This window comes from Miscanthus floridulus, chromosome 17 (assembly GCF_019320115.1).
Source record: "Miscanthus floridulus cultivar M001 chromosome 17, ASM1932011v1, whole genome shotgun sequence".
Classification (NCBI taxonomy): Eukaryota; Viridiplantae; Streptophyta; class Magnoliopsida; order Poales; family Poaceae; genus Miscanthus; species Miscanthus floridulus.
Genome location: NC_089596.1, coordinates 110,115,737 through 110,259,915, shown reverse-complemented (window position 1 = coordinate 110,259,915; position 144,179 = coordinate 110,115,737). Strand labels below are relative to the sequence as shown.

At 44.7% G+C, this 144,179-nt stretch overlaps 2 protein-coding genes, 2 non-coding genes and 4 pseudogenes across 9 annotated transcripts; 4 read left to right on the top strand and 4 right to left on the bottom strand.

Annotated features, from left to right (window-relative positions):
- The first annotated feature begins 31,283 nt into the window (after window positions 1–31,283).
- On the top strand, window positions 31,284–31,392 carry LOC136519173 (small nucleolar RNA R71). Its single transcript, XR_010774735.1, has one exon. It is a non-coding gene; the product is annotated as a small nucleolar RNA R71 (small nucleolar RNA).
- Window positions 31,393–38,104: 6,712 nt separating this feature from the next.
- On the top strand, window positions 38,105–81,801 carry LOC136518766 (serine/threonine-protein kinase TOR-like). 3 transcript variants are annotated; one of them, XM_066512457.1, is made up of 58 exons: window positions 38,105–38,531; window positions 38,615–38,670; window positions 39,294–39,632; window positions 39,707–39,781; window positions 40,215–40,387; window positions 42,009–42,107; window positions 42,368–42,527; window positions 42,652–42,795; window positions 42,871–43,043; window positions 43,132–43,327; window positions 43,395–43,592; window positions 51,638–51,790; window positions 52,949–53,070; window positions 53,173–53,272; window positions 53,344–53,439; window positions 53,522–53,652; window positions 54,471–54,573; window positions 54,659–54,841; window positions 54,918–55,010; window positions 55,124–55,159; window positions 55,984–56,085; window positions 56,181–56,291; window positions 57,329–57,491; window positions 57,579–57,700; window positions 57,826–57,878; window positions 58,536–58,659; window positions 58,835–59,017; window positions 65,192–65,344; window positions 65,409–65,561; window positions 65,641–65,712; window positions 65,792–65,923; window positions 65,996–66,057; window positions 66,157–66,254; window positions 66,333–66,442; window positions 66,526–66,699; window positions 66,784–66,849; window positions 73,652–73,720; window positions 73,798–73,908; window positions 73,987–74,127; window positions 74,217–74,345; window positions 74,441–74,606; window positions 74,684–74,898; window positions 75,785–75,991; window positions 76,536–76,649; window positions 76,720–76,911; window positions 77,173–77,253; window positions 77,337–77,411; window positions 77,494–77,560; window positions 77,700–77,860; window positions 78,453–78,626; window positions 78,712–78,840; window positions 78,926–79,009; window positions 79,086–79,147; window positions 79,228–79,300; window positions 79,704–79,838; window positions 80,327–80,500; window positions 80,591–80,856; window positions 80,997–81,801. In XM_066512457.1, exons 1-58 carry the CDS (start codon window positions 38,486–38,488, stop codon window positions 81,013–81,015), a joined length of 7,398 nt encoding a protein of 2,465 aa, XP_066368554.1. In that variant the 5' UTR covers window positions 38,105–38,485; the 3' UTR covers window positions 81,016–81,801. The 3 variants fall into 3 exon arrangements, with proteins under 3 accessions (XP_066368554.1, XP_066368555.1, XP_066368556.1); XM_066512458.1 differs by lacking the exon at window positions 38,615–38,670 and having other exon boundaries at window positions 80,997–81,800; XM_066512459.1 differs by lacking the exons at window positions 78,453–78,626; window positions 78,712–78,840; window positions 78,926–79,009; ... (4 more) ...; window positions 80,591–80,856; window positions 80,997–81,801 and having other exon boundaries at window positions 77,494–77,607; window positions 77,700–77,831.
- Window positions 46,388–49,357, bottom strand: LOC136518811 (uncharacterized; annotated as a pseudogene).
- A 987-nt stretch (window positions 81,802–82,788) lies between the features above and the next one.
- LOC136517857 (uncharacterized) lies at window positions 82,789–87,881 on the bottom strand. 4 transcript variants are annotated; one of them, XM_066511512.1, is made up of 17 exons: window positions 87,670–87,881; window positions 87,294–87,432; window positions 86,740–86,790; window positions 86,478–86,653; window positions 86,285–86,362; window positions 86,065–86,176; window positions 85,875–85,959; window positions 85,754–85,805; window positions 85,611–85,672; window positions 85,341–85,456; window positions 84,953–85,074; window positions 84,671–84,733; window positions 84,519–84,576; window positions 84,032–84,105; window positions 83,880–83,928; window positions 83,650–83,729; window positions 82,789–83,376 (listed from the first exon to the last, which is right to left on the bottom strand). In XM_066511512.1, the coding sequence occupies exons 2-17, from the start codon at window positions 87,412–87,414 to the stop codon at window positions 83,314–83,316; spliced, it is 1,362 nt and encodes a 453-aa protein (XP_066367609.1). In that variant the 5' UTR covers window positions 87,415–87,432; window positions 87,670–87,881; the 3' UTR covers window positions 82,789–83,313. The 4 variants fall into 4 exon arrangements, with proteins under 4 accessions (XP_066367609.1, XP_066367607.1, XP_066367606.1 ...); XM_066511510.1 differs by lacking the exon at window positions 82,789–83,376 and having other exon boundaries at window positions 83,384–83,729; window positions 87,637–87,881; XM_066511509.1 differs by lacking the exon at window positions 82,789–83,376 and having other exon boundaries at window positions 83,384–83,729.
- A 2,981-nt stretch (window positions 87,882–90,862) lies between these two features.
- On the bottom strand, window positions 90,863–101,373 carry LOC136518366 (uncharacterized; annotated as a pseudogene).
- A 1,083-nt stretch (window positions 101,374–102,456) lies between these two features.
- LOC136516183 (uncharacterized) lies at window positions 102,457–103,164 on the bottom strand (annotated as a pseudogene).
- Window positions 103,165–113,945: 10,781 nt separating this feature from the next.
- LOC136516182 (uncharacterized) lies at window positions 113,946–118,764 on the top strand (annotated as a pseudogene).
- Window positions 118,765–123,632: 4,868 nt separating this feature from the next.
- LOC136519270 (small nucleolar RNA Z247) lies at window positions 123,633–123,769 on the top strand. The gene has a single exon (XR_010774823.1). It is a non-coding gene; the product is annotated as a small nucleolar RNA Z247 (small nucleolar RNA).
- The last annotated feature ends 20,410 nt before the right edge of the window (window positions 123,770–144,179 follow it).

Below are 144,179 nucleotides of genomic sequence, written 5' to 3'. Positions count from 1 at the left end.
AAAGCAATTTAGGGCGAGGTCGATCATTTTATATTTAACTGTTAACTTGATTAAAGTCAAATTAAATGTGTTCCAGTATATTATGCCTATGCTAAACATGGACATATCATATTCGTTTAGATATTTTCACGTGCACTCGTCTTTCGCTAAGTCAAAGTTTAATAATTTGATCGTGTGCTTATAATTAAAATATAATTAATTATACTTTAGTTTTCTTTATTCAAATATAAATTTGACTTATCGAATATGTACTTTCACTCGCTGAAAATTCTTCTAAAGTTAGCATGTTCACGCCGTAGCTTTTCGGCTTGTTCTTCCATATATAGTTAAATACCAAATTGATTAAATGTTATTAGTTATATAATTAAAAACAATATAGGTTATTATATGACGTTTCTTTTACAAATAAATATTGATTAGATTAATGGCAACTTCAATATATTTTATAATCGTAAATTTCTTAAAGCTAAACGTGGTCAGATAAAACTAATTTAGATGTCCTCACGTATTTGTTTTACAAAGATAAAGTTTAACTTGCTCAATAGATTATGTGATAAAATATATAAGGTAAGATATGATTAGATAACTCGTCTTTGAGAATTATAAGACATAATTGGACTAATCTGGATTATTAGGTTCCTCATGGTTTTTTTTTGTAATTAAAATAAATCAAGCATGTAGAGGTTTTTCTTTTCTTTTGACGATAAAATAAAACACTGGTAGTCGTTTCTTTTGACGATAGTTGTGTAGCCGGTGTTTCTTGTGATCTAGTGACCGTAGCATCTAGTTATCTTTTAGTACGATGTTTTCTCTCGTGTGATGTATTGTTCTTAGTTGTCTGTATTTGTTTGCTTCTATGTTTGTCTATGCATGGTGCTTGCTTAGAGTAGAACAAGAGCGCTAGAGATCAGAATCTGAAGTGCCGAAGCTGTAGAATGGAAGATGAAGTTGATGCTTCTCTAAGCAAGTTGCTGTGGGAGTAAAGCAAGTTTAAGGCAAGTATAGCTTGGGTTTTCTTTCTGTGACCATGATCTTGAAACTTGATTAATGAATATGCTATAAACATAAACAAGATGACTTTTTAGCAACATAAGGACTTGTCTTGTAACTGATCATCCGAGACTTACAGTACAACTGTGAGGGCTATATGGCTCTGGCTTTAGCTCAGTATGAGGTCTTTTTCTAGCCGGCTTAGAGGATACTACGAGTTGGGTATAGGACAGCCTCTGTCCTATTGAGCCTAGCTATGGAAGCGGCCTTTTATTTTTTTTGGAAGAGGGTTCCTATATCCGATGACCCTGCGGCCCTTTCCGGTTAGACGGAACCTTTGGAAGGCTTCATAGTGAACCCTGTCGGCCTTCCTTGGTAGAGGGTTAAGAGGCTCGCGACCTCGGGCGAAAGGGCAATTCATGACTCACAGTGAAAGTGTACACCTCTGCGCAGAGTTTAATAAACTGGTATACTAGCCGTGCTCACGGATACGAGCGGCCTTGGAACATTTACATAAGGGATGATGACTTTTACTTGTTAAGATGATCATTTATGTCAATTGTTTAAGATATTTATTATTCAATTAAACTTGATCATGTGGTTATGGAATACACTACCTTGTTGCTATATTTGCGGAGTTCGACATGGACTCACTCTTGCAATTTCCCCCACACCTCAGGCCGGATAACAGTTTGTCAGAGACTTGAGAAGTTAGGCTTGTGATCAACCAGTCAGTTGGATCTAGTGGAGTGAAGTCTGCACCCGGAGATCAGAGTTGTCTATCCGTTGATTGCTTTCTAAGGTTATCTCTTTTGCTAAGTTCGCTATATACTAAGCATTGTGAATTGATACTGCCCCTTCATTTGTAGCTATATGTGAGGTTTGATTACCAGGGCTCACATATGGTGTGCATTCGGCTTTGTCCTTAAAACCAGGTGTTACAAGCATGAACAGTTAACTATGTATTTTTAAATATAGGCGTATGAGGTATACCTGCAAAAAAGTACCCAACTTGAGCGTATACATCCTCGAATTCCATAAAGGTACGAGGACACTGACAAATCCATAGCTCTCTCTGTGGTGCATTAGCCATACTTTATGAAGATAGAACCACAAAGTAGTCGGCACATAAACAAAAGATGTAGCCCAAAGGACCAACATGAGTAGGCGAGAAGCCAACTCTCATGAAGTCATAACATTCTCCTACACGAAGCAAACGGTCGAACCTCATGGTTTGGTCGCCATACGCAACCACTTCCATTTTGGTTCCCTATAAGAATATTAGATCCAACAGATAGATAACAATGGTCTGTAGAAAAAAAAATTAGACATGTACCGAAAAGATGAGCTCAAAATGCACCTGCTCATCCTTCAAAATTACACGCAAATATGTATCACCATGGTGATGTCATACGTTGCCTTTCCAAAAAACCATGGCACTCACATCCCATATGGAAGATATGTGTTCCATTCTCACTTCATGGAATTCAACCCATCTACAATCCCGTCCGTGTCAATCAAAATGATAAAACACACGAGTAAACCTATGTAAATGCCCATGCATTGCAACGGGAAAAATATTTACCGGATAGCATATGTTGTAAAACACCAACTTATTAAAGCGTGAATCTCATGAGACGGCAGCACATCGCTGGGGCATGGGAGAGGCGACCGACTTGAAGTTGAATGGATCAACCACCATATAGCACCGATCGAGGTGAAGCCGCTGGATGTGGGCGCGACTGCACGATTAGGGTTAAGTCACGACGCACGATTAGGGATCAACCACCATATGTTGATATAGTTGTGGTTGAGAGCACAACCTATAAAGCAAATATATCAAATAGAGCAAGACATGTCAATTGTATTCTCAAATAAGAAACCAAACCAGACCTTGCCTCTGTTCAAAATTGATTTCTTCAATGTACTAAGATGCATGTTCTATTTCAGGTAGTGTAACTATAGGATACTACGATACATGTTCTATTCCAGGTAGTGTAATAACTAATTCAGAACTTCAAGGATCCACAGAGCATAACTTGCCTTTACTGTTCTAAAGCAAAAAGCTGCAGAGCGTAATTGATAAGGGTCCCATCCTCATCCACTGTGATAGTTGGTTGCAAATCTTTTCTCCCACCAAGCAAAAAGCACTTCATAGTCAGTATAACATATGAGCTATCAAAAAGGAGAACTATAGCACGCCAATAGCATAACGATCAGAGATTCATACACTTTGTACTCAACAAACTAATCCTAAAAAGTAGCAGAATAATACTACAACATTGCAGGCACTAACTAATAAGGTTATGTGCTTCTCTGTACTACTGAAAATCAGGATAGCATCATCATCATCGCTGAAAAATCTAGCACGAGCTCAAGCTGTTTTTTATCTATGCTGCCTATGATCTCTACATTGCCAAATCATAGAAAATAAAACAATATCAAACTATTGGCTTATATATATATATATATATATATATATATATATATATATATATATATATATATATATATATATATATATATATATATCTTTTGTTGGACAGGGCAGGTAGAAATGAAACCATCCTAATGCAGCTGCTAGCTATTTCATTTGACAGATTCAGCAATTGACGACTCCATTTTTGAGAAAAACATTAGGTATATGGTCATAAGACACTACCTTCTAATCTAGTAGTAGACACTAAAAACATGGACACTAAAATGTTGAAAAGCGACACTTTATAGAATCCAGTAGATTTTCTACCAATAAGCAGACACTTTCACTGACGGTGCTTTGGCTTCCTATATCTGCATGGCTGTTTCAAGTAGACTTTGCATGTTCATGGATACTACTTCTGTTAATTAGAAAAATTGTTCGGCCCATTTCAAACAACAGAGAATGAATAGAACTTGTGGCAGGAAAGGATGCATCCAAGAGGCCACGGTGGAGATTGATTCTTACCAATGGCGAACATCTTGAGGGTTTTCTTTTAGAAAAAAAATGAAGGGGGGGGACAGGGATCAGCAGGCCCCTTCATCCTGCTAGGTAGACATGGACACTTCTTTTCAGTTGTATAGAGATAGAGAGAAGAGAAGAGAGGGACATATATCATTACACATAATTTTTGAAAAATATAGGAGGTCATATAGCAGAGGGACATTTAAAAAGCACACCAGAGCCCAAAAAATCTTTCAGAAAGATATACATGTAACACCAAAGGAAGGGGTCCAAAACAACTTACACCAAAAGATAGCCGCAAGTGCCAAAGTATAGTCGGCCATGTGGATCGATTCCTTGAATCTCAGCTCATCTGATAGGATTTGCAATATTCCTAGATCCATCATTCTTCTGTACTAAACACTCAGGACAATTCTAATCACCTTCAGGCAAAAGATCCTCCACCAACCCCACACATTTCAAATGAAATGCAGTTGGACAACCATCACAACATAACAAATTGCCATCCAAGCAACAAAGATGACATCCATCACTATTTGCATCATTCATTTCATCAGAGCTTCTAGAGACAGAAGAATCTAATGTCGCCTTGGCAGATGATCCCCTCCATTTTCTTCTTAAACCAGTGCTTATAAAGAATAGTTAAAAAATATAGCATCAAAAGAAGAAAAGACATGACGTAAGTACAAACTTGTATATTGCAAGGAAAGTTTCATATATGGTTCCAGCCAAGGAACCAGCTATTGTATAGGCAATACTTGACATTCATAGCCATAGAAGAATAGTTAAAACCTATATATAGAAATGGAGAAATCCTGAGTAAAGCAACAACCTGAAATTGATGATTCCAATCTCCTTCGCTAGCAAGCCTTAGAAAAGTTGCTTTCTTTGGCCACTTCTCCAACCATCTCTGCAGAACAATTATCAACCAAATTTTTAGAACTAAGTAATTTGCAACAACCTAAGGTCAGAAAGAAACTAAGAACACAATTGCAGGGATATTGTGACAGAACCGCCCAATTTATACGAGATCAAGTATGGCTGTCCCCGCTTAACACGTTGACACGCGCATACTCTCACTTATATAAACCCGGTAGTCCGCTGAGTGTCACGCAGGACCTCGGTAAATCAACATCACAACCAAGATCGTGTGATTAAGCAAATACACATCACATACACAGAGTTGCAGCGGAAATAATATTACAATGAGTTCACAATTAATAGTACAAGTTTGGGGTTTCAAAATCGATTGGTGAAAATAAGATAGCTTTCAAATGATTACATTAATATAAGTTCCAAATACATTGCTAGCATAAGTGACATCCTCAGACAAAAGCATGTAGATGAGAAGTGAATATAGAGTCACCGAGCCCACCGGTGGTTAGCCACCATCCACAGTAGGTCAAAACCTGCACCTGCAACATGGTGGGATAAACCCTGAGTACTCGAATGTACTCAGCTAGACTTACCCGTCATAACCAGAAATAAAATTGACTCCAAGGAGTATGCAAGGCTTTATAAGTGGAGGTAGCTTGACAACATTTTGCATAAAATGCGATTAACTCAATTATACAATTATAATTCTGTCATCAAGTTAATTAGAACTATCCATCTCTAGATTAGCAACTATCCTGTGCCAAACATGTGGTATATCTTTTTAGAGCATACAATAGTAACCATAGCAGGTATAGTAATTCCATGTTTATCCGAACCATCACATTCCATAATCCAATTACTACGATGTTGGGACTAGCCAAGTTTCTCACTATCCGGGAGAGACGGCGATTCGAATCGATTTCAACCAGCTGGGAATTTATTCCTAACACAAACCCAGGTAGACCAGATCAACGGTCACCTTAGGTCACCTTTGGTACAACTCAGGTACACATTTTGCGGGTCCGTACCGCGCCGCACAATCTGGAACACCAGATGCCAGGATGCTCAGGCCAAGCCTGCCCTTGGGCTCAGTCTGATCGTTCCCTGGAAGGAGCGCACAACAAAACGGTTCCCAGCCTGAGTTGAATTACTCGGCTTCGCGGTCGGAACGAGTTATCCGGCCAGCTAAGTGAGAGGCATGCGTTCAATCTTGTCAGAAGCGCCAACAACGGTACGGTCCTTAATCGACATAGACGGAATCACATGAGTCAACCTAGACATAGACTCCGCCCGGCCTCGATTTACTTTTACCCCATGGTTCTTTTCCACGATAGCAAATATAGCCAACCGTGCTCCGGTATCCACCTATATCTCGCAGGTGACAGGATATCACCTGACTTCTACCGGTCTAAGCATGGCTAAGCATATATTCGATCCTGGACCTATACCGGTTAAATGGTTAATATCTGGACAAGGAATTTACATGCATCAAGTGGTTTCATTCAACTCTTATAACCTAATGCATCAATCATAAGTACGTAGGTAAACATTTGTAAATTACTGGGAGACTTATAATGCTCCGGGGCTTGCCTGGGATCCGACACAAGTCAGTTCAGTTAGCTCGCACCGACTTGGTGACATCTCCGGTCCTAGCACTTGCTTAGTCCTTCCATCTTCGGGATAGATCCACCAAACACCGTCTTCGGGTTTGACTCCACATCACATCCTTCACGTGGTTCATCTAGCGTACCTAAATGAGATGCAAGATGCATGTGTATGAATACATGGAAGTGCAATAGACAATGCATCGCAGGCAGTAAGTAAGACAAGCACAAGGTTACGTTAACATGCACAAGCACTTCGCATTGCTTACTATAAATATCGCACAATTTATCATGCCACGATAGCAAAGAAGATGACAACACCAAGCATGACACAAGTTTCCCAAGATCTCAGGTACTCTAACTCAACCATCATCAAAGGTATGAGCCACACTTAGCAATATACAAGCAAACAACTATAATTGGAATCTATCAATTTTTGGACATGCAAACAACAGCTACAAGATTTAGCTATAACTAGAGTTACACAAATCCAAATGACTTGCAAGAAGACATTATGGAAATATTATGAAATTATCTACAATTCATATTTAATCATCTTAGCATGATTCTCAAGTTAACTAAGTCAAATATACCCATTTACAGAAACTGGTCTAAACAAGACAGAGAGTAATCAATTCTGTAACCCAACTTTAAACAGGCATAACTCACAAACTACTTGGCCAAATACCACCAAATTTTAACAGAATCTAGATACATGAATTATCTACAACTTTGTTATTATCACCAAAAGCTCATTCAAATCCTAACTAGATCAAACACTAGCATCTTTCAGATCTGCTCAGAATAAAATCAAAACTTGCTAGAAGACTTAAAAGTCATGTAACTCCTAAACTATCAGGCCTATGGTCTTACAATTTGAACACAAGCAATATTATGAAATTTGCTACAACTTTTGTATTCACTACAACCATAGCAAACATCATTTACACCACAAAAATAATTGCACAAGCAAAACTGCAAATCCAACCCAACAGCAGTGGTATAGAAAACGGATAGCATCATCAGAGAAGCATAACTGGAGTTCTAGACCTCCAACAAACATGAACCATAACTTTTTGAAAAGATTAGGAAGTTACCTACAACTTTCTTATTCTCATATTAAGATGATTCTACAGTTAGAAGGGTCAACTAATCCAATAATTGCATCTCTGTCCAAAACATAGACAGAAACTGACATGCCACTTTAAACAGCTATAAATGGAGTTATACATGTCTAATAAATGTGGTTCTGGACTTTTTAGAAAGCTTAGCAAATTCTAAACAACTTTGTTGTAAACACCTAAAGCTAATTCTACTAGTAAGAAGGCCCCACAGTGAGAACAAGGAAACCCTGTCTGGGTTTGGGCAGAAACAGCCACAGAGATTTAAGCAAGTATAACTCAAGATCTACTTAGCCAAAAATCATGATATTTAACTTTTTGGAAAGCTTAAGAAAAGTACTAAAACTCATGTATTGTCATCAAATCATGATTCATAACTTAACTGAGCCAATTAATTCAAACATGCAGAACTGTTCAGAATAGGAGCAAATCAAAACAGGGCATTTGTTATTTTTATAACTCTTAAACTATAAATCCTAAACTCATGAAATTTTTACCAGACAACAACAATCACCTTAGTAGCACTCCACAAAAATTTCACATTTATTTGAGCACATCAACTGCAGTTATAAAAAAAACAAGTAAGACTAGCATTCAAACCCTGACTGCACAAATCTATTTTTACAGCTAAAACTTTAAACTAAAACATGTAATATTATTGATCTAGTACATAGAGAATTTCACAAGGATTCCAAAAAGTCCTCATTTGCTATTTTACGAATTTCCTATGATTTACTATGAAGTTTCAAAGTTTTACCCGATTTACAACAAATAGGTCCTCAGAAGCACTATTCACTTGAGTCAATGACATTGCAGTTAGGCCCCTGACTTTCGTCGAATTCTAGTAAACAGTCCCTGACGGGATTAGGAAGCAGAGGAGGCACTGTGGCTCGTCGATGACGGTCGTAGGGGAATCGTCGGCGATGGTGGAGCGGCGGCGGAGCACCGGGAGGCCCGCGCACACTCGCCGGTGGCCTCGGCTTGGCCGGCATTGTCCTAGGAAGGTCCAGCCACGTGCATGGGCGACATGCCTCGGCGGCGGCCGGCTATGGCAGCGGCGAGGCGACGCGGTTGTGGCGTTGTACGGCACGAGCGCGGAGCTGGGCATGGGGAGGCCGAGGGGCAGCAGCGCTGGCGGCAGAGCTTCGCTTGGCGGCATAGAGGAGGGAGTCTGGCAGCACGGCGTTCATGGCGGCGGCATGGTGCCGTCTCCTGGAAGCAGGAGAGGGAAGGGGAAGGGAGAGGGAGAGATTGGAGAGGGCAGCGAACTGAGGGCGTCGGGGCGGTCTTTATGGATGTCGAGCCCTGACCGGAGGGGCCAGCGACGATGTATGGGCGCCACGGCGCATCCACGCGGCGTCGCCGGTCTGTGGCCGGTCGGCCACCGAGCTGGCTTGCATCTGAATCAACGTCCACATTTCTCTGACTGAAACTCCATTTTCAACGATCCATAACTCCAAATCTGTTCGTCCTTTGCCACAATTTCAGTAATACAAGATGTAGAGCTACATGGGAACTACAACTTTGTCAACATGAGTTAGAGCTGGATCGACCTAGATTGGGAGTTACATTGTTCCAAAGTATGAACCCCGAAACTGTAAAACAGCTTAACACTTAGCAAAATTTGCTAAGTCTAAAACAGCCCCAATTCTGCCATGTGGGCCACTTTTGAGGGTGTTCTGATCATTTTCATGAGATGACCATAAAACAACTTTTGTTCCTTAGCAAGTTTACTACAACTTTTCTTAAGGGTGCTCCTCCATGCAAACACTCCAAGCTGCACTTTTTAAATAGTCAAACAAAACTAGTTCTAGGGTCAACATGAGTCAACTAGGGCTTAGAAACCTAATTTGGACTAATGACCTTTATGAACATTGTTCCTAATGACATTATAAATGTAGCTAGGGTGTTTTGGTGGGTCACCACATTCATTTGCATGTGATGCAATTGCTCTAGCTTCTCAAATCAATTTAAACATGCATTTGCAACACATGGAATGTTAACTCGAAACAAGCGAAACAATCCGTTGAAACACTGGACCCTAGTACATGGGACATGTACAACCCCTCTAGGGTACTAGGCATAACACACAGACACCACAGAAGGTACAAACATACATGAGCAGTAAAGAACACCGTGTTGCAACATGGAAACATAGAATGATGCACATGTGGTAATGATATGAATGTGCTTATGTGATGCAATGCAGATGCACCAATGTAAGGCAAACACCAGGGGTGTTACAGCCCTCCCCCCTTAAAGGAATCGCGTCCCGAGATTCGGTGCGAAAGACTTTTAAGGGAAGAGAAACATGTCAACCAGTTTCCAACATCAGTGATAGCATTAGGCTACTTAACTTTGGAGTATCAGAGAGGCTAATTTGGTCATGACACTTTTTGATACTTGCTCTTCGTCGTAAGCTGTTGTCTGAAGAATTTCCTTCATTGGCGTCCATAAAGCATTGTTACTTTGGGAGGAATCCAAGATAGCACGGTCCTGCGTACTTCATGGTGCAGTGGCGCAGTAAGTTGATTTGACTAACACTATAGCAAAACTAGCTTTGTTGAACTACATTGGACATTGAAGCTTCCTTTCTAATCCAACGAGAATGACATAAGTTGCTCACTAGATGATTGACGTCATTACAGGGATAGTCCAGTAGAGTCACTTGTCTACCATCTCTTGTAGTCTATTAATGTTCTTATCAGTGACCTGTTCTTCAAAGGTTATCCTTTGGATGACTCCAGAAGGAAGTCCTATTGTATCTGGTTCGACATACAGATCTTTTGACAAGAGAAGGAGAGATAATCAAGGAAGAGCCCACGTGAAAATAACACATTGGTGCAGTTTTGCAATGGATCATGACTAGAAACTTTGATACCTGCGCGTGCCGAGCAGCACAACCTTGTGGCTGCAGTCCACAGGATGCCCTCGGTTTCGTTGTGGCATAGTATATCGCTAATCGTGGCACCATTACTGAACATACAACCCACAAGCATTCTCACGTAGCACAAATTTGGTTGCATAAGAGCAAGCACAATGAGAAGCAGGGATAGCAACAAAGGTAGTCACAAGGTTAGGAGTCAACAAGGAGGCGATCTGAAGATCAAAACACAGCGCAAGAAGACATAGTCTAATTGCCGAAGACAACTGAGCCGGGGACTCTTGCAAAATTTCCAAATACGCCTTGTGTCCACCAAAGTGATTACCATATAATGATGAACATGAGATTTGGTCTTGCCGAGCAACAACATGAGATCAAGACTGATGAACATACAGAGACTTGAAAAAGTTGGAGACAAAACAACGGGATGCAAGGGACAGAGCCAATGCACTGACTAGGGATTTAGTTGATAAAGCAACGACATGACCTACGAGGAAAAGGTTCTAAAGCTAGGATAGATAGCGATTAGCATTGCACCAGATCATCTGTAGAAGAAGGAGCAATGAGGCTCGACAAGGATTTTAGAGCAAAGTCCTCCCACACAGGAGCGGGACAACCACGACACATGCAGGTATTCAAGGGAACTAAACTTGGGCCTAAGGTCAAGCAAAGGCATGGATAAAGGTCCTTGTAGCGCAACACTCAAGGGCCAGCAACCACGGGAACAGGCTCAGGCTCCTAAGAGAGAACTTAATTGAAAACGACACCCATGAGATTACCCAAAACTTGGACGTTGTTCTAGGATAGCGCTCTTCAACACTCGTATGCTTACCGAGGACAAAAGGGGTGACAACTACGGCACTACCTAAATAACGAGCATCCACACCTACATCCTAGTCTTAAGCAAGCATTTCGAAATACTCAATCTAATTAGCTTAAGCGACTATTTCTAAGCACAAAGCTCACACCTAACAAGTAGTCACCTACAACAACACTGCTACACATATCATGCAAAACATGGTGGTAAAGTATTGTTATCTTTTATTTCCTTTTTATTGAGTAGGTGGATATCTCTACAAAACAAGTTTTACTTACATTTAGTAATTTAGTTTTCAAAGAGGTGAACTTTTTGCTAACTATCATCTTGTCATCTATTTCCTTTGGAAGCAAACATACAAAGCAAAGCTAATCACATCCTATCTTCAAGCACAGCTATTCAAGCGACATGGTACAAGGCATTTTATCTATCTTCACATAGGGAAGATAGTAACATCACATTGATCACAAGTTACTTAGTATTAGATCAAGGTGAGGGAAGCATATTTATGCACAAGCACAATTATGATGCATGCTCGTCCTATTCGTCCTCACAAAATTGCCAGCCTAAGGCGGCAATCACGTTCTATGTCGGTGGCATAACACGTACTCTCTCGATATATAGCTAGTCGTCAGCTACATTCAATCTACGCATTCGTGGTTAGCATACCTGTAGGCAAACTCATTGCAGCCCATCCCCATAAGAGATAAATAAGCACACAATGAAAGCGGTAAACTAAGATACTCTCCATATACACATCCCCAGATGTATATACTTTGATATCCATAGCTACCCGATAAATATACCTGCAATTAAGTACCTTCATATATACATGTGTGTAACATGTAAATATTCCAGTAACCATAGCTAACTCTCCCCTAGACCGATAGTTGGACGGTCATGCTCTCACAACTCACACTTACCTGGGCGTAGAGGTAATTGATCCATACATTACCATTCAAGTGAATGGCATCCATACAATAGCACGCCGTATGGACGACGAAAGTAAAATTTGCAAGAAGTAAACCCCCACAGTTAGTACTTAGATAGCCACCTAATAGTCCTTAACTGGGCATAAAGGAGGATGTCGCTAGCATAGTTTTGCGAATAAGTTTTGACAAATTTGCCTGTAGCTAAAGTTTTAGTTAAAATAGGCTTTTTAAAACCAAAACTTGGCTTTTAAAACTATGTACATGACAGTATTATGCTTAATCTCGCTCTGATACCAGCTGTGACAGAACCGCCCAATTTATACGAGATCAAGTATGGCTGTCCCCGCTTAACACGTTGACACGCGCATACTCTCACTTATATAAACCCGGTAGTCCGCTGAGTGTCACGCAGGACCTCGGTAAATCAACATCACAACCAAGATCGTGTGATTAAGCAAATACACATCACATACACAGAGTTGCAGCGGAAATAATATTACAATGAGTTCACAATTAATAGTACAAGTTTGGGGTTTCAAAATCGATTGGTGAAAATAAGATAGCTTTCAAATGATTACATTAATATAAGTTCCAAATACATTGCTAGCATAAGTGACATCCTCAGACAAAAGCATGTAGATGAGAAGTGAATATAGAGTCACCGAGCCCACCGGTGGTTAGCCACCATCCACAGTAGGTCAAAACCTGCACCTGCAACATGGTGGGATAAACCCTGAGTACTCGAATGTACTCAGCTAGACTTACCCGTCATAACTAGAAATAAAATTGACTCCAAGGAGTATGCAAGGCTTTATAAGTGGAGGTAGCTTGACAACATTTTGCATAAAATGCGATTAACTCAATTATACAATTATAATTCTGTCATCAAGTTAATTAGAACTATCCATCTCTAGATTAGCAACTATCCTGTGCCAAACATGTGGTATATCTTTTTAGAGCATACAATAGTAACCATAGCAGGTATAGTAATTCCATGTTTATCCGAACCATCACATTCCATAATCCAATTACTACGATGTTGGGACTAGCCAAGTTTCTCACTATCCGGGAGAGACGGCGATTCGAATCGATTTCAACCAGCTGGGAATTTATTCCTAACACAAACCCAGGTAGACCAGATCAACGGTCACCTTAGGTCACCTTTGGTACAACTCAGGTACACATTTCGCGGGTCCGTACCGCGCCGCACAATCTGGAACACCAGATGCCAGGATGCTCAGGCCAAGCCTGCCCTTGGGCTCAGTCTGATCGTTCCCCGGAAGGAGCGCACAACAAAACGGTTCCCAGCCTGAGTTGAATTACTCGGCTTCGCGGTCGGAACGAGTTATCCGGCCAGCTAAGTGAGAGGCATGCGTTCAATCTTGTCAGAAGCGCCAACAACGGTACAGTCCTTAATCGACACAGACGGAATCACATGAGTCAACCTAGACATAGACTCCGCCCGGCCTCGATTTACTTTTACCCCATGGTTCTTTTCCACGATAGCAAATATAGCCAACCGTGCTCCGGTATCCACCTATATCTCGCAGGTGACAGGATATCACCTGACTTCTACCGGTCTAAGCATGGCTAAGCATATATTCGATCCTGGACCTATACCGGTTAAAGGGTTAATATCTGGACAAGGAATTTATATGCATCAAGTGGTTTCATTCAACTCTTATAACCTAATGCATCAATCATAAGTATGTAGGTAAACATTTGTAAATTACTGGGAGACTTATAATGCTCCGGGGCTTGCCTGGGATCCGACACAAGTCAGTTCAGTTAGCTCGCACCGACTTGGTGACATCTCCGGTCCTAGCACTTGCTTAGTCCTTCCATCTTCGGGATAGATCCACCAAACACCATCTTCGGGTTTGACTCCACATCACATCCTTCACGTGGTTCATCTAGCGTACCTAAATGAAATGCAAGATGCATGTGTATGAATACATGGAAGTGCAATAGACAATGCATCGCAGGCAGTAAGTAAGACAAGCACAAGGTTACGTTAACATGCACAAGCACTTCGCATTGCTTACTATAAATATCGCACAATTTATCATGCCACGATAGCAAAGAAGATGACAACACCAAGCATGACACAAGTTTCCCAAGATCTCAGGTACTCTAACTCAACCATCATCAAAGGTATGAGCCACACTTAGCAATATACAAGCAAACAACTATAATTGGAATCTATCAATTTCTGGACATGCAAACAACAGCTACAAGATTTAACTATAACTAGAGTTACACAAATCCAAATGACTTGCAAGAAGACATTATGGAAATATTATGAAATTATCTACAATTCATATTTAATCATATTAGCATGATTCTCAAGTTAACTAAGTCAAATATACCCATTTACAGAAACTGGTCTAAACAAGACAGAGAGTAATCAATTCTGTAACCCAACTTTAAACAGGCATAACTCACAAACTACTTGGCCAAATACCACCAAATTTTAACAGAATCTAGATACATGAATTATCTACAACTTTGTTATTATCACCAAAAGCTCATTCAAATCCTAACTAGATCAAACACTAGCATCTTTCAGATCTGCTCAGAATAAAATCAAAACTTGCTAGAAGACTTAAAAGTCATGTAACTCCTAAACTATCAGGCCTATGGTCTTACAATTTGAACACAAGCAATATTATGAAATTTGCTACAACTTTTGTATTCACTACAACCATAGCAAACATCATTTACACCACAAAAATAATTGCACAAGCAAAACTGCAAATCCAACCCAACAGCAGTGGTATAGAAAACGGATAGCATCATCAGAGAAGCATAACTGGAGTTCAAGACCTTCAACAAACATGAACCATAACTTTTTGAAAAGATTAGGAAGTTACCTACAACTTTCGTATTCTCATATTAAGATGATTCTACAGTTAGAAGGGTCAACTAATCCAATAATTGCATCTCTGTCCAAAACATAGACAGAAACTGACATGCCACTTTAAACAGCTATAAATGGAGTTATACATGTCTAATAAATGTGGTTCTGGACTTTTTAGAAAGCTTAGCAAATTCTAAACAACTTTGTTGTAAACACCTAAAGCTAATTCTACTAGTAAGAAGGCCCCACAGTGAGAACAAGGAAACCCTGTCTGGGTTTGGGCAGAAACAGCCACAGAGATTTAAGCAAGTATAACTCAAGATCTACTTAGCCAAAAATCATGATATTTAACTTTTTGGAAAGCTTAAGAAAAGTACTAAAACTCATGTATTGTCATCAAATCATGATTCATAACTTAACTAAGCCAATTAATTCAAACATGCAGAACTGTTCAGAATAGGAGCAAATCAAAACAGGGCATTTGTTATTTTTATAACTCTTAAACTATAAATCCTAAACTCATGAAATTTTTACCAGACAACAACAATCACCTTAGTAGCACTCCACAAAAATTTCACATTTATTTGAGCACATCAACTGCAGTTATAAAAAAAACAAGTAAGACTAGCATTCAAACCCTGACTGCACAAATCCATTTTTACAGCTAAAACTTTAAACTAAAACATGTAATATTATTGATCTAGTACATAGAGAATTTCACAAGGATTCCAAAAAGTCCTCATTTGCTATTTTACGAATTTCCTATGATTTACTATGAAGTTTCAAAGTTTTACCCGATTTACAACAAATAGGTCCTCGGAAGCACTATTCACTTGAGTCAATGACATTGCAGTTAGGCCCCTGACTTTTGTCGAATTCTAGTAAACAGTCCCTGACGGGATTAGGAAGCAGAGGAGGCACTGTGGCTCGTCGGTGACGGTCGTAGGGGAATCGTCGGCGATGGTGGAGCGGCGGCGGAGCACCGGGAGGCCCGCGCACACTCGCCGGTGGCCTCGGCTTGGCCGGCATTGTCCTAGGAAGGTCCAGCCACGTGCATGGGCGACATGCCTCGGCGGCGGCCGGCTATGGCAGCGGCGAGGCGACGCGGTTGTGGCGTTGTACGGCACGAGCGCGGAGCTGGGCATGGGGAGGCCGAGGGGCAGCAGCGCTGGCGGCAGAGCTTCGCTTGGCGGCATAGAGGAGGGAGTCTGGTAGCACGGCGTTCATGGCGGCGGCATGGTGTCGTCTCCTGGAAGCAGGAGAGGGAAGGGGAAGGGAGAGGGAGAGATTGGAGAGGGCAGCGAACTGAGGGCGTCGGGGCGGTCTTTATGGATGTCGAGCCCTGATCGGAGGGGCCAGCGACGACGTACGGGCGCCACGGCGCATCCACGCGGCGTCGCCGGTCTGTGGCCGGTCGGCCACCGAGCTGGCTTGCGTCTGAATCAACGTCCACGTTTCTCCGACTGAAACTCCATTTTCAACGATCCATAACTCCAAATCTGTTCGTCCTTTGCCACAATTTCAGTAATACAAGATGTAGAGCTACATGAGAACTACAACTTTGTCAACATGAGTTAGAGCTGGATCGACCTAGATTGGGAGTTACATTGTTCCAAAGTATGAACCCCGAAACTGTAAAACAGCTTAACACTTAGCAAAATTTGCTAAGTCTAAAACAGCCCCAATTCTGCCATGTGGGCCACTTTTGAGGGTGTTCTGATCATTTTCATGAGATGACCATAAAACAACTTTTGTTCCTTAGCAAGTTTACTACAACTTTTCTTAAGGGTGCTCCTCCATGCAAACACTCCAAGCTGCACTTTTTAAATAGTCAAACAAAACTAGTTCTAGGGTCAACATGAGTCAACTAGGGCTTAGAAACCTAATTTGGACTAATGACCTTTATGAACATTGTTCCTAATGACATTATAAATGTAGCTAGGGTGTTTTGGTGGGTCACCACATTCATTTGCATGTGATGCAATTGCTCTAGCTTCTCAAATCAATTTAAACATGCATTTGCAACACATGGAATGTTAACTCGAAACAAGCGAAACAATCCGTTGAAACACTGGACCCTAGTACATGGGACATGTACAACCCCTCTAGGGTACTAGGCATAACACACAGACACCACAGAAGGTACAAACATACATGAGCAGTAAAGAACACCGTGTTGCAACATGGAAACATAGAATGATGCACATGTGGTAATGATATGAATGTGCTTATGTGATGCAATGCAGATGCACCAATGTAAGGCAAACACCAGGGGTGTTACAGATATCCGGGCATCAAAAGTTACTAATGAAAGCCAACCGGTCTATTAAAGTGTACTATAAGGTGGTCACACTAAATTGTGCCGATAAATAGATGATGCAACCAGCTCTTCACTCAATTGAACAGAATCTGAATAACTCAAGTAAAGTAGGCAGCACACGGCTCGTCATCCTGGATGCATTCAGATTCTGGTTACCCATGCCAAGCCACATTTATAGAAAGTCCTCATAATCCAAATCACCTAAAACATGAGACCATTCTCTAGTATGGCAGGACCTAAATGTTATGGACCAAATCAAGAAACTCACTGTGCATATCGTGTTCCTTCTGTAGAATTTTTTTGTGTGTAGTAGCTGGTAGAGATGCCTCCGCCTTTTCTGATCCCTTGAGTGAAACTAATTTAATTGTGAAAAACAAATTAATCGAATGTCAATCTCACAACAGGAAAAGGCCCTCCTTGCATAGAGATCATTGTCCAAGCAAATTGGGATTGTCGGCAACAAAAAGAACCATCCCAAGCCTGAATTTGTCTCCAAACCTCGTCACTCACTTACAACTGCGGCAAGAGGATGGGAGCAGCACTCCAGCAGCAACAACCATTATAGCTAGAACCGTAGATAAGAACCAAATCAGTATGGTGAAATCAAATAGAGGGGAGGGGGGAGAGACAACCTATACCCTGGTTCTATTGATTGCTTGGTTCTGTTGTTTGGCTTTCGCCTCGCTTAGGACGCATGTCTGCCGGATCAGAGCACCGGACCACCGGATCGAGGTGTTGGGCCACCTGATCACTGAATCGCGACGTCTCAAAGTAGTCGGCGAGGGGAGGGAGTAGCCGCCTCGGCCTGGGTGTGCGTCGCTTGGATGAGCTGTTGTGGGAGCGCGATGTGATGGAGTTTGGAGACCGGCGCAGCTCGTGGCACCCCGCGGTGATGGCGACTGGTGCGGCATGCGGCAAACAGGGCATGGCAGCGTGGGCAAGCACGGGGAGAGGCGCGCTCGGTGGCGTGGGCGAGAGCGCGGGCACGGTGGCGTGGGCGAGCGCCGAGAGAGGAGAGGCGCGTGCGATGGAGAGGAGGCAGGATCACTCCAGGGAGGTGAGTATAGCCACCGCTAGGTCCACACTTCGCACAGAGCGAGTGAATCGCCGGGCGCAGAGAAAGATCGCACGGGCGGCAGGCAGGACGATGGATGAATGTCGCACCAAAAAGTGTCCACGCTTTGTTCTTTTTAGTTGTAGGAGATGCAAACATCATAATCATCAGGCTGGTATACCAGAATGTCTGCCCCCATAACAAAACCAAAAGGCTACTAGCCTCAAGAAACGACAGATATCAGAACTTTTCTCAAGTTCTGCATTTCTGCAAGCATAATAATGAAAGACCTTTTTTTCTGAAAACACAATGCAACAGAACTGCAGGAAGTATATGCTTAGCTTCAACAAACAAGTTTAGTTAGATCTCCATTTTTTAGCGCAAAGCTAATCATCGGGCTGGCATACCATGAGTAATTCCCAACTATAACATTATATTTAAAAAAGGATAATGTCATGTACAAACATACACCTACACAAAGTCACAAGCACTAGGCATCCACTGAAGTTGAGAACGATGCCTTGGATAAACAACTACTTCACATAAACCTACATGTAATTTCCAGTTCATGATGGCAGCTGCAAATTCATTCCGGGCAATTTTCTCAGGGCCTTCAACCTATAACAGTTGCTGAGAATTAACAAACCAAGGCACGAGAATGATCACAAAAATACATTTGTATAACTTGTAATATGAAATGGACAGATATATGTATACATGGGCAAGCCTTTGTCATACTGAGCAGTATGGTTTCTTCCTACCGAGTAGGAACAACTACTAAACATATCAGCCCATTTTGATTCCAGAATATTAAATTTGCACTGGATAGCTGTAGACAATGGATGGCTGTAGATTCAGATTACATTTTGATTCAAGAATATTAAATTTGCAATTCTGGTAGTTAAGCAACAACTTGCTGATTTGGAAGACATTTTAAAGTGCCTAAGTCTGAACTTTTTTTTTTACAAGGGCTGAAGTCTGAATATTGGACAACCCTCAAAAAAACAACTACAGATTGCATGCTCATCACATATTGCAGATTTGATGCAGGAAGACAATCCATAATTTAGGAATAAAACATGATATCTTACCCAGATCATTCAAGAACTACAGAGCTTCACTTCACTTTCTCTCAACACTTTTTTTCTTCAAACGCCGACATGTTTTGCTAAGGAGCATGTTGACATTTCTTAGCATCGCTACTAAGAATAGAGTTTTAAATCTAGTCCCCGACAACGACGCCAGAAATGCTTATTGGTATTTATTAACTTGTCACTTGTTTTAATAGTCACCTATTATAAACCTATATCTCCTAACATTATTTTACTAGGTTGTCATTCCTAGTGATGATGCTAGAAATGTTTGTTGGTACTGCCTAGCATTACTACTAGAATAATACTAAATAGTTCTTTATTAATTTATATGACTAGGAGGAATATATAGATATGAATAAAAAGGAATCTGCAAGCGCACAGATAATTATACCATTGTAGCACTTTACCCGAGAGTATTTCAGGTATCGTTATTTATATTTTACCATAGGGAAGGTCTAGCACGGATAAGTATTGATAACTTATACTATTGATGGAGAAGTAAATCATAATCAATATTCTACTCATAACAGGGGTAAGTCATAGGATAAGATATATATATGATAAGTATTGATCAATGATAATGATAAATCACTCAGAGTACTTCTTTCTATGGCATTAGCATGGTCAGGTATAATATTAGAGGAACAATTCCTAAGTCATTCTTAATTATAAGTCAAAGCATACATTGATTAGTGCAATTATACTTAATAGTCATTGCTGAGATCATCTTCATATCTACACATAAGGGAATTACTAAGGGAGATTAAGAACAGAGCTTGTCCCCTTCGTAACTAGATCCTACGTGCTACCTACATCGAGGAGTGGACTACAAAGGACTCAACGGGAGTGTCACATCCGTGATCTACCACATGATCTGAAATATAGGGTGTATCCGCAGGTAAACAATGTATAAGCACCACGCTTACACAATGTCGACCACCCACCCATGGATCCTTAGGGTGAGCGCTATACGAACATATGCATGAATATGATGATAATCCAACTATATTAGGTATATAATCAAAGTCGATGATGAACATTATAACAAAAAACATGAATAAGACGAATACTAATATTGTCATAACAATTGTAACAAGCATATAAAAATAATGGAGATACAAAAGAGAGAGGGGGTACAAAGATTATACCGAACCACGCTCTTGACACGATCAGGAATCCAAGCGAAGCCTGCTTGCCTCCCTCTAGACCTAGACTAACTAGCTATGCCCTAGAATATGATGGAGCTCTAAGGATGATTAGGGTTTCTGTCTTCTCAAATGACTTGATGCCTTTAGGGGGTCAGGGGCTGATATATATAGGCCAGAGCGTCCAACGTGAGCTCTTGGATCAAATCAACTTAAGAAACAACGTAGATGCAACCTAGATGGCGGTGGAGAACCGACATTGCAATGCAGAGGCTGATAGGTGGCCCTAGGGGCCGGGCGGCACGGCCCCACCTAGCAACCCCTTGGGCTCTGCCTCGGTGTGGAGTCCTCTCGAGTCTTCTAGAGTCTTCTGATGTCCGTTTCGCTGTGGATAAGCGCACATCTAGGTCCATCTTGATGGTTTTCTGAATAAACCCTGCAGATTCACCAAAACTTGTGGAATTTATTAGTTTAAATCCTTAGTAATGTAGACGGGGATCCCGATCTTCTGTTAGGTGATGGTAACTATCGTTGTGGTGGAGAATGACACACCGATCCAGCTTCAGATCGAAAGATCGAACCCTGCAATCTTAGCACCACAGCTCCTCTGGTTATCAACTGAGTCACAGACTAGGTTGACCTCACCAAGAAGGCTAATCCCTGCCTACGCAACGAAGAACACAAGCAATAATAAGAAAGAACGCAACTAAATTACAGATGAATGATTAAACTCACGAAGTTGGGGTCTCATAAACCGATGAATGGCGAAACTGTTCTTGACAGATTAATCTAAGCAAAATCCGAACCCTAATGGAGGGGCAGCGGCTGTTTATGAAGACTCTAGGGTCATGCAAGACCCCTGGACACGCCCCTAATGGGCCCAAACTCGATACATGGTCCAACGGACCAAAAGACGGTGTCGCAGCACCCTGGCAGATTCTGGATGCTAACTTGTTTCGACGATTCCTGTTGATTCCGAATAGATTTTGATGTGAAACCACTTGGATTGGCTTCCTTATCAAATTAGCTTTCCATCCATATGTGGATCATCAAAAATGGAGTCCGGATGCATCCTAGGTGACCAGTTTAAGGTAGACTGATCCTAGAGGCCGAGGCAGACTCGAATTCTTGTTGGACTGGGCCTCCGACTTGTGTTGGATGTCCTTGCTGGTCATCATCACCTCCACCACTTCCTCTAAGTCCTTCATGACCCTCTCCAATGTTCCTAAGCAAGATAACATCATTAGGTAGTAGTCTATTCTCAAAAGTATGAAAAGTATCGCTTAAGAACGAGCTCACCTCTAAATTGAGTTGTCGCTTTCGAGCCTGGATCATTAGACCTTGCATGACGGTTGGAGGATCAGCGGGTACCTCTGAAGAAGTGATGTCCTCATCATCCTCCCCCTCTTGAATTGGAGTCGTCCTCGACTCAAGCTCATCTTCTTCTCCCAAATAAGGTTTTAAATCTGTAATGTTAAAGGTGGGACTAACCCCGAACTCGGGTGGCAATTCAAGTTTGTAGGCATTATCATTTATTTTCTCAATGATCTTATAAGGACCAGCTGCTCTTAGTATTAATTTAAACTTATGTAGCTCAGGAAATCTATCTTTTCTCAAATGTAACCAAACCAAATCACCTGGTTCAAGTTTAATCTCTTTTCTACCTTTACTACCAGCAATTCTATACTTTTCATTCATGCTTTCAATATTTGCTTTAGTTGTTTCATGCAACTTATGAATAAAATCAGCACGCTCTCTAGCATCACTATGTATTCTCTCAGTGGTAGGTAAAGGCAAAAGATCAATAGGAGCACGGGGGTTAAAACCATACACTACCTGAAAATGACTTACCTTGGTGGTGGAATGTTCTGCCCTGTTATATGCAAACTCCACATGCGGCAAACACTCTTCCCACATCTTCAAATTACGCTTCAAAATGGCTCTCAACATGGTGGACAATGTTCGATTTACAACCTCAGTTTGCCCATCAGTTTGGGGATGGCATGTTGTAGAAAACAGCAGCTTGGTCCCCAATTTATTCTACAACGTGCGCCAAAAATGACTCAAGAATTTTACATCGCGATCTAAAACAATAGTAGAAGGCATACCATGCAAGCAAACGATTTCTTGAAAGAAAAGATCAGCAATATGAACAGCATCATCGCTCTTATGACAAGGAATAAAATATGCCATCTTAGAAAAACGATCAACCACCACAAAAATACTATCCCTCCCCCCTCTTAGTCCTTGGCAATCCCAACACAAAATCCATAGATATATCTACCCAAGGAGTAGAAGGAACAGGAAGAGGCATATACAAACCATGTGGGTTCAATCATGACTTAGCTTTTTGACATGTGGCACACCGAGCCACATACCGCTCTACATCTCACCTCATCCTTGGCCAAAAGAAGTGTATGGACAGCACCTCCTTTGTCTTCTTGGCACCAAAATGTCCCATCAATCCGCCTCCATGTGCCTCCTGCAACAACAAAAGACGAACAGAACCAACTGGAATGCATAGGCGGTTAGCTCTAAACAAAAACCCATCGCTGATCATAAACTTATTCCATATGCGTCCCTCTCTATAATTAAGCAACACATCCTTAAAATCAAGATCAAGCGCATATTGTTCTTTAATGGATTGAAGATCAAAAATCCGGCAATCAAGTTGGGATAGCAATGTATATCTTCTAGACAAAGCATCAGCAATCACATTATCCTTCCCTTTCTTGTGTTTGATAATATAAGGAAAAGATTCCATAAATTCAACCCATTTAGCATGCCTATAATTCAGATTATTTTGAGAGCGAAGATACTTAAGCGATTCATGATCAGAATCTTATTTTTTTGAAAACTCCTATCTTGAAGAATTCTTCTGAGTGATGTGCGCTTTTTTGAAGAAAAAGTGCACTCACTGAGTGTAGCCCCCGAGCCTCTTGCTATTTGGAATAAAGAGTTAGAGGGTCTTGAATCTGAGTTGTTTAAAGAACTAAAAACCTCTTTTGAGGATATGTAGGATCTTGTAGACATTCTCAAGGGTGTATCCAAGTAACCCGCGAACTGTAGTAGGCTATCCATATACCATTGCAAGTCAACATAGTTGCGCCACTGAGTACTTTCCATAATTAGCTTGTGTGCTTGATGTCTTCTTGCATGCTGCTGTATGTCATGCCTCTTCCTTAGTTTCGCTTGAGTAATGAAAGTGCATATAAATATGCACATGCATCCTCATATTTGTGCTCATCTTGTTGACGCAAAATCTTCTCGTTCGACCATAATCCGATCTGAGTAAGGCAACCTAGATAATCCATCAAAAGGCTTCGGGTGGGCAATCCCCTCACCGAAGACCCCGTATCACCCCCACCTTAGAATTTCCAAATCACCACAACAAGGTCGACCTTAGCTGTCGAGTAGTTGATCACCCCAATCAAGTAGTCGATCACCACGGCCGAGTAGTCAGACGTCCTGGCGACTTGTAGAGCAGCAACCGAGTAAGACAGCGCGGGGCGTGTGTCTCACCCAATGAAGTAGTGGCCAAGTAAGGCAAGCAGCGGTGGGCGAGCTCCTTATTTGATGACGTGGTCTAGAAAATGGTTCCCTGCAAAGTAATCATACGAAAGTATGTAATAATTGATACACAAGATATCAAGTTGGAAGTATGTCCCAGTATTATAAAATGCATATTAAATTTTTTCACATCTTGCTCTTACTAGGCTATGTAATTTCCCTAGGTAGGTAGCCTATTATGTTTAAACACCTCTCGCACCTTTTTGACGAGTAGGCTTCATGGATTAAGGCCTCAGCAACCCAAGTAAATTAACAACCATTAAGAGAAGACATTATAAAATGCATATTAAATTTTTTTGTGTCTTCCTCTTACTAGGCTATGTAATTTCCCTAGGTAGGTAGCCTATTACGTTTAAACACCTCTCGCACTTTTCCAGTGAGTAGGCTTTACGGATTAAGGCCTCAGCAACCTAGGTAAATTAACAACCGTTAAGAGAAGACATTATAAAATGCATATTAAATTTTTTCGTGTCTTGCTCTTACTAGGCCATGTAATTTCTCTAGGTAGGTAGCCTGTTACGTTTAAACATCTCTCGCACCTTTCCGACGAGTAGGCTTCACGGATTAAGGCCTCAGCAACCCAGGTAAATCAACTGTAGTAGAGCCGTGGAGGCATATGGATAATATCCAGAGAAATATGATGATTAAAGAATATTTGAAAAAATATTAAACCATGACTTCGCTTGATTGATGGCCGCATGGTAGAATCAGCGCGCGATCCTGACATTTTGTGCTCAGGAGACCCCAGTGGTTGTAGCCCCCGAGCATCGGCTTGCGAGTACTTGGACATGAGCTGTCGAGTAGTTGGTCACCGCAGCCAAAGTAGTCGGAAACTATGACGAGTAGTCAAACAACTGGCTTGCTTCTAGCTCAGGATGCAGCCGGACAACTGGCCTGCCCTTGGCTCGGACAGCTTGACATAGCCGTACCATGACCCGACTTCTTGAGGGAACTCTGAATGTACTTCGAGTTGTATTCTTGATAGGCCGAGGCCATATTCCGGAGCCCTGTCAGAAAAGAACTCGAACTATTCTCGAAAGAACTCTGAATGCTTTCCGAGTTGAATTCTTGATAGGTTGATGCCATGTTCTGGAGCTCTACCAGAAAAGAACTTGAACTATTCTCGAGAGAACTCTGAATGGTCGTGTTGTGAAGTCCTAATGGAAAAGAACTCGGACCGGCGTGGAAAATGGTTGGTCATGAAATCTGAGTCGGATCAGACATCACAAGCCGTGCGAGTTTCCCGGCGATTTGATCTACCATAGTTGCCGAAATAGCGAGGTCTTCATGGTGATCCGAATCTTCGAGGAGACGGCCTTGAAGCTTGTTGTTGTCGTCCACCTCGCAGATCCATGAACCAAAGATGAAGGTTGATCCCGTCGAGAAGATTATGTTGACGAGGTCCATCTAGCTCTCGGATGCAAATTCGCCGAAAGCCCCTACCTAGCGCGCCAGCTATTGATGTTTCACCACCGATAGCTTGCCATGGGGGTACCTAGGGCAGTTTGTTCGGGCTTTAGCGTATGCAGAACTCAACGGTAAATACAAGAGATAGTCGATTTATCCTGGTTCGGGCCCTCGACCATAATCGAGTAATAGCCCTACGTCCAGTCGGCGTTTGCCTTTGCATTAGATTGATTGTCAAGTGTCATCTCTTTATGAACCCCACCCTCCTCTCCCTCCGACCTCCACATCTAAGGAGCCCTGCCCTCCTTTATATAGTCAGGAGGCTAGAGTCCTAGTCGGTTTACAATGTAGAGTCCTAATAGGATTACAGAATAATACTACTACTAGGATTACATGGAAAGAATCCTAATCAAATTAGATCTTCTCTCTTCCTTGCGGTGTATCCCATGGGTCCCGCATCGACACCGACCTTGATGAAGAATCTATCAAGCTTATCAACAAGGTGGAGAAGATCATCCAAAAACTCAATGTCAAGGGTGTGCCCATCCAAATTTAAGATTTCATCTTCACCAATCAAATAAATGAGCAAAGAAAGAAAGGATGCTATGGATGCGGCGAGTTGAGGCACTTTGTGGAAGTTTGTCCAAATAAGCCCACACCCAAGACAAAGAAGAATGCGTGCAAGAACAAAGCCCTCACATCAATAAGGTCATGGGATGATCCTTCAAGTGAAGATGAAGACCATCACAAGAGGCGAGGTCACAAGCACTCATCATCGAGAACCTCATGTGTGTGCCTTATGGCACGAGGTAACAAAAAGTCTATCCCAAGTGATAGTGACAAGGATAGTGATAGTGATGATGGGCTACCTTTTTATGATGAAATTGTGCAAGAAAATCTTAACTTTGCTAAAGTTTGCACTAGTCAACAAAAGAAGCTTGAAAAATTAAAAGAAAAACTAGATAGCTCACAACAAGCTTATGTTACTTTGCTTGAACAATATGAAACTTTTGCTAATCTTAATACAGAGCTATCTATTAAAATTGAGCAACTTGAGGCTAGTGCAATAACAAATGCATGCACAATCAATGGTGAGCAACTTGTAAAGAAAAATGAAAAATTAAAAGAAAAGTTAGCTAGCTCACAAGATGCTTATAAAAGTTTGCTTGCTAAAATGGAAACCATGTGCAAACATTATGATGAGCTAACTAATAAAGTTGCTAATCTCGAAGCCGTCGGTACAACCTCCACCGAGGCACCTAAAAAGAAAGGTTCAATTTTTGACATGCCTAAAAAGGATGCTTTTACTTCTTGCAATGATTTATGTCTAGACTCACCCTTGTGCAACCAAGTTTGTGTTGAGAAAGTTGTTGTAGATACATGCACACAAGAGGTCGCAATGGAGAATGAGCAACTCAAGCAAGAAGTGGCTTGCCTCACCAAGGACTTGACTCAAGTGAAAGGCAAGACAGAGCAAGCCCAACTTCGTCAAGATAACACCATCAAGGGAGTGAAGAAGTTTGATGAAGGACAAACCGTGGTTTGTTACATGTGCCATAAGGAAGGTCACAAGTCCTATGAGTGCAAGGTGGAGAATGGGGGAGGAGCAAAGAAGAAAGAGAAAAAGCAAACAAGCAAGCTCTCTAATACCTACACCAACAAGGTGGACAAGAAGGCCTCCACACCATACTTGTTAAAGAAGAAGAAAAATGACAAGGTTGTGGCCATCAAGGTGAACAAGCAAGCCAACAATGGGATCAAACGCTTTTGTGTGCCAAAGAAAATCATTTCAAATATGAAGAGCACCAAGAAGGTTTGGATTCCGAAAGAGAAGTGAGGAGTCCATTTGGACTTTGGGGAATTTGGAGACTTGGTAAAATATGGGTGCATTTCATGGGGTGCATCATTATGGACAAGGAAATTACCAAGTGGGCTAGTGAATACTATAGTCCCAAATTCCCCTTCCCATGTTAGGTAACTAGATCTAATTTCTTACAATTTCAATGAGCATCTAGTTCCTCTTCATGCCTAGGTTTGCATTTGCATGTTTAATCTTTTGTCTTGCATACACTAGGTATATCTTATGGTTAGCTTGCTCGGTTTTATTCTTAACCCTTGGAGCAAACCTATATGGTTTAAATTATTTAGGAGCATGACACATAGCTTGTTTTATAATTGTTCATCTAATATATGCCAAAGTCCAAATTGTAGATAATTTCTCCCGAATATCACCTTCGAAAATGATTCTCACATTCATGTGGTGTCATCTTTCAAGTGGTATTATTTTTTATTCTAAAATCAATGTGCATGTCTCCTACAAGTATTACATGCTTGTGTGCACAAATTTAGGGGGAGGTTACTCTACAAGTTGGATGCTTTGAGACTAACACCTTTTTCAAGCTTATCATGTGTGTAGTAGTCTCATTGCAAGGAAAATGGAGTCCCCGAAGTTAATCATCATACTTCAAATATCCACCATATATTGCAAGTGGCATAAATCAAATTGGTTTCCACATGTGGTATTTCTAAACCGATATCATCATGTTGATTTCACTTTGGTATTTATATGTTTTCTCCATGCATTATATAGATTAAACTCCTTTGAGCATTAATTTGACAATTATGCATAAACTTAATTCTCCATCATATTTATCTATATATTTAGGGGGAGCTTAGTCTATGTAATGTGAGAGTCAAATTTTGTGATCTATTCCACTCCACATACAATGGATCACAAAGTTTGACCCTCCCTTGTGCTACTAATATTTTCCTTTTCGATGTTTGATTTCAAAGGGGGAGAATTTGTAGGACCAAAATCAAGCCCGATCATAATAATTGACAAGTGGTAATGGTCCGAGAAAGGAAGGATAGTGGATTATGGAGTTAGGGGAGCCTTAAATCCATAATGCCACATGAGGACATTTGCAAGAGCAAGATAAGTTTCCAAAGATGTTTACATGTGGTATATTTTAACATCATATAACCTTGCCCTTTGCATTGTATCCTAGCAAGTAAATAGTTTTTAAATTCCAAAATTTTTATTATTTGCTTGTTTTGGTCGTGTTGTCATCAGTCACCAAAAAGGGGGAGATTGTAAGAAAAATGGATCCTAGGTCCATTTACTTTGGATTTTGGTGTTTGATGACCAACACACCCAAATTGGACTAATGAATTTGCAGATGATTGTTTTATAGTTCAATATGGTGCAAGACGTGACTTGGACGAAGGCGACATGATGATCCAATGATCAACACCTTAAGCAAGATCCTAGAAGCACAAGAGAAGACCCAAGATATCCAGCAAAGTCTAAGCACAAAGATAGGAACTAAGCCAGATGCAAGATCGTGAAGAAACGAGCTTCACAAAGGTGACCGGACGCGACCCTTATAGCGACCGGACGCGTCCGATCAAGATGCCCGGCAATAGCAGTGTCAGCAGCAGTGACCGGACGCTGAGGACTTCAAGTGACCAGACACGATGATGACACTGTTCACTGTCGCGATAATAGCTCAGCACTAACCGGACGCTGGCGGGTGATCGACCAGACATAGGAACTGTAGTGTCCGATCAAGTCTAGAGAGGTTCCAGAGCGACGATAGCGTGGCCGGATGCGTCCAATCAACAATGACCGGACTCGGTAGTGCGTCCGATCAACACGCGCACTCCAATGGTCGGGATGACCTGACATGTTCGATTAGGACGACTGCAGCATCTGGTCAGTAGCAGAAAGCTGGGTTTCACCCCCAATGGCTACTTTCTCGGTGGGGCTTATAAATAGACCTTCCAACTGACTATTTGAGAAGAGTGGAGCTAAGAAAACATACCAAGGGTGTTGATACACAATTTTAGTGATCTCCACTTGCATAATGCTTAGTGATTCATTAAGTGATTAGCGTAGGCGCTTTGTGAAGTGCTTAGGTTGATTAGACCACTGCTTCTGTGCTTGCTCTAGGATTAGGCCTAGTGTTTAGTGAGGTTTGCATACCTATTACCACTCAGTGCTTGCACACACCATTGTTATACATTGGAGGGGCTTGTAGTCTTATGAGATCACACCAAACGCATTTGTCATGTGGCCGCCACTGTGCACCGAAGGGAACATGGCCTGCGGCGGTACGACCGGAAGCTTGATAGTGAAGACGGCAGGGAGCAGTCCAGGAGAGGCTAGTCAGAAGGCACATTGAAGACCCACTTGCATGTGGGGAAGGCTCGGGGCTATCCATAGAGTTACTCGACCGGGAGCTTGGCCCTTGCGAGGGATTCCTTGCGAGGGGCTCCAACGAGGACTAGGGGGAAACTTGCATGCTTCTCGATACCTCGGTAAAAATACTGAAGTCATCGACCGGAGTTTGCATATCTCTACCTTACTCTTTAGCTTCCGCATTTACATTGTTTACATAACTCCTTTTGTGGTAGAGATAGCAACACACTAGCAAAACCGTAGTTGCACATTTAGATGGTTTATCTATTTGCATAGGTTTTGCTAAGGGTAGAAAAAGAGGTCATAGTTTAGAGTTAGAGTTTTAAGTTGCCTAATTCACCACCCCTCTTAGGCGTCACGGTCCCCTTTCAGGTGCCCTTTCATCTCCACCTAGTTCGAAAAACACAAAGTCAATGGGAACATATAATTGTCCCACTCGAATGATGGCATCTTCAAGAACTCCCTTGGGGTAGCAGAGTGACTGATCTGTAAACTGTAAACGCATATTTGTGTACAACAAAGGATCTCCTAAATTTTTTCTCATAAATTACCTTAGGCATGATGTTGACACTTGGTCCGAAGTCATAGATAGCTTTCTAGAAGATATAAGGTCCAATGGCGATAGGGATGACAGGTCTCCCTAGATCACCTTTCTTGTCGGGTAGGGTGTAATCTATCCACCTTCCCTCTGATGGTTGCGTGTAGTAGAAAGCTGCATTGTGAATATCGACAAGATTTGTAGTTTCTAAATCTTTTGGCTGCCCCAGAATCTTACCTTTGTTGGACGAAGGAACAGCAGCCGCCAGCTGAGCTATTTGTGATTCTATCATTTTATTAAAGATATGCTGGTTCTTAATGGTACAAGCAAAGCTATCCATTTTGTTACTTATATTTTCTAGAATTTTATCATTGGTAGCTACCTTCTTAGATAAATCTTCCATAAGTCTAGATTGGCTAGTAATTAATTCTTTTAAGGGTGGTTGATTGAAGTTATTATAATTATTATCTTGAGGGTTACCTTAGTAGTTCGGCCTCTGTTGCTGGTTCCATCCTTGATTCTATTGAGGACGATAGTAGTTGTTGTTGACAAAGTTCACATCCTCTTGGGTTTTAGGACAGCTGTTCTCTGAATGCCCAGTGTTGCCATATACTTCACACGTCATGCGTGAATCATAAATGTGCATGACTTCTTGCTTTTCATTAGCTCGGTCTTTGAGCTTCTTCATTAGTAGGTCCATCTTGGAAGACAACATATCTACCTCCTTGAGTTGATGCATACCTCCACCTCTCTTGCAGGTCTGAACACGTTCTTCATTCTAGTCTTGGTTGGAGGCCATCTTCTCCATAAGAGTGGTCACAACTGGAAGTGTAAGTGACAAGAATGCACCTCCAGCAGCAGCATCCATGGTTTCATGGGTACTGTTAGTCAACCCATGGTAGAATGTCTACATGAGCAGCCAATTTTCCATCCCATGATGAGAACATTCTAATATATAGTCTTGAAAGTATTCCCATGCCTCAGGGACAAATTCATCATATTGCTGCTAGAAACTTGAAATTCTCCCACATGGAGCATTGGTTTTGCCCGTGGGAAAGAACTTTGCTAGGAAGACAATGGAGCAATTATCCCATGTAGTGTTCCGTCTTTGTTGGCATAGAACCACTGCTTCGCCTTCCCTAAAAGTGAAAATGGGAAGAGACAAAGTAGTATGGCGTCCTTGGTTACTCCTTTGATGGTGAAAGTGTTGCAGATCTCTAGAAAGTGTTGGAGATGAGCACTAGCATCTTCATGTGTCTTTCCACAAAATTAGCTTGCTTGCACCATGTTGATGAGGGCCGACTTGAGCTCGAATCCATTATCGCCCACATTGACTATGGGTCCAGTCCGGATGTTGGCAGTGGTTGGAGCAGAGAATTCACGAAGAGTCCTGTCAGCCATCGCTTCAAATTTTGGTGTTAAGCTTCGCCTTATATGGTTGTCTTCCGACTCTAAAGCTGAAACTTTTTTGAGTTTAGCCTTAGTCCTCTTAAGTAGTGCTTCTGGATCATCAACGTAGTTTGTTGGAAGGTCAAAACTGGTCATACAATACCCTGCATAAGATATAAAAGTAGACAAAACAAGGGTAATCCTGCTTGAGCAGGGGTATATGGTTTATCTCGATCACATCAATAAGTATAAGTTTATCAATACTTCCTTTGCCTAGCTACCTTCTCCGACAATGGTGCCAGAAATGCTTGTTGACATTTCTTAGCATCGCTACTAAGAACAAAGTTTTAAATCTAGTCCCCGGCAACGGCGCCAGAAATGATTGTTGATATTTATTAACTTGTCACGTGTTTTAATAGCCACCTATTATAAACCTATATCTTCTAACATTACTTTACTAGGTTGTCATCCCTAGTGATGATGCAAGAAATGTTTGTTGGTACTAGCTAGCATTACTACTAGAATAATACTAAATAGTTATTTATTAATTTATGTGACTAGGATGAATATATAGATATGAATAAAAATGAATCTATAAGCGCACAAATAATTATACCATTGTAGCACTTTATTCGAGAGTATTTCAGGTATCGTTATTTATATTTTACCATAGGAAAGGTCTAGCATGGACAAGTATTGATAACTTATACTATTGATGGAGAAGTAAACCATAACCAATATTCTACTCATAACAGGGGTAAGTCATAGAATAAGATATACATATGATAAGTATTGATCAATGATAATGATAAATCACTCAGAGTACTCCTTTCTATGGCATTAGCATGGTCAGGTAGAATATTAGAGGAACAATTCCTAAGTCATTCTTAATTATAAGTCAAAGCATATATTGATTAGTGCAATTATACCTAATAGTCATTGCTAAGATCATCTTCATATCTACACATAAGGAAATTACTAAGGGAGATTAAGAACAGAGCTTGTCCCCCTCGTAACTAGATCCTATGTGCTACCTACATCAGGGAGTGGACTACAAATGACTCAACGGGAGTGTCACGTCCGCGATCTACCATATGACCTGGAATATAGGGTGTATCTGCAGGTAAACAACGTATAAGCACCATGCTTACACAATGTCGATCGCCCACCCATGGATCCTTAGGGTGAGCGCTATACGAACATATGCATAAATATGATGATAATCCAACTATACTAGGTATATAATCAACATAGACGATGAACATTATAACGAAGAACATGAATGAGACGAATAATAATATTGTCATAACAATTATAGCAAGCATATAAAAATAATAGAGATACAAAAGAGAGAGGGGTACAAAGATTATACCGAACCATGCTCTTGACATGATCGGGAATCCAAGCGAAGCTTGCTTGCCTCCTTCTAGACCTAGCCTAACTAGCTATGCCCTAGAATATGATGGAGCTCTTAGGATGATTAGGGTTTCTATCTTCTTAAATGACTTGATGCCTTTAGGGGGGCATGGGCTGATATATATAGGCCAAAGCATCCAACGCGAGACCTTAGATCAAACCGACTTAAGAAATGGCGTAGATACAACCTAGGAGGCAGTGGAGAACCGACATTACAACACGGAGGCTAACAGGTGGGCCTAGGGGCCAGGTGGCCTACAGGTGGGGATGGTGGCAGCCCCTCGGGCTCTGCCTTGGTGTGGAGTCCTCTCAAGTCTTCTTATGCCCGTTTCGGTGTGGATAAGCGCGACTAACTCTGACATCTAGGTCCACCTTGATGATTTTCTGAATAAACCCTATAGAAATCACAGATTCACCAAAACTTATAGAATTTATTAGTTTAAACCCCTATACCTTTGTTGGCGATCTCAATTGTGCCCTTATGCATGTTTTATTGATGGTTTATAATGGTTGTTAACTACCGTCAATGGAGGAGCAAGAAGCTTCCTTTCTTTCAAGCACAAGCACCAGCAGCCCAATGAAGCAGGCAAAGACATCCATGCGTGCATTAACCATAGTGTTATTAACAGTTAAAGTAATCTACAGATACATGTATTAGAGCAGCCCAATTCACTGAAATCATTTGGATCATAAAAATAGTGTCTCGGCCCATAGCTATTTCAACATCAGGAAAGTATACCAATAGCTTCAGAAACTATCACCATTTTACTAAAAATGATACACGCAAAATTTATTTCAGATGGAACCGGCATGGTCACCTGCTTTCGCTGACCGAGGAGCTCCCAGGCCATCGAGTTTGCCGATGGCGGATCTGGTTGCGTCACCGTCGAAGAAGAACCGAGGTCCCACACCGCCGCCAGAGGGGCTCGAGGGACTAGAGGCACCGCCAGAGGGGACGCGTCCGCATCGATCTAGGCTCTAGAACCCGCATCGCTGCCGGAGAGGTCACGCCCGGCGTCGGCCCAGGCTCGGGGCCCTGTACCGCCGATGGAGGGGGCAGCGGGCTCTATGCCACCACGCAGTCGCCGGAGAGGTCACGCCCTCGCCTGCCATAAGAGGGACCACGCCCTGCGCTAGAGAGATCAAGATCGAGAGGAAGAGAGATGTCCGTGCAGCTGAAAGGAAGATGGAAACGAGGGAGAGGGAGGGAGAGAGATGTCCGTGTGGCCGAGCAAGGGTGGGCGTGAGTCAAGCGAGTGTGTCTGAGAGAGTAGGAGGTTAGGGTTTGAGAGAGATGAAGAGGTGTTTATATACTTGTGCTTTTGATCCAATGACTCTGATTCATCGGGGTTCATCTAACGCCTAGAATACATTAGGCCGCATAGTGCTAGCCCAAAAACCATTGAATGGGCTGAATTACACTCTTTTTTTCTTCCAAAAATCATATAAACTCTAAATTGAATAAGATATAATTTTTAAACTATAAACAAATTCAAATAAAAAAATCGTCAACTACAAAGTTTTAGAAATCATCAAGGTCTACAACTTTTGTTTTGGTCATTTCTCCGTCCAACTTTGTTTAAACAATTTAAAATTTGAATTACAAAATATGAAAACTTCAAATAATATTATGAGAAAGTAAATGATTTCAAATGAAAAAGTTGTCAAGAACAAAGTTGTAGAAATCAACAAGATCTACAACTTTTGTTTTGGTCATTTTTTATATGACTTTGTTTTATTAATTTAAAATTTAAATTTAAAAAATATCAACTTAAAACAACATTTTAAAAGAGTAAATGATTTCAACTGAAAAAATCATGAACATAAAAGTTGAAATTTTTGTAAATTTATGAACAATGTTACTATCACTTTGTCGGATGAATAAATAACAAAAATAAAAGTTGTAGATCTTAATGAGTTGTACAATTTTATGTTCATGACTTTTTCAGCTAAAATCATTTACTGCTTCAAAATATTTTTTGAAGTTGCCATTTTTTGAAATTCAAATTTTGAATTGATAGAACAAAGTTACATGAAAAGATGACAAAAAAAATAATAACTGTAAGAACACAATAAATTAATAGAGCATGATTTTAGAAACATATAGGAAAAAGAATCACCACATTTGGAGTTAGCACGAGAGAGAAAGACTAGTTACAAAATTTCATTGCAGATTAAAAGAAGGAAATTTTTGTTCATGTTCTTCAATTTCTAGTATTTAAGCAATTATTTTTCTACTGAAAACCAGTAACCCATATTTCGTGGCGGTGGAATTTGACTCTCATGGAAATGATCACTCTCATAAAAATAGACAATTTCGTGGCGGGATAGTCATTTTCATGGGGTATTTAAATACTCTCACGAAAACAGCTGATTTTCACGACGGTGTGTGGAGTACTCTCATGAAAAACAAGTTTTCGTGGCGGAATTTACATCACCCTCGTTTTCATGAGAGTGTGTTTGCCACTCACGAAAAACTATCCCCCGCATAAAATCTTCAGTTTCTTGTAGTGGCTGAAATGAAATATAAGACGTTCAAATATTCTGCAATTCAGGCAACTCAATCTAAAGTGGCATGGGTTTATTGTACATTTTCTTGGATGTACTTAAATTTCTAACATCAATCCATGTTGTTCTGTCCCCTGTGATTATGGATACTATTTTCAGAATTTTTTTGTCATCCTTCGTGGTGCAGAAAGGCTTTACCCAGATAAAACTATGTCTGTTTATGTTGAAATTTAGGTTATGCTGATGCTTATGCTAAAATATTGTGAGAGAAAAATACTGTTCTATGCCTAAAAAGTAATACTGAATAAGCTCAAGCGAACATTAAATGCATCCATTTTCCTCACCTTGATTTTTCTTACTTCTTATTCAATCGTAACTGCAAACACTTTCCCGTGGCAACGTGCGGGATACTGACCAGTAGGTGTGCTATTATTCCAGTGCTAAATTAAAGCCAAGATCTTAATCATCAATGCATACATTTCGTTTTGGTTCATGTAAGAAGAGAAGCAAACATGGCTGCGCATCGTACAGCCAAGTTTGCCTTGCTTTTCAAATTCTGAATGTACGGGTTGCATGATATCCCTAACTTTTTATCTCAATGTATTCAGTCGGGCTTATATTGAGAATTGAAGTAGTATAAAGTTTCTTTATTTTCAAAAACAAAAGCTATCCTATGGATACGATTGGTTATAGTGAAGCTAAATTAATTTTAGTTTTTTTCAACGAGTTCTGTTTGCTTCGTTGAAAAGCTAGACGAAAAAAATACTATTAATTAATTTATTATGAGAAAAAAACATTGTATCATGACTGATAAGCCATGTTAGCGAATGGGGCTAGACATTCTTTGGAGCAGTGGATGAGATAGCAGATTTAACCCGCTTGTGAGGCCCACGTGTCATACAAACCGCTCTTTTCCCTCTCTATTATTATTATTATTATTATTATTATTATTATTATTATTATTATTATTATTATTATTATTATTATTATTATTATTATTATTATTATTATTATTATTATTATTATTATTATTATTATTATTATTATTATTATTATTATTATTATTATTATTATTATTATTATTATTATTATTATTATTATTATTATTATTATTATTATTATTATTATTATTATTATTATTATTATTTTGGTTATTTGGATTCATGCCATTATAATTTTCGATGTTTGGAGAAACGTCATTACTATTCGTCTATTTTGAAGCATGCCATTATAATTCTTCGTTTCCCATAAAAATGCCACTGAATACATATAGACACAATCTGGGCCCAGCTACAGACGTATACGAAGACGTATACTTCATCACTCCTGTCACTAACACGCGGGCCCCATATATCATCTTCTTCCTCCTCTCCTCCTCTCTCTCCATCCCGACACGGCTACGGCGAGCAGCAGCAGCACGCGGCCGCCGACGCTGGCGGCCGTCGCGGTCAACATGACGGGCGTGTTGTCGGCGTTCTCGGACCTCAATGACTTTCACGCGGCTGCTGGTGTCCAGCCCCGTGCTAGCGGAGCTCGCGGGGCGGTCGTTGCTGACGCTGCTGCCGTGCCGAACGGCAACCTCCCGCAGTCGCCGTCGGCGTTCGCAGCCGCGTCGGGCGCTGACCTCGACGACGTCCTCCGCTACCACGTCCTCCTCGAGTACCTAGCCCCCGCCGACCTCCGCCGCCTTCCCGCCTCCGGGAAGCTCGTGACCACGCTGTTCCAGACCACCGGCTGCGCCCCCGGGACCTAGGCACCATCAACGTCACCACCGCGGCCGCCTCCCTCGTCATTGTCCGCTCGCCGGCGCCGTTCCCGGGCTTGAACGCCACCGTCCTCGGCGCCATCACCGCGGTGCCGTACAACCTGAGCGTGCTGGCGGTAAGCGGCCTCATCGTCCCCACCGGGTTCGACCTCGCAGCATCCGAGTCCTCGTCGACGCGCGCGCCTTCAACGTGGCGGCGTCAATGCTGGAGGCCTCGGGCGTGGCGGCGGAGTTCAAGGACGACGAGTGCGGGGCCGGGATCACGGCTGTGGCGCTCCCGTCGTCGGCTGCTCGCCTGCGGCGCGCGGGGTCACGATAGCGGCTCGTCGGCTCGCCCGCAACCGGCGGCGCTTGTAGCGCCCGCCGTGGCCGCGTCGGGATAGAGAGAGAGAGTCGGAGAGAGATGAGGAGAGGAAGAAGAAGATGACATGTGGGACCCGCGTGTCTGTGACAGGGGAGATAAAATATACGTCTTCGTATACGCCTGTAGTTTGGCTCAGACTGTGTCCATACGTATTCGGTGATATTTTTATAGAAAACGAAGAATTGTAATATCATGCTTCAAAATAGACAAGCAGTCGTTTATCCCAACGTCGAAAAATATAATATAACTACACGAATCTCTCTCTCTGTTTTGTTTTTTGTTTTTTTGTTTTTGTTTTTTGCGAAGGCTCCTTTTCCTCTCTTCTTCGTTCTTCTCCCGTTCACCGTTCTCCGCCAGCGCGGCAAAACCGCGCCGCCGCCCAGCCGCAGCCGTCGCCCTCCTCGCGCCGCCGCCCAGCTGGGCCGCCACACAGCCGAGCCGTCGCTGAGCCGCGCGTCCTTCCCTCCTCGCGCCGCCGCCCTCCTCGGCCTGCCTGCTCGCGTGGAGCGTCCGCGTGAGTGAGACAGAGAGACGGAGCAGACGGCGTCTCGGTGGACGAGCGCGTTCGGCCGATTTGAGAGAGCGAACTCGTCCATTCCTGCCGTGCGCGTTCGCGAAGTTAAACCCTTGTCGGTCCCCCCGCCTCCGCCGCTATCCGGCGCGCCGGCTGTGGAGCCGCCAACACCGCCATGAAGCCCTCGCCGCACTTCCCGGAGATCGGGAAGAAGCCTAAAGGTACACCCAGCTTCCTCCCCCGGATGCGCTCACGGAATCCCTTGGTTTCGCTGAAAATTATTGAGATTCCATCTTGTACGCAGATTTGATTGCTAAGGACCACGCATTTAACATCGCGGTTTACATCTCGTCTGGAGCGGTGCGTGCCTCGCTTTCCTCCTCCCCAGATTCCTCAGAGTCCTCTACTTTTGCGTTTCGACTAGAGCTTGACTCAACGACTAGGTTTGGGGCTAGGGTTTTGCTCTGTTGTGGGTTTGTTGGGGATGTTATGCTAATTTGCTTGGATAATTGAGTGTGCGCATTGCACTAGTTCTTTGTTGCTCAGTAGGCCACGAAGCTAGTTCTGGCTGGTGTTGGATGGATGGGCGTGGGTTTCTGTTCTGATTTTCATACTGGATACTGGTTGGATTACTTGCTGTTGCTCCTCCTCCTGTTTCTATCTCTATGTCACGGTAGTAACTAGTAACGGTGGGGGCACGCGTGGGGTTTACGTTCATTGGTAACGTCCTTCCATTTTGGTGGTATATATATGCGTTGTATGTTGATTGTAACGCTCCTTCGATGGCCTTGTTACTGGAAGGGTTTATTTCCAGGTTTAAGCTTTCTGGACTGTTAAACCTCTGAACTATTTGGTATTTGGCATGATTCTTTTATTCCATCAAGGCGTCAACAAATACTTCATGCTGATCTGTACACTATATTCTCTTCTTTGTTTTATGTATTCTGTAGCTATATATAATTGTGCTTTTTGGTTGGCACTAGGATGTTATTGCTGCTGCGCTCCGTAAACATGTTGAGGAGGAAGCCCGAGATCTTAGTGGTGAAGCTTTTTTAAGGTTTATGGATCAGCTATATGAGCAGATATCTAGTTTACTGCAGAGCAACGATGTTGCTGAAAATTTACTGGCTCTTCGTGCTATTGATGCTTTAATTGATATGCCCTTTGGAGAAGGTGCTTCCAAAGTTTCTAAGTTCGCCAGCTTCTTGAGAAATGTATTTGAAGTGAAGCGCGACCCTGAAATCCTAGTTCCAGCGAGTGCAGTGCTGGGTCATTTAGCAAAAGCGGGGGGAGCAATGACTGCAGAGGAAGTGGAGCGACAGGTGAGTGATACTGGCTCAGATTTGCTTGACAATTATGTTTTCATTTTTTTGCCAACATCCTTTCTTTTTAAAAGATTAAAACAGCTTTGGGGTGGCTTACTGGTGATCGAGTGGAATATCGCCGGTTTGCAGCTGTACTCATTCTCAAAGTAAGTTGAACTGATCAACCTTTTGCAATCTTTTACATGCAAATAAGCCTTCCATCGTGAATGCAGTCACAAATTTTTGTCTTGCTTACTATTACTTCATATATTACTAAACATGGGTGGCTTTGTGTGTAAAGTAGTGCATCATTTGTTCATTCGTTGATGCATGGCTGAATTGGATATATATACTAGCACAGCATACAATCTTTTTCTCTCTCTCTACCAAATCCACCACTAGCATCTGCCCTGTAATGAGTCATGGGTGATCACATACTGCCACTAGAATCATGGAGTATTATATATACTCCCAGATTTGTGATTTGTGAAAACGATATATGCATTTGTGATTTATGTTGATGTATCTGAATTAATGTCAGCATTATTCCCATATGTGCTACTCTCTAATTTCTACAAATCTACATTTTCCATACTTTAGGAGATGGCTGAAAATGCATCAACAGTTTTCAATGTTCATGTTACTGAGTTCGTAGATGCTATATGGGTAGCACTGAGAGACCCTAAACAGGCTGTTCGTGAAAAAGCAGTTGAAGCCTTGCGTGCTTGTCTCCATGTTATTGAAAAACGGGAGACTCGTTGGCGTGTACAATGGTAAGCCTAATTTTTATGTTCACATTCTTTTGCAAATTTGGTATCTATTTGTCATTAAACCAGAATGTGTGTTAACTCACTTTAAATGGTTTGGAGATTTAATTTGAATAGTTCTGTAGTCACTCATTTTTGCATGTATTATTTAACCACTGATGAAGTAGCGCTCTGGTTTTCTTGTTAAGGGAACTGGTTGTCAATTTGGAATTAAGTTGTGTACAATGTGTATAAATGAACCCAAATTTGGCACATAGAGTAAGTTTTTGTCAATTGGAATGTGTATTTGATAATCTATCAAGAGTCGATCGTGGTAAATAACTGAAAACCATAACTGTTAGAAGAAGAGGAAAGAATAAAAAAAAAGATATATACTAGTATACTTCATCGAATGTTGAGAATTGCTTTGAGCTTTATTTAGGGTGAGTTGTTAGTGTTTTTGACCTTGTAGCTTCCAAAGCCACTTGAGCCACTTGTAATAGAAATTTGTTTGTACTTTGTTATGGAAAGTGCTGCCATAAATGATACCAATGTTGTGTGGTATGGAGCCATGCTTGTGCAGCTAGCTCTGGTGCGCCAAAAAAGTCATCCTCACCAGACAATGACTTTGATGGCTTGCTTCCCAACAGATTTGTACTTCGATTACAAAAGTTCCATTTCGTAAGAAAATGGTTCACTAGAAAAAGTTGCAGACTGACTAGATATGAAATAGATGCAAGTTTTTAGTAACTTGTTACATGCAAGCTCATATATGATCCGTACCAGCCACCCTTTCTACCTAAAGCTTTTGCAAGCCTCAGTCTCTTGAACGGTTGAACCAGCATTTCCAATCTATTGGTCTAAATTCATAAATTAATTGGTCAAGATTTAAGAGCATGTTGACATTTAATTTTTTGGTCTTTAAAAGTTTAACAACTGAGTATGTTGTATGAACGGCGATTAGACCGTGTATGGAGCAGAATGTTGGCCTACAAAGATTCGACATATTTAACAACTGAGTGTTGCAGAAATGCGAATGTTGCGATGGATTTGCGGTCACACAAGAATGGACCGAGTTCGGAACGATGATATACGTGATCGCCTAGAGGTAGCACCAATTGAAGAAAAGCTTGTCCAACATCGGTTGAGGTGGTTTGACCATGTCCAAAGGAGACCTCCAGAGGCACCAGTGCATTGTGGGGGTCCTAAGCCAAGCTAATAATATGAGGAGAGGTAGAGTAAGACCGAAATTGACATGGGAGGAGGCAATAAAAAGAGATTTAAAAGTTTGGGATATACCTAGAGATCTATGTTTGAATAGGAGTACTTGGAAAGCAGCTATTGAAGTGCCTGAACCGTGACTTGGGGCTCTTGGTGGGTTTCAACTCTAGCCTACCCCAACTTGCTTGGGACTGAAAGGCTATGTTGTTGTTGTTGTTGTTGTTGTGGTCTTTAAAAGTTTAATGTATGGGGTTCTTCGTGGCCAGTTCTTTTTTTTGGGACTAACTGTTATGGATAACTCTGCTTTCAAGGCCTTTTTTTGTTGTGTCCAAAGCACATCAATTTCCACAACTCTTCATCAATTCACTTCTGCTATACAATTATGGCGGTTTCTCTGGCTTATGTTTTAATTTTTCGATTCTATCAGGTATTACCGCATGTGTGAAGCCGCACAAGTTGGACTTGGCAGGAATGCTTCTGTTCATAGTATTCATGGCTCATTATTGGCTGTTGGAGAATTGCTGAGGTAATTTACTGTTTGGTTGGATGCCTTTCTTATTCTTAGAAAAAAAGATGCCATGATATTAGTAATCACTCTGAGAATAATTCATCCTTATTTGATCCTCTCCACACTTATTGCATTTCTTCAATTATGAGATGCATGTCTAATTATGTAATTTGTGAACAGCGATACATCGTGTATCATGAAAGAAGTAAGACAACATCATTTAGTTCTGACAACAATGTCCAATATCTGATCGTCTAATTTTGCATGAAATATTATAGGAATACGGGGGAGTTTATGATGTCTCGGTACAGAGAAGTGGCTGATATTGTCCTCGATTATTTAAAGCATCGAGATCAGCTTGTTCGACGTAGTATAACATCACTTCTTCCTCGAATTGCCCACTTCCTGCGTGACAGATTTGTGACTAATTACCTGAAGGTTATTCTTAGTACCACACTTCATGTCCTGTTGTTTTCCTTTCCCCATTTAACATAGTGTCATAGTAGAAGATAGGAATGTTAAAATTGTGCTGTTCCATGATGAGTATTGTTATCCTTTCCAGATTTGCATGGATCATATCTTGTTTGTTCTACGTACACCAGACGAGCGCGCTAGCGGTTTTGTTGCACTTGGAGAAATGGCTGGGGCTCTGGGTGTTGAACTTGTGCCTTATTTACCAGCAATTACTTCACATTTGCAAGATGCGGTATGCTTTGGCAGCCCTATGCTACTCAGGTGTTTACTTGAAATTTGTTGTGCTTATTAGAGCTTGTATGTGCAGATTGCTCCTCGCAGAGGAAGGCCATCTCTTGAGGCAATTTCTTGTGTAGGAAGCTTTGCAAAAGCTATGGGTCCTGCAATGGAACCTCATATTCGTAGCGGACTGCTAGATGCTATGGTTTGTGCTGGTCTTTCTGATAAACTTGTAGATGCACTCGAGTCTATAAGCACAAGGTAAGATTTTCTTGCTTTAGTTAATTAGTTCCTTTCGTTTTATTCTCTACTATAGGGATGCTATGTGACAAATTTTTTTTCCGTACAGCATCCCGTCTTTACTACCCACAATACAGGAGCGTTTATTGGATTGTATATCTCAAGCACTACCAAAGTCATCAATAAGGCCAGGTGCTTCTGTTGGTCGAGCAAGCAGGTCAAACAGTTTGCAACAGTTTGTGGACTCTAATAGTCCTGTTCTTGTGCAACTTGCGCTGTGGACTCTAGCAAACTTCAACTTTAAGGTTTGAAATGCTCTAGTAAGCTGACTTATGGTAGTGTCTTTCAAACTTAAATATGCATTTGTTTCAGGGCCATGAACTTCTGGAATTCGCTAGAGAGAGTGTCATACTTTATTTGGAAGATGAAGATAGCAGTACCAGAAAAGCTGCCTCGTTGTGTTGTTGCAAATTAGTTGCGCACTCCCTTTCTGCTTCCTCAACTTCACAGTTCGGTTCAATTAGGTCAAATCGTATTGGAGGAGCTAAGCGCCGCCGGCTTGTGGAGGAGGTTCGTATGAAAATTTATAGTTTAACATGTATTTAAGCATTGCTACTTTGCCTTATGTGTTTACAATATTTCTCATTTTGATAAGGACAATTAAATTAAATGCATAAGTGGTAGTGTTAGGTAAAAATTCATTTGGGTATAGCTAATTGCAGGTCAATCTCATTTTTGATGGTAACATATGGTGAAGCATACCTTGTTTGGGTTTTTAATTATTTGATGTTAGTTTATTGAAATATTCTCTACGCTACTTCAGTATCACTGTGTACTGTGTTACTGCATACACTTCTCTCTGTTTTTTTTTTGGCTAATTCTATTGTGCTTGCACATGGTTATGGAGCGGTATAGGGAGAAGAAGGACCTACACATGGTTTTTATTGACTTGGAGAAGGCTTATGATAAAATACCAAGGAATGTTATGTGGTGGGCTTTGGACAAACATAAAGTCCAAATGAAGTACGTCGGGCTCATTAAGGACATGTACAACAATGTTGTGACTAGTGTTCGAACAAGTGATGGAGACACGGATGACTTCCCGATTAGGATAGGACTACATCAAGGGTCAGATTTGAGCCCTTATCTGTTTGCCTTAGTGATGGATGAGGTCACAAGGGACATACAAGGGGACATCCCTTGGTGTATGCTTTTCGCGGATGTAGTGCTAGTTGATGAAAGCCGAACATGAGTGAATCGGAAACTGGAGTTATAGCGGGAGACTTTGGAGTTCAAAGGTTTTAGACTCAATAGAACTAAAACTGAGTATATGAGATGTGACTTCGGTACTACTACTCGGGAGGAGGAAGATATTAGTTTAGAAGGTCAGGTAGTGCCTAGGAAGGATAACTTTCGATATTTAGGATCAATGCTACAGAGAGACGGGAATATTGATGAAAATGTTAGCCATAGAACAAAGCAGGGTGGATGAAGTGGCGCCAGGCATCTAGTGTCCTATGTGACAAAAGGGTACCATAGAAGTTAAAAGGCAAGTTTTATAGGACGGTGATTAGACCTGCTATGTTGTATGGTGCAGAATGTTGGCCTACGAAAAGACGACATGTTCAACAGATAAGTGTCGCGAAAATGCGTATGTTGCGTTGGATTTGCGGTCATACAAGAAGGGATCGAGTTCGGAACGATGATATACGTGATAGATTAGGGGTAGCACCAATTGAAGAAAAGCTTGTCCAACACCGGTTGAGATGGTTTGGACATGTCCAATGGAGACCTCTAGAGGCCCCGGTGCGTAGTGGAATCCTAAGCCAGGATAGTAACGTGAAGAGAGGCAGAGGAAGACCGAAGTTGACTTGGGTAGAGGTAATAAAAGGAGACTTGAAAGGATGGAATGTACCCAAAGACTTAGCCTTAGATAGGAGTGCTTGGAAAATAGCTATTCACGTGCCTGAACCTTGATTGCTTCTGCTGGGTTTTAACTCCAGCCTACCCCAACTTGTTTGTGACTTAAATGCTTTGTTGTTGTTGTTGTTGCAATTGTGTGCTTGCAAACCTTTTATGTGAGGACTTGTGCTTGCAAACCTTTTATGTGAGGTGAAGTTAATTGTTAGGCCTTGATCTGCTGGGAAGAGGGCGTAGGGAGTAGGGATAGGCAGCAGAGGAGGAAGGGCGTGAGCGCTGGCGGCGGATTGGCGGCGCCGTGGCCGGCGCCGGGAACGGGGACAACCCCTGGACGGTGAACAGTAGGGCTGGGCGCCCAAGGGTGACAGAAAGTCACAATCCCAGGCTGCTTATTCCTTAACCACAATTTAGGCTATATAGGCCAGCGATTACAAGGAAACAAACTATCTCTCCTTAATTCTCTCAACAAACTATCTCTCCTTAATTGTCTCAACCACTTATTTTTAGGAAAATAACTAATGACTGCATGCGATCTGGCCGTGGCTGCTGCATGCACACGCCCTGGCCGACCCTAGCCAGTCGCCTGATCTGGTCGAACCGCCCGACCCCTACGCCTGTACGTCGTGCTGACCATAACATCTCTTCCCCCCTCGGAAAACAGCTCGTCCTCGAGCTGGAACGAGGGGTGAGCTTGGCGGAAACCATCAACAGGCTCCCATGTGGCTTCCGAGGCCGGCATGTTCGCCCACTTGACGAGGATGTGCCAAACTCCGCGGCGGAGGCTGGAACGTAAGACGCGCTCCGGCAGGAGGAGGGGACGCCCATGCTGTAGAGGTGGTAGCGGCGGTGTAGCAGCCGGCGTTGATGCACCACGGAAGGGCTTGAGGACCCCGACGTGAAACACATCATGGATCCGCGCGTTGTCCGGAAGCCGTAGGCGGTACGCCACCTCTCCAATTCGCTGAAGAACTTGATAGGGCCCGGCATACTTAGGGCCGAGCTTGCCGCGTGCGTGGGAGCAAGAGACCGGGTCTGTCGGTGAAGCAGACGGAGCCAGACCCAGTCCCCCACCGCGAAGGTGACGTCCCTGTGGTTGGCGTCGTAGAACCGCCGTGCGTGCTCCTGGGCCTACAGCAACCGAGCACGGACGCCGTCGAGAAACTCATCTCGGCTGGACAGGAGGGCGTCAACAGCCTCCGTAGCCGCACTGCCGGGTTCGTAAGCGATGAGGGCCATCGAGAGCCGCTGGTCCAGCATATATTTCAATGCGTAGTGGTTCGTCCGCACGACGAACGATCGGCCCCAGAGGTAGGGGCGTCAATGCCCCAGAGGTAGCTCGCGCTCGTATGCGGCCACCTTGAGGTGGCGAGCCGCGAACGGCTTGCTGAAGAAAGCCAACGGCCCGGTGCCCTGGTGAAGCACAACGCCGAAGCCCGTCCCGGACGCGTCGCAGTCGACCACGAACGGCGCGGAGAAGTCCGGAAGGTGAAGGACCGGCGCGGTGGAGAGCGCGTGCTTGAGGGCGTCGAACGTGCCGGTAGCCGCATCGGACCACTGGAACGCGTTCTTACGGAGTAGCTGGGTCAGCGGTGCTGCGATGGAGCCGAAGTGCTGGATGAACCGCCGATAATACCCGGCCAACCCGAGGAAGCCGCGAAGGCCCCGGGCCGACCGCGGCTATGGCCATGTCCGCACGGCCTCCACCTTCGTCATGTCCATGGCGACCCCCCCGGGGGAGATCACATGCCCCAGGTAGTGAACCGAGGTGGCGGCGAACGTGCACTTGGTGCGCTTGAGGTGCAGCTGGTGCTCGCGCAGAACGTCCAGGACAGCACGCAGGTGGAGCAAGTGGTCGGTCCACGAGTCGCTGTAGATCAAAATGTCATCGAAGAACACCAGGACGCACCGGCGGAGGAAAGGCTGCAGCACAAAATTCATTAGCGCTTGGAACGTTGCCGGCGCGTTGGACAAGCCGAAAGGCATGACCAAGAATTCGAAATGGCCATGATGTGTGCGGAACGCCGTCTTGGCCACGTTGTCGGGGTGGACGCGGACTTGGTGGTAGCCCGATCGCAGATCCAACTTGGTGAAGAAACGGGCCCCGTGCAGCTCATCCAGGAGCTCCTCGACGACAGGAATCGGGAACTTATCCTTCACCGTGGCCGCGTTGAGCGCGCGGTAGTCCACACAGAAGCGCCAGGAGGCGTCTTGTTTCTTGACGAGTAGCACCGGCGCGGAGTAGGGTGATGTGCTCGGCTGTATGATGCCCTGGTGGAGCATCTCGGCACATTGCTTCTCCAACTCATCCTTATGGAGCTGTGGGTAGCGGTAGGGGTGAACCGCGACCGGCTCCGTGTTCAACTTGAGGTGGATGCGATGGTCGCACGGCCGCGCGGGAGGTAAGCCGGTTGGTGAGGCGAAGATGTCGGCGTACTCCTCCAGCAAGCGCTCCAAAAGCGATGGTTCAGTCCCCCGGGCGACATGTACCTGGGCCGCGTGCACGCGCCCCGTCGAGGTATCCGCCGGACGTGCAGCGCCAACCCCGCGCCACTGGATGCGACAGCCCTGGTGGAGGAACGTCATGCAGAGCGCGTCGAAGTCCCAAAGGATGGGTCCCAGCGTGCGTAGCCACGCAACGCCCAGGACCAAGTCGTGGCAGTCGAGGGGTATGGCGTAGCAGTCGACGGAGAAGACGTCGTCCCCGACGCGGAGGTCGACGTCACGGGCCAGGCCGCGGCATGCGACACGGTCCCCGTTTGCCACCGTGACGTGGGCGCCACAGCTGTCCTGAAAGGCGAGGTTCGCGCGCTGGGCCGCCGGAAGGCTGACGAAGTTGTGGGTACTCCCGGAGTCCAGCAGCGCCGTGAACGCGTGGGCACTGACGCGGACGCGCACCTGCATGGTGTCCTTCGCCCTGATGCCGGTGACGCAGACAGCGAAATCAGCGGCTCCTCGGGGTCGAAAGCTGGCGTGGTCGTCGTGGTAGTCGCGGGCGGAGGAGCATCATCGGGCTCTTCCACGATGTAGTCCGCAGCCTCGAGGAAGAAGAGGCGCGCACATCTGTGGCCACGGACATACGGTTCGTCACAATTGTAGCAGAGCCCCTGCTTGCGCCGCTCGGCCATCTCCTCGGGTGAAAGTTTCTTGAAGGGTCGCGATGTCGAGGACGCCGTGGTGGTGGTAGACGAGCCTGCGGCCAGGTGAGTCGACGGTGCGGTAGCGGTAGGCGCTGGCAGCGCACGGCGCGCTGGTGGCGCTGGTAAGGCCAAGGGCATGGCCGCGGCACGACGATCGTAGGCGCGCGCGAGCCGCATCGCGCGCTGGAGGTCCTGCGGGTCGTGCAACTCAACGTCCACACGAAGGGCCTCAGGCAGCCCCCCTGTGAACAACTGGGCCTGTTGGAGAGGCGCCAGGCGGCCGGCATGCGCCAACCGTGCCTGGAACGCTTGCATGTAGGCGTCGAGGGAGTGGAACGGCAGCCGCGCCAAATCGGCGAGATGGTTCGTGCTGATGGCGGGGCCGAACCGGCTGTGACAGAGGCGTGTGAACTCCTCCCAATGAGGCTCCCCGGCGTCGCGCTCCAGGATGTGGTACCACTGTTGGGCAGTGCCATGGAGGTGGTACGAAGCGAGCCAAACCCGGTCCACCGATCGGGTTTGTTGGGCGCGGAAGAACTGTTCGCACTTGTTCAACCATCCCAAGGGATCCTCCGAGCCGTCATAGGTAGGAAAGGTGAGTTTGTGGTATTTGGGAATGGCGTGACCCTCGGGGTCGGGGGGAATGTGGGTTCTGGGCGATGGTGAGTGCATGGAGGCGGGGGGTAGGGTGGAGGGGTGAGGGCGGATGGATGCACCCTGGAGGATTGAGGAGATGGATGGTAGTGGGGATGGCGACGACGGAAAGGCGATCTGAGTGATCGGCACCCCCGTGGTCGTTGGCTCAGAGGGGCCGGAGGAGATCTCTGTGATGACCAGGCGGGATCCCGGCGGCGCGGGAATGCCACCGTAGCCCGGGAGGCCCAGGGTGAACAGCGGCACCGTGGAGGACGGCAGCTCCGGAGCGATGGACGACCGGGTCTCCACAGCCGTCAGGCGCGCGGCGATGTCGTTCTGGCCGGTGGTGAGCGCCGTCATCTGTACCTGGAGCCCTTGGATGGCCTGGGTCATGGCTGCGAGTGTGTCCGCGAGGGTGGCTGGGGCACCCTGCTATTGCGAGGACAGGGGCAGGGTGGTAGTGGGGACGAGGGCGGCGGAGGTGGCTGTTGTGGCGGTGGATGTCCCAGAGGTGGCCATGGTCCTTGATACCAGGTTGTTAGGCCTTGATCTGCTGGGAAGAGGGCGTAGGGAGTAGGGATAGGCAGCAGAGGAGGAAGGGCGTGAGCGCTGGCGGCGGATTGGCGGCGCCGGGAACGGGGACAACCCCTGGACGGTGAACTGTAGGGCTGGGCTCCCTAGGGTGACAGAAAGTCACAATCCCAGGCTGCTTATTCCTTAACCACAGTTTAGGCCATATAGGCCAGCGATTACAAGGAAACAAACTATCTCTCCTTAATTCTCTCAACAAACTATCTCTCCTTAATTGTCTCAACCACTTATTTTTAGGAAAATAACTAATGACTGCATGCGATCTGGCCGTGGCTGCTGCATGCACACGCCCTGGCCGACCCTAGCCAGTCGCCTGATCTGGTCGAACCGCCCGACCCCTACGCCTGTACGTCGTGCCGACCATAACATTAATCATGTATAGAATCCATCATGCAATATTGTTTCATAGGAACTTATGAACTTTATGTTACTATAAACTGTTACTAGAAAATAACGGAACAACATTGGAACAGTTTGTACTTTTATGCATAAGTAAATAATAGTAATACTTAGCTTCAACATGGCCCTTTTTTAAAAAACTGCGAGTTGAGCTTCTAGTCATTGTGAAGGGTCATATAGGGCTTGTTTGGTTCCCTGCCTCCACCCTGGCCAGGCTCCATGGGGCCAAGTTGGACATGTTTGGTTGCCCGGACATGCCTTCTAGCTAGGCCCCGATAAGCCAAACAGGCCTGTTAGCCAGGCTCTGAAAGAACGCAGCGGGAGGTCGTTTTCTGGGAGCCAGGTTTGTGCTAGCCATCGCTCAGCTTCCCGTCACCGCCTCCCCTTCCCTCCCTGTCCACCGGTGAAGATGACGGGAACACGCCGCCATGCGGGCGCTTGGGGCAGGGTCCCCCTCGCCCTCCTCAATCGCTTCACGCTCCCTCTCCTCTCTCCTCCGCTCTAGGCTGTCGCTCCAGAGCGTGCCACGCCATGGATGCTGACGAAGCAGGAGCTTCGCTGCCGCTCGCCACCCTCCTCCACCTCCCCTCAGCGTTGCGGCCACCCTCCTCCACCTCCCCGCGTCTCCGTAGAGCGTTGAAGCCGGTCTGCTTCCATCGCCGTAGCCTCCAGCAGCAAGCTGCCGTCACCGGTCTGCCACGACAGGGTCGCACGTGCGCGCGGCCTGGGTGCCTCCGGCCACCACCGGGTGAGCAGAGCCCCGTCGTCTAGTGCGTGCGGGCTCTGCGAAGCCACACCGCCCATCCTTGCTGCCGGCCGGAATCGGCCGCGCCGGCCATCTCCGCTGCTAAGAAGTGGCGCTCACCATGTGTTCGACGAATTGTCTCAAAGGTGGTGAAGTTACCTGCACAAAGAAGATGTGACTCTATCCAAGCCAAACTAGCCAACCAAACACACTAGTTGCTAGCCAGGCTTAGATAGTGTATGCAACTAAACAAGTCCACCTTGGCTTGCTAGGGACAGGCTTGGGCTAGCCTGGCAGGAAACCAAACACACCCATAGTAGCCCTTTGGCAGCCATGTTTTGACGTGGCTTAGATGTACATTATTATGCTGTACAACATGGATTGACTGTCATTTGAGAAAAAAACATGGATGGAGTTTTAAGTTTTTAACAGTACCATTGATGCAACTTCTAGTAAATGTGCTAATTTGGCATTCCTTACACTAACTAATCTCTGTGGTTTAAGCTGCATATTAGAGACATTGGAATATCCAGCTATGTCAATTAACACATGCTTTGGTTTGAAGTGCATAGCTTACATGGAATATGAGACACAATATATTATAAACTTGGTTTAATCTTCTTATGTTTATCATGGGAGGCTAACTATAATAGTTATTTGAATTAAATGGAAATAACAAACCTTTTACCACATTGTGTGCCCTCATGAAGTTATTACCAATTCTCTGAATATATGTGATTATTTTAAGCATGTCAGCATGCTTTCTTTAATATCTTAGTTGTGCTTGAATGGAGTTATTTTAACCGAGTTAAATTTCTCATATGGAACATTAGAACTGAATATGTTGAAGTGTATGGAAGAGGATTATGTGAGCAAAGAGGAGAGGGGAGGCAGAACATGATAGACTCAGAGCTATTTATTGAAATCTGGACGTCTACTAGGATCCTTTAACCAAACATAAATGGGAAATGGCTATGCATATAGTACTTTACAACTGAGTTGTGATCAGTGTTATTTTGTTGGTCTGGTGTGCATCTAATCCCTGTTTTGAACTAGTCGTACTTGAGATGAGAATCTTCAAAATCTGAGACTTGGTTATTGTGTGTCACTTTATGTTCTTTTGCCATAGGTGCTCTGATGATAATAATAATAATTATATCTGTTCCCGTTCTTACCTTCATCCACAGATAGTGGAGAAACTTCTTGTGGCTGCAGTTGCTGATGCTGATGTTGGTGTTAGAAGTTCGGTCTTCAAGGCTTTGTATCGAAATCCAGCTTTTGATGATTTCTTGGCCCAAGCTGACATCTTGACTTCAATTTTTGTTGCCTTAAATGATGAGGTACACTGAACTGCAGGTTTATCTCATTAACTGGGCCTGTTACATCTGTTACCAGCTTATCTTATGTGGTGCCTGCTAGATCTGTTACCACAGCTTCAACGCAACATCTATTCACCCTTTTTTTTGTTGTTTATAAAAGTAAATATGGTGGGGTGTTTAATTTGACTGTTGTACAAACTAAAATGGCAGAGATTGGACCCCTTTAGTATACTCCTAATACACTAAGTTGTTTTCCTGACCAATCATGTGTGCTCCATCATTTAGGGGAATAGTATGGTTTATTTCCTGAAGGGCGGGCCTGGTGCAAGCGGTAGAGTCTTACCGCCTGTGACTGGAAGGTCCCGGGTTCGAGTCGCGGTCTCCTCGCATTGCACAGATGAGGGTAAGGCTTGCCACTGACACCCTTCCCCAGACCCCGCACAGAGCGGGAGCTCTCTGCACTGGGTACGCCCTTTAGTATGGTTTATTTCCTTTTGATGTTTTGGTGGCTAATAGTGGGTTTGAAATTCTAACTCCCACCACAAGGAAGTAGTAAATTTATGACTTTCTCACAAGAAGAGGACTTGTGAAATAATAGAGCAAAATAATAGAGCAGAGAAAGGTTCTCAATATGGTTCATTCTATAATATGGAGTTACTTTCAATTGCATGCAGATGCTTTTATTCGCAGTGTCTTAAATTCTAAACAAGCAGCAAAGTCCCAATTTTGCATGGCTTCCATGAGAAATCTGGTACTACAGTAGATTTTAATTTGACACAATATACTTTATTCCATAAGCAATGAGGCTTATATACAAGATATGGGTTCCAATGTCCATTGGTGAACTCCTGTTTCAAAGGAGTCGCCTAGGTGTCCAGGCGTGCCAAGCTTGCCTTGGGGAACAGTGGCGCCTTGTCTCCTAGGTGCCGCCTGGATGCCTAGTCGCCTTTGAAACCATGACGTGAACCCATACACTAGGTCGGTCAAACTTTTTTTCCTCAAACAACGGAGGGCTGCGCGTTATTTCATTAAGAAGTACACTTATATAAATTTGACGATTGACATGCACTGTTGTAATATTGTTTCCTATTCTGTTTTCTTGCTTATAAGTACATTTTTAATGTTCAATGACCCTTTAAAATGTTGACAAATGATCTATTTTACTGTTTGAATTCTTAGGAATATGATGTCAGAGAATTGGCGATTTCTGTTGCTGGCCGATTGTCTGAAAAGAATCCTGCATATGTACTGCCTGCCCTTCGTCGCTATCTTATACAGTTGCTCACATATCTTGACCAGAGGTTTAAACCACACATGTTTGATGTTTTTTTATAATAAATGTGGTTTCCAAAGTTACATCATGTTGCTCCAGCATTTTGCTCATGAAAGTTTGTCATTTGCAGTATGGATAGCAAGTGTAGAGAGGAAAGTGCTAGATTATTGGGTTGTTTAATTAGGAGCTGTGCACGGCTCATTCTTCCTTACATTGCTCCAGTTCACAAGGTTAGCAAGAAGTGAAATCAGTACTTGTGTTTATCTTGTAAATTTGACTTCTTACATTGGTTTTGTTTTAGGCGCTTGTGACTAGATTGTGTGAAGGAACGGGACCAAATGCTAATAATGCTCTTGCTGCGGGAGTGCTTGCCACTGTTGGAGAACTGGCCAAAGTGGTTGGTCTTCATCTGTTCCTCCATTTGTGGTGTTTGTGTCCTCATAATCGCACAGCTTTTAATAATATGTTCTGCGTTATAGGGTGGCTTTGCTATGAGGCGATATCTTCCTGAGCTGATGCCTGTAGTTGTGGATGCTCTTTTAGATGGAGGTGCTGTTAGTAAAAGGGAAGTGGCTGTGTCAACTCTGGGACAAATTATCCAAAGCACAGGGTATATTCTTCTTTGTTCCCATTTTTGTGTCCTCCTTGATTATGTATTTCACATTCCAACATAGGTTTCTGTATTGTGTTGCGAGATTTTTGCAACTAGCATTTTTGCCTGTTTGTCTGTGAAGTTTCTTGCCACTTTGAGCTTATAATTGTTCATGTTTTACATATGCCCTCCAGTCACAGATTCTTCCTGTTTTGAACAAGACTTTAGTGAAACTTTAACTGCAATATCATTAAAAAAATGGTTTGAAACACGAAAATTATCTTTATGGATTTGTTTTGGAAAGTACTTTCATAATTCCATAAGTTTGTCAGATTTTATGGACATGTTCTAAGAGAAAATAGTGTCAAAGCTAGGCTTTGGAGACTTTTGCATAGTTCAAAACGTTAATATTTGTGACTGGAGGAAGTACAGAATTCTGAGGTCTAAAACTATAGTTATGACCTCAATAAGTCTTGACTCTCCTAGAGGTTTTTTACAAAGTCATGTTTTTTTGCCACCAACTTTATTTTGATGTCCTGCACTGAATGTTTTCCTAGTACTTTGCAGTCATCTTGTTTGTCTCTTTAATGTTGCTGTGGTCTCCTACGACAAGGAACTGCTTCTAGTGCTTTGCTTCTGCCATTTGTAGATGTTCTCTCTTTGAGTCTGCTGCATTTTCCCTAAATTACATGTTTTCCTACCCAGCATATGGTTCGACTCTTAAGAACATTGAACACAGCTGTGTGATAATCCTCTGTAGTTATTTCCATTTTATATTAAGTGTATTACTGCATCTTGAACATGATTTATGTTCTTTTGTATGGGTGATTCACCAGCTATGTTATTGCCCCCTATAACGAGTACCCGCCATTGCTTGGCTTACTCTTGAAGTTGCTGAATGGTGAATTGGAATGGTCAACTAGACTAGAAGTGCTGAAGGTATTTGTTTCAATTTCTGCTTGAAGTTTTAAAAAGATTGTATAACACTCGTGGCCAAGTAATAAGGCAATATGTTTTTTCTCAGGTTTTAGGGATTATGGGTGCATTGGACCCTCATGCACACAAGCGAAATCAGCATAATCTACCTGGTCAACATAGAGAGGTCCTACGGCCAACAATCGAGACTGCACAGCATATTGTTTCCATGGAAGAGTTACCGACTGACTTCTGGCCATCTTTTTCGGCATCCGAGGACTATTATTCAACAGTATGGTTTCATGTTCCTTCATTAGACATCTGAGATTCAGGTGTTACCCTATTTCAGCTTATTCCCATTTTGCTAGGTTGCAATTAGTTCCCTCATGCGAATTCTTCGAGATCCTTCTCTTTCAAGTTATCACCAAATGGTGGTTGGCTCTCTTATCTTTATTTTTAAGGTAATACTTCTAATTTTCTATTTTAAATAGCTATTTTCCTCAACAACCTTTTGTTCTTCAACAATTTAATCACTTTATTTATTATTTTTTCTCTATGATAAATTGGCATCTAGTCAATGGGCCTTGGCTGTGTTCCATACTTACCAAAGGTGAGAGCCTCCCGATTTGCTTTGCTCTACTGTCATTCCTATGCTGTTCTATAGATTTGTTTATTTCATTTATTTAGTGCCTATATGTCTTGTGTTGACCGCAGTAGGATCTAAAATTTCATTATGCTCCATGTAGTCTAATTGACAGCAAGCCACATGTTTCAGCTTCAGTTATGCTAAATTTAACTAATGTAGACATCGATGACCTTCAAGCCTGGTATCATAACTGATCTGGCTAACAAGCGCTTGTTGCATTCTTGAAGTCTTTGTATTTTGATCCCTGGGACTAATTCATGATTGTATGTGATTCTAAAAGTATTGGTGTTTCCACGATATTTCATTTTCCACTGTCCAATAATAAATGTCACAGGAAGAATAATGTGGAGAAGCATCTTCAAACCTTGGACTATCAATACATCTCTTCTGTATGATTTGTTACTAGAAGTTTTAATATGCCACATGAAATAAAAGTTAGACTGCTTCTCTTAAGAATGCTGAATTTTTGACACCATGCTAGAATTCACTTAAGCATTTGTGATACAGTTTCTTATTATTGGCTTTGCATTGTAAAATGTTCAGGCTTTGGTGTTTCCATCTTTCTATTTTTGACAACTCAGCATGGAATTTCAAATGGTTGTGCCTAGTATGTCCAGACATTATTTTCAAGAAATTGTGGTGGCTGAATTGATGATTTAAATCTTTGTAGTTTTAAGCTTTCAATTATAATTGGTTGGATGTAATACAACTGGGCATGCTTGTGTTTCCTGGGAAGAGATAGGATAAGTGCACATAAATTTCTGAAATTTTGTCTTTTGCTTCTAAAGGTTCTCCCTGAGCTATTCCGTGCTGTTCGCATGTGCGAAGATGGTGGTTTAAAAGAGTTCATAACCTGGAAGCTTGGAACATTGATATCTATTGTCCGGCAGGTAGTCTGTCTTTTTTTATTGATGCAAATTATTGTTAGATTCTTTCTGTTGCAGTTAATGTCTGGCGTATTTTTATTAAAGTTACTTATTTTCAGCACATCCGGAAATATTTACAAGACATACTTTCCCTCATCTCTGAGCTGTGGACTTCCTCATTCAGCTTGGCTGCACCAAATCGGACCATACAGGGCCCACAGGGTTCACCGGTAATTGTGTTTGACTTTCGTGCTGTCTTTTGTTCTATTGTCTTCAAGCATTTTGTTGATACAGTGGGCAAATCTATTTGGACCATGCCATCATCTAAGCTAGCATAAGCATGTCTGCCAAACTATGGCCTTTTGTAGATTCCATCATAGTGTATGGCTTTTTGTAGATTCCATCATAGTGCACAGTATCTCATCTTAACAATTGACATTGGTATCTTGTGGAAGAACGTAGTTATCTTAACATGTTCCTCGCTGCCATGGTGGGTAGATAGTTAATTTTCACATTATTTCTTTTTATATATATCCTGGATTTTTTTCTGACAGCCCAAGCTACCCAGCGCTGCATATGTGTAGATATGAATTGTACCGCATTGCCTGCTAACGTAGGGTATTAGTCCTATGCACTGTATATAATCAACCCATGGGGCTCAATGCAATACATCTACAATTTGCGTGGCATACCTTCTCTAATACTGGACCCTAAGAAAAGCTTGAAAATGACCCATGAGCTTCTTCATATCTCCTTTTATTTTCACATTCTTAGTTTATGTTCTAGTGATCTTTTTCTCTCTTTAATATCTCTTCTATCCTCTTGATTCTGTAAGCTCCTTAGTCCTCTGGTGGTCAGGCCTAACCAAAGTATGCCTTGTATGAGTGAGTATTCAGTAAGCCTCAAATGGTGATCAGTATCATCATATCCTGACCTTGCTGGTAACCACTGGAAACCATTACTGGGTCACTAGTGAGGAAATAGGATGATTATTAGGCTGGAACCCTGTATCAGTTCGCATATTCACTTTATGTTGCCTTTTTCTTTCTAGAGTGATTGTTAATTCTTAACATTGAGAAGAACTGGGCCCATCGTGCTCTTGCTTCTTTCTTTTAAGGTTTCTTGTGCATGGATAATCATCATCGTAACCTTTTGGCATATCTGTAATTGTCTTTACACTCTTATATTACCTGCTGAAGGTTTACCTTCTCTGATCCTTGTATTTCATACCATGGTTTTATAGTTTAACTATTTGTTTTCTCTTCAGGTTCTTCACCTTGTTGAGCAACTATGCTTAGCTTTAAATGATGAGTTCAGAATGTATTTACTTCACATTCTACCGAGTTGTATCCAAGTCTTAGGTGACGCTGAACGTTGCAATGATTATTACTATGTTCCTGACATATTACACACACTTGAAGTTTTTGGTGGTGTGTCCCCATTTCTCACTTAGTTTCATGTTCACAATGGATGTTATTTTGATTATAACTTATGTTGAATTGAATGGTGACATTTAGGAAATTTGGATGAGCACATGCACTTGGTTGCTCCAGTGCTTGTTCGTTTATTTAAAGTGGAGCTGGTTGATATCAGACGGCGTGCTATTGTTACTTTGACTAATCTTATACCTAAGGTTCAGGTTGGTTGATGCTATTATTGGGCTTGATATTTTGTCAAACAAATTATGTAATTTTAACCAAAATGGTCAAACATTAGGTTTTTGTATCTAATGCGCATCGTGTGCATTTTACGTATCCTGAACAGGTTGGTACTCATGTTTCGGCTTTAGTGCATCATCTGAAGCTTGTCTTAGATGGGTAAGATTTTTTACTATAAGTGCCCTTTCTTAATTTCTATATGGTGTCTGTCTTTTGAAAAAAAAGAAAGTTATTTATCATGGTGCGTTGATTCTTGTTGCTTGGAGTGTTGACAATGAGTTAACGACTATCTGTTAGATTTAGTCCAGTACCATATTGGTTTTTCAGCTTACACTAGAAGTCCTCAGTATATTTTGCATTAGTGGTAAACTTCGACCATCAATCAATTACTCAAAAGTAAAGGACTCCCAGTCAATTACTTGTTATTCGGAGACGTCAAACATTGTAAACTTTGACCATCAATCAATTTCTCAAAATGTATTCATGTTTAGCACACAAGAGATGCACCAACAGATTCTTATGCCACATGTGTTTTACAATTGGTTTTGTAGTAATTGATAGCATATTGTAATTGTCAAAGCATACTTTGAAAGATGTCCTCAAAGTGTAATATGCCTTATAAAAATAAATGGAGCAAGTACAATTTTGTGGCTTGTCTGCAAGAAGTTTGCATGATTAGCTTATTTTTCATTATGACAATGCTTCATTTGCTGTGTTTTTTTTTTTCCCCCCCCCCCCCCCCCCCCCCCTCCACCCATCCACCCACACACACAATTGTTGTTAGCTAAACTTTCTTTTATATCTTCCTATGACTAGCAACAATGATGATCTGCGGAAAGATGCTGCAGAAGCGCTCTGCTGCCTCGCACATGCCCTTGGAGAAGACTTTACTATCTTCATACCATCAATACGCAAAATTCTTGTGAAGCACCATTTACGGGTATCTTATCTTCTTCTTTTTCCCTTTTTCGAACACACGAGAGCTGGATATCATTTCATTAAGAAGAGGAATATAGTACAAAGAGGAGAGCAGAAACACCAATGTTTATACCATTTTGATTTCATGCTTGTACCATTTTGGATGTTTGTCTAATTATGCTTGTCATTTCTTACAGTACAGAAAATGGGATGAGATTGAAAATCGGTTACTGAGGCGAGAGCTACTCATCACTGGAAACTTGTCTGTACAAAAGTACACACAATATCCACCTGATGTCATTAGTGACCCCCTTGATGATTTTGATGGTCCACCTTCTGAGATAGCTGATGAAACACAGCGACAAGCAAGAAGTCATCAAGTAATATGCTTAGCTTTTTACTCATTATACATTTCCTGCTTAGCTTTTTACTCATTATACATTTCATCTCTTGTACTACGTCTTTTATTATGCCTTGACGAGCTCTAAAATGGTACTTTTCTATACTGCTTATAACAATGTTTTAATGGATTCTAAATGGTATCACAGTGATTTTGGTATTAGGAAAAGGCACATAGTTCTACCTCTTGCTTGGGCTTTGACATAACCATATTCTCAGGCACAGCCTTTTAGTATATGATGACGTATAATATTTGAAAGAGCTTGTACCACACACAGGATTCCTGATGTTCATTTGTGATGATAAATGTTAGTCGCTGAATTCTTACTCTTGGTAGTAGCAGAATTCTTACTCTCATCGAGAGAGGATCACACTAGGAGTTGGGGCAATTTTTTTGTTTATTTCCAAATGTCATGCCAACATGAGGGGTTGGGGGTACATATTTATAGGCTGCTAGCCAGCCAAGCATATGCCAAGATGCTAGTCTAAGATGCTGTCCTAGATGCTAAGATGCTGTCCTCTAAGATGTTGTCCTCTAGTCTAAGATGCTGTCATAAAAACAGACCATGCAGCTACAAGGACCATGTGACCAGCACAGCCCCACAAAGACTAGCCCACACATGAGACTTATCCCATCATTCTCCTCCTAAGTCTTGTGCGTCGTTCTGTGGGAAAGTTGAACCATTCCGGTCCTGGAGCAGAGCTCAAGGAACTTGATCCTCCCAAGGGGCTTGGTGAGCAGGTCCGCAAGCTGGTCCTTGGTGTTGATGTAGCTCGCCTTGATGCTCCCTTCCTCCAAACAGCCTCGGATGAAGTGGTACCTCACCCGGATGTGCTTGCTGCGTTCATGGAACACGGGGTTCTTTGCCAGGGCCAGAGCGGACTTGCTGTCCACCCTGAGCTCCACCGCTCTAGTGTCTCTGCCGAGGAGATCACCGAGTAGTCGAGCGAACCAGGGCGCCTGAGTCGAAGCGGTGGAGGCCGCTATGTACTTGGCCTCGCAGCTGGACAGGGCCACCACCTGCTGCTTGACCGACTGCTAGCTAACGAGGCACTTGCTGAGGAAGAAGAGGATCCCGCTCGTGCTCTTGCTGGTGTCGATGTCGCCGGCGTGGTCGCTGTACCCGACGAAGTTTGCCGCCCTAGGGCACCTAGGGTAGTAGAGGCCGTGGTCGAGAGTCCCCGCAACGTAGCGGATGATCCTCTTCACAGCCTGCTGGTGCTCCGTCGTCGGTCGCTGCATGAACCGACTAACGTAGCCAACGGAGAATGCCAAGTCCGGCCGTGTGTGGGCGAGGTAGCGAAGGCTCCCCACAAGACGCCGGTACTGCGTAGCGTCCACCTCCTCCGTCGTGCTGTTGCGGCTCAGCTTCAGCCTCCTCCATCGGAGTGAAAGCTGGGTTGCAGTCGGTGAGCCCAGTTAGCTCAACGACGCGCTTGGCGTAGGCTGTCTGTCGAAGCGTGATCCCGGAGTCATCCTGGTGCACCTCGATTCCCAGGTAGAAGGAGAGAGGTCCCAGGTCACTCATCTAGAAGGTGGCCTTCATCTCTTCCTTGAATGCCGCCACCTCCGCATCCTTGGTGCCGGTGATCACCTAGTCGTCGACGTAGACACCCACCAGCAGAGCATTTCGTCCGTTGCCCCGTCGGTAGATGGCCGCCTCGTGCGGGCTTTGCTCGAAGCCCATCCCCTTTAGCGTGGAATCCAACTTGGCATTCCACGCCCTCGGTGCCTGCCGCAAGCCATAGAGGGCCTTGCGCAGGTGGAGCACCTTGCCCTCGCCGGGGATCGCAAATCCCGGCGGCTGGTGCACGTAGACCTCCTTCAAGTCGCCGTTAAGGAACGCTGACTTGACGTCCATGTGATGAACACGCCAGCCCTCCTGGGCAGCTAGCGCAAGGAGTCGCACGGACTCCATCCGTGTCACGGGAGCAAAAGCGTCGTCGAAGTCGACCCCCTCCTGCTGCACGAAACCTCGTGCCACCAAGCGAGCCTTGTGCTTGACGATGGCGCCGGCTTCATCCCTCTTCAGCTTGTACATCCACTTAAGGGTGATTGCGCGATGACCACGAGGAAGGTCAGTAAGCTCCCAGGTGCGGTTCTTCTCGACCGCATCCATCTCCAACTGCATCGCGGCGCGCCATGCCGCGTGTCTCTCGGCCTCTGCAAACAACTGAGGCTCGCCGTCGTCACACGCAAGGTGCAACTGCGCCTCCAGGTCGTGAGGCACCGGTCCCGGCACCGGCTGGTCTCCGAGAAGGTTCTCCATCGTACGGTACCGCAACGGCTCGCCGTCGTGGTACGCGTCGATGCGTTCCTCGTCGTGAGAGAGCGGAGTAGCGAGCTCAACCGGACTGTGCTCGACACGAGCTGGTGTTGGAGTAGACGTGCCCGGAGAGGTGCCTGTTGGTGCTGGAGTGCGTGGCGGTGCCGGCTGTGGTGGAGCCGGCGAAGGACTCATCGCAGCCGAGGTCCTGGCTAGAGAGCGTGGTGCTGTCGGAGTAACAGGCGCCGGGGTCGGTGGAGGCTCGGGGACGGGTAGACGCGCTCGCCGAAGAAGAGCTGCCTACTCCCCCAGCTCCCTCGAAGTGGACGTACTCGACAGTGAAGTCGTCGTACATCGGAGCTGAGCCATCATCCACCGCCTTGTCCCACGCCCATCCTCGCCCTTCGTCGAACACAACGTCGCGCGCCGTGCGCACACGCTGTGTCTTCGGGTCAAGGATGCGGTAGGCCTTCGAGCCCTCCGCGTAGCCGATGAACACTCCCGGAGTGCTCTTGTCGTCGAGCTTGCTGATGTGGCCAAGCTCATTGGCAAACGCGAGGCAGCCGAAGACCCGCAAGTGGGAGACCGCCGGCTTACGCCCATGCCAAGCCTCGTACGGCGTCCTGCCGTCGAGCGCCTTGGTAGGCGAGCGGTTGAGGATGTAGACGATCGCCTCTCCCCAGAAGACAGCTGGCATCCCCCTCTGCTTGAGAAGGGTCCGAGCCATCCCCACAACCGTGTGCTTGCGCCGCTCGACGACGCCGTTCTGCTGCGGGCTGTACGGCGCGGAGTAGTGGCGCTGAATGCCCTCATCAGCGCAGTATGACGCGAATTCAGCCGCCGTTGTCGGTGCGCAGCACGTGCAGCTTGCGGCCGCACTCTGCCTCCGCAGCAGCCTACGAGCGCCTGATGGCGTCCGCAGCCTCTCCCTTGCTGTCGAGGACCATCACCCACATGTAGCGGGAGAGGTCATCGACGAGCAGCAGGAAGTAGCGTCGTCCTCCCGGTGTGGCCGGTGTCACCGGGCCACACAAGTCCCCGTGCACAAGCTCGAGCCTTTCCTTGGCTCGAAAGCTCGCTCGCTGGGGAAAGGGGAGTCGCCTCTGCTTCGTCAACACGCAGACGTCGCAGAGCTGCTCCACATGGTCGAGGCACGGCAGGCCTCGCACCATCTCCGTGGCACTGAGCCACTTCAGGGCCTCGAAGTGAAGGTGCCCGAAGCGCTCGTGCCACTGCCACGCCTCGTCATCCCGATGAGCAGCGAGACAGAGGGGTTGTGCCACCTGCACGTTAAGGATGTAGAGTCGATTTGCGCTTCTGGATACCTTGGCAAGAAGGCGACGACGGCGATCCCAAATCCTCATGACTCCATCCTCAACCACCACGCGCGAACCGTTCTCATCCAGCTGTCCCAAGCTGATGATGGAGTTCCTCAACGTGGGGATGTAGTAGACTCCGGTGAGCAGCCTGTGCTCACCAGACACGGCGGTGAAGATGACGGAGCCGACGCCCTTGATCTCCACGCCGGAGGCATCTCCAAACTTGACGGAGCGTCGGACGCTAGAGTCAAGCTTGGTGAAGAACTCCCGTCGACCGGTCATGTGATGGGTGGCGTCGGTGTCGAGGCACCACCCGTCAGTCTTGTCGTTGCCGGATCCGTGGCCGAGGAGGGCGTGTGCTTTTGGCTCGTCAAGGTGGAGGAGAGCCGCTGCGGCCAGTGCCGCTGGAGGTAGCTCGATGCTTGCGTGTGCCATGAACAGAGCCGGCTCCTCCGCCGCCTGTGTGACGTGGGCCTGGCCGCGTCGTGGCTGTCGACAGTCCTTGGCCCAATGGCCAAGCTGGCCGCAATTGCGGCAGGCGTCGTCTCGTGCCGGCTTCTGCCTCCCGGCGGCGCCACCCTGGGCATCACCCTCGGCACGTCCTCACGCCCCGGCCTGGGCGCCTCTGCGCGGCTTGCCACGCTTGCGGCCGCCTGTCGCGGAAGAAGGCTCCCCCTTCTTCCGGTCACCTTGGCTGGCAAGCCACTACTCCCGAGTGAGAAGGAGCTTCCCGCCAGTGGTGATGGGCCCCGAGAGGGACTGTGGCTCATCGCTGTCGACGACCTATCGCCTCCTCGATCGACATTGTGGAGAGATCCAGCAGAGACTCGATCAAGCAAGCCATCTGCTTGTACTTCTCGGGAACGCAACGGAAGAGCTTTTTGACAGCTCTCTCCTCGCCGTAGGTGTCATCGCCGAACTGCACCATCTTCTGCAACAGAGTGTTGAGATGGAGAGCGAAGTCATCAACGTCCTCACCTGGCATGAAGGCCAGGTTCTCCCACTCCTTGCGAAATGCCTGCAGTGTGGACTTGCGGGCACGGTCGCTGCCGATGCGTGCCGCAGCGATGTCGTCCCAAGCCTCCTTGGCAGTCCGCTTGTTGGTAAGCGAGAACTGCATCTCGGACGGGACTGCAGCGATGAGGGCATCCAGCGCCCATCGATCCTGGTTGTAGTCGACGTCGTCGTACCGGACTGCCTCCCACATGTGCCGCACCTGGAGCTTTACCCTCATCACCGCAGTCCACTCGACGTAGTTGGTCTTGGTGAGGGTAGGCCACCCATCGCCGGGGCCGATGTCCCTGACGACAGCCTGGAACCCGTGGTAACCACGGTACCGATCCGGGGAGAGAGAGCCACCCTGCTTGTGAAGGCCGCGCTCTCCATCGACCCGTCCACCACCGTCGCCGTGCGCTCCTCCTCTAGGAGCGCCGCCGCCGTGCGCGCCTCCTCCAGGAGCGCCACCGGCACGTCCGCGCCTGTCAGGGCTGCCGCCGCGCTCATGGGCGTGTGCGGCTGCCCACTGCGCCGCCCGCGCTCGTCCTGCCTCCCTCCCCAGCAACTCGAAGTCCGCGTCGGCGCTGTCGTCAGCAGAAACGGAGCTGTTGATGCTGCCGCGCAGGGCCTCGACCTCTGCTGCCGCCGCACGAGCTGCATTCGCCGCCGCCGCTGCTTCTGCCTCCGCTCTGGCTGCTAGCCTCGACGCCCTTGCCGCTGCCGCCGCTCGCCCACGTTCCTCTGCCGCGGCAAGTTCGGCCTCCTGCCGACGCCGCGTGCTCGAGGCGACCGAGCGCTGAGACTGCCCTGCGGACATGACGCGCTAGCGGGGGCTGCTGCGTGGGGAGAGGGCTGCTTCAGATGAGCTGCTGCTCGTCTGCGCAGAGAGAGAGGAGTGAGCAGGAGCGGCCGGAGCTGCTGCTGCTCCTAGCTGGGGCTGTTGTGCGGCTGGGAAAGGAGATGAGCAGGAGATGCTCAGGCTACAGGATAGTACGGCTCTGATACCAGTTGTTAGTCGCTGAATTCTTACTCTTGGTAGTAGCAGAATTCTTACTCTCATCGAGAGAGGATGACACTAAGAGTTAGGGCAATTTTCTGGTTTATTTCCAAATGCTATGTCAACCTGAGGGGTTGGGGGTACATATTTATAGGCTGCTAGCCAGCCAAGCATATGCTAAGATGCTAGTCTAAGATGCTGTCCTAGATGCTAAGATGCTGTCCTCTAAGATACTGCCCTCTAGTCTAAGATGCTGTCCTAAAAACAGACCATGCAGCCACAAGGACCATGTGACCAGCACAGCCCCATAAAGACCAGCCCACACATGAGACTTATTCCATCAATAAAAATGTGTTGCGCATAAGTAGGAAGTTGTTTTTCCCACTCCCAGCAAACAAATAGTTGTAAAAAGATCTCTGGAATGCCATGAAGAATATAAGCTATTCTGGATATACATCAGTGTTCTGTTTTGATTTTTCTTCATATCATGTCTGACATGTAGCAATGCTTCTCTCTTTTACGTGTAGCCTCTATCTCTATTGGTATTTTTAGAATTAAGTCTTTTGACTGCTCCAGGTCGATGATGTCCGGTTGCGGAGTGCCGGTGAGGCTTCTCAGAGGAGTACTAGGGAAGACTGGGCTGAATGGATGAGACATTTCAGTATTGCACTTCTCAAAGAGTCACCATCTCCAGCTTTACGCACTTGTGCAAGGCTAGCTCAGCTTCAGGTGAAGTAGTTCTTTTGATATATGTCACTCATCTTATGAGTATTTTCTGACACAAATTGTCCAGCCTTCTGTTGGCCGTGAGTTGTTTGCTGCGGGTTTTGCAAGTTGCTGGGCCCAAATGAGTGAATCTGCCCAGGAACAACTAGTGAGAAGTCTCAAGACAGCCTTCTCATCTCAAAATGTTCCTCCTGAAATTCTTGCTACACTGCTGAACTTAGTAAGTTGATCTTGTGTTTAACTTACATAGTTGATTTGACATTCATTTCTTTTATTTAATATTTCCATTTTGTAAGTAGGCAGAGTTTATGGAACACGATGAGAAGCCACTTCCTATTGATACAAGGCTGCTTGGTGCACTTGCTGAGAAGGTGAGTTTTGCTTCTGCTGTTTGTGCGGTTTGACATTTTTTTTTTCAATCACATGATACTCATTCAAACTATCTGTTAGTGTCGAGCATTTGCAAAAGCCCTCCATTATAAAGAAATGGAGTTTAAAGCTGTGTGCACCAAGATGGGTGCAAATCCTGTTACGGTGGTTGAATCCCTTATTCATATTAACAATCAACTACACCAGCATGAGGTTGGTTCGAATGTCATGTGCTAGGTTAAAAAAATCATCTTAGTTTGTTGACACCTGCCACTATTTCTTCAGGCAGCTATTGGCATATTGACTTACTCACAGCAGAATTTGGAAGTTCAGTTGAAAGAATCATGGTATAGATTTATTGCTCTTCTATTTAGTTTCTTCCAGAAACATGGTGCTTCCAATACCATTACCAATTCATGACCTTTCCTAAATTTTGTGTAATGCAGGTATGAAAAATTGCACCGTTGGGATGAGGCCCTTAAAGCATACACCGTAAAATCATCTCAAGCGCCTGGTCCTTTACAAAACCTGGATGCTACATTAGGTAGCACAAAATCCTGTTTTCTGTCTTTTGGTTCCTTCAAAGATAATGGTAACTAAGTAAAATTCATGCATATTTTAGGTCGAATGAGGTGTCTAGCGGCTTTGGCTCGGTGGGAAGATTTAAGTGCATTGTGCAGAGAGCAATGGACTGGTGCAGAACCATCTGCTCGACTGGAAATGGCTCCAATGGTTGTGGATACCTCTGATTACCCATTTGGTTGTAGATGGTAATTGGTAATCTAATTTCTTTGAACTTCTTTTTATTTTCATAGGCTGCAAATGCTGCTTGGCATATGGGCGAGTGGGACCATATGGCAGAATATGTTTCTCGCCTGGATGATGGGGATGAAAATAAGCTCCGTATGTTGGGTAACACAACAGCCAGTGGTGATGGAAGCAGTAATGGTGCTTTCTTCCGGGCAGTTCTTTCAGTTCGTTCCAAAAAGGTAATTGCCCCTTGCTTTGTGTGATTGTATCGTTTTCATTATTTGATTTTACTTTCATTGACAACTTTATGTTTTCTTTGACAGTATGATGAAGCTCGGATATTTGTTGAGCGAGCTCGTCGGTGTTTAGCTACAGAACTTGCAGCACTGGTACGACCTATCTGTGGTACTATATAGTGCAGCATTTTATTAAATTTGTCGTTACATCTTGTACCCCAATCGGATGATCTTATGATGCTATCTGAAGCAATCAGTATGAATGTATTATAGTGCAATTCCTAATGTTCACCTGCAATGTGATGGAATAAGTCTCATGTGCTGGTTTTTGTGGGGCTGGCTGCAGCATATGGTGGCTGCAGGTCCTTGTGGCTGCAAGGACAGCATCTCCTTGACGGGAGGACAGCACCTTAGCTAGGACAGCATATTAGCATCTTAGACTAGTATCTTAGACTAGCATCTTGGCATATGCTTGGCTGGCTAGCAGCCTATAAATATGTATCCCCAACCCCTCAGGTTGACATGGCATTGAGAAATAAACCAGAAAATTGTCCCAACTCCTAGTGTCATCATCTCTTGATGAGAGTAAGAATTCTGCTACTACCAAGAGTGCGAATTCAGCGACTAACAAGTGGTATCAGAGCCGTATTATCATGTAGCCTGAACATCTCCTGCTCATCTCCTCTCCCAGCCACACAACAGCCCCAGCTGCGAGCAGCCGCTCCTGCTCACTCCTCCCCCGCGCAGACGAGAGCTCGTCTGAAGCAGCCCTCTCCCCACGCAGCAGCCCCCTGGTAGCGCGTCATGTCCGCAAGGCAGTCTCAGCGCTTGGTCGCCTCGAGCACTCGGCGTCGGCAGGAGGCCAAACTTGCCGCGGCAGAGGAACGCGAGCGAGCGGCGGCAGAGACTGCTGCGGCGGCGGCAAGGGCGTCGAGGCTGGCAGCGGCGGAGCTGGCAGCAGCCAGAGCGGAGGCGGAGGCAGCGGCGGCGGCGAATGCAGCGCGTGCGGCGGCAGCGGAGGTCGAGGCTCTGCGCGGCAGCATCGGTAGCTCCATTTCCACTGACGACACCGCCGACGCGGACCTCGAGCTGCTAGAGAGGGAGGCAGCGCAAGCGCGGGCGGCGCAGTGGGCAGCCGGCACGCCCACGAGCGTGGCGGCAGCCCAGACAGGCGCGGACGCGCTGGCGACGCTCCTGGAGGAGGCGCACATGGCGGTGGCGCTCCTGGGGCAGCCGCGCACGCCCACGAGTGCGGCGGCAGCCCAGACAGGCGCGGACGCGCCAGCGGCGCTCCTGGAGGAGGCGCGCACGGCGGCGGCGCTCCTGAAGGAGGCGCGCACAGCAACGGTGGCGGACGGGTCGATGGAGAGCGCAACCTTCATAGGTAGCGTGGCTCTCTCTCCCCGGATCGGTACTGACGGGTCGATGGAGAGCGCGGCCTTCACAGGCAGCGTGGCTCTCTCTCCCCGGATCGGTACCGTGGTTACCACGGGCTCCAGGCTGTTGTCAGGGGTGTCGGTCCCGGCGGTGGGTGGCCTACCCTCACCAAGACCAACTACGTCGAGTGGGCTGCGGTGATGAGGGTAAAGCTCTAGGTGCGGCACATGTGGGAGGCAGTCCGATACGGCGACGTCGACTACGATAGATCGACAGGCGCTGGATGCCCTCATCGCTGCAGTCCTGCCTGAGATGCAGTTCTCGCTTACCAACAAGCGGACTACCAAGGAGGCTTGGGACGCCATCGCTGCGGCACGCATCGGCAGCGACCGCGCCCGTAAGTCCACACTGCAGGCACTTCGCAAAGAGTGGGAGAACCTAGCCTTCAAGCCAGGTGAGGACGTTGATGACTTTGCTCTCCGTCTCAACACTCTGTTGCAGAAGATGGTGCAGTTCGGCGATGACACCTACGGCGAGGAGAGAGCTGTCGAAAAGCTCTTTCGCTGCGTCCTCGAGAAGTACAAGCAGATGGCTCGCTCGATCGAGTCCCTGCTGGATCTCTCCACGATGTCGATCGAGGAGGTGATAGGTCGCCTCAAGGTTGTCGACAGCGATGAGCCACAGTCTCTCTCGGGGTCCATCACCACTGGCGGGAAGCTCCTTCTCACTCGGGAGCAGTGGCTTGCCAGCCAAGGTGACCGGAGGAAGGGGGAGCCTTCTTCCGCGACAGGCGGTCGCAAGCGTGGCAAGCCACGCAAGGCGCGCAGAGACGCCCAGGCCGGGGCGCGAGGACGTGCCGAGGGTGATGCCCGCGGAGGCGCCCAGGGCGGCGCCGCCGGCAGGCACAAGCCGGCACGAGACGACACCTGCCGCAACTGCGGCCAGCTTGGCCATTAGGCCAAGGACTGTCGACAGTCACGACGCTGCTAGGCCCACGTCGCACAGGCGGAGGAGGAGCCGGCTCTGTTCATGGCACATGCAAGCATCGAGCTACCTCCAGCGGCACCAGCCGCAGCGGCTCTCCTCCACCTTGACGAGCCAAAAGCACACGCCCTCCTCGGCGACAGCTCCGGCAACGACAAGACTGACGGGTCCGTACAGCCCGCAGCAGAATGGCGTCGTCGAGCGGCGCAACCAGACGGTTGTGGGGATGGCTTGGGCCCTCCTCAAGGAGAGGGGGATGTCGGCTGTCTTCTGGGGAGAGGCGGTGGTGACGGCCGTCTACATCCTCAACCGCTCGCCTAAGGCGCTCGACGGCAGGACGCCATACGAGGCTTGGCATGGGCGCAAGCCGGCGGTCTCCCACTTGCGGGTCTTCGGCTGCCTCGCGTTCGCCAAGAGGATCATCCGCTACGTTGCGGGGACTCTCGACCACGGCCTCTACTACCATAGGTGCCCTGGGGCGACATACTTCGTCGGCTACAGTGACAGCGACCACGCCGGCGACATCGACACCAGCAAGAGCACGAGCGGGATCCTCTTCTTCCTCGGCAAGTGCCTCGTTAGCTGGCAGTCGGTCAAGCAGCAGGTGGTGGCCCTGTCCAGCTGCGAGGCCGAGTATATAGCGGCCTCCACCACTTCGACTCAGGCGCTCTGGCTCGCTCGACAGCTTGGTGATCTCCTCGGCAAAGACACTAGAGTGGTGGAGCTTAGGGTGGACAGCAAGTCCGCTCTGGTCCTGGCAAAGAACCCCGTCTTCCATGAACGCAGCAAGCACATCCGGGTGAGGTACCACTTCATCTGAGGCTGTCTTGAGGAAGGGAGCATCAAGGCGAGCTACATCAACACCAAGGACCAGCTTGCGGACCTGCTCACTAAGCCCCTTGGGAAGATTAAGTTCCTTGAGCTCTGCTCCAGGACCGGGATGGTTCAACTTTCCCATAAGACGACGCACAAGACTTAGGGGGAGAATGATAGTTAAGTCTGGCTGTTGTGGTCTTTGTGGGGCTGTTGTGGTCTTTGTGTTTTTAAGACAGCATAGGACAGCATCTTAAGCTAGATGACAGCATCTAGGACAGCATCTTAGACTAGCATCTTGGCATATGCTTGGCTGGCTAGCAGCCTATAAATATGTATCCCCAACCCCTCGGGTTGGCATGGCATTGAGAAATAAACCAGAAAATTGTCCCAACTCCTAGTGTTATCCTCTCTCGGTGAGAGTAAGAATTCTGCTTCTACCAAGAGTGAGAATTCAGCGACTAACAACCCGAGCCTCCACCGACCCTGGCGCCTGCTACTCCGACAACACCACGCTCTCCAGCCAGGACCTCGGCTGTGATGAGTTCTTCGCCGGCTCCACCACAGCCGGCAACGCCACGCACTCCAGCACCGACAGGCACCACTCCGGGCACGTCTACTCCACCACCAGCCCGTGTCGAGCACGGCCCGGTTGAGCTCGCTACTCCGCTCTCTCACGACGAGGAGCGCGTCGACGCGTACCACGATGGCGAGCCGTTGTGGTACCGTACGATGGAGAACCTTCTCGGCGACCAGCCAGTGTCGGGACCGGTGCCTCACGACTTGAAGGCGCAGTTGCACCTTGCGTGTGACGACGGCGAGCCTCGGTCGTTTGCAGAGGCCGAGAGACACGCAGCATGGCGCGCCGCGATGCAGTTGGAGATGGATGCGGTTGAGAAGAACCGCACCTGGGAGCTTGCTGACCTTCCTCGTGGTCACCGCGCGATTACCCTTAAGTGGGTGTACAAGCTGAAGAGGGATGAAGCCGGTGCCATCGTCAAGCACAAGGCTTGCTTGGTGGCACGAGGTTTCGTGCAGCAGGAGGGGGTCGACTTCGACGACGCCTTTGCTCCCGTGGCACGGATGGAGTCCGTGCGACGACTCCTTGCGCTAGCTGCCTAGGAGGGTTGGCGTGTTCATCACATGGACGCCAAGTCAGCGTTCCTTAACGGCGACTTGAAGGAGGTCTACGTGCACCAGCCGCTGGGATTTGCGATCCCCGGCAAGGAGGGCAAGGTGCTCCACCTGCGCAAGGCCCTCTATGGCTTGCGGCAGGCACCGAGGGCGTGGAATGCCAAGCTGGATTCCACGCTAAAGGGGATGGGCTTCGAGCAAAGCCCGCACGAGGTGGCCATCTACCGACGGGGCAGTGGAGGAAATGCTCTACTGGTGGGTGTCTACGTCGACGACTTGGTGATCACCGGCATCAAGGATGCGGAGGTGGCGGCATTCAAGGAAGTGATGAAGATCACCTTCCAGATGAGTGACCTGGGGCTTCTCTCCTACCTGGGAATCGAGGTGCACCAGGATGACTCCGGGATCACGCTTCGACAGACCGCCTACGCCAAGCGCGTCGTTGAGCTAGCTGGGCTCACCGACTGCAACCTAGCTCTCACTCCGATGGAGGAGAGGCTGAAGTTGAGCCGCGACAGCACGACGGAGGAGGTGGATGCTACGCAGTACCGGCGTCTTGTGGGGAGCCTTCGCTACCTCGCTCACACACGGCCGGACTTGGCATTCTCCGTCGGCTACGTTAGTCAGTTCATGCAGCGACCGACAACGAAGCACCAGCAGGCTGTGAAGAGGATCATCCGCTACGTTACGGGAACTCTCGACCACGGCCTCTACTACCCTAGGTGCCCTGGGGCGGCACACTTCGTCGGGTACAGTGACAGCGACCACGCCGGCGACATCGACACCAGCAAGAGCACGAGCGGGATCCTCTTCTTCCTCGGCAAGTGCCTCGTTAGCTGGCAGTCAGTCAAGCAGCAGGTGGTGGCCCTGTCCAGCTGCGAGGCCGAGTATATAGCGGCCTCCACCGCTTCGACTCAGGCGCTCTGGCTCGCTCGACTGCTTGGTGATCTCCTCGGCAGAGGCACTACAGCGGTGGAGCTCAGGGTGGACAGCAAGTCCGCTCTGGTCCTGGCAAAGAACCTCGTCTTCCATGAACACAGCAAGCACATCCGGGTGAGGTACCACTTCATCTGAGGCTGTTTGGAGGAAGGGAGCATCAAGGCGAGCTACATCAACACCAAGGACCAGCTTGCGGACCTGCTCACCAAGCCCCTTGGGAGGATCAAGTTCCTTGAGCTCTGCTCCAGGACCGGGATGGTTCAACTTTCCCACAAGACGACGCACAAGACTTAGGGGGAGAATGATGGAATAAGTCTCATGTGCTGGTTTTTGTGAGGCTGGCTGCAGCATATGTTGGCTGCAGGTCCTTGTGGCTACAAGGACAGCATCTCCTTGACTGACTGGAGGACAGCACCTTAGCTAGGACGGCATATTAGCATCTTAGACTAGCATCTTGGCATATGCTTGGCTAGCTAGCAGCCTATAAATATGTATCCCCAACCCCTCAGGTTGGCATGGCATTGAGAAATAAACCTGAAAATTGTCTCAACTCCTAGTGTCATCCTCTCTCAATGAGAGTAAGAATTCTGCTACTACCAAAAGTGCGAATTCAGCGACTAACACAATGTACCTTAGAATTAGGGAAACCGGAAAAGTTTGTTTACTAACCCCAGGTCCCCAGCTATTTTGTTTGTCCACTTACCCCCCTGTTAATTTTTGGACCCATTTAACTCCCCCAAACTATTAAGTTGGCCCAGTTTTCCCTATAATGAAATTTTGTTGTTTCTCCTTGTACAAGTTGCGCTTTTGCCCTTTTTAAGTTCAAATTTTACAGCATGATTGCTGACATCCTATGTTACAAAACGATTAGAATTTCATGATTATTTTCATAGCTTTGAAGTATCCAATATTGACATAACCATGGTTACAAAGATGCATGAAAACTGATCACGAAAAAATCTTAAAATATTTTTCTGACATGGGGGTATGATGCCATCCGTTCCACCACAAAGTTGAACATAGAAACCAACTTGTACAGGGAGAAACAAAAGGAAGCATTTCAATTTTTTTCCAACTGGCCTACTCCCAAACACCCTTGATTATGAAAACGAAGCATTTCCAGACAGGGTGGTTTGATCCAGTATACATAGTTAGGAATAAAACAATTTGAAATTTTGTACAGGGAGCCAAGCGGACAGAGGGCAGGCCTGGTGTAGTGGTGAGAGCTGTCTCACTGAGTCACCAGGTCGTGAGTTCGAAGCAGCCTCTCCGCAGATTTTGCGGGGGGGGGGGGGAGGCTTGCCTCGGTTTTTCCCTTCCCTAGACCCCACTCATGTGGGAGCCTCCGGCACTGGGTCTGCCCTTTTTTTTTAGCCAAGCGGACAGAGGGCATGATTGCTTGCCTGCATTACGCCCTATGCAGCATAGCCTTAGGCTGTATAACTGCATGCAATGAGGTGTTGTTTGGTTTGCCTGCATAGCCCCCTTTTATTGTAGGAGACTGTGTTCGGTTGCAGTATCTGTCTTCACACTTCTGTAATGAGTTATAGCTACAATTAGCTGGCATCTGCTGTATCTAGATTTAATTATTCTGCTTACCTGTTCTGTGTATTTCTACTGATGCAATAAGATGTTATTGCAGTTCACTTTTGAAATTCATTATTTGTATCGTAATTGTATATTCTCTTTATGTGACAATACTTGTCAGGTACTTGAGAGTTATGAGCGCGCGTATAATAACATGGTGCGTGTTCAACAACTTTCAGAACTGGAAGAGGTATTTTTCTTGTTCTCTTGGGTACATTCTGAATAAAGTTGCTCTTTTTTAACAAAAATGAGTGGTTTGTCAATTAGGTGATTGATTACTGCACTCTTCCTGTGGAAAGCCCCATTGCTGACGGACGGAGGGAACTTATTCGCAATATGTGGAATGAACGCATTAAAGGAACAAAACGGAATGTGGAGGTTGATATTATGTTTCTGCTATTGAGTGCTGATCTGTGCTGCATTTACTGTCTGCATTGACTTCGGAAAATATTTCAGGTGTGGCAAGCCCTACTTGCAGTCAGGGAGTTGGTTCTTCCTCCTAACGAAGACAGAGACACCTGGATAAGATTTGCTAAACTTTGCTGGAAGAATGGTCGTATTAGTCAGGCTAGATCTACATTAGTCAAACTTTTACAGGTATGTTAGGTCCTTAGCAGTCATCGATAATTGGAATGTGCGTGTCTAACTTCTCTATGACAAAATTAAATTTCTGACGCCACTTGCAGTTTGATCCTGAATCTTCTCCTGAATTGACACTGTATCATGCACATCCACAAGTAGCCCTGGCTTATCTAAAATACCAGTATGCAGTTGGTGATGAGCTTAAAAGGAGGGATGCATTTTCTAGATTGCAAGTAAGTTTGTTTTTGTCCATGTACTTTGATGGTACATTGCAATGCACATTTAAGTGTTGTACAATGTACATCATACTTTTTTCTTTGGGGGATAGGAGTTGTCTGTGCAGCTTGCTACCACCATGGGCAATTTCCCTGGAACATCAACAAACCATGGCACCATGTCAAATGCTGTAGTGCCACTCATTGCTCGTGTTTATTTGACACTTGGTAGCTGGAAGAAGGCACTATCACCTGCATTGGATGATGATTCCATTCAAGGTACCAACAATGTCAGTTTTCTCGCTTTGCACTTTAACCTTTTATTTGAAACAATATTTGTACTTTTTTCTCTCCAGAAATTTTGATTTCTTACAATAATGCCACGCTAAGTGCAAAGGACTGGGGGAAGGCCTGGCACACATGGGCTTTGTTCAACACAGAAGTCATGTCACGTTATACTTTCCGAGGCCGACCAGATATTGCTGGAAAATATGTTGTTGCAGCAGTAACTGGGTATTTCTATTCTATTGCTTTTGCATCTACTACGAAAGGGGTTGATGATAGCTTACAGGTGAATCTTCTCTTTTCTTAGTTCTGTTCTGCAAGCTTTCTTTTGACCAAAGGTTCTTTTTTGAACTCAAAATTGACCAGCCTTGACATGCTTTTATCTCACCCTTTTAATGGTAGGATTCACCTTTTCATGCATATATTTATTGTAGGTAATAGTTTGCTTCTTTTTTTTTTGTCGCCATCTTACTGTTTTCTATGAAGTGTTTAATATGTCCATGGCTCCAAGCATACAATGGAAGTAAGATTTGCCACATGAAAAACATTAGTTGATTTTTGGTAGATTTCAGTAACAAATGCTTAGAAAGAGTAACGGTAAAGGACACCTAGAACGCCTCAAGTCGCTGTCGAGCCGAAGAGAACAGAGATTAGGGTTGGAAAAGAGAATTACGGTTTGGAAGGTTAAAAAACTAGTAGTAATTGTGCTTCTACCGGTTGGAGCTTAAAACCAGATGGTCCAGTTCAGCACACCAGATCCAGTTTTCATGGGCGCTAGTTTAGCTGCTAACAGTTCTCGAGTTTAGCTGCTAACAGTTCTCGAGTTACTGCCTCATTATGTTGAACAATTCAAGCATTGTAGAAACTAGTTTTATGTGTTTTTTCAGTGATAAATGCAGCGACACATACATTATTGCTACCCCTCCATTACATTGTTTCCCAGTTGATGTCCAAATTTTGCAAACATGAACACTTTTTAAGTCTGATGATAACTTGGAAGTTCTAGCGTTGGCTGATACAGGATGTTGCAACTTTCATGGCCTGTAAACACCCTGCCTGCTGTAATTTGACTGCAGAAAAAATAACATTCCCTAATGCTTTATTTATTGATTGAATTCTGGTTAGATGTTATTGGACTTTTGAAGTTGAGTTTTGTTTAATTGTTTGTGTAGGATATCCTTCGTCTGTTAACTCTTTGGTTCAACCATGGGGCTACCTCAGAAGTTCAAACAGCGTTGCAGAAAGGCTTTTCACTTGTCAAGATTGAGATGTGGCTGGTTGTGCTGCCCCAGATAATTGCAAGGATTCATTCGAACAATAGAGTAGTTAGAGAACTGATACGATCTTTGCTAGTTCGAATTGGAAAGGGGCATCCACAGGTATGTATTATGTTAGCTACTTCTTTTGTGACTGTGTGCTTCTGGTATTGTATACGCAGGCTATTCATGTAATTTACCATCGTTGTACATCACTACATCAACCATAGTGCTGTACGGAAGTATCATTTTCAGTTTAACTATGGAAAAAGGTGCAAAGTAAACTTCCATATCTAGCAATCTAGAAACACAACTAGAAATCCTCATTTTGGATCAAAATTAAAAATTATTTTAACATTCTTTGTTCATTTGCATGGTGTGCGCGGCTATGAAGTTATTAGCTTTTCATGTTTCACTTTTTTCCTTTGCTTTTTTTTTCGATTCTTTGTTATTGCTTGATCACAATTGTTTTCTTCATTTTCTCTTTGTTCCCCATGTTTTAACGAATTTTCCAGTGCCCTGGAGCTTATTTTCAAACAGATTTATATATTACCCGTAGCAATGAAACTGTGGCTACCGGTTATAACCAGTATGTCTGTTAACTGGCCGACACCCAACAGGGACTTGTTTGACCTTCTAATTATCCTCTTTGAACCATCTTAATCAGGCTTTGATGTATCCTCTCTTGGTTGCCTGCAAATCAATAAGTATATTGAGACAATGTGCAGCGCAGGAGGTCGTCGATAAGATCCGCCAGCACAGTGGAGGTCTTGTTGACCAGGTCTGCATCATTAGTTGTGGATCTCCTAAGGATAGATGTGTATCATTCTAATTCTACTTTGTTCCACCAGGCACAACTTGTATCAAAGGAACTGATACGGGTAGCAATTTTGTGGCATGAAATGTGGCATGAGGCTCTTGAGGAAGCTAGCAGGATGTATTTTGGTGAGCACAATATTGAAGGAATGCTTGCTGTACTTGAGCCATTGCATGCAATGCTTGAGAGGGGGCCTGAGACAATTAAAGAAAATGCCTTCATTCAGGTATTGTTTTCATGAAAAATTATATGCTCTAGTTTAAATGTTTCATTGCTTATCCAGTTGCCTGCCCTAACCACCATACCGTTTGGGTATTACTTCATGAAAAAAATATATTTGGTATATGTTAGCTGCTCAATCTGTTTTGATTTTGTAACAGTAGGTCATGCTGCACCTCATTGAAGTAGCAAGGCTTAATTTCATATTTTGAAATGGATTTAATCTACAACACATTTTGTAACTAATGTTTATTAAGAACATGTTCAGGCTTATGGACATGAATTACTGGAAGCTCATGAATGCTGTTTGAAATATCGGGCTACAGGAGAGGATGCTGAACTAACTAAGGTACATAAAAACTTGCCATTTTGATAGCTTGCGTATTGTCTTCTGTTGATAATGCATCTAAGGATGACAACTATATTCTTTAGGCCTGGGATTTGTATTACCATGTTTTCAGAAGAATCGACAAACAGCTTCCAAGTCTTACAACTCTCGATTTGCACGTAAGCATATTATTATTTTTATTATGAGAAAGCAGTGCTTTTACCTTATCTTCCCTGATCAAGTATTTAATCTTTCTTTCAGTCTGTTTCGCCTGAGCTACTCAAATGTCGAAAGTTGGAACTTGCTGTGCCAGGAACTTATGCTGCAGGTTATCCAGTTACTGATTAGAATATTTAATATAGCTTTGTTGTTCAGGTGGTGTTTCTTACACCTTTGAGCTCATAGAACCCTGGATTTTGATTCTGCTTCATAGAATTCTAATATTTAGATTGACATTTTACTTCCAGATTCACCACTTGTGACGATTGAGTATTTTGTTCCCCAATTGATTGTTATAACATCCAAACAAAGACCAAGAAAACTGACAATTCATGGAAGTGATGGCAATGATTATGCATTCTTGCTTAAAGGCCATGAAGATTTGCGGCAAGATGAACGTGTAATGCAGGTCTGTATTTACACTGATTTAAATGGTCCTTTTGTTAGTAGTATAGACTTGATTAGCACTCATATCTTTGTGTAGTGTTCCCATAAAATTGTGATAGCCCAGCTCCTTTTTTCTAAACGAAAATAAATCTTAGTGCAGCTGAGGCTTTACATTTGAGCAGTTATCTTATGCCTCAGCAGTATGGATCTGGCTTTTTTACTTGAGACCAAAATAGGCTGAGGGACACCACAAATCCAAAATCTTTGACAAAGTCAGTTCAAGTGTCCATTAAGAAAACATCGAATGGGCCTTATAATTTATAAATGTGATACTCTCATTCTGAAACTAGGTGAAAAATTGCACTGGCAGCTAGTCGTGGTTTAAAAATGTGTATGCATAAATAGCACTGTCTTGCCCCAACTGTGATTCTGAAAAGCACAGTAAGGGAACTGGAGTCCCTTGGGCATTCAGTTATTCTCATTTAAGAAGAATTTACTAGTTTCAATGCTTTTTTCTTGATAGTGGAAATAGCATAAATATTACCTCTTTCTTACCTTTTTCTTGTGTAGTTTTGTTCTTGTACAATATCTAATTTTATTTCTTCTCCATTTAGCTTTTTGGTCTGGTGAATACTCTTCTAGAGAACTCAAGGAAAACATCAGAGAAGGATTTATCAATCCAAAGATATGCTGTTATACCTTTGTCGCCTAACAGTGGTTTAATTGGATGGGTTCCAAACTGTGACACACTTCATGCTCTGATCCGTGAATATAGAGATGCCAGGAAGGTTTGTCTGCTGTAATCTCTTGTTTCATAGCTATATGTATTTTGCTTTCTTTTATTTAGCAATTACTGTTTGTTTCCCTTTCCAGATTTTCTTGAATCAGGAGCACAAACTTATGTTGGCTTTTGCACCCGATTATGATCACTTACCCCTCATTGCAAAGGTGGAAGTGTTTCAGCATGCTTTGCAAAATACTGAGGGAAATGACCTTGCGAAGGTATTGTGCTGTATCTTCTCTCAATGAGTATCCCCTTTATATTTACAACATTGTAGCGTCATTCTATATAAATAAACTGTGGCAGGTTCTGTGGCTGAAGAGTCGAACTTCGGAAGTATGGCTTGAGCGCCGCACAAACTATGCTAGAAGCCTGGCTGTTATGAGCATGGTATGAGTTACTTTCTTATTCTGATTTTTCAAATGGAATCTACATTACTTTATAATGCTGAAAAGGTAATTTTCAGGTTGGGTATTTGCTTGGTTTAGGAGATCGGCATCCAAGTAATCTTATGTTAGATCGCTATAGGTACATGTTCAGAACTAGTCTTCCATTGGTGTATGTATTATGCAGTTACTTCTGTAATAAGATTGTTCTTTTTGCTTCAGTGGAAAAATATTACACATTGACTTTGGAGATTGCTTTGAGGCTTCAATGAATCGAGAAAAGTTCCCTGAAAAAGTAAGTAATATTGCTGTGTGCATTATTATACCTTAATTATTCCCTCGATTTCTTTTTATAAGGTGTGTAGGTGCTTCAACATTCAAACTTTATAAACTTTGAGCAGAAATTAATATACCAGTGTGTAGATTGCGTTACACAAAATTTGCACCATTTGATTCGAAAGTGGTTTCTTATGATTAAGATTTTATAGTCAGACAATATACTGTAAGAGAAATCAGAGGTCCATGCCTGAGATTTTATATTCATAGACTACTATAAGAGAAATTAGTGGTCAAAGTATATTCTTGCCTTGGAGACACGCCCAACATTTAGAAATGTGTTCATGGCTTGTACTCCTAACTGTGACTTAGCCATTGCATTTTTATTTGACAGTATCTTACCAGTTTGCAATGTGGTATAGGTACCATTCCGTTTGACTAGAATGCTTGTGAAAGCTATGGAAGTTAGCGGTATTGAGGGTACATTCCGAAAAACTTGTGAAAATGTGATGCAAGTCCTTCGCACAAACAGAGACAGCGTTATGGCCATGATGGAGGTGAGATGATCGCCTTATTTTCCGTATGACCCAGAGTAGAGCATCTATCTTGGACAAATATTTAGTTTCTTCACTTCAGACGCGGATAGATTTTTTTATTCCCAGTACAAATTCTGAAAAGTAAAAAGAAATAATGTTTAGGAGTTAGTTTTTCTTAAGGCTGGATTCAGTTAGAAATAAAGAGCTTGATTAGGTAAAGCAAGTTGCCACTCACTAAAGAAATTCTCGTATCCTTGTTTAGGAGAAATTTTAAGTAGCAAACTAATTTGTCATATCTGTGTACCATATTTTGAGTTGATGCTCCCAATGTTTCCACAAAGGTCTGATTTTGTAGTGGGAATAGTTTGGAAAACAGAATAGGAAGATGACTTCGTCTTTTTCCCTTCAGTTCTTCGTTGTGTGTTTCTTGTACCACCTACCTACATGCTTGGTGATCTTGTGCTTATTAGGCCTTTCTTTCTAAAATATTTTGCTTTTGATCTCCCCAGGCATCTGTACATGACCCGTTAATCAATTGGCGTCTGTTCAATTTCAATGAGGTTCCTCAAGTGTCAAACTATGGTAATGCTCATGCTCACACGGTTGTCAGTAGTGAAGAAGCAGTGGCTAATCGAGAACTCATGCAACCTCAGCGAGGAGCACGTGAGAGGGAACTGCTACAGGTTGCCTGCTCTTCTCCATCCTCATGGTCTGATTGCACTAAACCTTACCACGTACCTGGATGAGTAACCATTCATGTTTTGTCCATGCAGGCCGTCAATCAACTTGGTGATGTCAATGAGGTTTTGAATGAGCGTGCTGTAGCTGTGATGGCACGGATGAGTGACAAGCTAACAGGGCGTGACTTCTCTTCTGGGTCAGCTTTGGCTGGAGCAGGTAGCTCGACCCAACATGGCAGTGAGCACTTGGCTTCAGGAGATGCCCGAGATGCGCAACCTTGTCTTTCAGTGAAGGTTCAGGTTCAGAAGCTCATACTCCAAGCGACTTCACACGAAAATTTGTGCCAAAACTTTGTCGGGTATGAATCTATTTCGCACTTCTTCTTTTCTTGCGGCTGCCCGCCTGCAATTTTGGGTCAGCCATCTTTTTTTTTTTGGGTCAGCCATCTTCTTTTTTTTTGACTGTACGTTACTGTTTTTTGCTTTGTTTGTTTCACAGGTGGTGTCCGTTCTGGTGAGCTCTCTTGGAAACAATAGCAGTTTATAGCATGTAAATATTGTGAATACCGTGTACATAGGGTTTTCGTGGTGACAGTTTGTAGCTAATCTGTGCAGCTCTGTAATTAGCAGAACCTCATTCGTTAATAAAAGATGCCTTAGACCATCCTTTTTTCAGCATCTTAGGTTTTGTTCCCTGCCTCTTGACTGGAAATATTAGGCCAGTTTCGTTTTTTTAAAAAAATTAGTCCAGTCTTAGTGGGAGTTTCATTTGACATGATTAGGCCATTTTAGGTTTCATAGACATTTTTTATGATGTGACCACGTTTTTAGGAAGAAAGAGAAAAGGTGACTCTTGACATGATTCCACCTAGTGATGAAATTAAATGTCTATGAAACCATAGAATAAAACTTTCCATTAAGAGGATGTTTTATTTTATCTATGACATGCTAGTCTTAAAAACAACGAGCCTGATCAGCTCTGCTTGCTGTGGCTGTAGAATGATGATGCTGTAAAGACAACTTCAGTAAAATTCCCTCTATTAGCAGCGGCGAGCCCGTTAAAAGTCTGAAACTCCTGAGACGTGAGACTGGCCTTAGCATTGTCGCGTTCTGCTTTTGCTACCGAGGGAGAGTTGCACGCAAAGGTGGCTTGAGTGGCTGTTTGGTTCCATCGCTCGGCTCTGTGACGCCTCGCCGAGCGAGTGCTTTGAAGACTGGTGAGGTTTTTCTTGCTCGTGAAGGAGAGCCAAATTGGCTTGCTCATCCGGTCAAGCTTCTCGTTGAGCGTGCGAGCGCTGCAATCAAGGTGAGGCAATACCTGGTCGGGGAGCCAAGCAGCCCAATCAGTATCTGCTGAGCAACGAACTTGCATGACTCCATCCATTTGACTGTATACTAATCTGTACTGCTAGCGCCTGTACGTCTGGATTCGCCCGTGGCAGTCTGTTTCCATGCCCCATTTCGCACGTCCACGCTGGGCCTGTGCTGCCCGGACATCGTCCGCCCGGACGTCGCCCACGCAGGGATCACTCGCGCCCCTTCCCACTTTCTAGGCATATTGTATGTGCAACACATAATCTACTTTTAAGACATTCAGATGCAACACTCAACATATAAAAGAAGACAGATGATATACTTGAAACATGCGTCTAAAATACTTCTAAAAAACCCTAAAAACCCATAAACATAAATAACATGCAGATAAAACACTTAATATGTGTAAAACATATGTAACATCCAGATAAACACACTTGCAACATACGTCTAGAAAACAGTTGAAACATTGGGAACAGACGTTGGCAACATACGTGTACAACCACTTTTGCAACATCCGTATAAAACACTTGCAACATACATATGAAACATCTAAAATACTTTCATACGTTGCAACATGCGCTTTCAGCTCAACATCTCCTCCTTGCTGTTTGGGAGAATAGAGGCTTATCGGCGTGTGGAATTCACCAAAGGTAGCGGCCCAGGGCGAGGAGCGGAGATAGGTCGGCGAGCAGATCTTGACGAAGAACAGAGAAGATAGCGCCCACATAAGTTCAAAGAGGTAACAGACAGATCTCGAAAGAAGGGCAATCGGTGGTCCTTGGCTCCCACCCCAGTTCAAGGAGCCAACGGTCCTCGGCAGTCCGAGGCATAGGGGAGAAAGCGTGGGCGGGGAGGGTGGCGCAACGCTGGGTCGAAGCAGCGAGGAGGTGATGGGGGCGCACAGTTGCGCTGGTGGCCAAGCTGTGCGCGCCCCGCGGTAGGGAAAAAAGAGGGACGCGAGGCAAGACCAATTCCTTTTTTTTTTGGGCTAGCCAACAGAGCGGGCGGACGGATGCCCGCTTCCCAGCAATCTAAAAGGGAAAACACCGCAGAGCATGTACTTGGGACTTGTTCCAAGTTCACATGAATCCTAAGATGCACGATTATCCTGCCACCGTCGGCCACATTCAGTTCCCAATGAATAACAGAAACCAAATGGTAGCAATTCCAGCACCAGTACATGTTTACCCCTGGTCACACTCGTAGATGCAACTTAACTGACATGGTAGCATGATTATCCTGCCACCGTCGGCCAGCAAGTGTTACATTCATTTCCCCTTGGGAGTAACTGAAACCTAACGATAGCAATTCCTGCACCGGAACAGGTCACATTCGTAGATACAACTTCAAACTGACATGGTAGCATGCATCCCAGGCATCCAACACAGGTTGGCAGCGTCACATAGATAATCCACCTAGCACCAGGTCCATGCCACAGTTGGAATGCTCAGGGACGACCGGACGGGGGCTCATAACAGAGGCAGAAACATGCCTAGATTTTACCAGTTCAAGGAATTCTTGGACTGTTGAAGCTTTGCATTATATGCACTTTCCAGTTCCTCCTGCAAAATGACATGCCAGAGAAAGATTCGGACTTATGCCTCAGGAAATGTCAGAACCATGAGACATTAAATTCCTAGTAAGAGAATGCTCGAGAGCAAGATCAAATGGTCCTAACTTTTTTTTTTCTTTGGGTGGGGGCTGGGGGATGAATAGAATCATATAGTACCCCTAAGTTTCTGCTACCGAAGACATTTTGCACTGTTTCAATTATTCACATATATGCATATGGATGCCAGCATTGCCACAGAAATGAAATAGGAAAGAGTCCATACCTTGCATGCTTTCAGGAATGGGTGCAGAAAGGAAGTTCTGAAAAAACTGATGGATTTCCCAAGGGACGTTCTTTCCAAACCTGAAACCCCCAATAGGATTGTCAAAGAGGGCATATTAGCCTGTTAGGCAAGGCTGCATGTTGGTACTAGAATGCCTTTTTTTTTTTTGCAGTTACGGAATAATAAGTTTTTACATAAATCACAAAAGGAGCATGGTTATAATCACTTACTATTGTCAGAATCTGCCTGAAAACCAGTAGCATTGAGCTCTCCTAAAAGCTGTATAAGTGTACTTGTTTTAGCAAATCAGCATTGCACCATGATGCTTGGGAGAAGGATATGAAATGTTAGTGTTTCTCATGCTAGGCTCTATGGACCATACCTGTGATAGAGTCGGAACAGCTGCAGGATCAAAATCATCACAGTTACTGGGATCAATTGGAACACAAACACGACCTAGAAAAATAAACAACAGTCAATTGTCAGCAATAGGGTGCATTGTGTGACAAACATTATTCCTGCAGTTGTTAGAATAAACTAAATGAAAAATGGCAAGGTATTTGAGTGAATGCATCTGTTCTGGAATCCAGAGGTTTCAAAAGGACATGCCATGCGTAAATATAAAGCCCTGTTTGGATCCCATGGTGGTCTAATAAACTATGGCTTTTTTGTGAGGTTAGCTAAACTTTAGACAACACTTTAGACCACCTGTTTGGAGCCTCAAGGGCTAAAGTGATCTAAATTTGAGCCACTAAACTTTAGACCATAGGATCCAAACAGGCCTAACCCTCTGTCTTGAGCATAAGAGCCTGCCACCTTATTATCACATTACAAACTAATACAGGAATTGAATGCATTATGACTTTTACCTGTCTTTGGATGTATACAAAAGGGAGCTTTTAGTAAATGATTCATGTGCTTTGATACCTGGCATGGGTATAAAGTTGATTAGGAGTGAGAACAACCTTGAACTTACATTATTACCAGTGCAAACACAGACAACTGATGAATTTTCTTTTACCTCCATGTCAAGTCTAGGATATGTGTACGAGAAGACAATCTCTTCCACACATCTACGAAGCCCCTGAGCCAGAAACATAGAACAATTAGCGCTATTATGTAACATAATCAGATGAATTAGCAGATATGATTGTAACTGAGAACTTGGAATATTATAAATGATTTGGTGTAACCAAAAGAAATAAACATTGATCGATAAACTGACAAATGTCCGAACAAAAGTAAATAGGAACTAGGGGATAAAACACAGAAAAAAAAAGTAGGTAGGAGATCAAACATGAACCTTGTGTTTTCCTGAGTGTAAAGTCGTCTTCAATTGCTCCCATCTGGTCGCATTGACATCTTCCTTTGAAATAGAAGATCGTCTATTTCCCTGCCACTTGTCATGGACCTCACTAGCAACATCTAGAAATCAAACCCAATTCAGAATGATGGTGAACAGATCTATGGCATGCTAAACAAGGGGCGGTAGATCATCTACTCCCTCCATTCCAAATTATAAGATGTTTTGGCTTTTCTAGATACATAGTTTTTGCTATGCACTTAGATATACACTTGTCTACATACATAGCAAAAGCAATGTATCTAAAAAAAGCCAAAACGTCTTATAATTTGAAATGGAGGGAGTATGTCAGAGAGTAACGTTCATTTCTCATGGTGCCTTTTCTTACTTTCATCAGGGATGAGATCAAGCATCTTCTGACATCTCTCCTCTGATGAAAAGAGTTGTTGGCTAAGGAGCAACCTATCTTCAAAGAAGGTTTTGAGAACATCCATGTATGACCGGCTGCAGGAGCATAAATTACATCATAATCAATTTAGCTCTTCCAATTTTCGTTGGTACAACAACAACAACAACAACAACAACAACAACAACAAAGCCTTTAAGTTCCAATTTTCGTTGGTAGATCAAACAAAATGGTGTGACAGTTAATACATACGCAAGGAAGGGATGGAGGACAGGTCCAGCCAACGATACTTTCTTCAGTGCATTTTCACCACCCTGAGATAGATTCATAGGGTTAAATAGATTTCTGGAGGGAAAGAAACAGCGCCAGAAGTGATGCATGATGAAGTGTGTCACCTTGTAGACTCGAAAGTAGTCAGCAATTGCAGCCCTTTGTTCATTGCTGAGCCTAACACGAGAACATATGTGTTTTAGGATCAACAAGCATAGGAAACAGATAAAGTAAATTCGAACATACTTTCTTGCTCTGCTATCACAGACCCAGCAATGGACACCACGACGGCCACTGTATACCCATAGTATGTGACTGAAACCAAAATCATCTGCAAACAATTATTTCAATTATAATAAGCACTGCACATCTGTAGTTCGTGTGGATAAATTTGAAAAAGTGGGTAGTTGATGTATTGCATAATCAAATGGCATACCTCTAAGAGAAGTATCCAAAATTTTGATAGCAATTGTCATTAAGGGCCAGCAGTCTAAGCAGACATCAGCTCCAGAGCAGCAGTAGCGAACATCATCATAATCAGATATATCCTGGGAGCAATAAAAATGTTGACAGCTTGCAACTATTGCACAAGAATATAGAGCGCAAATGTAAAAGGAAAATGGAATGAAAAAGATAATGCCAGTTTCTTATCTTACAATGTCAAAAATTAGTTCTCTCTCCACTGGTACAAAGACATTATTGCCAGATTGGGCATAAGCATGACGCTTTGAAGGCTACAGAAAAACAAACATTCATCAGGTAGCTAAGAACTTGCAAAAAGAGTATAATGCAGAAAATTAGAATCAAACTCAAAAAGAAATTTATGTGTTTAGCGATGCGGCATCATACATCTACGCTGTAGACAGGTCCAATATCAATCTTGAATGGGCACTTCTCCTTGATAGAAATCTCCAATTCAGTAGCACTATCAAAGGATTGGAAGCGCAAGTAGATGTCATTCTCCAGTGTAAATGAAAACTCTCGACGTCCAACATATGACTGATCACATCCAGGGTGCCCTCCATCTATAGAAAACAAAATTTGGCCAATCAAGACACAGCATGAGTGCAAGGCTAACTCCTAATCAAAGAACCAGGATGTGAGCACGAACCATTTCCATAACAAAGCCATTTGAAGAAATCACCATATGGGAAGAGCTTTCCTGCAATCATAACCCTGGTTGTTAGCGCAAGCAGCAGGAATAATCAAAGACACGGTAGTATCCCTTACATAGTCGAGTGGGTTCTTATATGCAAAGCCTCAGTCAGGTGCAGATGATTAACAAAATGTGCAAGGTCATGAAAAAAAAAAGAAGAGTATGAAAACAAGATGTACTAAAGTTCTCAAACAATTGGGAGGGGAAGGAAACTATTCCAGCAAGCAAATGCTAGCCAGTTGCTTCCTCATCTGCTAGATGTCTCCATCACAATTCACATACAACAAAAGCTATCACAGAATTAATCGAAACAACAAAGATCCCCTAATCTGTGATGCAACATCACAACTCTGTAGAATCAATGATAAATAAAGATAGAAAATAGATGGTTATGGACCGACAAGATGGTATGGATCCTGTTTCATTTTACTTGTCCGTTCCATGCATTATAAGGGGAATCAGTTTACCGTAGTAGACACGATCGCGAAAAAAAAGGGGAATCAGTTTACCGTAGTAGACACGGAGATAGTCAGTGTTGAACCCTTCTGGCACCGCAGCGGGGGCTTCTAGCTGTTGCTGCTTCTGGTCGTCAATCTCCATAGAGTCAACCTGCTCATCGTCCCTACCCATCCTCAGATCAAAAACTGCCTGTACCAGAGGAATTTAAATTAGACTCAAAAAAGGGATGGACTCAATTTGTAGGGGAAAAAACGTCGGGAAATTGAAGGGTTTCTACTGGTGGGATTTTTTTTTTTACAAAATAAAAATGGAGATAATGGGTTGGAGATGGGGGTGGAGTTGGATCAGATCCGAACACAAACAGTAAGTTAGGGTTTGGGTGCTCTTACGCACAGCAGGAAGGGAGGACAAGGAGAGTGGGTGTACGTGGTGCTTGTCGCCGGCGAGCCCGAAGAAGACCTGGCCACCTGGCAGCGACTGTCGCCGAGTCGTCGCTGAGAGAAAGGGGGTGGCCCTCGCATAGGGCGGCAGTGGTTGAGGGGCTGCGGGCTGCACAGTGTGAGGAGGTGGCGGTGGCCGTGGCAGCGCCGCGTTCGCAGGGGTTGAGAGGGAAAAGAGATGGTAGGAGAATGGCGGGAAAGAGGATGTCGCTCCCGCCTAAAAGATGTCCACTCGCTTCTAGTTGTAGGCTTTGCTCACTCACGTTTAGAGCTGGGCCTGGACCTCGTTTCAAAACGGGGAGTTAGGACCCATTTGCAACATAAACGGTCATTTATGGGAATATAAGATATTGCCACCCGTTATTTTCATTAATAACGTTCGTCCTCTGTACCCTCTACAGTCGTCGGTTGAAATCGCCATCCACATTATGCGTCTGGTATCCAGACTAGGCATGAGAATACAACTATGAATTACGTGCAGGGCAGACTAGTTTAACTTTGATCAAGTTTATAGTAAATAGTATTAATATTTATATCTTTAACTAGATTAATATATTTTTTTTGTCCAACAGTATTAGTACCCATCGTGTTGGACTAGCTGGCCTAACCATGCGCCAGTGGTATGGATGAAATTATTTTCAAGTAGGTGCTCAGCAGGTATATAGATCGAGATTATTTCTTCTGATTTATCGCGGTCCTTGATGGATTTTGATTCAGCCATGCTGTGATTTAAGTTTCACGTTTTGTCAAGTATACAGTTTCTTGGAGTGCTTGACAGGGAGTAAGCATTTCTCGAAGAATAAATGAATTATTATAGACTCATTATAAAATACGAACTAGAACTGGAACGTATGTACTGCGGCTAAATCTAGCTGCATACTAGATCAACACCACCTTTTCTAAACTGCAAAAAAAAAAAATCACTGTTGCAAACTCGGTACAAAAGTTATGCACAAGTTAAAAAAAAGGACTACATACTCATATTCTATGCCAACGGCTGCTAGACCGGTTGCTCCCGCGTTCCTAAAACATAGATAAAATGGACCGGTTCTCTCATCGGGTAACGGGTCCCTGTGTGCGGACGGGACATAGGTTCGGGGACATGGGTTCGAGGGTTTTCTTGGGCTAGGTGAGAAATCCTCTACCCTAAGGTAAAATAACTCATGAGTGTCTACCCCGTATCCCTAAGTTTTTTTTACATGCTCATGTTTTGTCATTATCTAAAAAATCATACTCATATTTCATTCTAAATTTCGATACTGGGAGTAGAATAGAAAACGGAAGGCCGAGGGATAATGACATTTATTGTTGAATTTCAAGTGGAGGATCTTGGCATAATAACGCCCGGCGACAGCTCCTTTCGCACTCATCAAATTATGCGACGGACTAAAATAATTCCTCCATCGTGAATATCTACATTTGAACTAGGTCAAAATTTTCAAGCTTTGACTTTAGCTATTAATTTTTATATTTATATATATATTCACAATATAATTATTATGAATAATACTTTTATAATATATACACTTCTTCTAATTTAAGATAATATAAGTGTAGCATAGTTGTTCTTTTCTTATGATAGAACCTGGTAACCTAAGTTCTCGACTTCGCATAAATACTCATATATTTTCAAGACTTAGATGTTTATGAGCATATGAGTAGTTGCACATAAGGGTCATGTTTACATGTGTGCACTTATAGTGGTTAGCGGTACATGTTTGTGAGTGTCACAGTATGTACTATGTACTACATCTGTCCCCAAAAGAATACAATTCTAGCACAGCGTCATGTTTTAGTACCTTAAGTTTGACCAATTATACATAAAAAAGTGTCCATATTTATGATACCAAATAAATACCATCAGATTAATTACGAAATATATTTTCATAATAAATTAATTTAAAGACATAACTGTAAATATTATTCACTAAAAACTTGGTCAAACATGAACCACTTTTCATGGCACGCAACTCATAGTTGTATTCTTTTGAGGACGGAGGTCGTAATTAGTAAAAAGTCAAAAGAACTGACTTAGAAGATGTTCTTATGTGAGAGCTTCGTCCGTCATCCATGAATTTGTCAGTCTCACAAACCATGTAGGGCATCTTAAGGACCACTTAAAACCGGATATGTGGCTACCCACCGCGAGAATCAAGAAAATCACGCCAAAAGCCTCATAAGAATCAATGATTTTTCCAACACTAAAGGCACAGAGACCGCCAGATTGAATTAGCCCTCGCGTTTCCCATGCCGCGGTCCCAAACATGGTTGTTGCCGGATGATAAATATATTATGTGCTCAATAGTTTTGTACATGCCCTTCCCAACATAAAACACAAAATGCTTTTTTATAGCTCAGTTGGTTAGAGCACCCGTTTAGTAAGGCTGTCTTCAATGGGAGACCCATTGCAGAATTTAAACCCAAAATAGATCTCCAACATAATACATATAGTCTCCAACAGAGTACTTATATAGAAGATCCATTTTGGGTGCCGGGAGATGCATAACCTAAATCTGAGTATCCTCTCCTGGAGACCCATTTTGCAGAAAGGGTGGTCTTTTGGGTCTTGTTATTGGAGAAGACAAAAATATGTATTGAACCCTTTGCCAGTAACGTTACCTAAAAGACGAATGGATCTTATATTTTGGGTCGCGGTTGTTAGAGACAATCTAAGCAGGAGGTCTTGAGTTCAACTCTCAACAAAAGCATTTGCATTTTCTGTTTTTCATTCAAAATGGTACACGCTTTTTGGAAAATAGTTTGCGGATACAATTTCTCTTTTTTATATTTTTTAAAACTAAACTTGAACAGTTTCAATAATTTGAACGACCCCTTTCCACAGACTCTTTCTGACTTTGAACAATACATGCTTTGGAAAATTGCCTTTTTAATAATAAAATAAATTTATTGGTTGCAGATACAATTTCTCTGTTTCCTTTTTAATAAAGAAATTTAACTTGAACAATACCTATAATTTGAACGCGTCGTTTTGCAAATTTTTGCTAAATATAAAGCTACCAACCCCCTTTCCAGACTCTTTCCGTCTCTTGTAAAGGCACAATGCAGAAATGTTGCAGATGTTGCAGAAATTTGTGCATCAGTCAGACTTACAGGCGAATGCACATCCAATACCTGCTCATTCTTGTTCCATCCAAAACCAAATAGACACAAATTGGCACATCAAACTTGATTGGCATTTTCATTGCAGCAGAAGTTGCAAAATTACATGTCATATATACTACACAGTCAAAATTTCGATAGACTTTACAGCCTTTGATTTGAAGGGCGGACCTGGTGCAAACGGTAGAGTCTTACCGCCTGTGACCGGAAGGTCCCGGGTTCGAGTCGCGGTCTCCTCGCATTGCACAGGCGAGGGTAAGGCTTGCCACTGACACCCTTTTCCAGATCCCGCACAGAGCGGGAGCTCTCTGCACTGGGTACGCCCTTTACAACCTTTTATTTTTCTTTTGGCAGCTGTGTATTAGTAGTCTAAACAAAACACATATTTACTTGATTTCTCTTTTGGCAACTGTGTAGTTATAGTATAAACACAACACATCTTGACTTGTTTACGAGTTAAGACTACATTGCTACATGTGCTCCCCCACTGCCAGCCTCTAAACACTGCCCTGGAACCTTTGCTTCTCTTGCCAGTTGGAAGACTACACATTTGGAAGTTGTGTTGGTGTGCAAATGATACAAGTCTTCCTTCTTGTGCATCAGTTTGTTCGGTCAGGTCTTCAGTTATACCCATGTCCGCGTTAGTTTACTGGAACTTTGGTGCCTTGACAAGGTACACACCCCTTACTAAACCTTTACCAACATCTCCAACTTCCTTAAGGATAGCCGTCGGCTCTGGCGCAGTTTCATCAGCCTCCTCTCTGCCACGCTTCTGTGACATGTAAAAAACTCATACAACTTAAAATACATCTGCATTTGTGCTACGCCAAATAAAAAAAGAGTTCTTCGTGATAGAGTGCTTATTGGGAAAACAGACTAAAATATTGCTTGTCCGAAAAAAAAATGTTCTATGGTTCAAGCTGTCACTAATACCTTTGGGTTCTCCCATGTAAGACCCACAGCGTCTCCTCCAATTGATCCATACCACAGCTTGAAGGTCTTGGAGAATGCACACTGTAAGTAGATGTTAAATTTTATTCCAAACGGATGAACATATTTTCAAAAGATCAAGAGCTTTACCTTCAAGTCTCGCAAGAAGTACGTAGTTGGGTCAAAGTTTACCAAAAGTTTCTCTCTTGCCTCGTGCAAACCTTTCACGGCCCCTTTGTTAAGTGGCATATAGGGGCAGAAATCTTTACTTGGTTTGCCCCAGACCACCAACTTACCTGTAAGGTTGTTAAAGTAGAACAAAAAAATATGAAGAATTGAAGGTAGGCTATTGTATCAAAAGATTAATTGAGTTCTGGTCAGCAAGAAATCTCAGCTAATTTCTGTTAATTGTAGAGGTGAAATTGATTATGCTTTATAGCTTTAGTATTTGGTAGTACATTTTTGCCGAAAGAATACTTCTGTAACAACATCAGGGAATTGGAAAGCAACTGTAGTTGATAGCGAAGCTGACCATCGGGAGTCTTGGCAGGAAAAAGTACATGATGGGGACAACAAAGCTTCTCTTGATGGAGGAGAATAACAGCATCATAATTGCTCATAGGTGTTCGGAACAGGCACTATAGCGTGCAAAGATTCATACTGAGTATGAAAAAAAGATACTAAAATAAGATAAAGCCAATGAAGTAGTGGATGAACAAAATTACCTCCCATGTATATTCCCCTGATTGACCATGAAGTGTAAGATTTGTTAAAAGCTCCGCACTGCTTTTAGCATAAGCAGCTATCCATTTAAGAACCTATGTTTATAATGAACAGAAGATAAACAGAAAGAATAAACAACTCCATCTATAAAACAATATAAAAGGCAAGGTTCCAAAAGGCGCTAGGACACTGTCTAGCGCCTAAGGCGCCTAAGCGGAGATTAAACATGATTAAGTGTTTGTGTCTTTTCTTTTATTCTGCTGGGATGTAAATAAGTGCATCACTACACACATTCATCCCATCCTCGATACAACATAAGGCCCAGCAGGACGGCAGTACTATCTCCTTGGCCAGAAAACATTGTGGCCCAAGCCCATTCTATTCACAGCCTTATCCACTGCCCTATCCAGCTGCAGCCTCCTGTTTCCCTCCCAGCGCCACACGTCCGCACCTCTTTCCTCTTCCCAGCACAACTTTCCTCGCCCCAACGCCAGCCACACTTCGCACGCTGTGAGGCCTTGCGTCACCAGCCTCAGGTGGCCCGAGCACGTGCCAGGGAGAGTGCATGTGGGGTGGCAGGGCGGCACTGCGCCAGCAGCAGCTTGAGGAGCTCCAGCTCACACACTCCTGCCTGCTTGTGCTGCTGCACTCTCCTGCCACCCGTCCATGCCCACATGAGCCTGACTTGCTCCCGATTTTCCCCGATTCTGTGCTACTTACCTAGGCTGCCAGGGCTCCACTTTACGCTTAAGCGCGCCTAGGCGAGTGCTTAATTGTGTTATCGAACACCGATGATAGGCTAATATACATGCTATTCATGGTTAGAGTCTCAACATGAGTGTAACCATATCATATTCCAAGAACAAATCCAATACTACTGGGAAAAATGTCAGTTATGCATGAGAAATGGAAATAGATTGCATTTTCAAAATTTCTACTTTACTACCAAAGCCTTGATGCACACTTGTTCAACAGCAAGAGTAATTTCAGCTGTAAAACAATAAAACACATACCGACTTGCTTGGTGACTGTTTTGTCCATGCTTCTGATGTTTTATCATATGACGTAGCAAGAAACATTGCAGGCTCTATATCATGAGGCTTTTGCTCATAAGATTTTCTGCTCAGCATAAAGTTATCCTGTAGTTGTATGAATCAATACATTAAGAGCTATAGAGCTAACTAAAAAAATGAGAGGGAGGGAGGGGAGAGAGAGAACTGACATTGATCTCCTTCTCATCCTTCAGGGTGAAGTCATTATTTATGTCAATAACCATGGGTGAAAAGGTCCAGTCAAAACTGGATAACAACCGTAAAAACCTGTGATTTTTTAGTGATTCGTCAGAGGACTTTGACACCTTTCATCGGTCATGATTATTAGGACTGGTAAAAGGTATAACCAACTAGGGAAGCTATGTCTTCAAAACTTTCTTGTATTTGGGTCGATGAACCCCCTAGTTTCGTTCTAGAGAGTCTGATAAATGATGTAACAATGTTTACAAATCAATAAAGTGCGCCACATGGCATTCCCTAAAAAAAACTAGGAAAGTAGGATGGATGGAGGGAGAGAGTGGCACCGAAACCTAATCAGGTGATTAATAACCTTATGAGCCTTATAAGCCTTGTATGTTTAGGTATAAGAAACTAGATGTAATGGCTTCATTCTCTAAGAGTAATTGTAACTTATAATCAGCAACATATCATCACATTTGCTATAACATGTATCAATAAACCAAAATGAATTCTCTCTATGTGAAAACATTCATTCATCTATACACTCAATATTGGGATTCACAAGAAGATACTATAATACAAGGGATGGTCAGACCACATGGCTCAAGTAGTATTAGGGTACTGAAAAGGGAAATTAGAACATGGTATAGGGATAGGGACGAAATAGTACTGGTGGGAGACTAGACTCATTCTTATCCAGAACAATGATACAAGGCATCCTTAAAATAGTGGACCCTGGGCCCTCCCAAATCCTTAACTCTGATAATCATTCCTAAGTCCTAACTAAATACTACCTCCATTCTCTTTTATAAGGCGCACACGCATATCAAGATTCAAACTTCAAAATCTTTGACTAATAATTTGAGTAACAATTTTTAATTATTATAACATAAACTTAATATAGTTAGATTTGTAATTAAATCTACTATCCAATTATCATAAGTTTAAAAGTATAAATAATACAGAATAAAATAAATTGATGGTCAAAATGTAATTTGGGAGACCATGTCATGTTAAGCTATGCCTTATGAAAGAGAACGGAGGGAGTATGACCTTAAATATTCATAATTCCCTTTCCTGGCCAAAACCCATTACCACATCCTCCTGGCTCAGACTCCAGCTGCTATGCACCTCTTCCACATATCTGATTAACTACTCCCTCCATTCCAAATTATAAGATGCTTTGGCTTTTCTAGATACATTGCTTTTACTATGTATCATCTAGAAAAGCCAAAACGTCTTATAATTTGGAATGGAGGGAGCAGATTACAATATGCAACTTGAGAAATGGGTTTTGGAGGGGGGAAATTGTGGCTTTCACAGGATGGATAAGAAATCTTCAAAAAACTGTTCACAATTTTCAGAACTACTAACCAAACCTTTTTTCAGCAGTCAAGAAATAACAAAGATAGCTGGTTGGAATGTAGCATTAGGCATCTGTCTATGACATAACAGAAAGAATGAAGCTGATAAAACGAGCAACAATGCAGATGGTAAACCAGAGGCTGACGAAGGTTCCAGAAGTTTACCAGAGAAACCCAGCAGCCCGAGAAGAAGGAGCATGGAACGGGAATGGCTTCAAAAATATATACGCAACTACCAACTCAACTGCCTCCTCTGAGATAAATGATGAAAATAGATGTGCAGAAATCCATCTTTTTGCTAGCCTTTTTTTTGAAACAGAAAGAACAAATGCAAGCTTCATAAGCATGCTTCATAGTTTAAGATATGGGGTGTTTAAATAACATTCAGAACCTTGGCAGTTACCTAACTACTGGTCCATACACCTGGTAACGGCCATGCAGACCATTGATCATACTAGAGTGTTGGCTCCGCTCAAAAAGCATCTTATCTTCTGATAGAGCACTTTGTGTCTTGTCATCTCCAACTACCAGATAATGAAATAAAGTAATGGAACTCTGCGATCTTTCTACAGTAGCCAATTAGCAAATATAGGAAATTATTTGAATACATAATAAAAGGCTAACCTGGCTTTTGCAGCACTAAACCTCTTTCATGAAATATTTTGAGTAAGAATGAATATCCAGATGTAAGGACATTCACCTCATCTTCACTGGCTGAAACAAACATTCCTCGATCCTCCAAGCTGAAATTAAAAACAATGAGCCAGTGGAACATAAAGCAAATTCAAGCAAACAATTTTTTCCTTAAATGCTATCGCATACCTTTCGCCAATTTTTAAAAGAAATGCAGCCTTTGTCTTCTCCATGGCCACGGGATCCAAGGGCCAGTTACCAGATCCCTCTAGCTATTATTAAAATAATGGAGAAGGGAAGAAATTTGTGAACAAAGCAAATCCCAAAATGAAGCCCAGCTCTATCAGATACACATCATGACATGCAAGTTTCTGAGCAAATCAGCACCATATATGAAATTATCTACGCTTCTATTATTTTCTTGCCAGTAGGGAGGTAAAGGAAGAAGTAACAATTCCTGTGTTCTATTCTACCCACCCCCCTATTGTAGGAAAGGTCTACAAAGCCCAAAGTTCTAGAATAGAAAATGGAATGAAGAAGAGGTGTGATATACTATCTCCCATAGAGGGATAATAAGAAATTAATATTATTCTATTATGATACAGCACAACTAAATAAAGGTCATACCTGAATCATAACTTCTAAAGATTTTATGCAAGCTGCTGCGCATTTTGGTAGCCTCTGAGAATTCATTCCATATGCCAGTGGATGAGGTTCAGGAGGAAACACAGAAGTGTGCCTAAAAGCTGGTGTAAGAAAAGGGCAAACGAAAGGAAATGTCACATACAATGAGAAAAATTGTGAAAAAAAGATCATGCATAAAGAATACAAAAAGATACTGTGTCAAACCTGTGTCTAGGGGTTGCACGGTAGATATTTTAAGAGGAATATCATCTAAGAGATGTAATGTTTAGCAATAGTATCAAAAGCTTCAAGCAAAGCTCCAGAAGACGATACTGGATCTGCATAATTACGAATAAGCTTAAAACCAAGGATATGTAAACTGTAAAGCAACACATAGAAATATCTGGAACTTACCTTGGCCATCAACTAAGAGGCAAAAGTCCAGCTGATCAACAACATGAATCAAATTATCCTTCTGCAGTAACAAATGTTTCATAAGCACATAATCAGCAATCCTTTTAATAATTGTGTGCTTCTCCCAAGATTGGCATTCCCAAACTGCAGTTAAGCAAGTAGGATTCATTAAGAATAAAATGCAACAGCTACCCGAGTAACACACTTTTTAGATAATGAATGAAGTAAAAATAAAATGCATCAGTTACCTGTGCTTTCAGCAATATTTCCATCCTTGAATCTTCTAAGCTCAGCTTTCTCTCCCCAAAATTTCCTAAATTTAATAGCCTGTGATTTAATAATGCATATCAGTGCCAGATCGCAGTAATGGCAGTTCATTGTTCCGTAATCTAGAAAAGGAAAAATACTTCAATGCGGTTCTCAGGGTTTGGACCAATATCAACAAGGCGAAAACTTTTTTCCAATGAGCTAACCATCATACCAACGAGAAGCGGACTGCTGCCAAATTCTGAGAAACCCTACAAAATTGTGCTTGTCACTGGACTGAAATGCAGGAAAGTGATCAATAATACTAATGCTCACACTACATACTTCCACTATTTTCCATTCAGAAGGTGTGCTTCTCCACAGGACTCGGATCATCTTTGTTCTATCTGTAAGTCCTCGTTGCAGCAAAGACTGAACATCTTTCTCAAGAATTCTCCAAGACTCGTCATCCACACAATATCTTAATGCAGAAACCTTTCCCTTTCAAGTTTATCCTGACAGAAAGAAATACAAGTGAGAACTTGATCAGCTGATGGAGAAGTCTTTAATCTGGGATGATACTAGAAGGCAAATTGGCTCAATGACACTAGGAATATGTGCAGATTGGAAATAATATGAAAATAAAACAACAACAACAACAACAACAAAGCCTTTAAGTCCCAAACAAGTTGGGGTAGGCTAGAGTTGAAACCCAGCAGAAGCAATCAAGGTTCTGCACAACATAACGGCAGATGCAGAATGTAACTAGATAGTCTCAAACTGAGGATGTGCTGCACTGTTCACTCAAATAATGGTTCCAGTAAAAGTCCATAATACAACAGGTGCCAATGTGATGCATCATAATCCAGCGTACCTCAAGCATGAGTCGAACTTAGCACCAAAGTCAACTTTGGTCATAAAAAGCTCTTCAAGTCCACCATCTCTGCATTTATCAAGGCAACTAAGCGCGCAAGCTGCCTCATCTTGAACCTGAACAAGGAAAAATAGGCAGAGGCCACAATAATTGAACTCAAAGAAATTTGAAAGTTTGACTACAGATGTTGAGAGCATTACTCTGAATCTGAAGAATAAAAAAACACCAAACTAGATATCTACCAGGGATTGCTGGATTATACCACAAGGTTGTACATTTGAGTAGTTATAAAAAGGGTTTGGTGGATATAGACTAGTTTAATAATGATACATACCTCTAAAAAAGCAGACTTCGTCATCCGAAACACCAAATTTACGTGGCCAGATATATCAAATATGGCAACATCAAATGTCTTCAGGCAAGTGGCAATGTCCTGAAGCATTTCACTTCTGATCAGAACTGAAGATCAATGGGTTACTCAATGTTATTGCACTAATCAATAGCACTTTGTGCAAAGGTTGCACACAGAACTAGGTATCATGTACATCAAGTAACTCTTCAGGTATTTTTATTGCTATAATCTCCAGGAACCCATGGTGAAATATGACCAGACAAGCATTTAAGTATGGCATAGCAATTTGTCATACTCATACTGTATTACCATGTTCACACTATATGGCAAAGGACTTATCTGTAGACATTATGATTTTGTATGGAAAATACTATTCCATTTACTCTACATATATGGGTATAGATACAAATCTAGTTTGATGGCTCCCAACAATGGACTTTGTGCAGAAGGTTGACAAACCTCTTTGGTAACCGTACGCTTCTTCATTGATTGAATCACCAATCCCTTTGCCCACACCTTGGAAGTTGCTACAAGAATACAGATATGATTCAATTGAGTAAACATGGTCAAATATCGCTAGAAAATCAACTTTTTGTTGCTTGGATGTACCCAAAAATTTCATCAATACACGGAAAATTTGTCTTGTGGTCATTGATCTAGTAATCATGCTTCCTCCAGAGTCCACAGTAAGAAACACAAGGATGGCAGAAATTAAGTATCCATTGAGACAATCATGTGTGTATATTGAAGTTCTTTGATGTGCCCAGACCTACATTTCAATTAAACATTAGGCTACTTTAAACAGGAAGAGAACACATGTACAAGCATAAACCAACTATAGTTTACAATGAAATATACCTTTACCAGCACCAAGGCCTCTTGCAAAGCTTTCCAGTTAGCAAAGGTGCTACTCATAAAGTCTGCATTTTCCTCCAAAAACATATCCTCCAATATGCTACAATAGTACTTTGGTGTGGGTAGGTTTACACCATCTGAAATGCAAATCCAATCAACAAAGTTTCAAAGAAAAAACTATATAACTATGTTAAAGGCCAAAACTATGGTATAATGACACTAGTTTCAAAGAACATGAACTCTTATTAACATCGCATAGGAATTGAACATATATGTAAAGCAGTCATATCACCTTTTGTATATGCACAGACATTGTTTCTTGTTGATACATTCAACTTTGAAACGTTGAACAAAGAATTTGCAGTTGGGATTACTCTTACATAGAATCCAGGAAGGTCTGCAATTTCGGTTTCTGCACCAGTGGAAGTTAAAAAAATGAGGGGAGCATAATGACGAAAATGCCACTTGCAGGAGTATCGGCTTCGAGTGCACCAATGGTGTGAAAAAAGGGAAGGTAGAAGAACAACCTGGATATACATGAAGCACAGGCTTTCAGGTCTCATCTTGGAGGGTAGACCATGAAAGTTCGCGGATTAATTTAGAGCACCTCAAGTTTTTCTCAACAACACAGAGGTAAAGACACCTCTTTGCATGGTATCGGTGATTTAAGAAATCCTTCTCGTGGAAGCATTCCTGTGGTAAATGCGTACAAAACAAATCACGTAACAATCTAAAACCAAAATTTTGTTTAATCGCTTCCAAAAGTAGCAGTCTTGATTCAAGTCGGCAAGCAAAATAAAAGCATGAGAAGAGTCATCTTTGTAATCATAGCAAGCTAATTTTCCATTAAAATACCCAGCGACTTATGAATTCGGAATGGCACATTCCATTTTAGGCATCTTCACGACCCTAACATGCTAATTCTGTTTCAAATGACAGACATTGGTGAAATTTGAATCTTTGTTGTAATAGGATCTTTGTATGCTTTCTTTTGTTCAGGACCCATCTTTGTAAGCTGGTCACCCCAGCAGGCCAACAGTTGTACCAAACTAGTTGCTGAGAAAAACTCTTTTGGGAAAAAGAAAAGATTGACAAAAGGAGGTTATTCTGATTGAACATTGAAGCATCACTTATTCTACTTATAATCTTTCCAACCAACAAAATTTTGTTGAGAAGACTTGATTGAACAATTTTGCATAGCTCAGCAGTTATACGTCAATCAAATAAAACTAAATGTTTGTGAAGGAGGAAAACTAATGGCACGTAGAGTAAACGTACAGAAAATCCATGCTTCCCAACAACACCTTCCCTTTAGTTTATTTGAGTATAAGAAGTACAATCGAATATGAGCCCCTCAACCGCTGAGATTTATTTGACAGCAGGCACATTGTAACAAAGGCTTCATATCAACTGAACTAGACAGAAAGCAGAATGTTTAACGAACAAGCTGTGCATTGGACAATAACGGAACTACTACGAGGACATGGACATTGTTTTGTTTTTTTTACCAAACAAGCATAAATTGTTTATAAGATAACAATCCTGAATACTGAAGTCCTGAAAGGTATAAACATACACTAGAAATTTTGGGGGTAAAATGGACATCGCCCAGCTGCCACAGAGGCAGAACCACGTCAAAGAATCCCATTCCCATGAAAAATAAACAGCTCCTCTGTACTCTGTTGACGGCAATACAAAACAAGTTCTTGGATTGAATCAAACAGATGAATTCGAAGAACCCCGCATACCTTTGGCAAGCGTACGAGGAGGTCGGCAACGACGTCGGGCCTCGCTACCGCGCCGGCCGCGTGGCTCCCGGCGAGCCGCACCACCTCCGGCGGCCGGAAGGTGAACGAAAGCTTCTCGGTCTCCAGCCCCAGGTCCCTCATGAACCCCCGCGCGGCCTCCGGCGTCGCTTGCTGCTGCGGCACCCTCTTGATGAGCTCCGCGACGGCGTCAACGGACTCGGTGGCGGCGCGCATGGCCGCCGCGCTCGGCTGAGCTTGCTCCACGAGCGCTGAGAGCTTGCGATCGATGGAGTATTCGGAGGCGGCGGTGGCGGCCATTGTGGCTTCGGTGCTCGCCGGCGGCGTGAAGGCGAGTACGGTTATGGGTTTAGGGTATAGCCACGTGTGACGTGCTTAGGAGCGAGGAGAGTTGCCGGCGTCAGCGTGACGCGCGGCTGTGACTGCGAGCACGGCGGCGCCGCCAAAAGCAAGGAGTCGGAAGGGAGAGAGAAGGTAGTGTAGGGTTCATATCTTTTGTCTTGTTATTAGACAGAAAATTGCAATTACATGATACTAAACAATGCGCTTCGTAATTATATGACTCCAATCATCGACTTCGTTAAAATGACTCTTGAAATGTTGGCTTCTTATTTTAGATGACATTTGGCGTATTTCTTCACTTTGTTAATCAAAATACATGTATTTTGGCCCTCTTGTGACCCTTCTGCCCTACTCGGATACTCCTCACTCCTTCCTCGGCTCCATCCCTCGCCGCACCGGCGCTTTGCTACCATCGTCTGCTCCTTCCGTGGAGTCAGCTGCTGCGGCCGACCGGGGCCATGGTGGGCATTGACCTCAACACCGTGGAGGAGGATGATGAGGCGGAGGCGGAGGCGCCGCCAGGGCCGGTGGCGCCATGTGCTTGGAGTTGTGGCACGTGTGCGCGGGACCCGTCGCGCCGCCGCTGCGCAAGGGCAACGCCGTCTTGTACCTGCCGCAGGGCCACCTCGAGCACATTGACGGCGACGCGGAGAGGCGGGCGTGGGCGCGGGTTCGGGAGGACGAGGACGCGGGTCGCGACGGCGAGGACGGGGCCGCCATGAAGCCGCTCGCACGGACGCCGCACATGTTCTACAAGACGCTCATGGCCTCCGACACCAGCACGCACAGCGGCTTCTCCATGCCGTGCCTCGCCGCCAAGGACTGCTTCCCACCGCTGGTACGGCCAGTAGCCCTGAAAGAGGCCCCCCTTCTCATGATGGTTTCGAGGTTGCTTGGGTTACTGACTCTGTTTGGGACCCCTGTTTGGTGTGGCGTGCAGGACTACAGCCAGCGGAGGCCTTTAGTTGTGTTCATTTGAGAGTCTGCATTTTCAATAATAATAATTGATCAAATGTTGGTTTAGTTTTCAAGTAGTAGAGGTTATCGTATTTGCTTTCGGCCTGTAAATTTGAGCAAATTTCTAATAATGAATATCTCGAAGCTAATCTAAGTGGTCAGTAAAATCAACTGATACTTCAATAAAAGATCAGGCAACTTGCGAACAAATGAGCTCATATTATAAAATCATGATTGTAGCATAAACAAGTTCATCTCAGAAGACCATAATTTAGTTTCAAACGAGATCAAAGTCATATGAAATAAAGCATGAGTTTACATCTCATCACAAGTAAAATAATTCATCTAATGCGTAGCTTTCTCTTTGGAGTCATCTTTTTTTTGGTGCTGCCGCGGTAGGCATCCTTATGGGACTAGTAGTGTCGGTTTATGAAGATGTGCCCTCTCCTAATAACATCGTAAGCTTGCTGCACATAAAATACGATACGACAATTAGATTTATGGAAAGATTTACTGTATGGTAAATGTGTTAATTTTTCTTACCTTCTAGTGACCCTCCTGAACTATCCCGTAGGATTTTTTTTCTCTAGTTGGCCTCCATGGAGTGCTAGGTTCCGCTGACATAGCTTTTGTAACATTCTTCCTAGGTTGCCTACACTTTCTATAAGTAAACAAATAAATTACTATTGATATTTTTATTCAAATTTCTTGATAATAAAAATTAGTAGTTACCGCTTTTTTGTTGTCCCATTGAGTGGGCACTTGGCACTAGCTTGCCTGTGACCTTTTTGTCCACATTTTTTGCAAGTCATAGGTCCTCTAATCATCTTCTTTGTCTTTCCATTTGTTGGAGCATTATCATTGTCACATCCCTTCTCACCTTCACCCTCGTTGGTACATTCACCATCTTTGGAACCTTTCTTCTTGTGGTCACCTTCCATCCATCCTTTTCTTCTTAGTTTCCTTTGTCTTTCAACAGGTAATTTAGCATGAGGTGCACCAACTAAAAATGGTAGGTCAACTTGTGGCCATTGTGTTTTGTCTATCATCGACTCAATCTCTCTACCATAAGCAGCCCTGAATCTATTCACCGAGTAATAGTCATGCACAAACTATTCAAGGTCAACTCCCCGTTGGTGGGTTACATAGGCCAATACATGTTGACATGACTTACTAGTGTGCTACCATTCAACACAAGTACAGGTCCTTTGGTGTAACTTGACAATATGACTCTCAACTCTGCTGCTATGGTCCCACACCTCTGCAGTCCAATTAGAACATGGTACAATTTTCAAGTGTCCGAAACCTCTAGTATTTGCCTTTAGCTGATGCATAATAGCTGGAAGTATCTTGCCTTCAGGTAGCCTATATGCAATATTTCTTCTCTTGTTCCAAAGTACCATGATCATTTCTCTAATCTTATCAGCAAGGTCAACAACAGGTAAGTCTTTATGGTCTCTAATCCAGTTATTAAATGACTCAGCAATATTACTAGTTATGTAGTCACACTTAATTTCTGGATTGAAAGCACACCTATACCATAATAGCTTATGATTGGTCTATAACCATTTCACTGCTTCTGCTGATTCACTTACCATTTTTGCTATATTGTCATAGAATATGTCTTCTCTGTAAGCCCTTGTCGCAGGATATATCTGTCCAAACCCTCTAAATCTCTTCTGGAAATTTTTAACAAGATGATAAAAGCATTCTCTTTGCTCTGCATTTGGGAATATATTCTTCACTGCATTCTCCAAGCCCTTGCAAGCATCAGAACAAACACCCAGGAGTGGAGGATCACCTATTGCCTTCTTTAATTGCTCCACGAACCAAGTCTAGTTGTTTGTTGTTTCAGAAGCTATGAAGCCATAAGCGAGTGGATACATCCAATTATGACCATCAACTGCTATAGTTGCGGCCAGTGACTATTCCACCTTCCATTAAGTGCTGTAGCATCTATGCTCAAATAAGGCCTACAACCTTCCAAGAAACCATCAATGCATGGTTTAAGAGCACAAAAAAATGGTGAAAATATACTTGACCATCCACCTCAAGTACCTCAATTTCAATGACACTCCCGGGGCACCGCTTCATTACCTCGGCCTTCCACCTAAACAACAGCTCAAAACTCTCTTCCCATTTGCCATAAACCTCATCAAGAGCTCTTTCTTTACCTCGCCATACAATGTCATATGCAATTTGACACTTGTGATCTGTCTGCAACTTCTTTTGCAATTCCTTAGCACCAATATTTGGATCATCTCTAAGGATACTCATAGCCTTGCTAGCTACCCACTTCAGATTTGGAGTTGTAGTTATCTGCCTTATGCTTGACACACATGTATGTTTATCGACTAAGACGGTTACCTACAAAACAAAAAATCAATGAGATTCATATTAATTTACATGAAAAGTAGAATTAATGAAAGGAAAAAGAAATTTATTCACCTCCTTAGTGCTTTGGCCTTTATGTTTGGTGCCATTTATCCGCCAAGGGCAAGGGCAATCTTCATCACCAGACTTGCAATAAGCTCTATATCTCGTCTTACATGACTTCTCTGTTCCTAAATCAAACTCCTTATTGGTGGCAAATTGCCGCACTGTCATCTTGAACTTCTCCATTATTGGGTACACTGTTCCTAAATCCATGGATGGGTTTTTCTTATCATATGAAATGACCATTTCACCTGGTATGGCATCACTAGTAGGAATGGCAGCACCATCATTATCTTGTCCAAGCTCATTATCATGCCCCTGTTCATCCATTCGGCAATCAAAGCCCTGTGCAGGTATATTTGTTGTGTCCTCCTCTATCAAGCCTAAAAGCTCACAAATCGGATTCTCACTCATAAGTGCAATATGACCTTCGTCATCATGTGTCTCCACTATCTATATGCTATCCCAATCAAATATTTCCATATTTTCCACATGATCTACTTGGGACCTAAACAAGTGATATCAAGTTTAAATATTGTCTACTACTATCGTGGTAAAAAAAACAGAAAGCATAAAGGCCAATACCTTTGCACTTCAAGAATAGGAAGGTTGTACTCTACTGCCGGAATAGGAACAGTGGGCAACAACGTTCTGGCTAGGGCTAGAGCACTGGACATGGCGTTGGGAGAGGCCACCTCCATCAGCCACCTTGGCCGGCGCAGCCAGGCCTTCAGCCGGCGCTGCCAGGCCCTCAGCATGCACAGCAAGGCCAGAGGCCGCTAGGGCTGTGACTGCTTGGCCCTCCATGGTGATCGGGTGGCCATCATCATCTTTGGGCGGTGATCCATCCATGGGAGTCGAGGAAGGGAAGGGTACGGCGGTGTTGGGAGGAGGGGAAGGAGGAACAACAGTGTCGGTCTTGGAGGGAAGGAGGAACGTCGGGTAGATGAATTGGTACGATTGATCAACGATACAAAAGCAGAAGGGGAGAAGGGTCACAAGAGGGTCAAAATACATGTATTTTGATTAACAAAGTGAAGAAATACGCCAAATGTCATCTAAAATAAGAAGCCAACGTTTCAAGGGTCATTTTAATGAAGTCGACGATTGGAGTCCTATAATTGCGAAGCGCATTGTTTAGTGTCCTATAATTGCAATTTTCTCATTAGAACATCTCCAATCTCTCATCTCTTCTTCTCTCACACCTAAAAAGCCAAAAGAAGAGACACCGGCATCGTGCGACAAAAATCATCGCCTCACCTTGTCGGATTGACCCCTTGAAAGGTCCTTGTGTGGTTTTGGTAATTGAGTGACAACCTAGGTGGACTAATTGTGTTTATATGAGATACACAGGTGATTCGTCCATAGGTACATGTGTGTGAGCAACATATGCCATGAAGGTGAAAATGGCTTGGAGATGTTGCAAAGCTCACACATGTGATGATGAAGGAGCTCATTGCAAATGAGACAGCGCATTGAGTCATATGATCAAGGTGAAGAAGATCAAGACATAACTTGGCTTGATGGACCGGTTGCAAGCGTGAAGGGCAAGTTGGAGGCTTTGGAGCGATGGACCACGTGGCGGTGAAGTTTAAGCAAGACTTGGCGCCGATGGACGAAGGCAACGGTGAAAAGCAAGTGAAGTCAAGATCGATGAACCAATATGATCACGTGATAATATGAAGTGGATCGTATCATTGTTGATCATGTTGGTGCATGTGTTGCATCAACATTGGAGGAGATGGAATGGAATGGAATGTGCAAGACAAAGGTATAACCTAGGGCATTTCATTTCACTGGTCATAGGTGTGTAGAGGAGTTGATGACCGGGTTTAGGATAGATGGCTGTACTATCAAGAGGGGCAAACTTGTTTGCATATCGGTCATCTAGTGCCACTCGAGTGATCTAACTTTACATCATTGCTAGGATCGAGTGGCGTGGCAAGTTGAGTGACTAATCCTTTAGAAAATGTTTATGAAAAGCTAACACACATATACATGGTGGTGTACACTTGGTGGTGTTGGCACATTTACAAAGGAGATAAAGTTGGAGTTGATGTGGGTCAACTCGACGATGAAACGAAGGCGAGAAAGGTTCAAAACTCCACCGGCGGAGTGTCCGACCGTAGAGTGCGGATAGTTCGACGGTACCACCGGCGCCCTATATAGAAAAGATAGGGTCTCATAGAGTGGATCGGATGCTGGTCACATGGTGACCGAACGCTAGGGGTCCTACGTCTGGTCAGTGGCAGCAGAGAGCGCGTGGGCATCAGTCTTCGACCAGACGCTGGCGCTGAAAGTGACCGGACGCTGGCACGATGTATTCGGTCAGGTTGATGTATGGTGAAGTAGGCGACACAGAGAAGTTGGAGATGGACCGTACGCTGATGCTGCGTCTGATCGTGACCGACCAGACGTGTCCGGTCGTGACTGGAACCTTACTGGAAACGACCGGACGCTGGGGTCCTGCGTCCGGTCACTTTGAGCAGCTACGTTCGATCATCACTTGACCGTTGAGATCGAGCAACTGTGTTTGAACGGTGGTGACACGTGGCGAGGATCTGTTGACTGGAAGCTGAGGTCCGACGTCCGGTCGATTCGACCGGCGCGTCCGGTCACCCCGAGTTTTGCCCATTGAAGAGGTAATAGCTAGTTTAGCCCGTGGGACTATAAATAGAAGGTGGTCTCGGCCATGGCTGGTGTTGAGCATCTTGGGGGAGTTTGTGTCTATGCTTAAGAGTGCTTGGGAGCCCTCCATCTCACATATGCTTGATAGTGATCATTCGATTGTATGAGAGAGCGATTCTAATGCGATTACATCGTAAGATTGCATCGAGTGGCACTAGGTGATTGAGTTGCAAGCCGGTGGTCCTTGTTACTCTTGGAGATTGCCACCTCCTAGATGGCTTGGTGGTGGTCTTTGTCGAAGCCCGCAAGAAGCTTGTGCGGTGCTCCGGAGAAGAGCTTTGAGAGGGGTATTGTGCTCGCCCCGCGGGAGCCGCGAAGAGTAACTCTAGTAAAGCGTGTCATTGAGCTACCCTCACTTTCGAGGTAGGTTCTTGCGGTGCCCGACGTGTGGGCTTGGCGGGTGATGCCAATTAGCCGCCGAACCACCAAGTGAGCCGTCAACACAACAGGGACTAGCATGTTGGCAAGCACGTGAACCTCAGAAGAAAAATCACCGTGTTAACTTTATTCTCCCCGTTAGTTTGCATCCTCGTTACATAAGCTTGTAATTACTTTTATATACATTGTGCTTGTGTAGTTGTTCTTGTAATTAGTTTGCTTGTATAGCTCACTAGTTACCTTCTTGCTTGTGTAGCATAGAAGTAGCTCCCTTGCGTAACTAATTTGGTTTGTGTAACCTTGTTAGTCACTTTGCTTAGTTTGTGTAGCTAAGTATTTACGCTTTCTAATTTGGCATTGGTTGCCTTGTTATTGAGCATTGCTAGTGAGCTTAGTTGGCTTTGTGCTTTTGCTTACTAGCATGTGTAGGAGCTCCCTGTTGGTTAAAGTACTAGTGGCATAGGTTTGTGTGACCTTGCTTCTAGAATTGGTTAGGTGAGCTCTAGCTAGCCTGACACCTTTGTTGTTTAATTAGGATCTTTGCAAGGTGCTATAAAACATAGATAGATGGGTATAGTCTTGGCTAGACCGATAATTTTAATTCCGTACTTATTTTGGTTAGCCGACGTGATTAAGTTTTAGAAACAACTATTCACCCCCCTCTAGTCCGCCATCTCAACCCTACACCCCTGCGATCCCTGCCCGCTCCCCCTCTCTTGCTCGCTCATTGGCCGCACGGAAGGAAAGGGAAAATATCATCACGCGACGATCCCGGTTGGGTTCGGTTTGCGTGCATATGTATTTATCTCAATTCATACGTGTTAAAGTGCATTTAAGTGGAATTACATTAAATTCCATTCCACTCCAACACACGTGAACACATGCATCCAAACGATGCCTTACACTATTCCCACACCCTCATCTTTTTTTTTCTTTATCGGATCGGAAATGAGACTTTTACCTATGTGCTATTATAAAAGTTGGTAATTACCTATAAGTCACTAAAACGTTTGAGTGGTTACAGGTAACATCAGTCTAAATTTTCCCCCTCCACACTATTCCGTCCATCTTCTGTTGTGTTCTCATCATTTATCAGCTCTGACATATGGGCCCGATCGGTTCAGATTCGCTGAATGGAGCCGACGAGGCCTTGTGCCCATGCCAGCTAGGGCCACGCCCGTGCACGCACATGCTGGTTGGGGCCGCGCCCGCCCACGCTCTAGCGGCCTAGCCGGCCGCCATTGCGCTCGTTCCCACTCCCACTTTGACCCGGCCGCTCCAGGATCCATATGTTAGCGGCATGGCTCGTCCGGGGCTCCAGCGAGGACAACGGCGCGGTTGCCGGACGTCGCACCGGAGCCGGCCAAGCCATGTGCTCTTCTGCGCCACCTCCATGGCCGTCGGCTTCTTCTTCTCCTGCCTCATCGTCTACCTCCTCTTCCTACCCACCTCGCCCCTCACCCCACCACGTAGCACATCTCGCTCGTGTTCCCCACCCCAATGAGCTCCTCAAGGCGCACCGCATCCTCGACACTGTCCAGAACGCGCAGTGCAGCACCAAGCGTGGCACAGGACCCGCAAAGCCCGTCATTGCTATCACCACGATCACCACCTCCGCGCTCCAGGTGCCATCACTAATGTCTCTGGCCCACACCCTCCACCTCATCGACGTCGTGGGCTATTCGATGGAGTGTCAGCCGGAACTCTCTCCGGCGGTCAGAATTCTTCCGATGAACTCGCTTACGAATGCTAAGATGCAAATAAGACTCAGAGTTTTTGGTGCTGCACAAACCGTGATAGCTTTTCTCAATACATTAGCCAACTATTTATATACAACGCTGACGCTAATTCTGGAAAGTAAAAGAAAGGAAAGGAGCGGCCAAGCTAATCTTGCCGTCCGCTACGTAGCATGATGCCATGCATGACCCTATTAACATGTGCCATCCCACATGCAAGATCAACAGGATTTGCTGCCTTGATACAACGACACGCTCGGGAGGAACTTTCCAAGCCGAGCTTAACGCTACCTATCAGAAAGGAAATAAGCAGGAACTTAGGATTACATGCCTTGCTTACATTTCACCCCCTAAGCCTAAAGTTCCTCGTGATCTTGACAACGCCCAGCTTTACACGTAGTTCACAGAAATGATCTCGTGGGAGTAGCTTTGTCAGAATTTCGGCGATCTGCTCCTCAGTGCAGACGTGCTTAATGTCCATCTTCCCATCTCCAACACACCCCCGAATGAAATGAAATCTCACATCTATGTGTTTATTTCGGTCGTGGAAAACGGGATTCTTACTGAGGGCTATAGCCGATTGGCTATCCATCTTCAGCAGGAAAGCTGTGCACTGCTCACTCTTCAGCTCTGCAAGCAACTACGCCAGCCATATACCTTGACAGGCTGCCGTCGTCCCTGCAATGTACTCTGCTTTGTAGGACGGTAATGCGATGACCTTTTGCTTCTAGGACTGCCAAATCACAGGGCAGGAGCCAAGAAAGAATAGCACGCCAGTGGTGCTCTTCCTTGTATCAATGTCACTGCCCGTGCAGCTTCAGCTCCTTACCGCCATGCTTGTAGTAATAGCCGTAGTCAATCGTGCCCGAGATGTAGCGTAGAATCCGCTTCACCGTGTTGAGGTGCTCGGTGGTGGGATTATCCATAAACCTGCTGACGTAGCTAACGGCGAAAGCAATGTCCGGCCTAGTATGCACCAAGTACCAGAGGCAACCGACAAGACCTCGGTACTCAGTGGCATCAATTGGCGCAGCTGTACTATCCTTTGATAGCTTTAGGGTGGGCTCCATAGGAGTATGGCATGGATTGCAGCTCACCATGCCCGCACACTCTAGGATCTTGCGCGCGTACGCCGCCTGAGACAGCTTGATGCCGTCGCCACCCTGACGCACCTCAATGCCAAGATAAAAACAGAGTAAGCCTAGATCACTCATCTTGAACCTAGCGCTCATCTCTCGCTTGAACTTCATGATCTCGCTGGCATCGTTCCCGGTGATGATGAGGTCATCGACATAGACCCCCACCAGTAGACGAGAAGCGCCTTTGCCACGAGCGTAGATAGCATGCTCCGACGTGCCATGGCTGAAGCCGAGCACCACCACCGTCTCATCGAGCTTTATATTCCACGCACGCAGTGCCTAACAAAGTCTGTAGAGCGCCTTGTCTAGGCGCAACACCTTGTCCTCATGGCCATCGACGATGAAGCCAGGAGGCAGCCTGACGTAGACCTCCTCGACTAGCTTGCCGTTGAGGAATGCGGACTTGACGTCCATGTGGTGCACCGGCCACCCCTCCTGGGCGGCGAGTGCCAGCAGCAGCCGCACTGATTCGATGTGAGCTACGGGCACGAAGACCTCGTCGAAGTCCACACCTGGCTGCTGGACGTACCCCTTCATGATGAGCCGCGCCTTGTGCTTGATCACCTCACCAGCGGCGTTCTTCTTCACCTTGTACACCCACTTCAACCCGATCAGCCGGTGACCGGGTGGAAGGAGACCAGACGCCATGTCTGGTTGCTCTCGATGGGCCCATCTCCTCGATCATGGCATGACGCCAGGACTCATGCTTCTCAGCCTCAGTGAAGGTGTCTGTCTCCTCCTCGATCTGCAGATGGAGCTCAGCAGCTACCTGACGTAATGAGGCCAGGCGGTGATGCTGCTCCAAGGATGTTGTCGATGGTGCGGTACCTCGGCTCGATGTCATCATCGTTATCAGTGTCCAAGTACTCCTCCATGTTTGGAGGTGGCGAAACGAACTCGGGCTAGGGCAGCCAAGTTGTTGCTAGTGCTGGAGTCACGGGAGGAGGAGTCGGTGCAGTGGGCGACATCACCGGTGTGCCTGCCACGGGTGTGCCGGGGATCGCTGTAGGGGCTGGTGTCGCTAGGGGCTCTGGTGCGCCTGCAGTGGTGTCGACATCGACGCACCCAATACCCAGCTCCATCGCGTGGTACTCCACGATGAGGTCTGCAGCGACCTCCAAGTCAACGACACGACAACGCGATGCGTCGCTGGGTCATAGAAGCGCCACACCTTGGCACCTGGCTCGTAGCCGATGAAGACAACCAGAGTGCCATGGTCGTCGAGCTTCTTCATGTGTGGCTTCGTCGCCTTGACGTATGCCACGCACCCGAATGTGCGCAGAAAGCTGACATCTGGCCTGCGACCATGCCAAGCCTCATACGGCGTCATGCCGTCGATGGCCTTGGTGGGCGCCCGGTTCAGCAGGAAGACAGCGATGGCTACCGCCTCGCCCCAGAACATTGCTGGCATGTTCCGGCTCTTCAACAGACTGCGTGCCATGGTGACAACAGTTTGGTTCCTCCGCTTGACGACGCCGTTATGCTGCAGCGTGTATGGCGCCGTGTGCTGCCGCTCGACGCCATACTCGACGCAGTACTCCTCGAACGCAACAAAGGTGAACTCACCCCGTTGTCAGTGCGCAGAACGCGTAGACGTCGGCCTATCTCCACCTCCACCTTCGCTTGGAATTTCTTGACGGCGGTGAGGGTGTCGCTCTTGGCAGCGAGCATCGCCACCCACATGTACCTATTCTTGTCATCAACCAGGAGAAGAAAATATTGCTTACCACCAAGTGTGCCCGGCGTGATTGGGCCGCACAGGTCGCCATGGACCAGGTCCAGCAACCCCTCTACCCGCCGCTTCGCCTGCGACAGGAACGGTCTCCTCTTTAGCTTGGTGGTAATGCAACAGCGCAAAGCTAGTAGACGTGCTCAATGTGGGGCAGCCCGTGCACCATGCCCCGCTGCTCGAGCTTGCGCAGGGCGTCGAAGTGTAAATGACCGTAGCACTCAAGCCACAGCCACGCGCTGTCGCTAGCATGTGCAGCCAGGCAGAATGGTCGCCCAATCTTGACGCGTAGTAGGTACAGCCGGTTCGCCGAGTGCTGGACTCGCACGATCAACCGGCCCTTGTCGTCATGGATTCAAAGGACACCGTCCTTGGTGTGGACGTCGCAGCCGGCTTCGTCGAGCTGGCCAAGGCCGATGATGTTGGTGGTCAGCCTCGGGATGAAGTACACCCCCGTGAGCGGGAGGTATTCGCCAGTCTTGCCCTCGAACAACACAGTGCCGGATCCTTCGATCGTGACCTCTGAGCCGTCGCCGAACTTGACGGTGCCGCGGATCACCATGTCCACCAAGATGAAGAGGAGACTGTTCCCGTCAGGTGAAGCGGCGGGCGGAGAGAGTTCCGGCTGACACGGAGCAGTTCGACAAGACACAGATTGTGACCACCGTGGGCGCCGTGCCCGGCATCCTTGGCAAGGAAGACATCACCAGCGAGTCCTTCCTCTTATATGAAGCTTGTCTGGAGGAGCGCTTTGCACTCAGTCAGAAACGGAGGTTGCTGAAACGATTCAGGCAAGAAATGGAGGCCAGGCTATGAAATGAAATGTTTGTGAATAAATTATGTCAGTAAAGCTAAGCGATTTGGTTATGGATATTCTAATCACGATTCAAAATAGAAGCTAAGCGAAGAGGATGAGGTTTCAGTAGCAACAACAATCTACAGAACATGATCTTTCGAAAACAATCTACAGAACATCAGTCAAAACTGAGTGTGTACTATCTATATTGGTGAATAACTGAAACTGCAGTTCTGAAATTGCAGCCCTCGTAGCCAATCGAATGGCGAGACTGAAACTGAATGTACCAGGTGACTTGTGTTGGAGGGCTTTGTCAGCATAGCCAGGGGAGCGGAACCTGATCCAGCCACCAGCCAAGCGGACAACGTTGCACCTGAACGCGTCGTGGTCTCCTCCAACCAGAGCGTACCAGAACTAAGGAGGAGCGACCGAGCCTGGCACGCCAATGTGCAATTCGGTGGACACAAGTGGACGTGAATCCTAGGCATGACACAGCTGCGCCTGTGTGATTCACGCCGTGGCCAAGGCCTTGTATAAATACCGAGAGAGAGACAGAGGAAAGAGGGGACAGACATTTTAGAACCAAATCAATACTAAGATTCCTCCTCCAGCTATCTGTCGTGTTTCCCCTCTTGCTCCCTTTCTTCTTCCCCAATCCTTCCCCCCCATCTCTGATGCTAACATTTGATATCCAGAGCTTTTCGATTCTCTTCCGCGTTTCCTATCCCCTACTCTGATTCGTAATTTGCCGTGGTTGGTTGATCTCAATGTGCCACAGTGAGTTGCTGTAGCGCAATTGAGTTCCTGAAATTCCCCAAATCCACGAGTCGAGCCGAGAATAGGCGTCCTGGATCGCTCACCACTGCCACCACCACCAAAGCCTCCGATCCGATTCCACTACACTCGCCGAGCCCCGCAGAGTGAAATAATGAACCCCGACACGCAACTTTTGCTGAAGGAGATCGAGAAGCTCTCCGTCGAGCAGGCCACCATCCAGAAGCAACTCTCCGACCAGAAGGACCTTCTCGAGCGCTGGTTCATTGAGGTTGATGAGAGCTTGGACAAGCGCTTCAAGGACGCCGACGCTGTGGTGGAACAGAGGATCATCGACTCCGAGCTTCACCACGACGCACGCCTCAGCACCATCGAGATGGCCGCATCTGACCTCAACTCATGGCGCCAAGAGCATGAAGGCATCATCGACAACCTCTATCTTCGCATCGGCAAGCTCGACAAGTACTGGAACTGGTTGATGATTGAGTCCGCCACCGCTCACATCGAGCCGGCCATCTTCACCGAGCCACCGGTCAAGTCAGAGCAGCACGCCGCATCTGCATCTGCTGGCTACAAGGCTGCTCAGCCCAACGAGCACGGCGTCGATCCTCACCACCGGGAGAATGAGTTTGGGGTTGTCACGACCTATACTCATTCCCCGGTCACGGGTATGGACTATTCCTCTACAAATTCCCGTGCATATGACTTAGTGTTATCCCGTAACCGCCCACTCGAGCACCACCATAACCCCACCGGCAAGCTCCCAAAACTGACCTTCCCAACCTTTGATGGCACCGATCTTAAACTTTGGATTACATGCGCTGAGGATTACTTTGAGATGTACTCGGTTGATCCTTCCGTTTGGATCAAATGCTCTCGTATGCAGTTCCTTGGCCCTGCAAAGCGCTGGATTCAGTCTGTGACTGAACAGCTGAGACCATGAAATGGTCCGATTTCTATCAAGCATTGCATACCTGCTTTGATCGTGATCAGCATGAGTTTCTTCTTCACAAAATGAACCGCATCTGCCAAACATCTTCTGTCTAGGATTATGTTGATCGTTTCTCTGAGCTAGTTGACCACCTCAAAGCCTATGATGCTAATACCAGTGCTCTGCGTTACATCACTCGTTTCCTAGATGGCTTACATTCCGAAATTCATTCTGTCATTCTTGTTCAACGCCCCGATTCTCTGGATACTGCGTATACTTTGGCGTTGTTGCAGGAAGAGGCTGCAGAGTCATCAAGGAAATGTGACTTCAACCTATGGAATCAGAAAGCTGGCTATCCCCTTCCTCCCAAACAAGACCGTGTGCAAGCTGGGATGGTGGACAAGTCTGCTTTCAATCAGAGACTGCTGGACAAAAAGCTGGCTGATCTCAAGGCCTACCGACGTGCCTGTGGCTTGTGTGATCACTATGGAGAGAAGTGGAATCCTGACCACAAGTGTGTGCAACAAGTGGGACTCCATGTACTGGACGAGCTCTATGCTCTTTTCTCTAACAACACGATAGACTATCCGACAACAGATGGCGATGATGGGTCAGAGCCGGAAGAAACTTGTTGGTGTCTATCCATTAACACTGTAGCCCAATCTGGGGTAAAGACATTGCAATTCCAAGGCATGTTTCAGCAGCAGCTAGTCTTGATCCTACTAGACTCAGGTAGCTCCATATCATTCATCAGTCAGTAGTTACTGTCTCAACTGTCAGTCAACCCAGTTCAGTGCCCTTCACTAGCTGTTAAAGCAGCAGTATCAGTTTACTCATGATTTGAAGGTTTTGCCCATCAAACACTATGACATAATCCTTGGCATGGATTGGTTGCAACTTTTTAGTCCAACGAAGGTGGATTGGTTGCATCGCTGGTTGGTCATCCCTTACAAGGGTACAACTGTTAGGTTACAGGGCAATCTACCATTGGGAGTTACTGTGGATGATGAATTGTTAGTTCAGATTTTCAGTGTCACTCAGCAAGCCACTATTGCCAAGGTTCAGTTACCTCAGGCCATCAGTACTTTACTGGACGAGTTTCCTTTAATGGTTTGTCCACCTGACCGACTGCCGCCTAAGAGGGATTGTGACCATGCGATACCATTGATTGAAGGTGCTAGGCCTGTCATAGTGCGACCATACCGTTACCACTAGCCCTCAAGGATGAGATTGAATCTCAGGTTGAATCTATGCTGCAACAGGGAATCATCCAACCTAGCACTTCGCCATTCAACTCGCTTGTGTTGCTGGTACATAAAAAGGATGCCCATGGAGATTTTGTGTGGACTATCGCTACCTCAATGCCCTCATTGTCAAGACTGCATTCCCTATTCCAATGTTTGAACAACTGATGGATGAGCTAGCGGGTGCCCGGTATTTCTCCACTCTGGACCTCCTGTCAGGCTATCACCAGATACGGTTACGAAAAGGTGAAGAGCATAAGATTGCGTTCTCCACTCATGTGGGTCATTATGAATTCAAGGTCGTCGCCTTTGGACTTTTTGGTGTGCCCGGCACTTTCCAAGGTGCCATGAACAATACTCTAAAACCTTGCTTCCGTCGATGTGCTATTGTCTTCTTTGATGTTATACTCATTTACAGCAAGTCCTTTGAGGAGCATATTGACCATCTGTGTTTGGTATTTTCTTTGCAAGCCAAAGACCAGTGGCGCATCAAATTATCCAAGTGCAAGTTCACGCAAACTGAGATCTCTTATTTGGGTCATGTCATCAGTGCCAAAGGTGTGGCTATAGATCTAGCTAAAATTGAGGACATGGTATCCTAGCCAACACTGACTATAGTCAAGGAACTTTGTAGCTTTCTCAGCTTTGCAGGCTTCTACCACCGTTTTATTCACCATTATGCTGTAATCTCAAAGCCACTAACATCATTGTTGAAGAAACACTCTCTGTTCGTTTGGTCTACTGAACATGAGACGACATTCCAAACCCTGAAGAAGTGTTTGTGCTTAGCTCCCATTCTAGCACTGCCTGATTTCAAGCACCAGTTCTGCATTGAGACTGATGCTTCTCACTATGGGGTTGGTGCTGTGCTCCTTCAGGAGGGGCATCCACTCGCTTTCCTTAGTCGAGCTCTTGGCCCCAAGAATCAAGGTTTGTCAGCCTACGAGAAAGAGTACATGGCAATCATCATTGTTGTTGATCAGTGGTGCTCATACTAGCTTGGTGAGTTTATCATCTTTACCGATCACAAGAGCCTCATCCATTTGAGTGATCAGTGCCTTCACACTGCATGGCAACAAAAAGTTTTCACTAAACTGTTGGGGTTGCAATACCGCATCGTCTATAAACCGGGCACTGACAATCGAGTTGCAGATGCACTATCTCGCCTTGGCCACCCAGAGGAGCTGTCCGCGGTGTCAGCTCCAGTGCCTTCCTGGCTCGACGCCATCATCCATAGTTATACCTCTGATGCTTGGTCTCAGGAACTATTGACTAAGTTAGCTGTTTCTGAAAACTCTGAACCTCACCTCTCTATGCATCAAGGGCTACTTCAGTACAAGGGACACATTTGGGTTGGGACTGATGTGATTCTCCAACACAAGATTATTGAGGCTTTCCATTCTTCACCAATGGGTGGCCACTCGGGATTTCCTGCAACCTACCGTCGTATCAAGCCACTCTTTGCCTGGACGGGTCTGAAATCCTCAGTTCACTAGTTTGTTGCTGCATGTCCTACTTGTCAGCAGGCCAAGCCCGATCGCGCCAGGTACCCGAGTCTCCTTCAGCCTTTACCGGTTCCCACTATGGCGTGGCAAAGCATTTTGATGGACTTTGTGGAGGGACTTCCACCGTCTGGGGGCAAGAATTGCATTCTGGTGATTGTGGATTGTTTTTCCACGTATGCACACTTCATCCCAATGGCTCACCCATTTATTGCTCTTACGGTGTCCAAGACATTTATCACCATTGTGTACCGCCCCCATGGTCTACCATTGTCCATTGTTTCTAACTGAGACAAGGTGTTCACAAGTCAGCTATGGCAAGAGCTCTTCCGTTTGGCTAGCGTCACTCTCAAGATGTCTTTAGCTTAGCATCCACAAACCGACGGGCCAACGAAGCGCATGAATCAATGCATGGAAACATTCTTGTGTTGCTTTGTCGGTGCCTGTCTAGCTAAGTGGCTTGATTGGATTTATTTGGCCGAATATTGGTACAACACCACATGGCATTCTTCGTTGAGCTATTCACCATTCTTTGTTCTCTATGGTCATCATCCAAAGCACTTCGGGATCTCTGAAGACAGTGCGGTTTACTCGGTCCCGCTCGATGATTGGATGAAGGAAAAGTCCCTGATGAACACACTCATTCAGCAACACATCGCTTGGGCTCAGAAGCGAATGAAGACACAAGCTGACAAATCTCGCTCTGAACGCCAATTCGCAGTCGGCGACTAGGTGTACCTCAAGTTGCAGCCATACGTCCAAACTTCCTTGGCTCCGCGCGCTAATCAAAGGCTAGCATTCAAATTCTTTTGCCCGTTTCAGGTCATAAGCCATGTGGGCGACGTCGCGTACACGCTCAAGTTTCCGGAGGATTCAACTATCCACCCCATCTTCCATGGGTCCCAGCTCAAGACGGCGGTCCCTACATCTCACTCGGTGGCTGATCTCCCCAACACTCTCGATGGGCTACAGATTCCAGTGAAGGTCCTGCAGCTGCGCGTCCACGCCACTGACTACGATGTCGTACAACAGGTGCTCGTGCAATGGTCAAATCTCCCACGTTCACTAGCCACCTGGGAAGACACTGAAGCTCTACAGCAGCGGTTTCCACGCACCCCTGCTTGGGGACAAGCAGGTCTTCGTCGGGGAGGGGATGTCAGCATCGCCAGGGGAGCGGAACCTGATCCAGCCACCAGCCAAGCGGACAACGTTGCACCTGAACGCGTCGCGGTCTCCTCCAACCAGAGTGTACTAGAACTAAGGAGGAGCGACCGAGCCCGACGCGTCAACGTGTGATTCGGTGGACACGAGTGGGCGTGAATCCTAGGCAAGACACAGCTGCGCCTGTGTGATTCACGCCAAGGCCAAGGCCTTCTATACCGAGAGAGAGAGGAAAAAGGGGACAGACATTTCAGAACCAAATCAATACTAAGATTCCTCCTCTAGCTATCTGTCATGTTTCCCCTCTTGCTCCCTTTCTTCTTCCCCAATCCTTCCCCTTCGATCTCTGATGCTAAGGCCCCATTCACGTGCCCTTAAACCTGGCTTGATCCGCTTCTTTTTTTATCCGGAACAGTGTTTTCCTCTCACAAATTCCTATAGATTCATCCGGATTCCTCCAAATTCCTCCAGACGAACGGGGCCTAACATGCTTCAAGAACTTGTGATCGCAGAAGGCTCCAGTGATCGCGGTGTTTGGTACCCACCATACTCATGAAGTCATGCTCGGCTCATCAGCTGCCTGAGGGTGTGAGACCGAATGACCAACAGCCTACGAGCCGAGTTTTGAGCCGTAGATGTTGAGAGCCGAGCAGACGAGCAAGTGCCCACGGTTTTTTGGTGAGAACTCCCAGCACTGAGCGGCAGCGACGAGGTGTCAAGGTGTCAGGGTTAGTGGCACCAGAAGGGCCCACTAGAAGAACGACGAATTTTTGCATGGCGTCCAGGCCTGGGGCTATTTTAGACTTTTTCCATTGCATTTGGACACTGATAGAGATAAAAGCGGAGGGATTAGCGTGGAGGGAAAAAAAAGTTCGGACCAGTGTTATTTATGACCGCTCAAACTTTTTAATAGCTTGTATGTAATTATGAACTTTTATAATGGCACCCGGCTAAAACCCTCGTCGGAAATCTGCATGATCCTAAATTACCGCTGATGGCCCTCCGCGATTGTCTCTTGCCTTCCATCGATCATGTTGATTTCCTTTACCTCCCCTTTCCGATTACTATCTCTTTTCTTCCATCGATCACGGGAGTACGGGACAGTCCTCGACCTCACCCATCGCACTCTCTCTCGCGTCGTGGTCGCCCATCGACCTCCGCACCGCCCTGAGCCAGATGGAAGAGGAGGACGCCGCAACGCCACGTGACCCGGCGCAGCCTGACCGGGTCGAAGCGTGCGACACCGCGAGGCACGAGCGCGAGTCTGCCGTCCGCGACAACGAGCGGAGCTTGAAGACGGGCGGCAGCGAGGGGCGACGTGCGCTTCTGTGCCTTGGCGGCTTGGCCCTTAGGGCAACGGACCAGGGGCAGTGGGTACAAGCATCGGCACACGCCGCACGGGCGCTTGGCGTGTTGCTCTACCGCTCTCGGCTCTTCAATCCAAGACGGGCAGCCGGCCATGAGGGCGCGGCCGTGCGGGTTGCCGGTCGCCGGCGCAGCGTCGCGGCGGCTCCCATCCCTCGCGCTCCCAGTGGCCATGAGGCTGGTGGTGAGTCATGGGGAGCGGTTGGAGTTGCTGGACAACGGGACCAGGGATGGAGGTCCACTGACGTCAAGCAAAGCCATATGCGGGTGGCCGTGTACGGGCAATGGCCGGCGCCATCAATCCCCAAGACGATAAAAAGGAAAAAAAAAAAAAAACTGTACAAGAAGTTACAAGAGAGCAGTCATGCAAAAGCTTGCCTGACCTCTCCACCCCCGAGCAACTAACGGCAGAGAAAACACTGAACTAGACACCGAGTACATTAAAAACAAAAAAACTACCACCCGACTGGGAAAGCCTAGAACTAGGCACCACAACAACTGAGGGAAATCTACGTAAGGACCATAGATCTTCAATTAGCTTGAGGCCCTTGAGGCATCGGTGCCATTGCCAGACAATACTGTGTGATGTCATCTTTGCAAATAGAAGCCACTTGTCTTGGGCTGAGAGATTTCTGTTGGAAGATCCTTCTATTTCTCTCTTTCCATATATTCTACCAGAAGTATATTAAAATTCCGTCCACCTCCCTTCTCTGAGTTTTGTCAAATTTCCGACGACATTTCCACCAATAACTATATATTGACCCTGTAGTGCTAACTGAATCCAAAACCGACAAGTTGAACCACTGCTTTAAAATGCTCAAAGCCTCCTTTGTGAGTGGACAATCCTTGCATAGATGAACTGGCGTTTCCTGATCATTATCACAAAGCTTGCAATCCGTATCGTCGGTCCATCCACGTTTGAACAGGTTATTCGCTGTTAGTACTTTCTTATGCATCAACGTCCATGCAAAAAAACGACATTTTTGCTCCGCTTTAGCCTTCCAAATCGGAGTTATTTTGATCCTACTGAAGACTCCGACAAACTGCACCTGATAAGCACTTCGTGTGGTATATACACCATTTGCTGCTCATTTCCAAGTGATATCATCGTTGGCTGTATCATTCAGGTGAACTCAATCCCCGAGTCTATACTGATGTTTGTTCAGGTATGAACTATGTGATTAGTGTAACCAATGTCTTAATAAGAGTCAAGTTAAGCTGATCCTTGATTTGGCCACAGCAGGAACGAGGCCGCTGGCCGCCGCCAACTAGCAGCTATCTGTAGTGATGGGCGAGGTCGAGGAGTGGCATCAGGTGACTAGCAGTCACGGTGATTTTTGAAGCACTCAGACTTTTTCCGGTGATCAGGTAATTTCACCGTGCACTGTTTCATTTTCAAACTCAATTTGATTTTAGGCTGGAAGGTTTTTGTTTCATTTTGGCTTAGCTGTATTAAATTTTCTTTCTCAATACTTTTAGGCTTTCAGGTTAGGAAGAAATAAAATGCTCACATCTTTATAGGCTTTTGTGATTGACACTGAGAAACTATCATCTCGAATGTTCATGAAATTCGAAAATAGTGGATGATCTCTTTGTTTTTTTAAGTACAGATTGGATGCCGTCTTTGTAATTTGGCATTAAACATTGGATGCCCACTCTTCTACCAGAATGCAACAAGTGAAACAATCTCTAAGAATGTTCAAATCAGTGGTAAATTCTTAGGACACAAATGTGCAATGTATTTATTTTCAAGTTTTTTTTTTTTTGCTGTGGGTTTTTAATTAAGTGCCTCTGTCTTGTAGGATGGTGTGAATTCAAGTGTCAATTACCAAAGGTTTGTTCTGAGTATCTCATAGGTCTATTTTATTATCTTCAATTGTGGGTTTTCCATGTTCAGAGATGAGAGAACCATTTACACAGAGTGATGCCATCTCATATTTTCATGCCATGCAACATGTGTCCTTTGTTGGCTGCAGGGGAGGAAAATAAGAAAAACTGATGGAAGGAAGAGGATAACGGATGAATGAGCATCTTCTAGACATAAACACGTTGCATCAAGTACATTGTAGCGCATAATTTTGGAGGTGAAGAAGGAACTAAGCCAGGAGATTGAGAGATTCCAACAACCACTGAATGGAATAGGTAGCCAAGTTTCCCTTCTGCATTTTTCTTTTGCTATATGGATTGCTCTGAATTAAATTAATTTGTGAGCTACCGTAAAGGGAAAAGGATGAGATGCCTGCTGCGTGTCCAACACTAACGTCAGCGTTTCGGTGTCTCGACTGAATCAAGGTAATGCAGATCTGATGGCAAGGGAAATTCAGTCCCTCAGTACATCTCAGATATCGTAGATAATGAAGCTGATAAACAAATTCTCAGTTCGTTTCCTACTTGCTTCCCTTCTCGATCAAGCCTGTTCATTTGTTACTTTACTTTTTAATTTGAGTTAAATATACTGGCGGGCCTTAAACTTACAGTGTTGTGCCACTTAGGTCCACGAACTCTCAAAATCGAAATTCATCCCCCTGAACTCGTTAAATGGTGCACCACAGGTCCATACCCCTACGGGAGGAGGTCCATACCCCTTCAGGAGGCGCTGACTAGGCTATTTTTTTTTAAAAAAAACACCCCATTATAGTCATGTTCTACTTGCACATCCATCTCATAGGCCGCGCTCACCGTTCACGGCTGCCATGCGCGTAGTTTGATCGTTTCGTTGCGCCTCCGCTGGTAGGTCGCGCTCGCCATTCGCAGTCGCACCGGAGACCGCTCTACTGCCCCTTTCTAGACGCAGAGACGACGCCGCGCATGGTTAGGCACGCACACCACGACTTCCGGCAAGGCGGTCGCTGCGTCCAATGACGACGTCAACATGTGGTACCACCGGGAGCCACCCTTGCGATTGCGAGTGTTAAGAATATCCAATAGGATCACATGACCGCAATATCTGGTTGATTGATATCTCCTGATTAATGTAATCTTGTGATGTAATCTAGAGTTACCAAAGTAGTTAGCTTCTTCTTGTTGTACAAGTTGTACCGCCACGCTAGGGGCTCTTCCTGGCTATATTAACACAAAGCCGTGAGCCTAAGAGGGCATCACATTCCAACCATTTTCACATGGTATCGGAGCTAGGTTAGTCCACAGTATTCTCGATGGCTTCCTCTTCCGCGCTTCAACAATCGTTCTCTCTGATCGGTTGTCCCGTCACTGAGAAGCTGGGCAAAGGGAATTTTCCCCTATGGAACGCCCAGGTGCTGTCTGCTCTTCGTGGTGCGTAGATAGCGCACTATCTCGAGTCCGACATTGTGGTGCCGGCGAAGCAGATCCCCAAGGCGGCCGACAAGCCGACTGAGCTCATCCCCAACCCTGAGTATGAAACTTGGGTTGCGAAGGACTAGCATATCGTTAACTATCTGCTCTCCAATATCTCTAAGGAGATCTAGGTGTAAGTCTCCAATTGCGCCACATCGGTCGAGATCTGGAAAGTGATCTCATAGATAACGGCTTCCCAGTCTCGGGGCCATATCATCAACACGCTCATGGCGTTGGCCACAGCGCAGAAGGGCTCGTCTACAATCGCCGACTACTTCAACAAGATGAAATCTCTTGCTGACGACATGGCGGCCGCCGACAAACGTCTTGAAGATGAAGAGATCATCTCCTATGTACTAGCCGGACTTGACATGGATTTTAATCCGATTGTCTCGGTTGTCGCTGCGCGCATGGAGTCGCTATCTTTGGGCGAGCTCTACACCCAGCTAGTGAGCTAGGAACAATGGATGGATCTCCTGCACAGTGGATCCGGTTCATCTGCTAACACGGCTACATGTGGAGGCCATGGCGGTTTCAACCGCGGCGGTGGTGTCCGAGGACGTGGGCGCAGCCGCAACCGTGGCAACAACAACAACAGCGGTCGCCTCTGGTAGAACTACAACGGCGATAAACCCATCTGCTAGCTCTGCGGCAAGGAGGGCCACACTAGACTCCGTTGCTTCAAGCATTTTGATGCTTCCTTCACCGGCCCACCAGAGCAATCCCAATCTGCCTCCTTTGCGTCATATGGGATCGACATCAACTGGTACACCGACACTGGTGCTACCGACCACATCACAGGAGAGCTGGAGAAGCTCACCGTGAGGGACAAGTACCATGGAAACGATAAGGTTCATGCTGCTAATGGCGTAGGTATAAGAATCAATCGAATTGGTCGAAGTTTTATTCATACCCCAAATCAAAATATCGTCCTAAACAATGTTCTTTATGTTCCCGAAGCTAACAAAATCCTTGCATCTGTTCATTGTCTTACATCCGATAACCATGCTTTTATTGAATATCATCCCAACTATTTTTTTTATTAAGGACCAAGCGACGAAAAAACCATCCTTAGAGGGGAATGCGAAGGCGGCCTCTACCCGTTGAAGTCTAGGCCGTCATCAAATAAAGGGCATTTGGTGCTGTCAAATCTCCTTTGTCCAGGTGGCATAGTCGTCTCGGCCACCCTTCTTTTTGCAGTCGTTCAGTAAGTCCTTAGCAAAAATAGTATTTCCTTTGTTGCCGATTTAAATAAAGAAACTGTTTGCGATGCTTGCCAAAAGGGCAAAAGTCATCAGCTACCCCATCCTAGATCTACGAGTATCTCATTGAGTCCCTTAGAACTTATGTTTTCTGATATATGGGGTCATGCGCCTACTTCTGTTGGCAAAAACAGTTATTACGTTAGCTTCATTGATGATTTCAGCAAGTTTACATAGATTTATTTGCTTCGTCATAAATCTGAAGTTTTTTTAAAAATTTCATGAATTCCAAGCTATGGTTGAATGCCAAATTGATAGAAAAATTCTCGCTATGCAAACTGACTGGGGAGGGGAATATCAAAAGCTAAATGCCTTCTTTCAGCGCATTGGCATCTTGCATCATGTCTCATGCCCTTATGCACATCAACAAAATGGCTCCGCTGAACCCAAACATCGCCATATTGTTGAAGTAGGTCTCTCGCTTTTAGCCCATGCTTCTATGCCCTTAAAATTTTGGGATGAAGCTTTTATCACTGCCACCTATCTTATTAATCGCCTCCCTAGTAAAATTATCAATAACCAAACTCCTCTTGAACGCCTGTTTCATCAAACACCAGACTACTCCTCTCTTCGTACTTTTGGCTGCGCATGCTGGTCAAATCTACGACCTTATAACGCTCGCAAGTTGCAATTTCGCTCCAAACGCTGTGTCTTCCTATGATACAGTAACATACACAAGGGGTTCAAGTGTCTAGATGTCAATGAAGGGCGTGTCTATATTTCTCGAGACGTGGTCTTCGATGAACACGTCTTCCCCTTCACCGAACTCCACCCAAACGCCGGTGCTCGATTACGATATGAAATTCTCCTCCTTCCTCCAACTTTGACAAATCCTTCACATGATTTTGGGGTCGACAATTCTTTAGATCATTTTGATAATGATTCCCTGCATACTAACCCTATGTCTAAGCATGCAGCACATGAAAAAAATTCAGCATCAAACGAACTAAATCTAGCTAGAAACGGGCGCCATTTCATGCTCCCCGAGCAATTTCCCATTTTGGCAGGAACAGGCGGCGATCCCTAGGCTGATTCACCTACACCTTCCACTGTGGAGCCAACAAGATCGGTCTTGGATCCAGCGGTGTCAGCTCCTACGCTCGTGATGAATGCGTCTGCTCCACCGGCATCCTCTCTGCATGCGCCACCTGTCTCAAACTCGCCTCTCCTGGCTCCACGGACAGGGGGACAGGATATTTTGATAGGTGGTGGAGAATCTCCCTTGGGTCCGCCGCTCACCGGATCTTCTGTGCCAGCCACAAATCAACCCACCGGATCTTCACTCGTCGGATCTTCTGCGCCAGCCATAGATCAACCCACTAGATCTTCTACATCGCCTGCAGCACCGGCTCTCCAGCGACCCACCACACGTCTACAACAAGGTATACGTAAACCAAAAATTTACACTAATGGAACTATTCGATATGGTCAGTTAGCAGCCACCACTGAAGGTCCTATTGATTTACAACATGCCTTAGTCGATAATAATTGGAAGCGTGCTATGGATGTTGAATTTTATGCATTGATCAGGAATAAAACTTGGCATCTAGTTCCACCTCAAAAAGGTAAAAATGTGATAGATTGCAAGTGGGTCTATAAAATCAAAAGAAGATTAGATGGGAAATTGACAGATATAAGTCACGCCTAGTAGCAAAGGGGTTCAACCAACAATATGGCATTGATTATGAGGATACTTTTAGTCCTGTTGTGAAAGCAGCCACAATTCATCTTGTGCTCTCTCTAGCTATGTCTAAGGATTGGTGTTTGAGGCAACTCGATGTTCAGAACACTTTCTTGCATGGTTTCCTTGAAGAAGATGTATACATGAAACAACCGCCAGGTTATGAAGATAAGACCAAACCACATCATTTATGCAAACTTGACAGATCCCTATATGGTTTAAAACAAGCACCACAGGCCTGGTATTCTAGGTTGTGTGGTAAACTTCAGAGTCTAGGCTTTGTTCCCTCCAAAGCTGACACATCATTATTCTTTTATCGGAAAGGAAATCATGTCATCTTTATGCTTGTATATGTTGATGATATAATTGTGTCCAGTTCATCACAGGAAGCAGTGGATGCTCTTCTCTGAGATTTAGAGAAGGACTTTGCAATCAAAGATCTCAGGAACCTTCACTATTTTCTTAGCATATAGGTTCAAAGAAAGAAAAGTGAATTGCTTTTGACACACAAGAGTTAATATGGAGCTGTGTAAACTCGTCAAAACACCCCTTAATACTACCAAAAAGCTTTCAGTCACTAGTGGCACTTGGTTAGGAGTGGAGGACTCAACCAGATATAGGAGCATTGTTGGAGCTCTCCAGTATCTCACCCTCACATGACCAGATCTGTCTTTTTTGGTCAACAAAGTTTGTCAATTCCTTCACTTGCTGACGACCGTTCATTGGGAAGTCGTGAAGAGAATATTGAGATATGTACAATGAACAATCGGCCTAGGGTTAAAAATTTGAAAATCTAACTCTATGCTTGTAAGTGCTTTTTTAGATGCTGATTGGGCCGGTTGCCCTGATGACAGATGATCTACAGGCGGCTTTGCTGTATTCCTAGGTTGCAACCTAGTGTCATGGTGTGCAAGAAAACAGCCTATGATTTTAAGATCAAGTACAGAAGCTAAATACAAGTCTTTGGCCAACGCTACTGTAGAGGTAATGTGGGTACAAAAATTACTTGATGAGTTAGGTATTCCACATCCTTTGGCAGCATGTTTATGGTGTGATAATCTTGGTGCAAAGTACCTATCGGCTAACCCTGTATTTCATGCACGCACCAAGCATATAGAGATCGATTTTCATTTTGTACGCGAACAAGTTGTAGCAAAGTGCCTGGATATCAGATTCATCAGCACTACGGATCAGATCGCCGATGGCTTCACTAAGCCTCTTCTAGAGAAGCAAATGGTCATGTTCAGAGATAATCTCAACCTCGTTGATAAGTTATGATTGAGGGGGGATGTTAAGAATATCCAATAGGATCACATGACCGCAATATCTGGTTGATTGATATCTTCTGAAGATTGGTTGTGCACTCAGGCTTGGATTGCGGGTGAAGGCAAGTGACACAGCTTCGGTTAGATAGGATAGGTATCTCCTGATTGATGTAATCTTGTGATGTAATCTAGAGTTACCAAAGTAGTTAGCTTCTTCTTGTTGTACAAGTTGTACCATCACGCCAGGGGCTCTTCCTGGCTATATTAACACGAAGCCGTGAGCCTGAGAGGGCATCACGTTCCAACCATTTTCTCAGCGAGGTGTAGCTACACTGCCTACCATGGCATGTAGCTTGGCCACGCGCCGTGTGCAGCACGACGGTCTGCTCACTGCTTCATGCCTGTATGTGTGCAAAATATCTAAAGATAATATAGTCAATCAACAGAATAGGAGTTGCCGTTGTTGCCTATCCACATGATCAGAAAGGTACATTGGCGCCTGGCGTAGAGAAGAACGTCACCGCCGCCATGCACTTCATCGCTGAGGCCACATGTTTGGTGTGTGAAGCCAATTAACGCGTGAACCTCCAAGTGAGTGAATCGCCACAACGAGGACTAGCTTGCCGGCAAGCAAGTAAACCTCGGTAAAAAATCATTGTGTTCATCATTGATTCCGAGGTGATTGGTCTTCATTGTTATTTATCCTTGTAATTGATAGGTTTCTTCATCTATACGGTGGTATAACCTTCTTGATCACTCTCTTTACTTTACCATAAACTAGTTAACAAGCTCTTTAGTGTAGCTAGTTGTGAGAGCTTGCTTGGTTGGTTGGTGTGGCTCTTTAGTTAGCCTTTGAGAGCACACTAACAAAGGATAGTGTCATAGCTATTGTGTGAATAGACACTATCTAAACTAGAATTATGGTAGGTGGCTTGCATTTTGAGTAGGCTAGCGCAACACTTGCTTTGCCTCATAATTGTCTAACTATTTTGTTAAGTATTGTTGTAGAAATTTTTATTAGCCTATTCACCCCCTCTAGCCATTAGGACCTTTTAGCGGTGCTGCCACTAGCCTCGCCATGCTGCCGCACTGCCAACTGCCCCATGCTGTGATGTAGCCGCTACCTATGTCATCGCCTCGCCATCATGTTCGTACCTTCCTATACATCTCTGCGCCGCTGCTGGCCTAGTGCGATGTTGCCTCTACCACGTGCATGTGGTCGGGCTCGCTGTCGCCTTATCATTAATGGCACTATGGCGCGTGGGCCACGTCGGTCGTGAATGCACGTGCCTGTCTGCTAGTGCCTACGTGTGGGGCCTCCATGATCACTTTGACTGCATCTCGCCAAGGCGAGGATGAGCCGAGCCCACCTGCCGTGCCCCGTCTCTCTCTTTTTGTCTCTTTCTCCCTCTGCTGCCGTCGTCGAGCCACGCCATCAAATTACCCTGCGAACGATCACCTCCATTCAATTCAATGCAACCATGGCTTTACCATCACGTCCTCTCGCTGCATGATCCACTCAGCTTTGAAGCGAGCATGGTCAAGCTCCAATTTTAGAGTTTCCTCGCCGTTGTGCCGATAAGGCCGTGTCCGGCCATGGATGTGGGCAATCCTCCTACCGCCTACCTAAACCAATTCACCTGCACCACTAGTATCACCTTGACTCCCTCTTCATCCTGCGTGCCTTAGCCAAACCGCTACTACCTCCCTGTCATCGCTGACACGACTGTGCTGCCCTAGTGCACCGCCATACGGCTCGATCACACATGGACAACCCTTCTCCGTCATTGTTCGCCCCAACCGTCACCTCGGCCTGGTCCATGGTAGCGTCCTGATGCTCACGCGCTAACCAATTAGGCTTGTAGCTACCCCAGTCCACCAGAACAGTGGCACCGCCATCGTGGATGGCTACACACCGCTGTAGCCTTCCCCTGCCCGTCGTGTCACCCTACACCGCCGCTTAGCGTAGCCGCTTGGGTTAGAGATGGTGATTGACCCGTTAGGTGGGCCCGCATAGGTCCTAGGTGGTCGGCGTAGGCGCCTAGTGCCGCCGCTCGCCGCGCCGCCGTGCACTGAGTTGCCGGGGGTGCACATGGAGGAATTCCAAGAAAGCCAAGGGGTTAAGTGAGAAGGTTGGAGATAGGGGCAAATAGCGTTAGGACTTAGTTGTGATTCAAGAGAAGTGCGAGGCCTATTTTTCAAAAACGCTAGCGTGCGTGGGATTTTCCCCACCGCAGGCCGTCTTGCGCTGCAGGCCGGCCTCGCGTGGGCCGCACCGCGGGCTGTCGCGGGCTCGCGCACGCATGCTGCGTCACGTGGGTCGCGCGTGTGGGCCGTGCGGGCGAATCATTTTTCTTTTTCATAAGAAATTAGAAATAGTTTTCTAATTTAATTTTTGAAATGATCTTTGGTAAATCATATAAAATTATGTAGGTGTCCAAAAATTCTAAAACAAATTTTGTTAGGTTTCTAAAATTGTGCTCTATCTGTTAGTGTATTTAGTTCATATATATATACATGTTTATACTAGGAGCTATTAAATCATTTGAGAGTGCTCAATATTATTAGGTTAAATATTGTAGGAAAATTTTGTGGTAAATTGGTGATAGCTTTAGTCCTAACATTTTTATGCTAGTTTCATTGTATTATCATGTGCTCACTGTAATTTTTATAGCCTTAGAATAGACTAAACATTAGGGTAGTTAAATGCTCTTTGTTTCAAATATACATTAAATCATTAGTAGAAATAAAAATATATCCTTAATTTGTAAAGTTAGGTGTTTATTAGTTGAATCCAACACCTTACTTGATAAAAATAATAGTTAGCTTAGTATCTTTGTCATTAGAGCTAGCTTAGTGGCTTAGTATGCGTATTCTTATTTTAAGAGTTGTTGTTGCATAAATACTAAGTACTGCATCATCATCGCATATATGTAGAGAACGAGTTGGTGGAGATAGTGACCATCGGCGATCGTGAGTTTGAGGAGATCATCGAGGAGTACAAGGAGGAGATTCTCGTGTAGCAGGAGGTCCTAGAGCCGCCACTGACTAACTCAGCTGACATCACGCCTGCCCAAGGCAAGCCTCGATGCATAACCCCTTATTTTTTATAATAACTATTTATATATGTTATGTGCATTTACGTTACAGAAATTTTATGGAAACCACATGCATAAATATATCTGTCCTAAGAGTCTTACTAGTGCAGGTTCGGTTAGCTGCTATGCTTAGGTTTTCGGTAGCATGAGTAACCTATCGTTACTCACGATAGATGATTATTATAATTACTCTCATGATAAAATGATGAAAGGAAAAATAGAGACAGGGCAGGGATATGGTATGGGTGTTGGTGGGTGTAATAAGTTGTTGTCCTGCGGTCAACGAGGCTTAGCTTGGTTACACTGTTTTTCCTGTTCGTGTCGATTAAGGACTGTCTATTGCTGTGGATGGTAGTCAGGTCATAGACTTATTATCCTGAGCACATACTTGCTTATGGGAGCGAGAAGGCTCATTACGCTCTTGTCATGGGTTCTGGCTCTTTCTGGACTGACTGACTAGAGGTGAGGAAATGTGGAGGTCTGAGCACCATACTAAGACCAGGTCTCAAGTGTGGGGGCTTGGAGTCCAAGTTTAGATAGGGACCTAGACCCCGTGATAGGTGTGGAATGGGTTGGCCTTGTTTGTGCCTGGGGTACAAATGGGACATGTGTGTCGGAGTACCCAGTTAGGATACATTGGTTCTTGAATCGCCATTTTCGTGAGATGGTATGACTTGGCTATGGTCTAGCACTATAGTAAGAATTAGAAGATGAAAGATGGTGAAATGGTTCTGATTGCTTAACCCTTGCTTGAAAGTAGAACAGGTGCTTACCTAGAATGGTTAGCTAATGAAGTAATCATGACTGCTAATAAAACTTAACTATAAGGATGAACTATTAGTAATGCTTTTCGCAAACAAAAAAAACAACAAACCCATATTGCCTATCATACTCCTTGGAGTCAGAAAACTATTTATACTAGTTGGGTAAGTCTTGCGAGTATATTATGTACTCAGGATTTATTTTACCCCTATTACAGGTGCAGATTGAGGAGTATCTCTTGTGTGGAGGATTCTTCTGGTGGGCATAGATGGATCCTTGTATTATTTCCGCTAGATGTTTATTTTCATTCTGCTGTTTAATTATTGCACTCTAAACTTTGGTATTGTAATAAATAATTTTCAAGAATTCTTGTTGTATGAAATGGACTAAGTATTGTAAGCTTGTACTCATTATTGGATTCTAGATATAAAATGTGGATTGTTTCGAGTTCTCCCTTGAGGTGTGCTCAACGGAACTGTCCGATGTAGCTCACTTTCGAGGTGCTTAGTGTCTAGTGGAAGACAAGCGCCTCCGAAAGCGTGTTATTTCGGGCGGTTCTGCCACAACCTCTTGCCTCAAACATACTGATTGGAGTAGCTTCATCATCTGTGTATACATCAGAGAAGCTGGCCTTATGCTCCTTATCCTCGTTGTCATGATCCTTTTCCTCGTTGCATCCAATGTGCTTTGTGCTTGTGTTTTCCTCGCTGGTTCCAATATGCATTGTGCAATCCTGATCACTCACCAAAATCCAGAGCCATTCATGCAACATGGTACTGCATAGGAGGTATATTCAAATGATTAAGTTATAGTGGTACTCCCAAAGTAGTAATGCTAGTGCTTAGATGCCTTACACTTACCCTAAATGATAATGAGTTTTAGTGACACCCTGCTTGCCAATGTGCTTTACCTCATGAATATCTTGTGGTTCTGTTTTAGGCACAAACTCATCGTCCTCGGCAATTAAGGATGAAACATGATGGGGGCCTTCGTCATCCGAATTGGGGATCAACTCGAATCGATCTGCACCCCTTCCTGCGTGTCCTGAGCAAAATCCTGACCTTCTATGGCGACACGGTTTAGCTTCTTGTCCCACCAAGTTCTATGGCGATGATCCCGGCCTCGCATCCGTTTGACAGAATGCAACACACCGATCGATTTGATCCCCAAGGCGCGCTGCATCCACAATCGTTGGAGGAACTAACTAGTCCGTTGTGGCCCCCTACCACTACTGCCTGCCATGGACGAAGCACCTTGAAGCCCTGTTCCAAAATCAGATAAGTATATGAACTCAAATTGTCTGAATACCCAGTTAGCCAATTAATTCTAGCTTGTGAACATTAGTAGAGAAATGAACTAAATGCAAAAATACATGAAAAGTGAACATATCAAAATGGATAAACCTCACCTTAGGCCTAGGCCCCTATCGTGCACCGTGGCATGGGAAGCAGCAACAGGAAGCCTTGACCGTTGTCTGCCTGTCCAGCAATCCAACGCCAGCCTTGGCGCAGATGCGGTGCAGCCCACCAGTGATCGATCGAGCAGATGGGGCGACCTTAAGGCCTGGCCACCGTGCCTTCACATAGCCTCGGTCCTCCTCAGCTCCAGCCAATGCCTTTGCCCGTGCGCCGGCGGATGTTGCAATCTAGGGTGGGTGATGGGCGTCTGAAAGCTCTAGTTTGGTTTTGGTGAATTGATGAAACCATAAGTGCTAACCTAGTTTATCAAGTGATCATGAGATCGGTAGCACACTTCAAGTGGAGAAGCTAATGAAGATCATAGCATAGCAATGGTGATGGCATGGTGATGATCAAGGGCTTAAACTTGAATGGAAGAAAGAGAAAAATAAAAAGCTCAAGACAAAGGTATAAACCATAGGACCTATTTTGTTTTGGTGATCAAGACACTTAGAGAGTGTGATCACATTTAGGTTTGATAGCCGTACTATTAAGAGGGGTGAAACTCGTATCAGAATACGGTTATCAAAGTGCCACTAGATGCTCTTACTCATTGCATGTGCATTTAGGATCTAGTGGAATGCTAACACCCTTGATAATATTTGTGAAAATATGCTAACACATGTGCACAAGGTGATACACTTGGTGGTTAGCACACTTGAGCAAGGGTGAAGAGAATGGAGGAGATGCCAGCATCGGTCAAGTGACCGGACGCTAGATTCAAAAGCACCGGACGCTGACTGCCTGTGTCCAGTCACGTTGACTGGCGGTACAGAGGCTAGGGTTTACCACCGGACACTGGGCTGTGTCTGGTCGAGGTGGATCAGACGTGTCTGGTCGAGGAAAATCGGTTTTTGACCCTTACTGTACTCGACCGGACGCTGAGGCTCTAGTGTCCGGTCAGTTTTGCCGGAGCGTCTGGTCAGCTTCATAGCCATTGAAAACTAACGAACATCATTTGAAGCTGGTGACATGTGGCATCCATCAGTAGACCGAACGCTGAGTCCAGGGTCCAGTCAGTTGGACCGGAGCGTCCGGTCAGAGCGCAGTGTGCCCAGTGAAGGGGTACAATGGCTCTATTTCGTGGGGGCTTCTATTTAAGTCTCATGGCCGGTTGTGGCTCATATCTTTGGCCATTTTCATTGACATAGCAACCTTGTGAGCCTAGCCAAAGTCCTCCCACTCATTTCCATCATTGATTCATCATCATAGTGAGATTGGGAGTGATCCAAGTGCATTGCTTGAGTGTTTGCATCTAGAGGCACTTGGTGTTCGTGTTTCACTACGGATTTCACTTGTTACTCTTGGTGGTTGCCGCCACCTAGATGCTTGGAGCAGCGAGGATCATTGAGCAGAGGGTGGTGATTGTCTCCGGCTCCGATCGTGGTGATTGTAAGGGGTTCTTGACCTTTCCCTGGTGGAGTGCCAAAAGGTACTCTAGTGAATTGCTCGTGGCTTATGTGATCCTCATCTTGTGTTGGTTGTGTGGCACCCTATTGAGGGTTTGGCGTGTGAAGCCAATTAGCGCGTGAACCTCCAAGTGAGTGAATCGCCACAACGAGGAGTAGCTTACCAGCAAGCAAGTGAACCTCGGTAAAAATCATTGTATTTATCCTTTGATTTTGAGGTGATTGGTCTTCATTGTTATTCATCCTTGTGATTAATTGGTTCACTCCTCTACACGGCGGTATAACTATCTTGATCGCTCTCTTTACATTATCGCAAACTAGTTGACAAGCTCTTTAGTGTAACTAGTTGTGAGAGCTTGCTTGCTTGGTTGGTGTGGCTCTTTAGTTAGCCTTTGAGAGCACACTAATATAGGGTAGTGTCATACCTCTTGTGTGAATCAACACTATTTAAACTAGAATTGTGGTAGGTGGCTTGCATTTTGAGTAGGCTAGCGCAACACTTGCTTCGCCTCATAATTGTCTAACCTTTTGTTAAGTGTTGTTGTAGAAATTTTTATTAGGCTATTCACCCCCCTCTAGCCATTAGGACCTTTCAGCGTCATATAGAGGGGGCCACCGCTGCAACTACTCGCTGCTACCTAGTGCCACACTTAGGCTCTGGCCCGCTTTGCCCCGTGCGCTGGTGAAGGTTGTGAGGCGGAATCGCCAGTCATCGATGGCCCTGCCTCCGAGCCTGGCTATCTAAAAGCTCTAGTTTGGTTTTGGTGAATTGATGAAACCCTAAGTGCTAACCTAGTTTATCAAAAGTGATTATGAGATAGGTAGCACTAGTCCAAGTGGTGGAGCAAATGAAGATCATGACATGATGATGGTGATGCCATGGTAATGATCAAGTGCTTGGACTTGAAAAGAAGAAAGAGAAAAACAAAAGGCTCAAGGCAAAGGTATAAATGGTATGAGCCATTTTGTTTTGATGATCAAGACACTTAGTGAGTGTGATCATATTTAGGTTTGATAGCCTATTAAGAGGGGTGAAACTCATATCAAAATGCGGTTATCAAAGTGACACTAGATGCTCTAATTCATTGCATATGCATTTAGGATCTAGTGGAGTGCTAACACCCTTGGAAATGTTTATGAAATTATGCTAACACACATGTGCACAAGGTGATAAACTTGGTGGTTGGCACATTTGAGCAAGGGTTAGAAACTTACCGGCAGAGTGTCCACCCGTAGAGTGCAGACAGTCCGATAGTGCCACCGGCGTCCTATATAGAAAAGACAGAGGTCACTATAAGTGACTGGACACTGGTCTTGGTTGGACCAGCATGTTCGGTCAGTGGTAGCAGAGGGCGCGTTGTTTCGGTCTCATGACTGGACGCTGGCATGAAAACTAATCGGACGCTCAGGGCTGAGTCCGGTCAGTCTGATGTATGATGACGTTGAGTGACCGGACGCTGGGTATGTCCGGTCAAGCATGACCGGACGTGTCTAGTCATGATTTCTCACTTCTGGATGCTTACTAGAAACGATCGGACACTGAGGTCCAGCGTCTGGTCACTTTGCAGCAGCGCGTCCGGTCATTACTTTACCATTGGGATCGGGCGCTTAGTATTTAAAGAGAAGGGACACATGGCATGCATCGCACGACCAGACGCTGGGGTCCTACATCCGATCGATATGACTAGAGCGTCTGGTTGCCTCATGTTCAGTGCAGTGAGTAGCCTAACGGCTCTATTTCATGGGGGCTTCTATTTAAGCCCCATGGCTGGCTCAAGCTCACTCTCTTGGCTATTGCATTGACATAGCAACCTTGAGCTTAACCAAAGCCCTCCCACTCATCTCCATCATCGATTCATCATCATTGTGAGATTAGGAGAGAATCCAAGTGCATTGTTTGAGTGATTGCATCTAGAGGCACTTGGTGTTTGTGTTTTTGCTACGGGATTCGCTTGTTGCTCTTGGTGGTTGCCACCACCTAGATGGCTTGGAACAGCGGAGGAGGATTGGCACGAGTTGGTGATTGTTCATGGCCATCTCCAGTGATTATGAGGGGATTTGTACCTTCCCCGGCAGAGCACCGAAAGGTAACTCTAGTGGATTGCTCATGTCATTGAGTTACCTCACTTATGGGTAGGTTCTTGCGGTGTCCAATTGTGTGGACGAGGTTCGTGCAACACCTCTTAGCCGCTGAACCACCAAGTGTTGGTCGACACAACGGGGATGTAGCATGTTGGCAAGCTCGTGAACCTCAGGAGAAAATTGGTTGTCTCTTGCCCTTTGGTATTCTCCCGGTGATTGATAAAGAATTTATCTCGTGATTGGTTCACTCCTCTACATAGCGGTATTGTCACCTCATTTACTCATTTACATTCCCGCAAACTAGCTATATCAAGCTCTTTAGTGTAGCAATTGTGAGAGCTCTTAGTGAGTAGTGATCTAGTGGATTGTGTGCCTAGTGATCATAACAACTAAAATTATTGGATAGGTGGCTTGCAACCCTTGTAGAGCTAGAGCAAGTTTGCATTTTCGCTATTTGTTATACTAATCAAATTGCTCTAGTTGATTTGTAGATTTTAAATAGGCTATTCACCCCCTCTAGCCATATTAGGACCTTTCAAGTGGTATCAGAGCCATGGTCACCATTTGATTAAAGGCTTAACAACCTCAGTGTCAAATTATGGCTCAAGTTGTGTTCAACCATATGGGGGACAAACCACCATTCTTTGATGGCACATGCTATGATTATTAGAAGAGACAGATGAGGATGTATCTTTGTTCAATCAATGATCAAGTATAGGAGGTGATCGAGAATGACTATGCTATCATTAATCCCGACAATCCCACCAACCAAGACAAGACCAACAAGCAATGCAATACAATGGCTCTCAACACCATATACAATGCCATTGATTCCAAGGTGTTTGAGCAAATCAAAGATTGTGAAAGAGCTAATGAGGTGTGGAGGAGATTGGAGGAAACATATGAGGGCACATCGGTGGTGAAAAGTGCCAAGTTGTACATCCTCAAGGATAAGTTGACAAGCTTCAAGATGAAGGATGATGAGAGCATTCTGAAAATATTCCATCGGTTGCAAGTGATTGTAAATGACTTGAAGGCTTTGGGAGAGAAGATCAAAGATGATGATGTATCTCATCGGTTCTTGATGTGCCTACCTCCAAGATTTGAGATGTTGAGATTGCTTATCATAAGAGGAGGATTGAAGGAGATTACCCCTAACCAAGTACGAGGTGATATCATGACACAAGAGACATACCATGTGGAAAGGGAAGGGGTTGACAAGGATGACAAGAAGGAAGAAGACAAGAAGAAAAAGAGTGTAGCATTCAAGGCTAGCTCATCATCCAAGAACAAGGGCAAGTCCAAGAAAGTATCAAGTGATGATGAGGATCTTAGTGACATTGATGATGAGGCCATAGCTCTATTTGTGCGTAAGATGGGCAAATTTATGAAGAAGAAGGGGTATGATGCAAGAAAGAGAAGAGATCACACCAAAAGCAAAGAATATGTGAGAAGATGCTACAATTGCAAGAGCCCCGATCATGTTGTAGCGGATTGTCCCTACAATAGTGACAATGATGAGGATAAGAAGAAGAAGCACAAGAAGGATAAGAAAGAAAAGAAGGAGAAGAAGGAGAAAAAGATGACCTTCTAAAAGAAGAAGAAGGGTGGAGGCTATGTGGTCACTTGGGATAGTGATAGCTCTTTGGATAGTGATGACTCTAGTGATGATGGCAAGAAATCTATCAAGAAAGCACTAGCAAGCATCACCATCAATAACAAGCCCTCCATCTTTTGACACTTCATCAACATGCCTCATGGCAAAGCCTACCAAGGTAAAATATGATATGAGTGATGATGATGAATCTAAAAGTGATGCTTGTAGGAGTGATGATGAAGAAGAGTACTCCAAGGAGGAGCTCATGGACATGTGTGAGCAAGTGCACACTTGCTTTGAGATGAAGAGAAAGGAGTGTAAAGAATTGAACAAGAAAGTCAAGTTTCTTGAGCAATTTCTTGATGAGCTCAATGCTACTCATGAGAGGCTAATGGAAGCCCATGAGAAGCTTGGCAAAGCTCACTCTAAGCTTGATTGATTTCAATGCTAGAGAAGCTCAATTAACAACATGTTTGATCACTAAGTCTAGCATGGGATGGTTATGGCATAGAAGGCTTGGTTATATTGGAATGAAACAATTGAACAAGTTGATTAAGCATGACTTAGTTAGAGGCTTGAAAGATGTCACATTTGAGAAGGATAAGCTATGTAGTGCATGTCAAGCCAGAAAGCAAGTTGGTAACACACATCCTAAGAAGAGCATGATAAGCACATCCAAGGCATTTGAGTTGATACACATGAATTTGTTTGGACCAACCACATACACTAGCATTGGTGGAAACAAATATGGATTTGTGATTGTGGGTTATTTCACTAGATACACATGGGTGTTCTTTCTTGTTGACAAGAGTGTTGTGTTTGCAACATTCAAATCATTTGTCAAGAACATTCATAATGAGTTTGAAACAACTATCAAGAAAGTTAGAAGTGACAATGGTAGTGAATTCAAGAACACTATAATTGATAAGTTGTGTGATGAATTTAGAATTAGACATCAATTCTCGGCCAATTACACTCCACAATCAAATGACTTAGTTGAAAGAAAGAATAGAACTTTGATTGATATGGCAAGATCAATGTTGAGTGAGTACAATGTGAGTCATTTATTTTGGGCTAAAGCAATCAACATGGTTTGCTATTATAGCAACCGACTCTATTGTTACCCCATGATGGAGAACACACCTTATGAGCTATTGAATGAAAGAAAGCCCAACATAGCATACTTTCGGGTTTTTGGTTGTAAATGCTACATATTGAAGAAAGGCAGTAGATTGAGCAAGTTTGAAAAGAAATGTGATAAAGGCTTCTTGCTTGGTTACTCTACTACTAGCAAGGCATATAGAGTTTGGAATTTGGCTAGTGGTACTCTTGAGGAGGTTCATGATGTAGAATTTGATGAAATAAATGGTTCCTAAGAGGAAGATGAGAATCTAGATGATGTAAGAGGCACTCAATTGGTCAATGCAATAAAGAATATGGACATTGGTGATATAAGGCCTAGAGAGGTGATTGATGTTGAAGATGACAAGAATCAAGTGCTCTCTAACTCAAATGTGCAAGCTCGTGGTTCTCATGATCAAGTTCAAGCAAGAACAAGTGATGACAAAGTGTAAGATCAACAGCAAGTGGCTAGTTCATCATCTCAACCAAGTGATCAATCAAATGCAAGCAATCAAGTGCAAGTGCTTCAACCAACCAATGTTGCAAGATATCATCCATTGGACACTATAATTTGTGATATTTCAAGAGGTGTGCAAACTAGATCAAGATTGGCTTCATTTTGTGAGCACTTCTCATTTGTGTCATCCATTGAACCTAAGAACATAGATGAAGCTTTGAAGGATATTGATTGGGTCAATGCTATGTATGAAGAGCCAAACAACTTCACAAGAAACCAAGTATGGGAGTTAGTTGAGAGGCCTAAGGATCATAATATGATTAGAACCAAGTGGGTCTTTCGGAACAAGCAAGATCAAGATGGGATAGTAATAAGGAACAAAGCAAGATTAGTGGCTCAAGGTTACACTCAAGTTGAAGGTCTTGACTTTGAAGAAACATATGCCCTGGTTGTAAGATTAGAAGCAATTAGGATCTTGTTAGCCTATGCTTGTGCCCACAACATCAAGTTGTACCAAATGGATATGAAGAGTGCATTTCTCAATGGGTACATCAATGAGCATGTGTATATTGAGGAACCTCCCGGTTTTGAAGATGAAAAGAAACCCAACCATGTTTACATGTTGAGAAAGGCTTTGTATGGATTGAAACAAGCACCAAGAGCATGGTATGAGAGATTGAGAGATTTCCTACTCTCTAAGGGATTCAAAATGGGAAAGGTTGACACCACTCTCTTCACCAAGAAGCTTGGAAATGACTTGTTTGTAATGCAAATCTATGTTGATGATATCATATTTGGGTCAACAAATCAAGATTTTTGTGAAGAGTTTGGCAAGATGATGGCAAGTGAGTTTGAGATGTCCATGATTGAAGAGCTTAGTTACTTCCTTGGTCTTTAAATCAAGCAAATGAAGAATAGCACATTTATGAGTCAAGGCAAGTACATCAAGGACATGCTCAAGAAGTTTGAAATAGATGATGCTAAAGCTATTAGTACACCAATAGGAACAAGTAGAAGCTTGGGTAGTGATGCTAGTGGCAATATGGTGGATCAAAAGATGTATCGGTCTATGATTGGAAGCCTACTCTATGTGACCGCATCAAGGCCAGATGTGATGTTTAGTGTATGTATGTGTGCTAGATTTCAAGCCTCATCAAGAGAAAGTCATTTAAAGACAACAAAGAGAATATTGAGGTACTTGAAACATACACAAAATATTGGATTGTGGTATCCCAAAGGAGCAAGATTTGAGTTGATTGGATATTCAAACTCCGATTATGCGGGATGCAAAGTTGAGAGAGAGAGCACATCAGGCACATGTCAACTATTGGGAAGATCACTTGTGTCTTGATCATCAAAGAAGCAAAATAGTATAGCACTTTCAACCACTGAAGTGGAGTACATTTTGGCCAGTAATTGTTGTGCTCAATTACTTTGGATGAAAGCTACTTTGAGTGATTTTGGAATCAAATTCAAGCAAGTGCCATTGCTATGTGACAATGAAAGTGCAGTAAATCTCATCAACAACCCGGTTTAACATTCAAGAACAAAGCATATTGATGTCCGCCATCATTTCATAAGAGATCATCAATAAAAAGGAGATATTTGCATTGAGAGTGTGGGCACCAAAGATCAACTTGCCGATATCTTCACCAAGCCACTTGATGAGAAGAGGTTTTACAAGCTAAGGAATGAATTGAACATACTTGATTTCTCAAATATGTGTTGATGCACCCCCCATTATATGACATGCCTCTCTTTTGAGCAAAGCAAGGTAAAGTTGATTGACATGTCATCCATCCATTGCTAAGGACTTGTTTAGTGCATCTAGTCATTCCTATCATGTCCTAGGCTTATTCATAAAAATCAAATGAATTTGATGCTTGTATGGTACCACTATTACTTGTATGTTTGAAATGATCTAGTGGTAGCATATGATATATTTGTGGACTTGTAAACCTAGTGTTTGATCTAGAAAATAAGCTATAAGTGTTTAACTCAACATGGTATAAGATAACCCTTATTTAGAGGTGTGAAGAAGCTTGTCCTTGGATCAAACCGAGTTAAATATCTTTTGCAAGTGATCTAGATTGAACCAAATTGGAAAAATGATCCTCATTTCACATAATTTTACCCCAACCTATCTATAATTTGAGCTCACCTTTTATGCTAATTATTGATAAAGGGAGAGAGAAATTCACAAAGATAGTAAGATAGGAGGAGCAAACAAATGAAAACAAATGAAATGACATTATAAGGGGATCAATAAAAAATGCACACAAGTAGGGGGAGCAAGCTCATAGACTTGTATGTTGTATTTGAATGTGCATTTCATATATTTGCTTGCATGGCACAAGTTTTAAATTTCAATATCCATGCTTGTGTGGTGTATGCTAGTTATAGGCTTGAATGATGAAATGAGAAACTAGCATGCATAGGCTAAAGTGACTAGACTGATGTTCATTCTATGGAAACTTGACCCTTGCTTGTAATGTTGATCTCATGGGGTATTCTAGTTTTTATGTATGTCTAGTTACCAATGGTGCTAAGGATGGTATATTGGTGCACTTCAATTGGTATCACGCTTCAAAGGTCCATCTTTTATACCTTAGCATCATTTGGTAGACATTGTCTCCTATATTTCCCATCTAAGCATATGTGCAAGCTTAAATCTAAACTCTTAGCACATATGTAGGGGGAGCAATCGCTACCATATGGGATTCATAAAACTTGTCCGTATTCTTTTACACATGGTAAATATGTTTGGACAAGCAACATGGATTCAATTGAATTTCAATTCATATCTTTGTGAAAGGGTTGTCATCAATTACCAAAAATGGGGAGATTGAAAGCTCTAGTTTGGTTTTGGTGAATTGATGAAACCCTAAGTGCTAACCTAGTTTATCAAAAGTGATTATGAGATAGGTAGCACTAGTCCAAGTGGTGGAGCAAATGAAGATCATGACATGATGATGGTGATTCTATGGTAATGATCAAGTGCTTGGACTTGAAAAGAAGAAAGAAAAAATAAAAGGCTCAAGACAAAGGTATAAATGATAGGAGCCATTTTGTTTCGATGATCAAGACACTTAGTGGGTGTGATCACATTTAGGTTCGATAGCCATACTATTAAGAGAGGTGAAACTCGTATCGAAATACGGTTATCAAAGTGCCACTAGATGCTTTAATTCATTGCATATGCATTTAGGATCTAGTGGAGTGCTAACACCCTTGAAAATGTTTGTAAAATTATGCTAACACACATGTGCACAAGGTGATACACTTGGTGGTTGGCATATTTGAGCAAGGGTTAGAAACTTCACCGGCGCCCTATATAGAAAAGACGGAGGTCACTATAAGTGATCGGACGCTGGTCTCGGTTGGACTGGCGTGTCTGGTCAGTGGCAGCAGAGGGCGAGCTGTTTCGGTCTCATGACCGGACGCTGGTGCGAAAACTGATAGGATGCTTAGGGCTGAGTCCGGTCAGTCTGACGTATGATGACGTTGAGTGACTGGACGCTGGGTGTGTCTAGTCGAGCATGACCGGACGCATCCAGTCATGATTTTTCGCTTCTGGATGCTTACTGGAAACAAGCGGACGCTGAGGTCCAGCGTCTGGTCACTTCGCAGCAGCGCATCTAGTCATTACTTAACCGTTGGGATCGGGCGCTCAGTATTTAAAGAGAAGGGACACATGGCGTGCATCGCATGACTGGATGCTGGGGTCCTATGTCCGATCGATATGACTGGAGCGTCTGGTCGCCCCGTGTTCAGTGCAGTGAGTAGCCTAACGGCTCTATTTTATGGGGGCTTCTATTTAAGCCCTATGGCTGGCTCAAGCTCACTCTCTTGGCTATTTGCATTGACATAGCAACCTTGAGCTTAACCAAAGCCCTCCCACTCATCTCCATCATCGATTCATCATCTTTGTGAGATTATGAGAGAATCTAAGTGCATTGCTTGAGTGATTGCATCTAGAGGCACTTGGTGTTCGTGTTTTTTCTACGGGATTTGCTTGTTGCTCTTGGTGGTTGCCACCACCTAGACGGCTTGGAGCAGCAGAGGAGGATTGGCATGAGTTGGTGATTGTTCGTAGCCATCTTCGGTGATTGTGAGGGGATTTGTACCTTCTCCGACAAAGCACCGAAAGGTAACTCTAGTGGATTGCTCGTGTCATTGAGTTACCTCACTTATGGGTAGGTTCTTGCGGTGTCCAATTGTGTGGACGAGGTTCATGCAACACCTCTTAGCCGCTGAACCACCAAGTGTTGATCGACACAATGGGGATGTAGCGTGTTGGCAAGCATATGAACCTTAGGAGAAAATTGGTTGTCTCTTGCCCTTTGGTATTCTCCTGGTGATTGATAAAGTATTCATTTCGTGATTGGTTCACTCCTCTATGCGGCGGTATTATCACCTCACTTACTCATTTACATTTCTGCAAACTAGCTATATCAAGCTCTTTAGTGTAGCAATTGTGAGAGCTCTTAGTGAGTAGTGATCTAGTGGATTGTGTGCCTAGTGATCATAACAACTAGAATTATTGGATAGGTGGCTTGCAACCCTTGTAGAGCTAGAGCAAGTTTGCATTTCGCTATTTGTTATACTATTCAAATTGCTCTAGTTGATTTATAGATTTTAAATAGGCTATTCACCCCCTCTAGCCATATTAGGACCT

Bases quoted from the DNA above. Each gene is read 5' to 3' on its own strand.
- LOC136518766 (XM_066512457.1), top strand. From the start codon at position 38,486: ATGAAGCCCTCGCCGCACTTCCCGGAGATCGGGAAGAAGCCTAAAG. The intron at 55,011-55,123 runs GTAATACTTCTA...ATTGGCATCTAG, and splicing joins CTCTTATCTTTATTTTTAAG to TCAATGGGCCTTGGCTGTGT. The intron at 79,148-79,227 runs GTACATGTTCAG...TTTTTGCTTCAG, and splicing joins CTTATGTTAGATCGCTATAG to TGGAAAAATATTACACATTG.
- LOC136517857 (XM_066511510.1), bottom strand. From the start codon at position 87,414: ATGGGTAGGGACGATGAGCAGGTTGACTCTATGGAGATTGACGACCAG. The intron at 86,177-86,284 runs GTAAGATAAGAA...TATTGCTCCCAG, and splicing joins GAGAACTAATTTTTGACATT to GATATATCTGATTATGATGA. The intron at 83,929-84,031 runs GTATGGTCCATA...ACACTTATACAG, and splicing joins CTGTTCCGACTCTATCACAG to CTTTTAGGAGAGCTCAATGC.